At 43.1% G+C, this 130026-nt stretch overlaps 9 protein-coding genes across 17 annotated transcripts; 2 read left to right on the top strand and 7 right to left on the bottom strand.

Moving 5' to 3' along the window:
* Nucleotides 1–5452: 5452 nt before the first annotated feature.
* Nucleotides 5453–6624, bottom strand: LOC117758119 (E3 ubiquitin/ISG15 ligase TRIM25-like). The gene has a single exon (XM_034579503.1). The coding sequence runs from the start codon at nt 6491–6493 to the stop codon at nt 5453–5455; it is 1041 nt and encodes a 346-aa protein (XP_034435394.1). The 5' UTR covers nt 6494–6624.
* Nucleotides 6625–18972: 12348 nt separating this feature from the next.
* On the bottom strand, nt 18973–21507 carry sod2 (superoxide dismutase 2, mitochondrial). Its single transcript, XM_034579497.1, has 5 exons — nt 21350–21507; nt 20649–20854; nt 20436–20552; nt 19643–19822; nt 18973–19544 (listed from the first exon to the last, which is right to left on the bottom strand). The coding sequence occupies exons 1-5, from the start codon at nt 21376–21378 to the stop codon at nt 19399–19401; spliced, it is 678 nt and encodes a 225-aa protein (XP_034435388.1). The 5' UTR covers nt 21379–21507; the 3' UTR covers nt 18973–19398.
* Nucleotides 21508–22674: 1167 nt separating this feature from the next.
* wtap (WT1 associated protein) lies at nt 22675–29195 on the top strand. 2 transcript variants are annotated; one of them, XM_034579495.1, is made up of 8 exons: nt 22675–22921; nt 23482–23519; nt 23634–23689; nt 23794–23852; nt 23989–24116; nt 25211–25389; nt 27709–27863; nt 27983–29195. In XM_034579495.1, the coding sequence occupies exons 2-8, from the start codon at nt 23490–23492 to the stop codon at nt 28630–28632; spliced, it is 1257 nt and encodes a 418-aa protein (XP_034435386.1). In that variant the 5' UTR covers nt 22675–22921; nt 23482–23489; the 3' UTR covers nt 28633–29195. The 2 variants fall into 2 exon arrangements, with proteins under 2 accessions (XP_034435386.1, XP_034435387.1); XM_034579496.1 differs by lacking the exon at nt 22675–22921 and adding an exon at nt 22948–23101.
* Nucleotides 29196–30219: 1024 nt separating this feature from the next.
* Nucleotides 30220–34344, top strand: acat2 (acetyl-CoA acetyltransferase 2). Its single transcript, XM_034579494.1, has 9 exons — nt 30220–30386; nt 31372–31506; nt 31616–31797; nt 31936–32053; nt 32146–32289; nt 32732–32854; nt 32945–33099; nt 33185–33295; nt 33579–34344. Exons 1-9 carry the CDS (start codon nt 30338–30340, stop codon nt 33747–33749), a joined length of 1188 nt encoding a protein of 395 aa, XP_034435385.1. The 5' UTR covers nt 30220–30337; the 3' UTR covers nt 33750–34344.
* Nucleotides 34345–34411: 67 nt separating this feature from the next.
* On the bottom strand, nt 34412–39331 carry tcp1 (t-complex 1). The gene is made up of 12 exons (XM_034579492.1): nt 39175–39331; nt 38625–38710; nt 38410–38538; nt 37856–37953; nt 37630–37740; nt 37288–37469; nt 36779–36905; nt 36261–36436; nt 36004–36127; nt 35621–35813; nt 35352–35515; nt 34412–34813 (listed from the first exon to the last, which is right to left on the bottom strand). Exons 1-12 carry the CDS (start codon nt 39245–39247, stop codon nt 34600–34602), a joined length of 1677 nt encoding a protein of 558 aa, XP_034435383.1. The 5' UTR covers nt 39248–39331; the 3' UTR covers nt 34412–34599.
* A 2316-nt stretch (nt 39332–41647) lies between these two features.
* On the bottom strand, nt 41648–43333 carry LOC117758822 (serine/threonine-protein kinase pim-1-like). The gene is given in 2 exon segments (XM_034580788.1): nt 41648–42568; nt 43132–43333. Coding segments are annotated over 2 exon segments (1080 nt in total). The 3' UTR covers nt 41648–41690.
* A 2190-nt stretch (nt 43334–45523) lies between these two features.
* On the bottom strand, nt 45524–106654 carry LOC117758241 (pleckstrin homology domain-containing family G member 1). Of its 3 annotated transcripts, none has more exons than XM_034579757.1 (17): nt 106259–106654; nt 67705–68270; nt 62305–62405; nt 60986–61055; nt 56598–56644; nt 54603–54753; nt 54073–54204; nt 53169–53351; nt 52964–53059; nt 52272–52358; nt 51928–51961; nt 51731–51823; nt 51582–51643; nt 51278–51469; nt 51053–51172; nt 49101–50949; nt 45524–48453 (listed from the first exon to the last, which is right to left on the bottom strand). In XM_034579757.1, the coding sequence occupies exons 1-17, from the start codon at nt 106341–106343 to the stop codon at nt 47456–47458; spliced, it is 4866 nt and encodes a 1621-aa protein (XP_034435648.1). In that variant the 5' UTR covers nt 106344–106654; the 3' UTR covers nt 45524–47455. The 3 variants fall into 3 exon arrangements, with proteins under 3 accessions (XP_034435648.1, XP_034435650.1, XP_034435649.1); XM_034579759.1 differs by lacking the exon at nt 106259–106654 and adding an exon at nt 86811–87056 and having other exon boundaries at nt 45539–48453; XM_034579758.1 differs by lacking the exon at nt 106259–106654 and adding an exon at nt 78536–78931 and having other exon boundaries at nt 45539–48453.
* Nucleotides 106655–117992: 11338 nt separating this feature from the next.
* On the bottom strand, nt 117993–124871 carry LOC117758332 (akirin-2-like). Of its 3 annotated transcripts, XM_034579925.1 has the most exons (6): nt 124866–124871; nt 121941–122157; nt 120942–121079; nt 119892–120041; nt 119702–119802; nt 119574–119636 (listed from the first exon to the last, which is right to left on the bottom strand). In XM_034579925.1, exons 2-6 carry the CDS (start codon nt 122110–122112, stop codon nt 119604–119606), a joined length of 594 nt encoding a protein of 197 aa, XP_034435816.1. In that variant the 5' UTR covers nt 122113–122157; nt 124866–124871; the 3' UTR covers nt 119574–119603. The 3 variants fall into 3 exon arrangements, with proteins under 3 accessions (XP_034435817.1, XP_034435816.1, XP_034435815.1); XM_034579926.1 differs by lacking the exons at nt 119574–119636; nt 124866–124871 and adding an exon at nt 117993–118636 and having other exon boundaries at nt 119731–119802; nt 121941–122468; XM_034579924.1 differs by lacking the exon at nt 124866–124871 and having other exon boundaries at nt 121941–122470.
* cnr1 (cannabinoid receptor 1) lies at nt 124222–128491 on the bottom strand. 4 transcript variants are annotated; one of them, XM_034579922.1, is made up of 2 exons: nt 128028–128491; nt 124222–127310 (listed from the first exon to the last, which is right to left on the bottom strand). In XM_034579922.1, the coding sequence occupies exon 2, from the start codon at nt 127288–127290 to the stop codon at nt 125887–125889; it is 1404 nt and encodes a 467-aa protein (XP_034435813.1). In that variant the 5' UTR covers nt 127291–127310; nt 128028–128491; the 3' UTR covers nt 124222–125886. The 4 variants fall into 4 exon arrangements, with proteins under 4 accessions (XP_034435813.1, XP_034435811.1, XP_034435814.1 ...); XM_034579920.1 differs by having other exon boundaries at nt 124222–127324; nt 128033–128491; XM_034579923.1 differs by having other exon boundaries at nt 128033–128491.
* Between the last annotated feature and the right edge of the window lie 1535 nt (nt 128492–130026).

The following is a 130026-nucleotide window of genomic DNA, read 5'->3' as shown; positions in this document are numbered from 1 at the left end:
CTGTTTGCTTGATTTTAACACTGAATCTGTCACCCTCGCTGTTTGATGATGGAGCAGGAAGTTATAAGGTCCTCGGATTATTCGGTTCTAAGGTTTCAGGTCTGTAGAGGTGTATAAGAAACGTTACTTGTATTTGAGGAGAAGTCTTATTGGCAGGAGAGGGGGTGAATGTCGGAGTTTGATATATCCTAGAATTAGTTTGAATGACTTCAGACTTCACAAACAGGAGTCGTAAACAGCAGAGATGGAGAAAATGGCCTGTCCCCCTGAACAAGTTTTTCACAAACAAAAAAAAAGCCATGAAGAAGAAAAACAAACCCCAGATCTGGGCATTCTCAATTGCCCAGAGACATAATATTTACTGAACTCCAAGATGACATAACAGGCAGGCTGCAGTGATTGAGACTTTGCTGTTTTGCTCTCAGCTCACTGTTCTTTTAATGGCATCTGGACGAGAGCACAGGGGCTCTTTTTTTTTGTTTTGTTGTTGTTAACAAGTCTGAGCTCACTATAAAAGCCCCAGCCCGCTGAGGTTTGCAATTATATAGTTCTTCTGGCACACGAATGGGTCACGCATAAACCAATAGAGTCCAGCGGGGAGGTGAGAGGTCACTGTGAAGGAGTCAAAAATCATCTCCTTTATTGTGCCGAGACTTTTGTTTTCTCCATTTAAGTGCTGGGGTTACAACGGAGGACGTAAGACGTTTGAAATGTGAAATATGAACCTCCAGTATTATTAGAGAAGCAGGGGGGGGGAAAAGTCAGACACAATACGGGGACAGGGAGCTTTAGAAATTAGAGACGTATTGATGTCATGAATTCTTTAAACTCAAGCTCCTGCTGCTCAGGGAATATTGCCAAACTTTTTTTTTGACTCAGGTGTAAAAAAGTAAATACCAGTTCTATTATGTTTTGAAGGCAAACAAATTTCCAGGTTTTCAGGTCAGGCTGGAGGAAAGTGCTGCTCTGATCCCAATTCTGTCACCGGCTGAACTCATTTAATGACACGGACGTCTGAAATTACTCTGTGTGATGGAAACAAACACAAGCGGTTACACATTGTTGACTTGGTGAGCTCACTGTATTTTCTTTCACTTAAAGCATTGACGGTGATTGCTACCGTCCCCTGTGGCGGCGTGTGGGGTCTGAGGTGCATCTGACGTCTCCAGTACCGATGCATGCTGTTCATAAACACCTACACATGCGTCACTACATAGCACACACGCAAAACCTTCATGTCACGACTGAATTATACGAGGACTTCTTCCCTAATCCAGCAACTCCTAAATAATATTCTGTTACATTGGCCCAAATACCACAAAAATGCGATTTAGGATTATGGGTAATTGCTTCCGTGGCATTGGTTTGTTGGCTGACCGAACCACTATGACATCTTATCGCACACTGTTGGCTCATACAGATCTGATAATGAGGAAGTGAGAGGGTGTGGCCGTGTTGTGATGTTTTTACAGCTCCAATCGAGTCAATTGTAGACGCTGCGATTGATGAACGAGGCTCCGAATCTCCCGACTGAGCGGAGAGAGGAAGAGGCTTCATCTGCTCCTTTATCTTGACAGCTTTGAAAACCCAGTTCTGTGACAACAACAGAACAACGATGGTCTTTTGCTAAACAGGAAACATTCTTTGGCTTTCAAGACTAAGGAGGTAATTAATTTGAACTGGTAGTTAGGGAAATTAAGTTTAAATGCTCCAAGTATTTAAGAAAGGGAACATGAAGTTAAATTTATGCTCGACTGCTTGACGATTCCAGCTGTTGTCTCGGTGTAAACAATGTAACATCTGAAACTCATCATTATAATCCCAGTGACACCAATTAAATACCAAGAAAGACAGAGCAATAACGGCAACGTTTTAAAGGGCTACATTTCCCAGTTCCTGTAGCATTGCTCTCACCAAAATAATTGCTGGGAATGTGGCAACTTGACAAGAAAATTCGGACAAAGCTGGGAAGTCAGTTCTGATTCTGATTTGTTAGCGATCTGCACCCATATCCTCGCTCTATCGGAGGGCTTGTTAGATAGTTTTATCTCGTTTTGCCTGCCCAAGGCCCAAATCGTTATGGAAATGTTAAATGTAGACTAAAAGCTCAATGAGAAGCAAATTAAACAGTGAATAAGAACAAGAAGAAAGCAGAAGGTAAATAGAAATGCAAATGGGAGAGGAAATTGCCCCCTTTATTGATTTTAGTGCATTTTAAACAGCAGTTAAAACAGCAGTCTCTAATGTGGTAGCATGAATGTGTTCGTAACAAGAATTTATGCCAAAAACCAAACATAAGAATGTCGTTTGAATCATTTTCTGAGTGATGGCTCGTGAGCTAACATGAGAAAACACCCAACTATCTATGTACTGAGCTCATCCGACACTGTTTTCCAGACCTCTGGCACAGTAACAAACCTTTGGATTAAGCCTCAGTAAATCACCTCCACTGATCTTGTCCAATGCCAAGTTGCTCAGATTTTCTATTACTTCATTATTATCCTCGACCTCTGCAGCAGATACAAGTACGTCATTGGAAAAGTCAATGCCAGTGGAAGCCAAGGCCAGGAGCAGCCTTTCTTGATAATCAAAACACAACGTTGGCAGTGGTACCTTTGACAAGTTTGTTGTTTTGGAAGTCATTTTTTTCCCCTCCACGTAAACTTTCCAACACGGTGGCTTCTATTGTTCAGAGACATGATTTCATCGTTATCAGGGAGGGTACGTTAATATTAACACTGCTCTTGTATGACTCCTTTGCTCCAACTCACTTCAACATCCCATATTGACTGTGCTCAAATAGTGTTGTGGAGACAAGTTATTCCCAATGTGTCTCTGCTTCGAACCAATAGTTCACATCACTGAGGAGATGTTCAGCATTAACAGAGTGACTTGCCAAGAGTATAGATTATTACTAATCAGCTAAGCTAAGCAAAGCTATATTTAAGCTCCAGCTCCGTATTAAACGCACAGGTACGAGATTAGTATTTATCTTCTCATCTCGCTCTTAGCAAGGAAACCAAAAAGCATATTTCACAAAATGTCAAACTATTCCCTGAATAAAAGGTTAGAATTTTGGACCAAATCCATCAAAAGCATTCACCTTAATGGTCTCCACTGGGCTGAACCAAATACTCATCTGTCCAAGATCCACAGTGCAAAACAGCCAGGTGAAGTCTGGCTTCCCTGGTTCCTATTCAGCTGAGGGAGAGAAGAAGCCATTAAGAGTTCTCTCGTCTTCCTCTGCCTTGTCATCAGCACTTTTAGGCTGACCAAATATAAGGCATTAACAAAAACACAAGAAGATGTGTCGGTGTGTGCCAGTGAGAAGGTAAAATCCAAAAGTTAGTTTGAAGTCTTATCAGATGCCAAGACCGTTTATAGCAGCCTGTTCTGCTTTGAGATTGGATTTTGCTCTTGTGGAAAGTTTTCAGTGTGGCAACCATTTTCTCCACCATTTGGAGACAGTAGAGGTGCCAGCGTTTACTCTAATATCCCACATCCCCACAAACAACAATAGGACCAACCCAGCTTTTGGCCAGGAGGGAGGTTTTAACACATCACAGAACAGGTTAGTCTTCTGAATGCTTCACTGTAAAGGCCTGTAACCGCCAATGCACTCTATTGCTAGACAATAATAGACTGTGCAGTATCAAAAACTTAAGCCATGCCTGTGGTACGCCAAAACCCTCTGCACCGACACAGTGGTCTCATTGAAATGAATGAGGAGGTTGTCTTTTTTTGATGTAGTTGACTAATGTCTAAGGCAAAGACTCTTATTCACTGTTTAATTGGTGATAAAACTTTTATCACATTTGGTGATGTTACAATATATATTGTGCTTACAGTAAGACAGAGTGAGTCACTAGAATCGGTCAAGCTGTAAACACACAGTAAAATACAGCACGGCATGGCATGGCTAGCAGGTATAACATAAAGTAGACATGCCTGGGAGAGTGTGGTGTGGAAACAGTTCTGGGTTGTTGTGTCTGTCTCCCTCTCAGCTCATTTATAGACCCGAGAAAATCTGACAAGTTGACTTATTCCTGTTTGCCATGTGTTAGATTAAAGTGGAATATTTGCGTTACGCTGTTGGAATTTATCCCCATATGTCTCTGGGCTCGTGAGCGCTGCTTCACAGCTGCTGCTGATCCCTCAGAGTCAATCCCCCTCGGCCTGAAATGGACAGAAACAATCGCTGCAAATAATTATCAGCATTTGTTTGAAGCTGCTACAGCGCGCCACACAGGTAGAGAAGTCCAACTCAGATTTTGTTGGGTGAGCTGACGTACTCAGGGCACGTTGTGTTTTCCCGCATGTCAAAACTCATCTGCTGCTTCTCGCAAGTTAAGACAAACAAGGAGTTGCTTCTCACAACACTTGCCTTCGGCTTGGTGAATTAAACACGTTGCTCTCCTTCTTTCACTGACACTTTTATGCTCACTCCCGCCCTGTCTGACTTGCTGGTTGTAAATGTTACACCCTTTTGCCACTGGCTGAGGAAACAGGCAGACAGCACAACAACTCATTGAGGCCATGTGGATTTATGGCCGTTAGTTTTGCTGTCCTCAGTGTCTCTGAGCTGTCATCAGACTCATTCACTTCACAGAGAAAACTGACTTCATTTTGAATTAATCCAAACACACTGTATCTACTGAGGAAGTTTCATGATTGTTGTGTGAGATCAAACTCTGCAAATGGTGAATAAGAAGTATTTTATCTTTCATCACGGTCGAGTGGAAAGGAGAAAACTGAAATTACAGACTGATAAATGTGGCTGGTAAAATTTGTCATTTTCAAGGTGCACTTGTAGAAATTTGGACTTTTGTTAGAACCTGAGTATTTTTGTGATCTACCCTGAAAAGACAGAGACATCAGAGAACCTTATTTCTACATTGACAGCTAACAGCAACATTAGTTATTTCAAACACATTCATGTCAGTGTAATTATAGATTTGTCTTTACAAAGCGAGAACTAAATATGTGTGATAAAGGAAGGTCAGTGTTTATTTAACAGCTGATCTCTGTGCGGAGCAGAAACGTCACCACGACGAACTTTGAGCAACAAACATGGAGACAAAAGAAGTTCAAGATTTAAACACAGAATCGAAATCACTGCTTTTAATGACTCGAGTCTATTTGAGTTTACCTAACTCAGCTGTGGATCCATAATAAACTGTAACTCCAGCATAGAGAGGCTGAGTGAATGTGGTCTGGACTCTGTGGAGGAGAGTCATGGTGTCAGAGACGCTGTAGAAGGACAGAAAACCTGCACTGTGATCCAGGTACACTCCTACTCTGGAGGACCAAGGACCTGACACTGGACTGAAGATCTTGTTGTAAAAAAAGTTATAGCTGTTTCCAACATGATATAACGACTTATAAAGATTTATCATTGTATCCAAATCCACATTCATCTGACCTCTCTGCTCTTCTGATATTCTTGTATCTGTCAAATATTTGTCTCTGTCTCACTCAGAACGTCCTGTAGACGATATCTGACCTGTGACACAGCTGCTGTCACGTCGTTAAAGTACCTCAGGGGATGGATCGTGATGCTGGAGTGTGTAGGTTCACTGAGTGGTGACAGTGAGGGGTAGTTGTCTAGAAACTGTATGTGGTCCTTTGTGTCTGAGAGCTGCTTCAGTTCATGGTCTTTCCTCTTCAGCTCAGTGATCTCCTGCTTCAGTCTCTCCTGAAACATTCTGACTCGCCTCACTTCAGTTTTCTTCTGGGATCTGATCTGCTGCTTCACTTCAGAGCTTCTTTTCTCCACCTTTTCGACCAGGTTAGTGAAGATCTCCTTACTCCACTTCACTAGTTTATCAGCATTGGCATTGACGACCTCCTCATCCTCTGGAAGCATCTTCACATCTTCCTCTAGGTCCTGGAGTCTCTGCTGGATTCTTTTTCTCCTGAGCCAGAGCTCTCGCTGCCTCTTAGTCTTTTCAGCTGCAGCTTTATGTACATCCACAGCGCAGAGATAACAGATACACTGCTGATCAGTGTGGCAGAAAATATTCTTCACCTCATTGTGACGAGAGCAGATGTTCTCCTGGAGCTTCTCGGATGGCTCCATCATATTAAATTGAGGTGATTGAAAAATAGTTTGGAGGTGTTTTTCACAATAAGAGGCCGAACAACCCAAACAGGACATGAGAGCTTTACAGGTTTTTTTAGTGCAGAAATCACAGGCCACATCTTTAGGTCCAACGGAGTGATCAGCAGTAGCAGCTAGGAGTTCAATGTTTCTCAGCTCCTCCAGTAGATCAGCTATCACAAAGCTTTTCACCAGGACCGGCCTCTCTGTGAAGGTCTGTCTACACTGAGGGCAGCTGTAGATTCCTATTACATCCACATGGTCCCAGTTGGTTTCAATACAGCTCATACAGTAGCTGTGTCCACAGCCAATAGTCACCGGATCCTTCAGTAGATCCAGACAGATCGAACAGTTGAATGATTTTCTGTCCAGTTCATTTTCTTGCTGCTCCATTTCAGCTGGTGCCAGTGACTGTAGAATAGGTTCACTTCCTCTGAACAGAAACAGATCTCTGCTCCTCCCTCTCTCGTTCACTTCCTCTTTTTACCACGTTTTAACACACTATTGAAAAGAGCAACAGTATGGTCTTACCTCTCCCCACCAGTGTTGCCACACTGTTTAAAGGCGGCTGCCTTTGTTGCCACACTGTTTAAAGGCGACTGCATATAAACCATTAACAGTTTAATTGACTATCATAAGTTGACTTTGGCCCAAATGTTTTCCTTATGACAGGATCTCATAGGCATTCTCCAAGGACTCTTAGTTAAATACACTAACATCCATAAGAACATTTAAAATAGACTTATTGTTACTCCTTCAACTTCAAAATATGTTTTTATGTGTTATGAACTTCTATATGGTGTAAAAGCATCAGTGCATATACTAGACAAATGACAAACGAATCTGTACACAACAAACAGCTACTGACCTACTACTTTTTAACCAAGTTTTATTCTCGTGTCTTCAGTATTTATATGAATTCAGTTAACTGACAATGACTCCATGGACAGCAGTATTGATACAGGCTGGCTTATCCTGTTAAAATAAAGTGAAATGAACTGATATTGAAGCAAACTGTTATTTATACTTTCCTGGCTAACCAGTAAAGCAAGTACAACTTGAAAAATAAACAAAATGCTGCTTTGATGACAGACATTCAAAATGTGTAAATAATCGCCTTTAATTTTTTTAAGTTTAGTAAATTGTGCAAATGCAGATCATAATAACTAAATTAAAGCATTAAATCATAGCGTTGTCTATTGTTATGATATTTTGTGTCAGTGATGGTAAATGTTTATAATGGAACCTTGAGAAGGGCTACAGAGCTGCAATAACAGACACATACAGCAGGTTTTACATGTATCAAAGATAGCAAAGGTATTGTTGTAAGGACTGGGTTAAAGTGACCTTAATATTAAAACATATTTGAAGTTCACAAGGCACGAACATTAATTGGCTAATGATACATTAATAACAGCTTCTCACCATCATCATTTCAGACAGAGGAGTAAAGTCATAGCAAATGTGAGTCTTTTTATGTAACTCATTGAAAAGAAAGCAGGGTTGGAAAGCTCTTCAGGGACGTGATTTATTTATACGCAGAGGGACAATGACAGATGTGGAATAAACAGAAGGACAAGTGCTTCCTTGTGTGCAGGCATACACTGGCCGAGCGCCTGCAAAGAGAACACACACAAACAAAATAGACACGAAAATAATACATAAGCACAAACACAAACCTGACTACGCTCATCCACTCAGTCAAAGGATGTGATATTTGACCCAGACATCATAGTTGTCCAATGTTGTATAAACCTGAAACTGGGGATGGGAGATATTTGCGGTTCTCTTCCTCTGTTGGCAACAAACATCATCACCACTAAATCTGGATTTTTTATTTAAAATGAGAAAAACATCACATCTTGAAAAGCCATCTCGTACTAAAGGGAAGTCATAAATGGAAAATTTAGAATGCAGTTTCCCAAGGAGGCGTCCAAGGCAATATTTAACTTAATGTCTTATTAATCACTCTGCATTGAAAAACATGCTTGATTGTGGAACCAGGAGATGTTGTGAAAGAGTGAGGCCCTCCGCTCCGTCTGGTGATTGGCTGAGTCCCACAGCTCTGGATTGGAAAAGTCACATCACAACAGGAGCCGTCGGAACTGGCTGGCTGAGGCAAGACGACGGCCAATGAACGGAGGCACATAGAGGGACAAAAAGGAGCACAACACTGCATGTTTATGAATGTTGCTGGTGCAACTTCATTGTGACAAGACGCCTGCTGTGCCTGTTTATTTGAATTCATGCATTAAAAGTGGGCAAGGCAACTCTGATAATGTGATTGTGAGTCAGTATTTGTATATGAACATGGGATCAAAGTCACTGTCCCTTCAGTTTGATTCAGTTCAACAAAGCATTCTTAGTGTCTTTCAGCTCATTGTTTTAGTTTTACAGATCGCAACTGTACTGGTTTGGCGCACTCTCATTGCTCTCATCAACCAATCAATTTTCAGCAATAAAAAGCAGATAGAAAGAGTGTTTAGAGGCTTAAAATGAATGGATGAATATCATGGCACACCAAAATGGAGCCAAAAGGGTTTTGAACAAACTTTCACACTGGGGTCAAAAGATACAACTTTACAAAAAACGGGACTTTAATGCTCTTATTCGGGTTCACAATTCTAATTTTGGTTATTACTTGAAACAATTAAATGCTCTAATGTCCAGAAAACACATCACTTTTCTCTCACTGTCCATTGCTGCAGCCCCTCTTTTCGGCCTCTGTCTGAAACACTAGATCCTGCCTCTTTAAGGCCCCCCTCCTGATGAAGCCCAGTCATTGTGACGTCTCATTGGTGCAGAAGTGTTGGCCGCACTACCAATAGGGTGTTTCAGGAGCTTCAGTGTTCCCTTTATTGTGGACTTCATAACTTTTACATAAACAAAAAACATTTGTAACTCTTTGGAAAGAGAATCTGAAAAAATTCTCCATGTCTGATGAATGTGTAAAAAGCTAACTGTTTGCGAACACACCCACGAGACCCTCTTTATGTGGCAATGTTGTGTTTTGCACATCCAATTGTTTCATGGCCCCCTGGTGGCATTAAAGTTGACCAATAAAATTGCATTTTCTTTATTAAAAAACCTGCATCCTATCGTATAATTATGACGTCAATTCTTGTCTCATAACTTTGATATGAAACTGAATATATTATGTTGCCAACAGCTCAATTATTTAATCATTACCATATATCAAAGTATAGGGGAGAGATGGATAGGAAATGGTGCGATCAGCCGAGAGTCGATTTCAAGGGATGTGAACCCATCTGGTATTTGCCCTTTTGGCTTTTCAGTCGCACCATTCTTGATACACACACACACACACACACACACACACACACACACACACACACACACACACACACACACACACACACACACACACACACACACACACACACACACACACACACACACACACTAATGAGGCATTAAAAAGCTGATGTAATGTTGACTATATGAGTACTCTGACTGTTTATACAAAGCCTCATTGAAAGCCTCATTGAAAGCCTCATTGAAAATCAACAGCAAATATGAAAGTAATTATTTATGTGTGTGTGCGTGTGTGTCTGTGTATGACAATGTATCCATGCACATATGCTATATGCATTTTCCACTGTGCAGTCTGCATATATGTGTGTGTGCATGCATGTGTTGATCAAAACCCCTGCAGAGTGCTGGGGCCCTTCATGGTGCCCTGGTTGGTGAAACACTCATGTGTGAGGATGAGGTCACTCACGTGCTGCCTTCATAACTTCCACTGATGCTGAATCACCTCACATGGACGGAGAGCAGCAGAGCGACGGAGGGAGGGAGGGAGGGAGGGAGGGAGAGAGAGTGGGGGAGGAGTAGTGATAGAAACAGACAGCAGGGAGGAAAGGTGAGAGTGTGAATTGATTATTAGTTCAATCAAAGAGCATGAATAATGTGCGTGAAATGTGTCTCTTAAATACTGACATGAATACAGAGATTTGTTTGAACTGAGCTGCTCCTGTAGAGAAAAGGCCTGAACCGGATTGTTAGAAGAAAAAGCAAAAGAGCGAGAGAAGAAGGAGTAGAATAGTGAGCTGATGAGGTGGCATTAAAAGAGGGAACGGCAGCAAGATAGAGGGTGAGTGTGAAATTAGCTGGGACAGCGGGAAGAATGCTTTGAGGGCCTATTTTTCTACCCGACTACTGGTTTGACTGCCAATATTGCATCTGGTTCTGAACACAGCAGTGACTATGGAAAATCCCCTGGCAGGAAGAATTATACACACCCACCCACACACACACACACACCACACAGATACGGAGCATTACCCTCTCTGTATCTAGGTTTTGATCTCTTATATAAGTGACTCTAATTTTGACCTTTGCCCCTTCACGTCACTGATCTCATCTCCTGCCACATCCTCTCTGGCCTCATACACACACACATTTGTTCCCTGTATGTAACCATCACTTCATGCCACGTTCACAGGTTTTAAATTGACCGACAGTCAATTCCTGAGTAACAGAGCTGCAGTCTAGACTTTCTTCATCATCCTGGACACTCTCTGTCTTGATTTCAAACAGCACTCATGAGGGCCCACAGCAGGTGGATAAAGACCAGGAAGGGATATGAGTTAAATAATCATTCAAAGTCTCTTATCTTTTCTCTTTGTTTTTGCAAAATCTGTGCAGAAGAGGTGAAAAAACCTACCACTGTGACATTTGAAGTAGCGTTTGACCTCTTTTTTTGTTTTTTTTCTCTTCTCTTTTCAAAATACCTTCTGTTGTGACCCAGTCATTTTTTCCATGCTGCTCTCTGCTCCTAGTTTTCCATGTGGAGATGTGTTTGGACTGACAATGAAATATAACAGAGCAGAATGATGAATGGATTCTGATGGATTCTTGCAAAAAAAACAGACAACCATCTCTGCTGTCCAGCATGATCTCATCATACATGACATATGAAGTCAGTTAAGAGCCTCTTTCAAAGTTAAACGTTTTGCTATGATTATTGAATTCCACTATGCATCAGGGTTACAGATAATGACTTGATCGTTTTCTATGAAGATTCTCAGTTGTCCAAGTGATTGGACGTCAACTGGAGCAGCTGTTTGATCTTGAAGATGCATCACCGTGCATCCGAGGAGACTTTTTTTCAAATTACTTTGTTGTCCTGGCATCAAAACATGTTACAAATTCGACTTCAAAGGTTTTATTATTTTTGAAATTAAGACTGTATGTAAAAATGGACGAAATGACAGCTCCCCAAAATGAGCTCGGAATTACCGATCCCCGAGTTGGAAGTTGCAACTGGAACGGCCCCTCAAGTCGGAATTTCGACTCGGCTGGTCGGAGGAACCTCACCGCCCACGAGTTCGAAATACAAGATGGCTGCTCCATGTATCAACAGTAGTGAAGCTGTAGTTTTTACTGTTTGTTAGCACCTCTCTCATTAAACGGTTATAGTTAGGATAGTTGCAGGAGGTGGAGACACGTCGTCCATCTTTAAATAAAGTCTGTGCTTTACATGGCACCCCATTGCCAAAGTATAGTCCCACAGAATGGAAAGGATTCTGGTTTAAGGACAAAGGCCTGACATGTACGTACTCACAGTAAACTTCAGCTCACTTTATGTTCTTACTTCTCCTGTATGCATATCGGTCAAAGCGCCTGTTTTTTCTGCCAACACGTTTGACAGAGATTTTTCTTCATTCCACGTCTCTGCTGCTGCTGCTGCTAACACCGCCAGCTTTCCACCGTGCATTGGTAAAGGTTAAGAGAGAAAATGTACAGACGCAGCTGCGTGCTGGCGTGCACGGAACCGCTAATGGAATTTATGTCTTGTTTCATCTCATGAACATGTAACTATGATCTGCATACCACAGGTCGAGTTCAAAGCTGAAACATCTCGACACGTCTGTTAAAGTCATCGGTACGTTGGACTGGAATAAGTTGCTATTTGTGTTGCTTTGTGTTATTAGCTGCAGGATGCTCATATTTACACATAGAAAACTTGTCAGAAATCAGCTCACATTCAGTTGTTCTTTGGAGATTCATCACTTTTACCTGAACACTTTTTTTTGCGAGGGTATTTTAAAAACATTTTATTCCATATGTTGATATTTAAAGCCAGAGCATAGCTGGCATAAATCATACTGTACTGTTATAATATTATATTTAGTGTATCATGTTGGCAAAGGAGTGTCCACCAGCAGATATTTTTGATGTTCAAGAACTTTATTGTCACTGTGCAAGCACGATGTAATTATGAAATGTGTAATCCTCTAATCCAATTGTGCCTGTTATAACGACCAATACGATAAAGTATATATAAAAATAAGCAGAAGAAGTATAAAATAAAGTTCTTCAATAAGTTCTTTTAAAATCAAATTTCAGGAATCTTTATAGAAAAATGTTATTAAAATATCATATCATCCAGGCCATCAGATAAAACAAAAATGTACTATTTGTGTATGAACCATGTCAATCCAATAAAAATCTACATGTAAGCTCCCAAAACATGGTGCAACTTGTCATGTTTGCACAGTATTGCTGTTCTGAGCTGATAGAGGTCCCTCAAAATGTCACTGCACTGTCACTGTCACTGTTGCCCAATCACCATGAAAAAACACCGATACAAACGATGAGGTGTTTTATTTTCTCGCTCACACTTCACTCTGTGCTGGACTGGAACCAAAAATTCCATCTGATTCGTTTTTTGTAGCTCAACATGTGCGTGTAAGTGATCTGAAGTAACGGAGCCAAAACAACATCGCGATTGTTCACTCAGAAACCGCTGAGAGCAAGAGCAGGCACACATGAGAAAATCTGTCCCTAGTCTTTTCTATAGAAGTTAATACAGACGGAAACTAGATTTTTAATCTTTTTATTAGATTATTTTCAGACCCGGCATTGTGTTGAATGATACATACCAAGCATTTAACAATAATCTCCACCTAAATTAGTTTGTATTTGAGTAAATCAGCAGGAAATCCTTCAGGCACCAGGTGATTCTTGGCAATTTTGGTTCTTTCCTGGCGAGAGGAACCAAAGAAGCTTCTTGTCTGGCTACTGTCTATCATCTTCACACACTTTTGAGGACACCTGAATGGAAACGAGAAGGGGGAGGGTCATTTTTGTATGTGTTTATGGAAGTCTGTTGTTGTAAGAGGCCACCTCGAGAGGATGATATGGTTTAAAATATGACTACCTGTTTCTTTCAGTTCAGCCCGGTGGGAAGGTTGTGGAGTGAGAGCAGCTCCATCACCCCTGAAAGAAGACAGCATGTGAATGCACCTTATTGCATGATGATACAGTCTTTGGGCATCCTCCAGCTTCTCTTCACATCTTCTCCCCCCTCTGATGTCCCGAGGCCAAAGCAGATCCCCAGAGTGCTGACTCTCGATGAAGGATGGGAGAGGACGAGGGCCAGGTTTTGACAGAAAAACATATCCGCTCTCTTGATTAAATCCGAAGGGATTATTGCACCAAAATCCAACAGGCGTCGTGGCCAAGTATGAACAGTGCAGAAATGGAAGAGGCCGCTTCAGGAATTATGGATATGGAAAGAGAAAGCAACAATTTCCAGACAAGTGTTGAACAAGGCGCTGGGATTACAGAGCTTTTCGCTTTTTAGATCCAGCTTCACAAATTCACAAGCCTGTAAAATTATTCATGGATCGACGCAATCGTTTAATCGTCTAATACAAGGGTCTTAGTTCTCAGCTTGTGAGCCAGAGATTTTCATTTTTTCAAAGAGAAAAGTCAGTTATGTCCATGTGGATTTGTCGAGCTTGGATCAATCCCACACAAACCCAAATGACCCCAGACCAGCGGTTATTTATCACACTCTGCTGCCTGAACGAGCCTTTTCTACTGAAGGCTGTGAGTGACTGTTACATAAGCGAGGAGAATTATCCAGACACGGTCACGCCCTCTCGCTAAAACAATCTTCTCCCTCTCGTTTCTTAGGACTTTCTCCAGAGAGAGGCTTTCAGGTGTGGAAATGTTGATCGCTTGCATGCAACACCAGAAGAGAACAAGTCTCACAGAGTCGATGAAATGTACTGTATGCACTCACACTTTATCCGAGCCCTTCAGGATGCTTTTCTGTCTGTCTGGTGTTTTCAGCAGCCACGGTCAATCAATCACACTGTCAACCTGAGGTTACGACAGAACCCTGCTGCCCCAGACCCACTGAAATGTCTGGTGTCTGGTTCCTGGCTCGCACCTCTCTCTCTCTCGCTAAAGTCTCAGGCTCAGGCCCAAACGGGTGCGCTGGATTCAGCTCCGTCACCCTCCCTGCCAGGAACAACGGACGGCGAGCGCTGGAAACTTTTACCTCCTTAATGTTCACTTTTTTAAATGGCTTTTCAGTCCAAATGGGACAATGGCAGCAAACAGCTCAGGCTGATTCACGTCAGAGAGTGATGTGGGACGGCTTCTTCAACAGGGCGGAGGACGGTCTGGTGGAGCCCAGAAATGTGATGACAGAGCTGCAAAGCACAGAGAGATGGAAGATGTTGACGTTCCTGCAGGAAGGAGTCATGGGACAACTATGCATAGTAGGAGGTTGATGTGTTACTGCCCGTGAGAAGAGTGTACAGCTGTGGTTTCAAGCCTATAAGTACCCTTTGATTGACGCTTGTCCAGTTCCAAATTTGATCATTTGAATTGTCATAAGCCCTGTCTCCTCCATGTTAGTAGATGGGACATGAACCAAACTAAGAAATCTAATTACGGGTCAAATACATTTTTCACAAAGACAGTTTTTGTCATTTTAGCAAGTTCTTACCACACTCACGTATGTTGAAGTAAGTTTGATTGCAATTGTAAAAACGGGGGGGTGAAACGTCATGATTGACAGCTGAGACTGACTCTGGATGTGTCATCTATCTTTATTTACAATCTATGATTCGACCTGAAAACTGGATGTTACGTTACACTATTAAATACTTTTTTTCTTTCGTATGACATTTTTTGATATTAAGGTCAGTTTGTGGCAGAAGCTGAATTCTGACTCTCAACCAATAGCTGATTATTGGTCAATATCAGTTCAACCATTTATCCACTATTAGCTTTTATCCAATATCTCTATGAATTTATCTTTGCAAACTGAACTTCTCTATAGCTCCATGCAGTCTCAATCAAAGTAATCTAGTGTCCCTTGTTAGGAATCATCGCTGCAGAGGAACCCACATTTTACATCCTTATTTTTATTAAGGTTTCTGTGTTTCTTCTCTCTCTCAGCCGCATGAAAGTTATTTCAGAAATGTGGGACAACAAACGAGGCCTCAACTCCACTCGGTAAAGAATCCAGCATGGGACGAGCACGCACTTCCACCACTTATAAACTGACAATGAAAATAAAAGGACGGGAAAACCAAGCCACATGTGAGTCTCACTGAATACTTGAGTTCAACTGCTGAGAAACCGCAACAGCAGAGCTCATATTTCCTATGAGGTATGTACAGTGCCTTGCATAAGTATTCACCCCCTTTGGACTTTTCTACATTTTGTCATGGTATAACCACAGATTAAAATTTATTTCATCGTGAGTTTATGTAATGGACCAACACAAAATAGTGCATCATTTGGAAGTGGGGGGAAATATTACATGGATTTCACAATTATTTACAAATAAAAATCTGAAAAGTGTTGAGTGCATATGTATTCACCCCCTTTACTGTGAAACCCCTAACAAAGATCTGGTGCGACCAATTGCATTCACAAGTCACATTTGCAAGTCACATAATTAGTAAATAGGGTCCACCTGTCTGCAATTTAATCTCAGTATAAATACACCTGTTCTGTGACGGACTCAGAGTTTGTTGGAGATCATTACTGAACAAACAGCATCATGAAGACCAAGGAGCTCACCAAACAGGTCAGGGATAAAGTTGTGGAGAAATATGAAGCAGGGTTAGGTTATAAAAAAATATCCAGAGCTTTGAACATCTCTCTGAGCACCATAAAATCCATCATAAGAAAATGGAAAAAATATGGCACAACCGCAAACCTACCAAGAGGAGGCCGTCCACCCAAACTGAAGAGTCGGACAAGGAGAAAATTAATCAGAGAAGCAACCAGGAGGCCCATGGTTACTCTGGAGGAGTTGCAGAGATCCACAGCTGAGGTGGGAGAATCTGTCCACAGGACAACTATTAGTCGTCTACTCCACAAATCTGGCCTTTATGGAAGAGTGGCAAGAAGAAAGCCATTGTTGAAAGGGATCCATAAAAAATCCCGTTTGGAGTTTGCCAGAAGCCATGTGGGAGACACAGCAAACATGTGGAAGAAGGTGCTCTGGTCAGATGAGACCAAAATTGAACTTTTTGGCCTCAATGCAAAACGCTATGTGTGGCGAAAACCCAACACTGCCCATCACCCTGAGCACACCATCCCAACAGTGAAATATGGTGGTGGTAGCATCATGCTGTGGGGATGCTTCTCTTCAGCAGGTACAGGGAAACTGGTCAGAATAGAGGGAAAGATGGATGGAGCCAAATACAGGGAAATCCTTGAAGAAAATCTGATGCAGTCTGCAAAAGACTTGAGACTGGGGCGGAGGTTCATCTTCCACCAGGACAATGACCCTAAACATACAGCCAGAGCTACAAAGGAATGGTTTGGATTAAAGAATGTTAATGTCTTAAAATGGCCCAGTCAAAGCCCAGACCTCAATCCAATAGAGAATCTATGGCAAGACTTGAAGATTGCGGTTCACAGACGGTCTCCATCCAATCTGACTGAGCTTCATCTTTTTTGCCAAGAAGAATGGACAAACCTTTCCATCTCTAGATGTGCAAAGCTGGTAGAGACATACCCCAAAAGACTTGCAGCTGTAATTGCAGCGAAAGGGGGTTCTACCAAGTATTGACACAGGGGGGTGAATACTTATGCACCCAACAGATGTCAACTTTTTTGTTCTCATTATTGTTTGTGTCACAATAAAATTTATTTTGCACCTCCAAAGTACTATGCATGTTTTGTTGATCAAACGGGAAAAAGTTTATTTAAGTCTATTTGAATTCCAGTTAGTAACAGTACATAATGGGAAAAAGTCCAAGGGGGGTGAATACTTATGCAAGGCACTGTATGTGTTTGTGACAGTGTATGTGTGTGTTTGTGTGCGCGTGTGCGCGTGTGTGTACTCGTGTTTGTTAGGACCTTTTCCTGTTGACCAAAGCCGGGTCCTAATGATGCTAAATGTCATTTCTGAGGTCCTGGTTAAGGTTAAGATGTGAATTGTGGTTAGGTTAAGTTTAGGGATAAGGTTTTTGGTTAGTGTGACAAAGTGAAACAGAGACAAGGGAGAAAGAAAAGACTTAGACTCAGTGACTGAGACATTTCCCCAATATTTTCCTCTCTTCCCTTCCAGAGGTTAAAGAAACTCTATCCTGAGCGAGTTCCATCTTTTTTATGAGTTGTGGAAGAGGAAAATGATTTTTTGGCACACCCAAACTTTTATGCAGAAAAAGTAGGCCACATTTATACAAAACCATCATCTTATAAGTGAGGGAGACTTACGGTTGGCAGCGTCTCCTAAATTAAACTACTTCAAGTTTGTGTGCTCGAATTCATGGCTCTGATAAATCTGAGTCTAAATTTGAGCTGTCGTTACTTCTGTCTGTTCCCACAGACTTCCTGCCACATCAGTAGTTTTGATATGGCAAAGTCCCAGAAGGCTTGTAGGTCAGACACAGTCAGGCTCCGCCAATATGTGATAATTTACTGTTTACAAAGTGTTTAAATCCACATTGGCTTTTAATGACACATTTTCTTTTTTATTGATTCATTCAGTAACTATTCCTAGCGATAATGACACATAATTCAAAAGGTGGCTGGTTCCATTCAAAAGAGTCTGGTCACCATGTGCGTGAACCCACTGCGTCCACTGAAAACGAAAATGAGTTCACCTCCATATCATGACAGCACCTCCAGGAAAAGGGAGAGATCCCTGGAATGTGACATCCCCCGCTGGCAAACTGTAGTCGATCCTAATCAGTGACAGGAAGAGAGGAGCCACTTGGATGACATGTTTGTGGAAAAACAGTAGACTTATCCTCGATATTATTTTGAAGCTTAACTCCTTTATCGAACATAAACAAACTCAAAAGTTGACCCTTTAAAATGTTAATTCTCCAATAAGCATGAGGTATGAATGAATGTCCATGTCCGTGGCATGAATACACAACCCCCATATTTGTATCAATTAAATGCACGTGATATGATTATGATTTTTTTTATTGTTTCGTGTGCACACAACTCAATGACCCAAGAAGCATCACCATCCAGATGTAAACCTTGGGAAACACTGACCTCTTCTGGTGATACTGTAAAGAAGCACAGCACAGTGATCATAAGAATAACTATTTAGAGTTTGATTGTTATGCGGCTTAATTCATCTACTTTACATTGATCAACACACTGTAAATACCTCAGAGTATGAGGTATGTTTGAACATCTTCTTGACTTTATCAGCAAAACCTTTAGATTAGATCGAAGCCAACTTGGCCGTGGTTTAGAAAAATCTCTTAAAAAGTACAAAATAAGTGTTGATGGCCATCATGCAGTAGAGATGAAAGCTGAGCGTTATAACTTGGGAAAACTGTGGACATGTTTCTCAACCTCTAATTTACATACCTCGCCCAATTTGGTAAGAAATTGCTAATGGTGGTTGACGTCAACATTAAAAAATACATCGAGGATTTGTTAAAACACTCAGTTACAGTGGACTTTACTGTCCTCTGAAGGAAGTTTTACTCTGTGCTGGTCACTGTTGCAACTACAATCCCCGTTTTTTTCCTCTCTAATGCACCTTTAAAGTGCATCTTACAGACTTAGAATATACATTACATGTAAATGTGAAGCCACAAATGAAGAAATCATACTTGTACAATTCAAATCATATAATTTTATTATTTTACATCAAAAACATGGACTGCAATAACATTGTCTGATTTCAATGTGAGTTATTCTGACAATGACGCAGCTCACTGAACATGCTTTCTGGTCACCTGACAGCTAGTATTTGGGTAACAAAAGCCGTGAAAGGCGGCCATTTTTGTGCACTTTGAAGAGTCTGGTGTTTGATGACAGACCTGAGATTAAAAAAGCACTTGCAAATGATTATTAATTTAGTTTCAACTTGTATGTTTTCAATATAGAAAGCATTTAATGATGATAATGCAACTGACAATCTCAAATTCACAGAACACCACCACTGAAACTAAGAAAACTAAGAATTATTTGCAGCGACTACTTGAACCAGGTCCAGGTCAGGATGGGAGAGGTTGTCAGGGATGCACAAGGGTTAGATTCTACTTTTTGCCGTTCTGAAGACGCTCAGTCACGTTCTCCCAGTTGATTACATTCCAGATGGCCTTAACATAGTCCGGCCGCACATTTTTGTACTGAAGGTAGTAGGCATGCTCCCATACGTCAATACCAAGGAGAGGGATGAGACCTGAGGGATGGAAAAGATCATTTTTCATCTGTGACAATAAGAGGGGACAATATAAATACATGTAGAGAGATATTGTTCATGGCTCTTTTGTCACTGACCTGTCGTCCCCTGCAGAGGATCCTGGTTTGCACAAGCCGCGATGCGAAGTCTTCCGCTCTCCTTGTCGTAGCCCAGCCAGCCCCACCCTGAGCCCTGCACCGCCACGGTAGCAGCGGACATCTTTTCCTTCAACTTCTGGAGGGAGCCAAAGTCCCGATTGATGGTTTGCAATAGCTCCCCTACAAGAAGTGAAAGAGACAAGTAGAGTCATATTTAACATTAACAGAAAGAAGCTAAATCGGAAATCAAACATTCTAGTTGTTTATATTTTCTATTTTCCTCAGAAGAGAGCTGCCATGTCAGACTCAATTTACTGACAATCATCCCTGATATGAAATTTATTTGTAATACAGAATATTTACTTTCGGGTTTGCCAGACATGTAAATAAGCTTCCTGGATAATCTGTTAAAGGACTTTTAACCTCTAGGGGACTGAAAAAAAATATATATAGCAGCTTAAGTGTAACAAAATGCTGAGGTACCAGATTTTGGTGGTATGGAGTTGATTGAATAGGATTTGGCTGCAACGCCGTTTACCCCTGAAACTCCAAAAGTGTTTTGTGGACTCAAACACTTCACCTACCCCTCCATCGGCATAGTGGTGAGTACATAATGAGTGAATTTTCATTTATGGGTTAACTATCCCTTTAACAATCTGTACATGGTGCCAATACAGGGTCATTTGAGTTCATTGTTTTTACATAAAAAGTGAATGTTAGTTAACTGCACAACAAACCAGTGTAGGTTTAAAGACAACACACTGATCCCACCGCTGATATGTTTCTACCTCACCCTGTGGCTCGCCTCCACCATTTGGAGACAGGTTTGTCCAGAAGATGGTGTGATTAATGTGGCCTCCTCCGTTAAATTTCAGAGCCGGCTGGAGGGCAACTTGTGCCGTCACGTCCCCTGAAATATAACACAAATAACATCCAGGTGAATAAAAGGATACGAGCTCTAACAGTGGCAACCGGCTGATTACTTCACGCTATTAATCGTCCGTACCCTTTGCCAGTGCCTCTTGATACTTCTCCTCCGTGACGTTGAGGTTGTTCACATATGTGGCGTGGTGCTTGCTGTGGTGCAGCTGCATGATCTCTGCACTGATGTGGGGCTCCAGGGCACCATAGTCGTAGGTCAGGTCAGGCAGAGTGTGCTTGTGCCTCGCTGTGGTGGCCTGGCTTATGGTTTGGCTGAGGCCGGCTGCACACCTGGAAAACAATAATAAAAGGAAACAACTGGAATGACTTGCCAACCACAACATTACCACAGAGGTTTTTTAGTCTGGTAGACAACACATGGTTCCTAGAACTTCTCCAATTAAAGCTAACATTAGTCCTCGCACATGTGGGTCTATCAGTTGAAGGTTCGTTGAGCTTGTGCAATTGTGTGGAAGTGACCGGTGTGTGTCCTCATGTTGTTGTTAGCTATTTTACTAGCTAAATTAGCCCGTGTTAGCATTATGATCAATGTCAACACGCCACACACACGCCAGTGAATGAATGACTGTGAAATAACAACACAACAACTTTTATTTTGTGTGCCACAGGCTAACCTAGCCGAGCTGCTGCACCAAGTTAGCATCCTGCCTAGCTAGCTGCTAGCTCTGATAACAAACTGTCAGGAGTGCATGAGCCACGACAGCCAGCAGGAGTTAGCTGCTCATTCACTGATGTCAGTAGCTGCCATGTCGGTGTCAGTTTTACCTGCGTATCTGAGCAACTCTGCAGAGCATGGTGGTGGTGTCAGTGTCAGTGTCCGCAGCACAGACGGGAGGGACGCACACAAACTACCGATCAGATCACTGCCCTTGAACTGAGCTATTTCAACTTGACGGTGCAGTGGACCGTACCATTCTCCTCTAAGCGGGGGTGTTGACGAGAGCGTGCAGGGTTTTCATAAACATCTGCTGCTCCAACCGAAGCCAGGGCAACTCTCAGAAATATTTAAACATAATAAATAAATACAAATATGGTGAAAATGCCTTAAAGTGTTAAAAAATGCTTAAATATAATAGATGATGTTTGTTAAGCCTCCCTCCTTTATGATATTCTTCGACACATCAGGAAAAGTGCAGCGGGGCTGTTATTGTACAGGCGATTCATTTAAAATGATACAGTGTTTGTGGTTTGAAACACGCGGAGTTAAGATAATGATGATCAGTGCGTAATAAAATATAATATAAGTCGTAATAAATGTTAATGTATTAGCACAAGTTAGTATTTAAACAAACAGCAAAGAATCACGTGAACGCCTCTTCTGCCATATGGGAGGTAACGCCAGAGATCGTCCAGGTCGAGGCAAATGAGTCACTCAATACAATAAACCAACGAGACCAGTCCAAAATCCACGAAGAATGACGTCAAGCAAAAGTTTATATTCACAACTATTGATGAACTATCAAAATTGATAACGACAGTGAATGAAGATATTTTCTGATCTTTTTATTCAAGTAAAAGTACCAATACCACACTGTATAACAAGTATAAGGCCTTTGTTAAGATCACAAGTAAGTAACAAACACAGAAGTAGTATAAGCTGCAAGTACTCATTGTGTAGAAAAATCGAGAGCTACTTTATAATATATGCAGCCAGTTTGTTCCTTAAGTTGATTAATGGGAGCGGAAATTATAACAATAATTGAATAAACTTTATTTATGTAGCACTAAAAAGAGTTTACAAAGTGCTCTGACAGCAAAGCAAGAAAAGTTTATATCTATATATCTATCTATCTATCTAAAGGATTCACTAGTCAAAAAATAGGAAGCAACTTTATATTATTAAAAGTGTGCTGTATTTTGTATATTGTCTTTAATGTGAAATTTGAACCGTGAAGATAACATGTTAATAAAGTGTTCATATAACTCTATTGATACAATATTAACCAGCATAATGTGGAAATAGAATAGAATAAGATGAAATAAAATCAAAGTGAGACCTTGAATTCTTCATGTCCCATATATCCCCGAACAATTCCCTTTTATTTACATTTGAATATTCATTTAACAGGAGCGTTTCCCCCTCCTCTCTCGTTGTTCTCAGCAACTCGCCGCGGAGTGAGAGCTCCTGTCTGTGCTCGCAGCTGTGGAGGCGGCACTGTGGTGCAGCGGCAGCCGCGCACAGACTCGATCTGTCCTGTCTGCCGAGAGGAGGACGATGGTGGACACACCGAAGCGAGTCACTCACGTTTAAACCCGCAGCTCGTGTGTGTTTTTTTTGACCGAAGTCGCGCCAGAAGCCAACGGGCGTCACGGAGTCAACGAAGCGCCCGCGTCTTGGTGAGTGTTTCTCCCGCGGAGTCGAGGCCCGCGATCTGCAGCCGAGAGCCCGCTACTTTCAGGAAAAGGAGCGCAGGGGAGGGGGTCATTTCCTTCACCGCCATTTTGTGATAACAAGGAGCCGAAAACAGAGCAAGGAATCGCACGCTGCCAGGCGGGACATTAAGACACTATCACCGGGTAACACGTTAGCTTCGGAACCGCCGTTTGTTCCCCCAACGGATGCTGTATGTTGTTAGCACTCGATAGCTAACGTTGGCGTGCTTATTTTGATAATCCTCCCAATCCTTCGCTGCTGCCCGCCTCACTAGCTAACACCTCCGGCTCGCCAGCTCTTTCTAAGCGCTTATGTTGAAGTTAATTCACGTGTTCGTGTTGCTAACTTGGTGTCTGCGTGTTTATATATCTGCAGTAGGTGTTGGAAGCTGTAGCTTATGTAGCATTTTTAGCATTAGCTGTCACACACTGCGTTGTTGTTTAAAGAAGAAGAAGAAGCAGATTTAAACACACGACATCAAACTGCGATTAACGATGTTTTTCATGTCGTGTTTATCCCCCAGAGTCCACAATGACCAACGAGGAACCTCTACCGAAGAAGGTGGGAGTCTTTTCTGCTTTCTGCTCCTGGATTTGTCACGTGTAATGAGCCATTTTATCTCCTAATGTCGATCAGTCTCTAACTAGTCCCTGCTTTTGTATTTTCCTCGCACAGGTTCGCCTCAGTGAATCTGACATGAAGACCCTGACCAGGGAGGAGTTGTGCACAAGGTAGATAACTGCCCGGTCTCTTGTTGTGAGTTGAATTGTGGGAAAGCTCAACTGAGCAGCAAATGCACATAAATCTTCTGCACCTTTTTTTTTTTGTGTTTTAGATGGAAACAGCATGAAGCATATGTCCAGGTCCTGGAGGCGAAATATGCTGAGCTGTGTTGTAAGTAAACATTTGCTTTTTCGCCAGCGTCTCTGATGGCGAGTGATCACACCGCATCTCTATATTTGCCTGTTTTCTGGGAGAATGATTTCTCTTTTGACACGTTGGCTTTCTCTGCCCCTCTTCCACGTCTTAGCCAATGATGTCACAGGCCTGAAGGAGTCGGAGGAGAAGCTCAAGCAGCAGCAGCAGGAGTCTGCACGCAGGGAGAACATCTTGGTCATGCGACTTGCCACCAAGGAGCAGGAGATGCAAGAGTGCACAGTATGTTTCTAATCCTCTTCTCTCTCAGTGTTTTTAATATGATGGTGTGGAATTTGCTTTTGGGGTCTTTTTTTCTACTATGAGTTGTTGGTGCCCTCAGCTCCTCTTTGACTGAACTGAACTCGTGTTCTCCACAGTTAGTGATGCTCTGGCCTTCATAATCCCCTATGAATTATTAATAGTGTAGAAGACTTGGCCACTTGTTAATACTAAGTGAAGTCCAGTTGCTCTGAGGCTGCATCCAACCATCACTTCCATTCTTTATTAATCATTTACACCATTAGTATTTTTATGTTTTAATTAATTTTGTGTTAACTGCTACTCTTGACAAATGCACACATTCTCTAAAGTGTTGAATCTGCTGTCTCAGTCTGATCAATTAGAAGAAGCTGTCAAGTGTCTTGTATGTAAATGCAAAAGCGTAAACAACAGTTAATCAGCGTTGTGTCATACATGCAGCAACTTAAAATGGTAGTCATGTATCCTAATTTAAATTCTCCCCTACGAGGCACCTAATCAATTACCTGACATCACTCGAGCGCTGTGCTGTACGTAATATTCATTCATGGGACGAGGAGGGCTTTCTCGGCTCTTATCAGACTGACAGATCAGTAGTAGATCACCCTGTGGCTTTACAGCAGCGTTTGTCGTTCTTATAGGGCAGCTGAGGTGAGCACACACTGCTTGGTAGAGGTTGGAAAGATTGTAACCTTGACGCCTGATAGTAGTTTTCCTTTTAACCACTGAGCTGTAAATAGTAGGAGATCGTCTGGGACTGAAGTGGTTGTTGACACGTTAGTTGCACCCTTTGCCCAGTGAAATGTTAAGGTTAAGATAACTATTTGTATAACTATGACTCTGACAGGTGAGTTTTGGTTTGTTTGTTGTTGATTTGAATTTGTCAGCTCTGTGTTAAATCAAAATAAATTGCTGGGTGTGTCCAAGAATGACAACTTACAACATTATTGCTACAAGTATTGAACTTAGAAACAATTTGAAAAACGTATCAAAATGATACCAAATCTGATTTTGGGTAAATTGCAAATGTCGCTCCATCGCACAACTTTCTAACACTTGTTTGTTTTATCCTGTAGACCCAGATCCAGTACCTCAAGCAAGTCCAACAACCGAGTGCGGCCCAACTGCGGTCATCCATGGTGGACCCAGCCATCAACTTGTTTTTCCTCAAAATGAAGGCTGAACTGGAACAGACTAAAGACAAACTGGAGCAGGCCCAAAATGAACTGAGTGCCTGGAAATTTACACCTGATAGGTAAAGACAATCAAAATAACCCCCCCCCCTCCTTCAAACAAAAAAAGTCAAGACTTCCTCACGCCCCTCACTCTCACTGCAGGCATGCAGGAACAATGGTGGGGGGGAAGGCTGACACATGCTGTACTCACCACGAGACTCAGACTTTACAGAAAGCCAGTCACTGCAGAACAGAACTGTTTTTGTACTCTTGCACTGTGCCAGCTACATATCACATAACCTAACGTGAAAAGACAGAATGGTCAGGTGACACTTGTGTTTCAGCTCTCTCCCCTCGCATCCCCTCACCGTCCAAGGGCCCGAAGGAGTCCGGACTGTTCCTGAAGAGGTGGTCACTCACTTCCCGACATGGATATGCCCTCCCCGCCCCCTCAGCTCAAACCAGACAGTTCACATATTTAATAGGGGGGTTATGGTGGAGGTTGAGTCAGGCAGGGAGCATCCCTAGCCTTAAACAGCAATTGAACATTTTAAAGACAATCCCTATACTTGGTTTATAAAGACATTTAACTGTGGATTACACCACACACATACCTGCTAGTCTGCCTGAGAACCGTAAAGACTTTTTGGACAGTCTAGTCAGATTGCAGTAACATGAGGAAAGTTCTAGGCTTCTAAAAGTAAGACTTTGGGGGGAAGAGCGGCTAGAAATGATGAGACTGTGGTGGAGCCAGATCCTCGGTCCACAGGGGACTATGGTTCAGGCACGAGAGTCCAGTCGCCTAGGTCTCTGAACAGGGGCCCAGTCACGGTAGAGTGTATTTACATGTTTATTTTGTGACTTGTTTCTTTTTATTGGTATTTATTTTTCTTTCTCTTGTTTCTCTCAAACAAACACTTACTGCAGTGTGTGTGTGTGAATCAAGGTGCTCAATTGGCTTTAATTGTTTACACTTAATGTAAAATTTGCACTCTATTTACAATTTAAGCTTTGCTTAGTTCTTTGGATGCACATTGAAACACACTGCTGTAGGTGAATGAGTCCTGTTTGAAGCTGTGAATGCAAATGTCTTTTAACAAGTCATGTTATGAGTTGATGAGAATGTATTAATTGTATTTGTGTATTTTTGTGATTGACCTCACAATTTCTCCCTCAGCCTTTTTCACTTATAGTTAGATTTCTTACCAGTGTGGCACAAATCTTTAGCCACTATTTTCAAAATAAGAGCACACAGTGGAATCTCTTACATTTTACAGTTTTTTAAACACTTATTTATACTCAGATCTTTCAGATCTGAGGTGGTAGTGTGTACAGCCTGTTGATACATATCTACCCAGCATCTTGGATAATATTAATGGTTTTATAAGTACTAATTGCGGAGACAAGTTGTACAAGCAACTGACTAAAGATATGTGGTGCATGATTGCAAATTACAATCAGTAATGTACATACATGGATTTTAACAAGTTTGAAAGAACCAGTTTAATGACTTCTGCTTTCAGATGGTGCAGCTGCTGAATTCTTTGCCATTATTGTTCATATTTCATCCCAGATGACTTCCATAGACATTTATAGGTGGCAGTTAACTATGGTTTTAAATTGTTTGCATCTCATTTATGTGTAAATTCAGCAACTTGATGACGGCTCCTTAAAGCTTAATCACAATACTTAAAATTAGAATTAAGAGGCATGCTGGACTAAAGTTGAGAAAGAAGCTTCCTGAGCAATTTGATTTTAATGTCCCAACACCTGCTCTTATGTATTTAAAGTGATGGTTGCTCAAACCTAGTTTCAGCAGTGTGTATCTCCTATTTTGTTACACATAGCCACAGGTCCTCTTTCAAATTACATTTGTAGTATTTCATTCAGATATTATTCTGCTTGTGCTTCACTCTCGGTCATGTAGCGAGTCCACTTTTTTGCATTTCAGAACTTGATAGTAACAGAATTGCAACTGGTCTCTTTTTTTTTTTAACATGTATACATAATGTAACAGGTGTTTTGGTTTTACAGACGTGTGGTTTAGGTTGCTTGTTTGGGTTGTGAGCCACATTGAGGACCATAAATTATGACTATGAATAATAGCGCTTTTGATTTAGTCAGAAAAGGTCAGTTAAGACCATTCACAGTAAGTAATTAACATCTATTTGTATACATGTTCTGTCTGTTGGTAGCTGCTAATTATATTTTGCATTTGGAGTCGGGTCAACATGGAAAACTGTTGTGACGAGAGTCATTAAGGTATGGTCCTTTTTTAAAGGGTTTGTGCTGACTCTCTGCAAAGCGGGTCATACAGCTGAAACATATCAGATGCCATCTCTGCCTTTTGTGTTCGTCCCTTGGTTCACTGTGTGATGTGAGACTTGTTTCCCTTACAGCCAAACGGGGAAGAAACTGATGGCCAAGTGTCGAATGCTGATTCAGGAAAATCAGGAGCTGGGCAGGCAGCTGTCCCAGGGACGCATTGCCCAGCTGGAGGCTGAGCTGGCCCTGCAGAAGAAGTACAGCGAGGAGCTCAAGAGCAGTCAAGACGGTGAGAACAAGAGCAACATCTGCATCTCACACCCTCATCGTTTTTCTTGAATTCTGATTTGATTTATTTGATTTTTGACTTTTGCATGCGTCTGTCGCTGATCTTGGTCAACCCCACAGAGTTGAATGACTTTATCATCCAGCTTGACGAGGAGGTAGAAGGGATGCAAAGCACCATCCTGGTCCTGCAGCAGCAGTTAAAAGAGAGCCGACAGCAGCTGACTCACACTCAGGGTGCTGTGGCCGGACCCAGCAGGACTTCACCCGCTGCTTCCAGCTCATCCACTGAACCGTCCGCCCAGCCCGAGCAGGTGAGCGCGCCCTCTGAAGTGGGCAAAGACTACGGGAGGGTCTCCAATGGACCAAGCAACGGCAACTCATCCCAGAGGAGTGAGACCACTACACCCAGCCTGTATCGGGAGGTGAGCAGCACAGAGGAAGACTTTCCCATGTCCCCCATGGTCTGCAGCCCCGGCGAAGCTGAGACCAAACTGTCCAACCACTCAGAGGAGGCGTCAGGGAATCAGACTGCTGCAGGGAGAGTTGGAGGACCTGTGGGTTTCGGGAGCCAGCTGAGTGCAGGATACGAGAGCGTGGACTCTCCGACAGGCAGCGAGACATCATTGACTCAGCACTCCAATGACACAGACTCCACCACCGACCCCCACGAGGACAAGGCTGCCGTGGTGACCAAGGGCACGAGGACTACAGGGTCACGGCATGCCCAGAACGGCCTGGACTCCAGCACGAGCGACAGTGCGGTTTTGTAATGTACGTTGACATGTACCTGTCTTTTCCTTTTTTAAATTTTTTTTTATACAATATACAAACAAGGCAACAAATGCATAGTCTGTAACACAGCGCTGCTGTCCAAGACATTTTGTTTTCACCCTCCGCCCCTTTGCCTATCGTGATGCCTCTGTCACATTTGTGTTGCTAAACGGGGGATATAATGGGACAGGGTTAATGTTAGATTTGAATTGCGTGGGTGTATGATTTAAAACTAGTTCCTTTCTCTGCTGTTTATTTGAGCACGTCTATGCTGTTCTTGTTTGAGCTCTTCACACTGAAATCAGGCATCTGGTGTTGTAACTCATCGTCAAAAGTCAGTAAAATCACTTAATTACGGTAGCTTCGCAGTATTCAAGGTCATTTTTAGATGTTGGCCTGTGTTCTTTTTTTTTTAATACAGTTTTAATTTTTCATTGACAAAAAAAAATTCTGTTCAAAAATTCAGTTGAATTGTGAGTAGTTTATATGCGATGTTCATATTATTCTGACTTCAGTCCTTTTCATGTACTGACCAAATACCAATAAAGATTTTTAATACAGTAGAGTGAAAGCCATTATTACCAGACATCACTACATGTAGTAGTAAAACTTGGCGGTACTTTATATAAACATATAAGCTGCTGTCTTAGCTGAAGAATACAAATGAAAAAGGTTTTGTGTGAAAACCAGCAGCCTGAGCTTCTTGTTTTTAAAGAAAAATAATTACAGTATTTATTGGAAGTAATTAACATTTACTGCAACCAAAGAATTATGAAAGATTATATATAAAAAAAATTAAATGTTTTTTCACCATGGCCTACATAGAGATGAATCTCAAATAAATACAACATGTTGCCGTGTAAAATAAAAGCAAACTTTCTTTGAAGAGAAATCAAGAGCAACAGCAGCATAAGAGGATCAGAAAAATATACAGGAACAGTTTACTAATAAGTCGAAAAATTGTGCAATACTGATAGGAAGTAAGAGTGTGTAGTTTTCTGATGCCACAGGAAATACGGTACATTTGAAATAAATATTTTTTGTTGTACATTAGTTTGTAAAATAAAATCAAGCATGACTGTGGAGAAATTACATAAAATGAACAATAACGCAGCTACAAGAATGTGATCTACTGTGTATGTTTATTTAACATTTTAAATTTGGAGCTAGGAAGGAGATATAATATACAAAACACAGTCATAACCAAGAACTACATAGAAAGAAACAGAAGGGAGGAAGTCCTCAAAACATGACTAAGATCACAGTACTAAAGAACACCTTTGTTTATAATGGGGAAGAGGAACAGTGACAAAAGTAACTATTGGGTTAAAGAAAACACCGCACATGTAATCTTCTATTGATGATTGTAACGAAGCAGAAAGACAAAGAGCAGAACGTGTGGGATCTAATGGGGGTTTGGGGAATAACAGACATCAGGAAGACACTGCTTTTTAAAACACACAAGGCTTAGAGGTAGAATTTAAGGGAACGTGTTAAACGGCATGATGGGATGTTACACACTCTTGTACAGTAGGTGGCGGTATGCACCTGAAGTTGTTTGCAATCCGCCAGTAAAGCGAGAGAGGAGGAAGAAGAAGACGGTGTCAACAGAGCTCAGTCAGAGGACGGACCCCATCACAACCACTATCACCACCAGCACCAGCAGCAGCAGCGACTCTCACCTCCAACCAGCCTCCTGCCAACATGAACCCTGATCCCGTGGTCATCGTCTCCGCCGCCCGGACACCCATCGGTAAATCCGCACAATCTTCCTGTCCACTATTAATTCATAATGACAGAAACATCACTTCCTGATTCATGCTATCCTCTTGTAGCTCGTTGCTAATAAAGCTGCGCCGGTAATTAATTATTTCCGCAACGAAAACGTCTCCTCGTGTTTGCTTGTGTCCGCTCGAGCCGCTTTTAGTTTAATTTCTGTTTTTCTAATTAACTAAAGTGGCTGAAGTAAACACGTCAAGTGCCGCTGAGCTCTGATTGGTTCGCGCTTGTGTCCGGAGTATTCTCTGGCTGTTGATTGGCTGGCTGGTCATAGTGCCACGGCGCACGAGCCTCCTGTCATTGGCTGACTGGAAAACTACAGTCACAGAAACAAACTCAAGTAGTTTTTCCCCTTTCAAAGTAGTTTGTATTCGTATTTAAGGAATAATCAAGTGGTAAAAAATGGTTACAAATCATATTATAAATATTAAGTAGAAATATACGATAAAAGGGTGTCTGTGTATACGTGTAGTGTATACGTGTAAAGAGCTGCACAGTGTTAAAATAGACGATAAAAGTTTCACAGTGAATGTTCCCAACATGCAAGTTAGATGTGGTGAGTCCATAGTTGTGCAAATGATAAGACTTTACGACCTGATGTGTATCGTGTACTGTCTGTAATCTGAGACAATTGTTCCTCAATGAAGGCAAATATATATATATATATATATATATATATATATATATCTCACTCAACCTGCTTTACAGGAATAAAAGAAGCAGGAACAAGTACAGATATGAAGCATAAAAACATTTGAAAAACAGTATTAAATATAAATATAATTGTTTAGACCATTTCTTTCAGTAAAGTCAACAATTATACATGTAGATAATCACTAATTGGCTAAAAACCAACATATTTTTAAGATAATACTCTTAATTTCTTTCCTCTTGTACAACCTTTGATTCATAACATTCCTTATCATGTGCTCATGTTACCATATTTTCTCCCCACACAGGGTCTTTGAGTGGCTCCCTGTCCTCGGTGCCTGTGCATGACCTGTGTTCAGTGGTGATCAAAGACGTTCTGACGCGGGCCGGTGTGAAGCCGGAGGAGGTCTCTGAGGTTATCATGGGACACGTCCTAACTGCAGGTAGATAAAAGGGTCACATATCCACATGTCATGTTATCATTTGTGTTGAGTAATGTCACCTTTGACCGCGTTTCTTTTGAACCTAACTCTATTCAATCATTGACTTCAGGTCAAGGGCAGAATCCGGCACGTCAGGCCAGCGTTGGGGCCGGTATCCCGTACCCTGTCCCGGCATGGAGCTGTCAGATGGTGTGTGGCTCTGGGCTGAAGTCTGTGTGTCTGGGAGCTCAGTCCATCCAGGCTGGAGACTCCACTGTGGTGGTGGCAGGAGGCATGGAGAGCATGAGCAGGGTAAGTTACAAGACATAAACTGTCAGGGTGTGTATTAAAAGGTTCAGTGTTAAATCGGCAATAGTATTTAAAAAGCAAAAAACTAATGGCAGTCAGCCTTGGGTGTAAAGGTCCTTACTGTTTCCTTCACCTTCTCAGGCTCCTCACACACTGCACATGCGAGCAGGATTGAGGATGGGTGATGCTTCCCTGCAGGACTCGATAGTGGCCGACGGGCTGACGGACGCCTTTCACAGCTACCACATGGGCATCACAGGTCTGGATTTGTGTGGTATTTCCAACGAAGCAGCCAGTGGTTTGTGTTTTATGTTGACATCGTGATGATATGTATTGTTTCTGTTTCATCAGCGGAGAACGTGGCAAAGCAGTGGGCCGTCAGTCGAGAGGAGCAGGACCAGTTTGCTGTCCAGTCCCAGAACAAAGCAGAGGCTGCACAGAAAGCGGGACATTTTGATCAGGAGATTGTCCCCGTCATGGTGCCGTCCAGAAAAGGTTTATTTATATTTGTTTGTATTTATAATTAAAGTTATACTTATATTTCAATAAATTACCCCATCAGCCCTGAGCTTTCCACAAAGATGTAGAGCAGCAAGTCATGGGGGTCCGGGGGCAATAACTTGGTGTCTTGCGAGTCGACAGCATTTGGCTCACACTTAATGTCTGAATTATTGAACACACTTATTGTCTCTCGCGTGCCAGTGGAGTTTGATAGGTGACTATTTAACATCTCAAACATTTATTAAGGTGCTTATTAAACATCTGGTGGCTTTTATTCTCTCCCACACAGTAAAACATGGCCTACTATACAAATCAAAGAGGATTAGAATCACAAGGCCCCAACGAGCCTTAATAAAGTAACCGGCTGGAATTCAGTGAGTCCTCGCTTTTTGGCTGACAGTCATTGCATGTGGAAATCACTGTGCTTCTGCTTTAGGTCCAGTGAAGGTGAAGGTGGACGAGTTTCCTCGCCACGGCAGCAACATGGACGGCATGTCCAAGCTCAGACCCTGTTTCATCAAGGACAGCAGTGGCACTGTCACCGCTGGAAACGCCTCAGGTTTGAGAGTTGGAAGCTTGTGAACTATGATGTACATTGAGATGTCTGGGCTGAAGATGACTAAATTCATAATTGACATTCTTGCTGTAGGTATAAATGACGGAGCAGCAGCGACCGTCCTAATGCGCCAATCAGAGGCTGAGAGGCGTGGCATCAAACCAATGGCCAGAATTGTATCGTGGGCTCAAGCTGGTCTCGACCCATCCATCATGGGAACTGGGCCGATACCAGCCATCAGGAAAGCGGTGAGAAGTTGGTGGCACTTAAATGTAAAACCACACTAGACGATGATTATCTGTTCCTAATATTTATCCATCATCGTGTTGACAGGTTGAGAAAGCAGGCTGGCAGCTGGACCAGGTCGACCTATACGAGATCAACGAGGCGTTCGCTGCTCAGTCCATCGCTGTGGTCAAAGAGCTCGGCCTGAATGTTGACAAGGTAATTACCTCAGCCAAGGATGTTGTTCTCGTCTGTGGTAGTTTGTACTTTTATTTAGCAGGATTACGCAAAAACTACATAACCAATGATTTGTGGAGGATGACCTAAGGAAGAATCCATAAAATTTTGGTGAAGATATGGATCAGATCATGAAAAAAATCTTATCAAAAACTTGATCTAGTGAATTAAAATGATTGTTTATTCTCTTGTGTGTGTCTCTCTGGAGTTAATCTACACATGGCAACACTGAAATTACATTCAAATCTTTTTGTCCATTCCTCAGGTGAATGTGAACGGCGGCGCCATTTCTCTGGGCCACCCCATCGGCATGTCTGGCTGCAGAGTGCTGGTGACGCTGCTGCACGCGCTGCAGAGGACCGGAGGACATAAGGGAGTGGCGTCCCTCTGCATCGGAGGGGGGATGGGCATCGCCATGTGTGTGGAGAGGGTCTGAGGGGAGTATTTAACGCTGCTATATGGATCGCACTTTTCTCTCATCTTATTTTAAAAAGGACAAAGGGAACATTCATTGTTTACACTACAGGACAAAGGGTTGTGGTTTACCTGGGTACTTCCATTCACTGTACTAGAGGCAGATGTGATGAATATGTGTTGCAATGATAGATGTTCAATAACAGATCATCAAGCTCACCGTGAATTTTTATTCTCAGGTTTCAGCTGTGAAACTAACTAAGCCGTTTTCAGTTATTAACTGTACAACTAAAACTGCAAAGGCAAAGATTTAGATCCTTATGTTTAGCAAACATGGTATTTTCTCTGTAAAGCCTAATTTAATTTTTAACCTGTAATTTATTGATCATCTTGACAAGTTTTTAATAGATCTTGCTTGCTCTGAAAAACCTAATCAACATTCCAGTATCTTCAACCCTCTTCCTCTGATCAATTGTGCAGCAGCCTTAAGTCAGTCAAGTGCCATAAGGATAAGTACACCAGCCTCTCTTTAACCTAGTGCTTCCTGTACATAACCAGATGTTTGTGAAAATGTCTCCTGTCATCCAGCTGTTAAACATGAATAAAAAAAATTAAAAGCCATTGTCAAAGAGTATTTTACACATTTGCAAAGTAATTACAACTCAGCCAATTTGAATTAACAAATCAGTGGTCACTTACAACCATTGAAGCTTTATTGAGTGTCCAAAAACACAAATCACTTAACAGTTCCTCTGGGAACGAGCGCAGAGAGACAACAGTAAACAGGCAAAGTGCACGGCCTACACTAGAGCTACAGCCATGAAGAGCTCCTTATGTATAAATACAGGTGTTGAACTTATCAGGACCAATCTTCAACCATCCAGAGATCCTGATTGCATGGCTTCCTGGTACGACTGCCCGCCCTCCTTCTGCTCTGGGAACAGTTTGATGAGGTCGTCAATGCGGAGGATGGTGATGGCGGCCTCAGTGGCAAACTTGAGGCTCTTTGTCTTGACCATGGTGGGCTCGTACACGCCAGCCTGACGGTTGTCTCTAGGCTTGCCATTCACCAGGTCCAGACCGATCCTATAGGACACATAACGTTAAATAGTTCATCTACAGCCTCCACTTTAGTTACAAACAGGTGGCCGTGAAGAGGTTGATGATGGGGGCTGCAACTAAATTATTTTACACTCCATAACTCAAAGATTTACCATCCTAGGACTTTAAAAAGAGCAGATATTCACATTTTAGAAGCTGGAACCAATTATTTTTTGCTTAAACTACATAAAATCATTTAATAATTATATTTTGTTGATTAATCATTGATGGGCAACCAAGTTTTGCAAAGTATTAATCTAGGTCTACTTGGCAGTGTTACTTTCCAGCTGCTACGAGCATAAGTAAATAAATGTTATTGTCACAGGATAGACTCCTTGAGATTGGTCATCTCGTTTTCAAGGGGGTCCTTACAACTAGAAACGCAACATTACAGAAAAACAGCATCGACTCAAGTCACAAGAATCACAGTAGAGATGGCTAAATCTGTGGTCTTTCCAGAAAATGGAAACTATTTAAGGGGAAATTTGTAAACACATTACTGTGACTGGGACAAAATACTCACCACTTCAGATGCTTGCGTTCAGGGTTAACTTGAGCCTCGTTGTGGAAAGCGCGAAGCTTGGCCACCAGATCAGTGGAGTCCTGTGCTGCGTTCACAGCCAGCGTCTTAGGGATGACGAGGAGAGAGCGAGCGAACTCAGCGATGGCCAACTGCTCCCGAGAACCCTGAACAAACAAAGCTGATGAGTTAAATCTCAGCTCAGATAGTTTACCTGTTAACAACCGAACAAAGTAAGCACGTTTTTATCTCAGCATATACTGAGAGCTCACCATGCTGGTAGCATAGTTCTCCAGGTAGATTGAAAGAGCTGCCTCCACAGCGCCTCCTCCTGGTACTACAGACTTGGACTCCAGAACCCTCTTGACCACGCAGAGAGCATCGTGCAGAGAGCGCTCCATCTCGTCACACATGAAGTCATTGGCCCCGCGCAAGATGATGGAGGCTGATGTGCGTGCTTTGGTACTGAGGAGTAAAAGTTAGAGGAGAAAACAGAACCAGCACAGTTAATTCACCAGGTTTTCACATCTGCTGCCAGAGCTACAGTTGAGGTGCACTTGTTAGAATCCGTTTTCTCGACATTGCTCAACAGTTCAACACTCTTTACCATCCAATGTTACAAAAGCAAAGAGATTCAAGTAGTTGCAATTCTCACTTCTTGACCAGGATGAGCTCATCGTCACAGATACGCTCCTGCACAACCTCCTCCGCCTGGCCGAGCATCGTGGCCTCAAACGTCTCCTCGCCCTCCAGGTTGGTCAGGGATGGGCAGACGACAGCTGAGAATGGAAATAACTAAGTATTCAATATCACAACATGACTAGACAGTAAAAAACAAATCAAACATGCTGAGATACAGAGCCCAATCGTTTAAAAACCACAAAACAAAGACACTGTATGCTCTCCTCTTACCTCCTGTTGCCTTGGCGATGCGTTTGAGGTCCTTCTTGAGGACCCTCCTCACTGCCATGGCTCCTACATCCACAAAGTACTTAAGACACATGTCATCGATGCCACCCGTGGTCAGTACAACATTGGCACCTGCTGCCAAAATCTTCTGGATCCTCTCCTTGGTGATGTCAGATTCCCTGAAGCAACAAAACATATTTTATCTGTCATCATTGATGTTTAAATATCAGACAGAACATATACCATTAATCTTTGGAATATTTGTGCAGATTTTCCAAAATGATTAAATCATGATTTATTGTACACATGTAAAAGTATTGCAGGAAATGTGTCCAGGCCACAAGTCGTCCAACAGCTCAGAGAGAAGCTGCTGCCTTGACTCGTGGCTGTGTAGGTTTTCTCCCACGCGTATCACTGTGTAAACTATTGAGTCAGCATCACAGCAAATTTAAATGGGAAGATTTTGAAATGCGTGTGTGTGTGTGTGAGAAAGCAAAACATGAAAATATCACATGACCAACCTTTGTCTGATCTGGTCGAGCTTCTCTGGGTCGCTGATAATGACTTGGACTCCCATCTTCATTTTGGTTTTCTGAAGACTGAAGTCCAGGCAAGCAATCTTGGCGTTAACAATGCGCTTTACCATGCCTTTGGAAAAAACAGAAAACAGCATGTTTAATGAGAAATAACCAAAGAGCAATCATATTTGACTTAGCCACACAAATCAATCAAGTACTGAATCACTTAAGGTGTCCAAACACAAATAGCATCATTTAAGGTTAACATTCAACTGTATGGCCAGAAAAGAGGTGCCACAGTAGAGAAAACTACTGTGACTATTCTTTTCAAAACCAATGTTCTTTCTCCCACGCGTATCACTGCATACACCATGAGACAAGACATAGCAGTAAATGTAAATGGGAGTTTGACCAGCTGCAATTATGTATGAACCATTACAAAATGAGGCTTTGGAAAAGAAATCACACAACTTAAAGTAACATTTGTGAATGTAAGTTGATGACAAACGCACTTTGTGAGCCGACGGTGCAGTTCACAGCATATCCATTAACCAAGAAGCTCTCTTTCTGGCTGCGGCCGTGGGCTTTCAGCACGTTAACAGAGTTGATGGGGTATTTAGCCACACCCCTGCCGTCCACAAACTTCACAGCCAGGGCAGCATCCACCACAATGTTGGCAAAGAAGTCTGAATCACTGATGGGTCAGAAGTCAAGGTACATACACAGAAAAGAGAAACTTACATGTAAGAAAATCCTTGTGAAATTAGGAAAAACAAAAGTACAAAAGCCAGTGAATCTGGAGGTTAAGTCCTGACAAAACATTTCAACCCTGCCTCATACAGACAAAAGGATACACTCCAATGATTTTAGAGGACATAGAGGTCTTGGCTGCATTGATTAGACACTCTCTGCCCAGGTCATCTGTCCCAATAGTGAGGTTCTCATTGATGTAACGCACTGCCTCCCTGGAAAGTGGGGTGAAAAAAACAAGTTTGCATGTCAGAAAAACCTAAACAGATCCAACGTTCCATGCAAATCAATGAGCGAATGTAAGAGTGGGGCGAAACATTAGTATCTTACTTGCAAGCCAGACGGTATCCACTGATGACTGACGTCGGGTGGATCTTCTGCTTCACCAGCTCATCGGCACTCTTGAGCAGCTCTGCGGCAAGAATCACCTGAAAGAATGCACGTGAATCAATCAAATTTGTATAGCACATATTCACGAATCATAATTTGCCTCATTGGACTTAACAAGGTGGGACATCCTCTGTCCTTAATCCTCAACAAGAACAATGGTTAGGGTCATTACATCAACAATAATTGTCTACGTCTTGCTGTGATTTCAAATCTGTGCCATCGTTTTGTTAGGGTTGGCAGAAATGAGGCTGCACGACCCCTTCAAACACTGACGGACAGTTCCTCTCTCCTGTTAGCATAGCCACACACCCGTAAGGTCAGCAGATGCATGGTACTAAAACAGGATTATTCTTTTTTACAGCAATCAAGGCATGTGTCCAGCCAGAAATAAGTAAAACTGGACAAAGCAACACTCATTCTCCCTGATCTGAAGCAGCCTTTTAAAAAAAGGGGGGCTGTTTAAATGACGGGAGCAGCTGTAGCCCCTTACTCACCACAGACGTGGTCCCATCTCCGACCTCCTTGTCCTGCAGGTCCGCCAGTTCACACAGGACCTTGGCGGCTGGGTGCTCCACCTCCAGCAGCTTCAGGATGGTTGCTCCGTCGTTGGTGATGGTCACGTCCTGTCAAAAAAACACCCTTTTTTTTGAAAAATGTCTGATCATGTCAAACAATCAATAAAATATCGATTTAGGATATTAAATGTTACCCCGATGTCGTCCACCAACATCTTGTCGAGGCCGACGGGTCCCAGGGAGCTCTTGACGATGTTGGCGATGGCGGATGCGGCCATGACTGGGGAGAAAATCAGGATGCTAATAGTGGCTGTGCAGTTTTTAAACACTAACAGCACTTTCTGTTGCAAGTTTAACTTCATGCAACACTGCTGCTGCTGAAATTGTCTGTCAATTTATTTAGTGGGGTGCACAGACAGCAACCACACCTTCAGACCATGACAGTGTTTTTAATCTGGCCCATTAGCATAGCCGTTCATTCAGAGAGCTGCGAATGAAAGGTACCAACACGGGCGCGTCAACATGCAATTGCTGCTGTTAGCATCACGAGCTAACTGAATACCCCTATGGACGATTAACAGGGGAACGAGTAAAAGAAAACGTCACTCCTCGTTAGCATTAGCATTAGCCACACGTGTGTCGCATGCAGTGAATGAATCGGGGTTTTCTGCAGCGAGTTCGGACGCGCACGGAGAAGATGTTCGCTTTTTACCAAACTGCGAGAAAAGAAGTCGAAGAACTCACCATTCTGAGTGCGAATCGACTCGCCAGTAGTCCTCTGGCCGAGCACATTTAACGGACCTTCTAACATCGACATCTTGGAAACACCACAGAAGCCGAGAAGAAAGGAAGCGGCGCGGTGCACTATGGGTGAGCCGGCGTCAACCGGAAGGTTCGAGAAGGAAAAAAACCGAGGAACTATAAAGTGTTGACGCGTCAGATGATTACGCAAAGGTCGAGTTTACACGCGTTAATAAAGTTTTCCTTTAATCAGCTGCTTTGAAGAATCTGAAAATAACTTGTTTGTCACGTTTTACTTTAAGACTACATTTCCCAGCATGCAACCAAACCACCGCGCCACCCCTTCCGTCTTCTTCGTGGTTCTGTGACTGGTCTGTGTAGACTGTGGTTGTTGGTCAGAGCGTCCTCTGCTGCACATTTCGATTTGATTTGATTTCTTTATTTATTTCGAACATTTTCATATAGATGAAGAAACAAAACAAAGAAAGAACAAATAAATAAATAATAATAATGGGTCCGAGCACATGCTTTGGTGAGAATTTGAGGGCTTTAATTAGGGCCCGAGCACCGAACAGAGTGGGATGCCCTATTGAAATTGTAAGGATTACTAGGGCTACGTTGTAGCACTAACGGGCCCGAGCACAGGCATTTTGAAGCCTGTTGCGGTCGGTGGAGAGAGCGATCAATGACCAAGCGCACGTCTCCGCGTTGCATGTGTGTTGCGCACTGCGGCAAGGACAAACGCTTCACTTCCTGCGTCCGTCGAGCGATGTCGATCCTTGCCTGCTAATTGCTCATTACGGTCCACGCTATCAATTGCACATCACACTGTGAAAATTGTATGTAAATCGAATGATAGTTGTAAAACAAAGCTTACTTCCTGTTGCCAGTAGGTGGCGCCATCATTATTATTACCTACAGACTAATATATCTCTTCAAGTAGGGGCTCTGATGTAGCGTGAGCAATTTTGTGTCAATTGGACAATGTTACAACAACTTAATTTTCACACTGATCAGTAGGTGGCGCTATGACCCTGAACTAATATTAATATATGGATGTGTTCAGGTCAGGATTGTGATCATAGGTCAGTAGTTCGGAGTAACGTAACGTAATGTTACGTAACGTAACGTAACGTTTACGTAACTTTTTACGTAACTTTACATAACGTAACGTAACATTTACGTAACTTAACATAACTTTTACGTAAAGTTACGTAAAAGTTGAGTTTACGTAAAGTTACGTAAAGTAATGTATCTTATACAGATTTTTACAGATTACATGAATGCCTCAAAAATATGTATTTCTGAAAACAAGTACGTCTCAGACCTCAGCAAATGATCCTGCCCATTCCCCAACACTCCAAATGGAACCATAATTAACAAAATGTACATCAGGCTGACGTGTGACTCGTTTTTCAGTGATTTCAACATTTTTATTTATTATTATTTAAAGTGAGGATACATACAAGTTTGTGTGGAGTGGGGGGTAGGGAAGTGGAGGAGGGCAGTTGGGATGAGGGGATGGGAGACAGGATTAGGGGCGTGAAGGGGAGAGGTGAAGGGGGTTAACAGGGTGAAGGGAGGTGAGAAGTTGTCTTTCTCTTCTCCTCCTTCGCCTCCTTCTCTCTTGGCTTTTTCTCTCTCTTCTCCTGCTCCTTCTTCTCTTTCAACTCCTTCTTCAGTCTCTTTTCTTCCTCCTTCTGAGCTTTTCTTTCATCCTTTCTTCTTCTGGCCTCGTCGCTGTCTGACATGAGGGCCAGCTCCTGAAAAGACAGAGATGACACGTGTTTCATTATTTTCACTCTCAAAGTCTAAATCTGAAACAAACTCACAATCCAGTTATAAAGTTATTGTAATAAAACTGAGCTGATCAGGTCACTTACCTGAAGCTTAATAGTCTTCACAATGAGGAACTTGATATCCTCATCCATCTTCTGAGATTTGATTTGTGAGTCTTCCTGCAAATTGAGCAACTTCTTCTCCGTGGCTTTAACCAGACTCTTCAGCTCCTTGATTTTTTGAAGGCAGGTCTCTTGCTCCACCTGCTCACTCCTGAGCTGATCCTCCAGAGTGTTGACTTTAAGGTCCCAGTCAGTATCACTCTGATGGATCTGAGTCTGCATGGCCGTCAGTTTTTCCGTGAGCTCAACATTCTTTTGCAAGTCCTCCTGCACGTTGAGCCACTTCTTCTCTGTGGTTTCAACCAGACCCTCCAGCTCCTTGATTCTTTGAACGCAGACGTCTTTCTCCAACTGCTCACTCCCTAGCTGATTCTCCAAAGCGTTGACTTTGAGGTTACAGTCAGTCTCGCTCTGGAGGATCTGAGTCTGTATGGTCTTCAGTTTGGCCATGAGCTCATCATTCTTATCGACCAGCGCGGTCTTTTCACTTTGGAAAGTGGCAATTACTTCATCTTTTTCCCTGTCGACATCCTCAACCTTCTGCTTGTACAGAGAAGCATCCTCACAGCATGATGCTGAATCCTGGCCGTGGATGGGATCAGGGTCGGGAGGTGCAGTTCATCTCAGCCATTGGCGATGCTTGAGCTCTGTCAGGGTGGAGCGCAGCGCAGGGTCTTCCCTCAAACACAGTTGAAGGAAATCGTTGAAATTTTTGGACATTTTAGAGGACATTTTCAGTGTCTTTTTGAGAAAGCCTTCGGTAGTAAATTCATCTTTGTGGAGCATTTCAAAGAGGACAATCCCAAGCTGCCACACTGTGGTTGGACCAGCCCTGTGGAAACATTACGTGAACCACTCTGGAGGTTCGTGAGTTTCGGTGCCACCGAGTTCGGTGAAAATTGTGTCTTTTTTTTCTACAATTTTGCTCAGACCAAAATCAATGAGGCGAACCCCTGGGACACGAGATCCTATATCAATTAAGATATTCTCGGCTTTTATGTCGGAGTGAAAGATTTGCCTCTTCTCCAGCCCAATAGCAGCATCCACCAGCTGTCTCATCAGGATCTTGGCCTTCCGCTCCCGTAGAGGCCCTTTGTCAATTGTGTAATCGTAAAGGTCCTTGGAATGGAAAGGTCTCTCCAGCACCAGTATCACCTCGTGGCCCAGGTCATACCACTCCAGTAATTCTATTGGTGCAGACATCCCCGCAGAGTCAGTTTTTTCAGCTGCTAGTTTCAACATTATGGCCACCTCTGCAGGGAGCTCCTTCCCATGTAGGCACACTGGTTTGAGGAGACATTTTTTCTCTACGTGTTTGATGGCCACTGGCAGATAATCTGCTTTGCGGAAGCCAGCAAACACGGATCCGAAACCTCCTTCGCCAAGCTGATCCAGCTGCCAGTATTTGTCCTCAAAGGTAGCTCTTCGGCGGTCTCCTGAGGCAATCCTCCTTTTCTTCCTTCTTTTCACTCCAGACCTTCTGCCTCTCTCTACAGCTGAGGAAACACAAAAACAAGGAACATCAGCTTGTTGGCAGCGAAATGTGCCTTTCGCTGCCAACAAGCTGATGTTCCTACATTGAATGAGTCATTCAATGTAAATTAACTTTCAGCGCCTCCTAAAATGACACCAGTCTTTTCTTAGCTTGGTTCATAAATTTGAAAGCATACATTCACTTCATTTTCAAGAGTGAGAGAAAACAATCACAAAGAAAACTATCTGCAGTGGGTTCATTGGATATCCCACTCAAACAAGGAGACTGGTTTGGGAATGGATGTTGCTCTTACATTTTTCAACGTCATTTCTCAGTGTTTTGAGCATCACAGATGGAATCTCATTCACCTCCATTACACTAAGGTCAATGTAAAAAGGTCTTGGACAGATATCTCAGAACCCAGACAAATAAAACCAAAACTTTCTCCACTAATAGACACAACCAACTGAAGTCTATTTAGACGTATTCCAATACTCCAGTTTCTCTGCAATAGTTAATCAACTTTCTAACCCTTATGTAAAACGATGATACATTCCCAACTGTAGTTTCACATCATGAGTTTACCTTTAGTAGTGGCAATGTCCACTAAGCAGGACGCCGACTCATCGTCAGCTTCTATCTTTCTCTTTTTTGCTTGTCTGTCTCCATTTTGTGTGACCGTCCTTTTCCTTTTATTAACACTGGGAACCTTCAGAGCGGGTTCATCAGCCTCAGGACTGGCCATTATTTCTGTCGGGAGTGTGTGAGGGGAATCATCGGGATCCATCTCTGTCAAGTCCAACACTTTTCACGAAGACTTGTGAAGTTAGCCAACCGAGTCCAGTCGGCCTGTATTTAAAGGAAAATCTTCAAAGGCAAATGAATGAAGGTGACTGTGATGACTTTAATGTTGATCGCCACGCCAACATTGACTGTGAAGACTTTAATGTTGGTTGCCACGCTAAGAACCCAAACAAAATTTGTCTTTGAAGTGTTCTTAGTTTTATACAAAAAATATATTTTTGTATTATTTGAATGGGTCTGGGTTATCCACTGAAAGTCATGATGCTACACTATTTGAATAATGCACTTCTTCATACTAGACTTTCACTCCTGTTAAAATAACTAGCCTCCCTATTCTAAGTGTAGAAAACATACAGCATTTATATTTTATCAAAATTTAAATTTAAATATAATCATTTAAAATGATTAAAAATCACATAGAAATGATATAAATTTAGTTTCTAGTGCCGCATATTTCTGAATACTAACCCTACACCACAGGGCATGTACTATTTGGTATTCTATAGTACATGTAATTCAATATATGGGGTTTGTGTTTCTAAGAAATTGGCTGCTGAGTGGTTTATGGGCCGAGGCCATTACAGCAGGAGAACAAATGGAACTGCAGTGGGGCTGTGGTACTATAAAATGTTTGTGTGGTATTTTTGTGGTACGACGAAGAAAGTATGTACGTACAATAAGTCCAAACTTAGCAGGAATCCCACTGAAGCTGCCTTTACTGATGATGAATAATAATTAAATCTGAATCCGCCTTCCTCTCTGGAAACCCGTAAAATGTGTGGGTGCTTTATTTGGCGACAGGTTGCTGGGTTTCTGTTGACAGTGAGTGCCAAAGGACGAATGAAATAAAGTTTAACAAAGACGAGAGCACACGTGGCGGCAGGTGAGCCCCATGCAGCGTTCGTCCACCACGAGTTCACATTCCCGACAGCTGATTCAGACACAAACACTGATACTCCAACAGTTATTTCCACGCTGGCACGCGGAGTGTGTCATAGTGTGTGCATTTTTCTGTTCTAATAAATTGTTAAGTAAATACAAGAAATAACACATGACAAAGTTAATGACCAGCTACAGTGTTTTTATCTCCATCTTGTTTAGATGACACTCATCTCAATTTGAAGTTGATCTGATGAAAGCCCTGGGACAAGTTCGTCAAAGTAAAAATGTGAAAAATGGCCACTAAATGCAAAATGGCAGGCTTTCTGTTGCGAATTTCAAATTGCACCTCTAGACTTTTTTGTTTGTCTGGTCATGATACACCTGTGTATCGATTTTTGTGAAGATCGGTCAATGTGAACACGTTCCAGGGGGCGAGGGGGCGCTGTTGAGCCATTTTGCCACGCCCATTTCAAATTACTCCAGAATACGTACATTTTCACCACTTTCTAATTTTCTGCAAACTTTGGTAAGAATTTGAGCATGTTAAAGCCCTCAAAAAGCCAATTCATTTGCCTGAAAAAAAAAAAATGGGTTAGGGTTTTATTATTTAAATTAATAATCCTTACAATTTCAATAGGGCCTCCCACTGTCTCCTACTGTTCGGTGCTCGGGCCCTAATAAGATAAACATAAATTAACTTAAAAAAAAGAAGCAGGGAGAAGCAACGACGCTTGTCCAGCCCAGCCCCCAATAATCTACATCAATAATTCTATACTGAATTATTGTATAGAATACTGATTTGTGAAAATTAACACATTCAATGTTTTGTATACATATTGTATTCATATTTAGTATATAAAATGTTTAATTTATATATAATTATATGCAGTGTTTTATGAATACTATTGTATTGACTTATGTCTTTGTTTTCATTTATATACTTAGTAGTTTGGACTCGTACATTATTGTCTGTCATGTGAGTGCAACTTGATTACTACTAATTTCATTGTACTCTTTGAAATGACAATATCTTCTTATATGATAAAAGATTAATCATCTATGAGCTATTCAGCGAGTAAAGATGTTTTTTTTAAACCTCTGAGTTTGTTTTAGTCTAAAATGGTAATCTGATAAAATACTTATCACAACTCATTTATAATTTTCAGGCTGTTATGTTTCTACTCTGTCTCAGTTCAACTTGTGAATAGTTCACAGTTCATAATGTGCTGCTTTTCCCCATTTTCAGTGTGATGACATGTTTATGGAGTAAAAACCACCAGCAACACAAAGATAAGTTTAATTTGAATTTATTACCTCCAATACATTGTTGTGTTGAGCAATGACAACTAGGCAGTTAAAAAAATACAGTACATTTAACTTAAACATTAAAGCATTATAAAGCATACCTATGGCATACAAGAATAACTTTCCTAAAATGTACATCTTTACAAAGTGTTTACAAATAAAACAAATAAAAAAGACAGAAAAGTGCAAAAAAGAGTCAATGACGACTGACCATCCCCACCAGTGAAAGAGGACAAAAATGTACAAAAAGAGAAAAAAAAAAAATCATACTTCATATTCCTAACCTGTGTTTGATGCACGTTTCCTGATATGAACAGTAACTTTCCACGGGAATTGTGTGTGTGTGATTTGGAACTTGTAATTAAGCAGTGCGTGGTAGAAAGTTAAATACCCATTTCTGAAAATATTCACAGTATCCGATTCTAATTTTGTGAGTGCCCATAAATGACCATAAAACTATCTTTTTTAATAAATATATTTCACTTTAATTTACAACTTGTCTGTGGTTTGAAGTAATTGTGGTAAAGGGCGGTGACATCGTGATGCCACATTGAGTGACCTTTGTGAAGAAAAACAATTTTGAGGGGAGAGAAAACGATTGTGTTGCGTGAACCAGGCTGACGACTAGCTCACTGAGTGGATGCAGTATCAGTAGTGCGACAGTAGGGGGTGCCCCATAACGTAAACAAAGAGTTGACTACCCATTTGAAAAAAATACACCAAATACAGTACTGTAGTTTTTTATTTTTGAACAAACACCCTTTTAATGTTCTCCTTCGTGGTCCTGCTTTAAAATAAATGTTAAAATAAGCATGATTTATAAAAAACAAACATCAACCATATGTTGAGACATGATGGCGCCCCCCAGTGACGATTAAACGTAAAAACATATCTGAATTGATTCAGAATAAATATGGAGTCCTACGATTTCTTATCGCTGATCTAAAATATCAACATCTCCTGATTTTAAAGCACGATACCCTATTGATGACACAGGTAGGTAGAGTGAAATGAGCTCAAATAGATTTATTGATCTAAGGCTAGTTATACTTAACTTATTGGATCTTGTAATAGCCAACGTGTTTTCTTTACAGCTGCATCGATTTGTTGCTAAAAAGCTGTTAAACGTGACAAACTAGCCCGAGGAGCAAATGTGAATGTGTAAAGCAGCTTGTTCAGAACCGTTTGGTAGTGTAAGCACGTTCAAATTAAACACTAGGCGCCGCTGCGATTCGTCTCTCCTCTACAGGTCGAACTAGTGCTAATAAAGGCAGTTAAAATAAACTTAAGAGTAAATTAAAAGATGTCAAAAATCTGACAAGGGACTCCTGACGCGGGGAGTCAAATATCCGCAGAAAACTAATTTCTGATGCTTCTACTCCTTTTGAGATGTTGGGCACAGTAAAGATCCAGTCTTCTACGTGTGGAAACAGATGTCCTGACTTACTGTATCTGTACAACAGTTTATTCCTGCAGAATATGACTCCAGTTTCCTCTTAGAGTCTCTAAAAACACCGTTGAACATTAAAAACCCATCCAGTTGTACTGGATACCTGTACAATCCCCTGGTTGTGTCTTTATAACTCATCACCACCAGATCACTGCTCTTTGAAAACATACAGGAGACGACTGTTTTAAGGTGGAAGTGCTAAGGCGCCTCGCATGCATGCTCTGATGTGGCATTAATGATGTCTTTTACTTTGAAGCCCTGTATGAGTATAGGTATTCACAGATGTTTGGTACAAACATGGATAAAATCGCTTCTTATCTAGACATTTGTTTCATTTTTTAAAGTGTATTTGTTTGTGACTATGATGTTAGATTACACAGGGCCTTCAATGCAAAGCAGCAGCGCCCCCTTTTAGTTTCTATATGCTGTATGTTGATATATAGATTTGGCTTTAGTAACTTTGTAGCTTCAGGCAAAACTACTGGAGCTCAGACAGCGAAACTTCTCCCTCAGAGACTGCACGATGTTGGGTTGGTTCTGCTGCGGCTCGCTCCACAGGTATTTCTCCAACTGCTCACGGTCCAGAGACCTCAGCAGGTCGCAGGAGCGCACCGGCGTGCACGGCAGACTCTGGGACTGCACGAGGCCACGATTCTGATTGGAGAGAGCGGCCGAGCTGCCGTTTCTCTGCGCCGACCTGTCGTGCTCCTGCTCGCTCTCGTCCTCCGATCGGATCTCCACGTAGTCATCATCATCTTCCCCATTGTCCTTGAAGTTTGCCAGGTAGTTCTGGGTGGCGGTGAGTATGCTCAGCGCGGACGCCCGGTTCAAGACGACCACCTGTTGGCCGTCATGTAAGGTGAGATCTGACTGTCCCTGGGTGGACCACTCTGGGAGGCTGCTCTGGCGGCCAGCCCGGCCCAGACTCGGGCCATGGAGTCTGTCTGTGGATCGATCCACAGTGGGTCTGTTACATACGAGTCCAGACTGGTCGTTCTTCTCCTGCTCCTGGCTACTTAGTGAGCAGGCCGACTGACAGTGAGCAGGTGAGGAAGGCTTCGAAGAGGGTAAAGACGGTGCATTAAAGGACGGATGTCTCTTAATGGAACTGTACACGTGCTCCTCTTTCTCGCTCGGTGCCGACATGCACGAACTCCACCTCTGGGAAGGTGGGGTGGTTGGTGTGGGAGGGAAAGTCTTGAGGGAGGGGATGGAGCAGGCAGAGGTCAGTCTGCGCTGTGGGGTGGAAGAGGCCCCCACGTCACCGACCGAGGAGACAAAGCTAGCCAGCTCTCCGTTGCTGTATGTGGAGTGGAGCCAGTCTGACTCCAGGGAGGTCTCAGGCATGGATGGGGAGGACGACAGCCCTGGATGGGTGTGGTGAGCGGAGGTCTGACCAGAAGGACTTGGGGGATCCTTGAACATTACCTGGTCGTAGAGCTGCGAGTACTCTGCTATTCTTGCGCCTGAAAATAGAAAACAGAAAAAGTAAAAAGCTTAAGTGTGCTTTTCTTAAACCGGCAAGTTTAGTTTTTTTCCATTTGGGGGGAGCAGAAACAAGCTGGGAACACAACACTGACTTAGTAACACCTCAGCATATGGTTGCTTATTTACAAATCCAGCATCACACAGTCATAAATATTTGATTATAGCTTCTTTGAATATAAGAAATCCAGTTTTAGTCTAATAAGTGAAACCAAATAAATCAATTCAAATAACATACAGCCCTGATGCAACAATGTAATCTGCCAGTTCAGTATTTGCAGTGCCACTGATCTAATTATCAGGCATCAGGTAGATATGACTAATCCAGGTTAAATATAGTTCCTTTAGTGATTTAATTATAAAATGTGTTGATGTCTCTCCACATCTCCATAAAGATGGTGAAAACACTGTGAAGAATCTCAAATTAGCTCAGGCATAAAAAGACTCTCCATTTATAGTTACATAGTAATGATAAGTTTAAAAAAGAATAATATCCAATAACTTCCCTGAAGTGTGGAAGTATAAAGATTGACAAAGATTTGGGGAAAGGAGAGCACTTCCATCATAGGGGGTTGGTCAGATCAATAAATCTGAGTTGTGACTAGTAATACTAGTTGTTTAAATTTACCTATGGCTGCGCCCCCTTGTTTCTTCTCCTCTAATATTGCTGCCAGGTCCTTCTGCTTCTTCTCAGCTCTGGACCGACCACAGGAGTCTCCAGGGTCCATGCTCCTCATGCGCAGCAGCTGATTGGCCTTCTTGATCTTCTGGCTGTACTGCCGTGCCATCAGGAACACCTTGTTCTTTGATTTATCCATCAGCTCCAAAGGGAAGTCAACGGACTCGCCCAGCAGGAGCGAGGAGGAGGCCAGGGGGTGGTCCAGACCCGTCAGCTCCCCTGGGAACAAACTGTGGAGGTCCTTGAGAGAGTTCTCCCTCTGAGGAGCGCTTCGCTGAGGGAGCTCCACCAGGTCGTCGTCCTCTAGGCGGAAGCTGCCGCTGCTGAGGCGAGCCAGTCGGTTACGGATGCTCTTCACCGAGCCTGGGGGGTGCTCTGGGGTCACAGGGAGGGGATCGGGACATGGGCTGTGGTGTTCTTCTTCGGTGGTGCCTTCACTTTGAAGATCGGGAAGGTTGATGACTGGAATAGTGAATGATGGTGTGGAGGTGATGGGTGGGGGTTTAGACTGATGTGTGGGGGGACTCTTGGTTGGTGGGCTGGCTGCATGGGCACTAATTACAGGGGGGTTCTTTTTTGGGCTGTTTTTCACTGAAGGAGCTTTAGTGGGAGATTCGCTGGAGCTAACGGGGAAGGCAGCAGGAAGCCGATCAGCTTTCTTTTCATTGTTCTTGATGTAGTTCTCTAAGTCGTTCCAGATCTCGTCGACCCGCTCTGACATCTTATCCCCTTTCTGTGAGCGCTGGGAGAAGGTCTCAGATGCAGACGAGGAGGAATAATCTGGCTCGGAAGAATACGGAACAGGATGGGAGGCGTCTGGTCCTTCATCCTCTCCAAAGTGGAGGCTCTCCTCGGATACAAACCCTCCGAGACTTTCCGTCAGGTCCTGTTCAGAGGCCAGAAGACTTTCCCTCTCCTGTTGGAGTTTATTGCCTTCATTCATTCCTCTTAGCTCAGATGACGGCGGTTCCCTGAAACAGATGGTGTCGTAGATGTTCTCCTCCACTATCTTGAGCTCACATGTCCCTAACGGCCTCCCCTCCTGCGCTGAGGACCGGTTGCTCTCTGAAGAACTGTCTGGTTCAATCACAGGCGCTGTGATCCCTGAAACGTCATTTACTGGCCTCGCTGCCGGGCCCTGGGGACTCTTTGCATCTGTGGACGTCTCCTTCCATGACTGACTTTCCTCTGGGTCTCTCCTGACCAGGCCCATGCTCTTCAAATCCTCGTAGCTGATGTTGTCATAGACATTTTCAATATCGTCTATTGTCAGCTGCTCGGCTGAGGATGATCCAGAGATATCATTGCTTGACGATTCAGTGTGGATAACTTCCAGGTTGCTGTGACCGGCCTGGTCGTCATCAGGGCTCTGTCGAGCTTCCGTAGCCTTCTCCCCCGCACTGCTCGCCCTCCGCAGGACTCTGCTCCCATTGGGCGGAGGGTCAACGTGGACCGCGGGCACCTGTTCGACATGCCAGCTGCAGGGACGAGCTGTCCTGGGCGACGAGGTGGCGTCGGTCGTCTCCGAGGGCGCCTCCGGTTCTGGTGCACTGGGCTCGGTGGGAACAAACATTTGGTAAATGTCCTCATCCTCGTCATCAGGCTGCATGGTTCTCTGGCGGGTGGGGAACATGGCCCGACGAGCTCGATGGTCGGCCCAGATGTTCCTCACTGAGTTATCACTTTCTGTGACTACGACAGAGGGAATAGGGGAGTCCGGAGGTTCCTCTGTGACCCGAGGCGTCCTGAGGAGAGGCGGGTGGTGACTCCCCTCCCTCACCAGTGTTTCTCTTGCTCTCTGAAGGACAGAAGATACAAGTTGTTGTAAATGAGGTTGAGGAATTTCAAAATCATCCAGATGGCAGTAGTTTAATTTACCATGGTTTATTTGTGGTTAATACCTGTAAGTCTGAAGGGCTCATGTTGAAGGTTTTCCACTGTTCTATACTGTCGACAGATGCCTGAGGGTTCAGCCTCTTCCTGCTGCTTTTGCCGGGGACTCTCAGCCTCTTTCCACCTCCCTGAATGCACAGTTTCACCATTAACAACATGTTTGAAGGTGGAAACGTACAAATTGATGCACAAATGTAATGAATATAATTCGTTTTTTGCAACTTTGAACTCACCAGACCACTGTCGTCCTCGTCGTCAGCGTCCTGCGGATGTGGCTCCTCCCCTTCCTCTCGGTCACTGTGTTCGTAGTGATCGCCGGGATCCAGAGATTCTTGCGATTGGTTGATGAGGCTGCGGCTGCGACCGATTGTGCCCAGAGCCAGCTGGGACACCGGAGAGAGCAGGGTGGCACCCAGACTGGTTCTCTGAAGAGGAGACCAGTCACAGGAGTTTGGATGAATCATTTCCATGAGCACGATTGTTTGTATTCACGCTCCTTAAACCTTAAAATGTTCATCATCTCCAGTTGTCACTCACCTTTTCACCGTCTGTGTTTGCAGCGTTCTGCTTGGCATTCTTCAGTAATTTGGACAGAGGTTCTGGACACAGACAAATACATTTAAAGTGAATTCTTACAGTTGAATAATGCAAAGTGTGTGTTTCCTAAAATTCTATAAAGTTCTCACCTTTCCTGCGTCCTCTTCGGGGAGTGAGACCCTCCTTGGTTTGAGGGGAATCCTTCTTGTCACCATCAGGGCTGTAATGAAACCCGGGATGATCTGGAGAGAAGAAGGAAAAGATGTCACACAAATAGTAAATAATGTTGTATTCAAATATTATATAATGTGTTTTATAAACATAAATTTAATTAACTGGCACTTACGCATTGCATCCATTTCCAAAATGGCTTGCTTGGCCTAGAATAGAAGATTTAAATGAGGTTGAGTTCAACAGGTTAAATTAGGGACAAACATATGGTCTGACACTAGGTGGCGCCACAACACCGATTTAAACGTTTCTCAGTGACCTTCAGCATGAGAAAGAAATCCTTAGTTTCCACTTGCACATGTTCACAGACAGATGAGAGATGAAAAAGCAGAGGTTAGAAAAGATGGAAAAGGGAGAAGTGGGCGAGAGGGAGTGATGTTTTCAACACATCCCACTCAAAGTCTGTTTACGCCATCAGCAAGCAAAGAGAGAGCTGTCAGGAGACGAGGTGATTCGTACCTTCGCAGGGATTTTGGCAGGGTGGTTTTCAAGTATGAGTCTCTTCAGGTGTAAGATCCACATGCGCTTGTCTTGTTGAGATTTGGCCTGAGGGTGTCAAACATCACAGGGAAGATAATATCAGACATGCACTTTAAAAAGCAGGTGAGAGAGGGTTGGGATAAGCCCTTCAAATTTTTGGAACAGCTCTTTCTTGCATCACACACACATTATCTTTTCTTTTTCCATGCTTGCCCACAGTGGTTGGGCAACAACAATGGCCACCATTAGTCTCTGAACACTCGACGTGTCTGAGCAGCTCGGCGATGTTGAGCCTGGACTCTCGACAAAATAATCAACCTGCAAATTACACACTTTCTGACCGCACTCTTGCACAAAGCCGCTGGTGGCTACAGTTTTAAACGTGTAATTACGCTCACAAAAGCTGCTCTCAGACATGCACTTGAACTCCAGATAATCTCCTGACATTCTACGGAGCGGCTTGATGTGTGAATGCAAATGTGCGAGTGAGTTTCCCAGGTCAGCCCCCTTGGGAAAACTCTGAAAACTGTCCGAATGAGCCGATGAGAGAAAGAGTAGTAGATCCTCTGCAGGATTCTTTCTCTGGAGAAATTCTGCGGACATTATCTGGAGTTCATGCCTGAAAACGGCTAAAGTGTTCGACTTTTTCTGTGATGAATGTGTTTTCCTACCTGGACTGTATGCTGCAGTTTGGGATTCTTGTAGTGGAACACACTGAAACTCAGTGGTTCTTTTGGAATGATTTCCACCAGCATCAGGTTGCAACACTGCAAAGCACAAATGGGACGTCACGTAAAAAATACTGTCGCTGAGCACGGACGTTCGTGTGTTTAGCGTCTCTTTGGGACATGTAGTGCCTCGAGCATCATGACTGACCAGGATGTGAGCCTTGTACGTAAAGCTTTCTTCTCGCTTCTTGGTGATCAGCAGCAGCTTGTCGAACAGGAAGAGCGTTCTCTCGTTCTTGGCTCGCTGCAGACGAAATGTTCCTTCGAGAACCAGCTCTCCGTAGCCGATCAGATCGGGGCCCTTCCAGTTGGTCAGCTGGCTCTGGATTTCCTGTGGCGGGCACACAGAGTTAAATAATTATGGAAAAGCAATTGCACAATAGCTGTAAAGAGTGGGAGAGTAAAAAATATCTTGAGTCAGAAAAATAAATGTTTGACCTACAGTACATAAAAAGTAAGCTTAAGGGATTTGGTGCAGGAAAAGATGAGATATTGAAAGAAAAATATGCAGAAAATTTGTGTCCAAGTGTGTTAAGATTTGTAAATAAATCATAAATTTATATAATAATAAAATAAATCACAGAAAAGCCATAATAAAAAGGTATTTTTTGAGAAAGTAAGACGGGAGAAATAGAAACAAACTTAAATAGAAAAACAAGTAAAATAACAATAAAGACTTGAAAGTTTCTATCAATATCTATCATTTCTATCTAGACACTGAACCCTACCACGCACAAATTCCTGCATTCATCCGAGCATTCTGGCTCCCAGCTGATAAAAGAAACAAGCTTCCCTTTTATGTGCCCCCCCCCCCCCCTTATGCAAGGCCATCATCAGCCCAGTGGAAAACGCAGTGACTTGCGTAAGACGTGGGGAGGATCAGAGCTTTGGCCGATTCAAACCCAGAGATCACGTAACTGCCCCGTGCAACAATAAAAGAAATGGCTCCTGGAAAAAAATCTGAAAACTCCTGTGTCTGTTTCAGCCATATAGGAATAAAGAGAGACAAGGCAAGCGTGCGGTTTTGTCCTGTGTGTACGTGTTTGTCGTACCTGCAACCTGACGCCGTGCTCGTGCTTCCTCTTCATGTCGTTGATGTGCCAGGCCACTCGCTGCATGGTGTCAATGGCTTCCTGCACAACCTCGTAGGTCTCTGTGTCCTTCTCCATGTGGTTGGCTATCTCCTGCACAGACAACACACACACATCGCTGGGAGTTAGCACTTTGACACGTGCACGTATGCTCACACATGAACACTTGCAGTACATACACCAATGTGTGTGTTTTTCTGCACGGAGAAACAATAATGCATGCACCGTAATGCAAGCACATACACCGGAACATACTGAGAGCACCATATGTCGAAACATTTGGCCTCTCCAGTGGAGCCGAGTTGGAGAGTCACAAAGCCATTTGCATTATAATACATAAAAACATTAGTGTCCTCTCTGTGCACTTGCAAGTGGGTGCCTGCACTTGCATTTCTGCGGGTTATGAGTAATTGTTTTTGTGATACTGTGTGTTTTTGGAGAGAGAGAGACGGAGACTGGAGACTGGAGACAGAGACAACAGACTGACATACGTGCAGCAGTAGGTGGTACTTGAGGATCCTCTGCACTGGCTTGAGCAGGTAGGAGCCCAGGGGCAAGGAGTGCCGCAGAGATTCCTGGCGCTCGCGGAGAAACTTGGCCAACGCCTTGTTCCTCATGCACTCGGTGAGCACAGCCACCGACCTGTGGAGGCAGAACACGGCGAATGAGATGTCAGCGAGGGGAAGTAAACTGTAATTTGACAACAAAGACTAATGAGACTTTTAATGTATATTCTCACAGACAATAACAAAAGGGGAAACTTTAACTATAAAACATAAAAGGGAATAGCAAGCTGTGATGGGGATTATACACAGTTTATTGAGCTCACTTTGTAAAGCTAATGCAGTCTGATGATTATTAAAATATTATTCATTTGACTATTTGTATTCTAACTATATGGCAAATGTATGCAAACATAATGCATAAATAATATTTGAAGTCAGTGTGCATCTTGTACATTAACTGTGCCTGTGCACATTAACTGTATACTTTCAGACATGCATGCAAAATCATCAAATGACTATGCACTGTGATACGCTGTGTGTATAGTTAATAAGACAAACACTTAATTCTACAGTTTGAATGAGCAATTTGGTATTTACAGTATGATTCCACTGACAGTCAATAAATAATATTATTAAGTAATTGATCATCAAGTCTCTTTTTAGCCTTTAGACAGCAACATTTCATTTTTGGTGCTAAAACCATGACTTTAACAACTTCTAATGAACCACATTTACAAATGCGTGTTCTGACCTATTGGTGAAGAAAGAGGCTTTTTCACTGACAAACAGAGGCTGTGTGTGTGTGTGTGTGTGTGTGTGTGTGTGTGTGTGTGTGTGTGTGTGTGTGTGTGTGTGTGTGTGTGTGTGTGTGTGTGAACGTATGCAGAGCGGAAAAAAGACAGAGAAAGAACGTTTTGAGTCGCCCAAAAACGTTCGCTCTCTTCTGTGTGTGTGTGTAAGTTTGTGTGTGCGCGCGCATGCATGTGCATGTCTGCATGTCTGAATTCCAGTGCAGCTCCACACAGGCCTCACATTGTTCTGGAGGAAACCTGACCTTCGAGCTCAGCATGACCATGATACATCTGCAGCCTCTGCCAGCGTTGGTGTGCAGAGTGTCTCCCTATGGTTGTGTGTGTGTGTCGTGTGTGACCTTGGTTGGGGTCACCAGCTGTGGTGTGGATGTGGGCGAGGGTCTATCTCAAACAGCTGACAATGGCCTCCTCACACACAGGCGCGTGCACACGCACACAATCAGCATTCGCCATTAGTCATCATTAACTTGTAAATAGTTCCCCCACGTGCGTTTCTTATCGCGGTTCTTATCTTATGCACGGTTGAAGACAAATGGAAGCCAGAGGAGAGGGTGTGTTTGTTAGGTGCTGTATATCTTGGCATGAAGAATAGCCTCAAGTTTCAGCCTTTTTAAAAATCATACACAATAGACACACTGACAGAAAAAAACAAACTCTTCATTATTCCTCCTCAGCCGTTCATTCAGGTGTCCCACAGGGCCGCGCTCACACAAAGCAGAATAAAACATTAACAGGTTTAGCTATGATAAGGTGACATCTTTAACAGCCCCATCTGTCAGTGCGTGAGCCGTAACTCTGTCAATAGGCCGCACATAAAGGAATGGCATGGGGGTGGGGGAAGGAGCATGGAGGAGGAGAGACCCTGCGGCACAACAGCCAGTAGACACTTTGACTCCTGCCGAGCTGCCGACTATAGAGCGCGTCAGTCTGTCAGTGAGGGAAGAAAGGTAACGCATTGATCGACACGCACAATGAGGCCATGTGAGACGCTGGGAAGACGAGTGCGAGGAGGTGAGATCAGGACGGAACAATGGCGACGAGAAGCTGGGTTTTGTACAGAGGACTGAATAAACACCGTCACACACACACACACACACACACACACACACACACACACACACACACACACACACACACACACACACACACAATTTTACCGCTGTCTTACCGTGGATAGTTGGTGCAGTACTGGGTGTAAATGTGGAATTCTTCACTCTGCAAAAAAAACACAAGGAGAAGTAGTGAGTTCAAGTACTTCTGTATCAGGAAGAAGAAATACAAGACACAGTAATGTCACGTGATAATTGTCGGCTTCTGTGTGTGTTACTGGAAAAATGTCTAAAACTTTTAAAACACACTCGGCAAGACAAAGTACAGCTGAGGCTAATCACGATGCCATTTTTCTTTTCGAGGCCAAACTTATGGACTGACCGATCAACAGATGTTAGCATTTTTCAAGCCCTGTTGCTCACATGACTAAAAAAAGCACTTTGACTTTTTAATTTGGTCCATGTCCCATCGACTTACATGGAGGAGGCAGGGTTTATGGCTTATACTGCAGCCAGCCTCTAGGTGGCGATCAGGACACTTTGGCTTCACTTTCAGGGAGCAGTCATGTCGTCCATCTTTATATACAGACTATGTATTGTGTAAAAATCGGACTGACTCTATACAGTGGTAGAAATGCAGTTTAATTTCAGACTGAGATCAAAGTCTGTTTCCCCGTTACAAAAACAACATATACAACCACTGGTTCAGTCCTTTAAAAGGTCAAGATTTATCACCATTGTTTTCATTGTTCATTACCATGCATCTGCAGTGGTTTGATGACTGGGTTCATGTTTACTGCTCTGCACGCTGCCCACAGACGAGGCTGCTCTCTCCCTTCACTGCTTCTAATTGAGAATCAACAGTGTAGCTTATGATCAGGCTGCATCCTGGCCTTTAAGTCGGTTGATCCCAGCAGCTCCCAGTGCTCGGATTAAATGTCCCCCTCATTCCCGCCCCTTTGATTGAGATTCTTCCCACCTTGCCGGCCTCACATGAAACCACATCAGACGCAGCTTGACTTATCAAAGCTGGAATGAAGTTCTTCCTCTCCGCTCAAAAAATTCTCTATATCATCCACCGTGTTCCTTGATTTCTACAACACACTCTTCTCTTCCATTGTCGTCCCTCCTCCCTCATTCTCGAAAGCTTTTCTCTTCATCCCTCTTTCACATGTCGCTCTCTTGGAGGCCTCAAGATGAACCCCCCCCCCCCCCCTCAAGGTTGCATAACGTGAAAATCTAATTGAACTCTATTTGTGTCCATAAACACTGAGGTGGGGGTCGCAGGATGAGGACAGCTATCAGGAAGTGACATCGTAAACACACAGGACAGACGACAGACATTTGTCCTGGTTCATAATGTACACACACACATTTACAGGACATTGTGGACATTCATACATGTGTGCCGACATGTGAACGCACTGTATGCATCGAGTGGATGTATGTGAATGTTATGGTACTACGATAAATATACATCCCTATTCATGCTGAAGAAAACATTCAACCTATGTATATGCAAACAGACTATATGTAGACACACACACACACACTAATATACACACAGACACACACACACAGACAGAAAAACTCATGCTATGTTTGCCTGAGGTGCTCCGTGAGAACCGTCCTAAATTGAAGAGCAGTGCTCTCCTCCTCGTCTCCAGAAGTCTGCCGCCACAAAACCAGGCCTAAACACAACCAGATGTGCCACCATCGATTTCTGATGACACACACCAACACACGCTCCTAATGCACACTCTTGATATCCCTCTGCACTGCGAACGCAAGACCGCAAAACACATAACTGCCTCCGTGGAAGACAAATTTGTGCAGAGCTTGCATGCGTGCACACGCCGACAGGCAACCGCACGTCTGCACCCACTCTTTGAACCTAACCAGGAAACCAACAGACCCTGAAATAACTAATCTATAATATACTTCCCTCGTAGAAATATATACAAGCTATGTTAAATCATATAATCATCATATCCAAATGCTGCATGTGAGAGTTCTGAACTGTGCACATGACGGAAATCTAAAATATCATGATACAAATTACATGGAGAGATTTCTACTTTCTTGGAGCTGTGGCCACTAATCACAACACAGTACAAGGAGAAAAAAGGTCAAGTCGCAGCAGCACCCACTCATCATTTTAACGATGAAGTAATAAAGCAGCAGGTTACGGTGTTGCAGCGTCGAGACCGGACTGGTCACAGTGACTCATCGGGCAGGCACCGAACCCTAAAGATCACCAGGGGCGAAATAATAAGAGATCTTGTTTTAATTGTGCTCTCTCTGCTTCAGTCAGCGTGTAGCAACCCATAAAACCTTGTAAAGGCTTACTCAACACATAGCGCTGAGAGGATTCAGTCAAACAGAGGGGAACATGAGGATAGATAGCCAATTATCTGAGAGGGGGGCCGAGATTTATAACTACATCTGTCTGTTCTTCAAAGAGGGCAGGGTGGGGACACTGGGCCACACTGATTAGAAACGTATCAGCTGTGTGTGTGTGTGTGACCATTTCACAGCAGTGAAACAGTGAAAGAAAGATTTGTGGTTTTCTGGGTCTTAGCAACAATGACTAACCTTCACTAACACGTCTCTTACCAGAAGTCAGCTTCATAAAGCCACACACACACACACACACACACACACACACACACACACACACACACACACACACACACACACACACACACACACACACACACACACACACACACACACACACACACACACACACACACACACACACACACACACACACACACACACTTTCCTCTCTGCAGCTCTTCCCTGGTTCTATCCATCCGCTGTCAATGAGGAGCATTGAACTGGGACTTGAGGTCCTTTCAAAACATTGCACTCAGATTGTATTTAATGTAAATAAATCCCATTGTTTTTAAGGTGTTCTGTCATTGATTCCAGTAAGTTGTGGTCAGTGATTTGAGGGTTGTACGCCCCCTAGGGTCGCCAAACGGTGGAGCGTAACACAGACATTATCTGTTGACATTTTATTTTGTGCTAACTGCTCCGTTAATCAGTCAGTTACAGGACGTTAGCATCCAGGCTCGTTTATGGATCCCAGTTAATTATGCCGAGTGGAGCTGTGGGCCGCTATAAAACGGGTTTGTCAACAACAGCAGCTGCTGCATTTAGGGAGTCTGTGACTGTGACTTGTTTTTTTATATACATGGTCAGACAGTTGCTCTGTGGTATTGGGTGTAATTGCAGTGGGGGTAGGGAGGGAATGTAAACTGTTTTAGAGGAAGTGCTGGAATGCAGTGTATTTATCATGGGACATAATCATTTTATGAGGCATGGATGGGTGAGGAGTCGGGCTGGAAGAAAGGTTAGAACACAAACACACACAGAGGGAGCAGTGATACGTCGTTCAGCAGAGTTGCTGAGTCCAGCTTTTCTTGATGAAGTGCAGCTATTACCCGCCTCCAGTAAAAAAAAGAAAAAAAAAAGTGATTACATATTTGGGCGGTCTTTAAAATTCCTCTGGAGTTGTCCTTCCTCTTGCACTTAACACGGACATTCCCGACACTAAAGTGATGCTACTGGCTACGATAAACTTCACTGACTGTATGCAACGTCTGCATCGGACTTTTGGGAACTGGTCTCTTAAAATAACCTGTTTCTCATTTTCTGTTAGTGCGTGTGTGCGTGTGTGCGTGTGTGCGTGTCTGCCAGCTGTTTGGACAGGTTTCAACAAGCAACGGAAAGGAGTTGGCATGTGGACACAGAGACAGACAGTAGTACAGAGGAAATACTCAGAACGGTTAAAAATCTTCCATTACAAGTAAAGTTCTGCTTTCAAAATCCCACTTGAATAAAGTTTCAAAAGAACTCAATCTGTAATAAATCACATTATAACCAAGGCACAATAGTGATAGTGTGGAGTTCTCATGTGCTCCCCAGGTCTGCGTGGGTTTTATCCAGCTTCCTCCCACAGTCCACAGACACTCAGTTTGGGGTTCGGTTGATTGGAGACTAAACTGACCAGAGGTGTAAATGTGAGCATGAATGGTTATTTGTGTGTTGGCCCTGCAATACGTTAGCATCCTGTCCAGGGGTGCACCGTGCCTCCCACCCAACATCAACTGGGATTGGCTCCAGCTTCCCCCCCCCCTCCCCGTAGGATATGGATAATGAGTGGTATAGATAATGGATGGATGGATAATATATTTGATTTTTAATAGAAATGCTTCAAGGTGTAAGAAGCAGTTTTTTATTATATTTGGTAGAGGAGAAGCTAGTTTTAAATATTAGATATAAACAAAGGTAATGTACATTTGTAGATCTGAATCAAGGGGTTGTAAAATGATTCATGTGGAAAAAAAGAAGAAAAAAATCTCTCTGATAAGACTCAAGTAAACTGATACTGTACATGTACTTCAGTTTCAGTATGTGTCACATTGTGAGTGTGTGTCATCAGTTACTTTCCATCAGTGGAGTCAAAAGAGTTGGAGGAGGCGTTGGACATTTTTACCTTGGATACGAAGCACTCTGCGATGGCCACTGGGTCGGCGTTACACTTCTCCAGATCATGAAGAAGGTCCCTGAAATCAAAGGAAATCAGAGAGATCAGACTTTGATGTGAACCCACAAATTTCTTCTTCTTTTAACAGTAAACAGATTGTGTTTCTCCTCTTCCCACCATTCTTTGTTCACAACAATCACAGTGAATTTGAGGAGAAAGAGTCACGCTGGGTGCGCGAATGAGGCCTCAGGGCGCTCGGCTCTGAACAAACGAGAAACTTCCATGAATTCAAACGGGTGCTCCTGTATGTAGCTGTGTGTGTGTGTGTGTGTGTGTGTGGAACACAACTGCTGGAGTGATTGTTTCATGGCTGAAGCATGAGGTCACTGTCACCGCTTTAAACTGCTTTTACACGCTTCCTTTTACTGGCCAGGTTTTCTGCCACACAGCAGCTGAGAAATGAATAGGTGGGAGACAAGAGTGTGACGCCAGACCACCAGGGCTGATGCTCAGCTAGCCATCTCGTCTGGATACAGCAGACAGACACACACACACTTCAGAACGGTGCCGGAGGAGACAAATATGCAGACGGGGACTGATTATACACACACACACACACACACACACACACACACAACGCCCTTCCAAGAAATCAACAGGTGCCTCAGCCCAGTTTCACTATTAACAGGTCATTGTTTGTTGAGCCTGGGAGAGACGAGAGTCTGTCGGTGTATTAATATGTCGTCAGACATTTTGGGGCCAAGTCCAACTCAAGTTTGAAGCTAGATTATATTTCACTGTAACCTAATGATTTGCTTATGGCTTTGAAAGATTGTGAATGGGACTCACCCAAGACTTTAAAATAGCTGTCACAAGGCGTTGTAGTTCAATAAGATAATTCATACAACTCACTTAACACCAGAGACTGCACAGGATTAACAGTAGTTTACGGGTGTAGAAAAAAACTTGACAATTACTTGGGATTTGTCAACAACCACTTACATCATAGGTGTTAATATTTCTTGTTTAAACTTATTCTCCTTGGGGACACGTCAGTATTAGCCTCAGAATATAAAGGCATGAGACACCATATATATTAAAATATTGATGAACAAGAATCAGCTCTAACATGATCTGTGAAAAAAATATATTCAGGTTGAAAGCAAAATCATCCTTTTCTAAAAGATACTGGAATGACTTGACTTGAATGACCTATTTTGTCACATCACCGTCTTTGTCTGAGGTAACTTAGGCCTCACAGGTAAAGTCTGAGGTCTCATATTTATGACTTAGGTCTGTAGTGAACTGCCACTGTCTCCATGTTGTACCTGTTGAAGTGGTAGATGTCCTGGATGTTGCCGAATAGTGAACCTTTGTCCTCGGAGCTCAGGGCCAGTCGAGACTGGTTACTGATACACTCCAGGTAGTCCTGCACAGGAGGAGAGAGAGAGAGAGAGAGAAGTCATGTTAGAGCTGGACGGCTGTAGACGTCTGTCTATTCTCAGATAATCAAACTAAAAACCCACACAGCATGTAGTGGTACATTCTACTGTTCAATCCACAACGTTCACCTAAAACTAGAACTGCAGACCGAAAGGAATTTCCACTGTAGAAACAGAAACAGACCTTTTATTATCGTTCTTGCATGTGCTCCAGTTCCACATATACAACGTGAACTAACTTGCTGTATTATTTTTGGGGACTCCTCATTAATACATTTTATTTATTTATTTATAAACTAGTCATTGAGTTCATGCCACTATAATACCCCCCCGCACTTTGTTTCTGTTCTACTGAAGGGGAACATATCATCATCATCATCATCATTTTTATTTAAATGTTTTTCTTTAATTTTCCTGTGCACACACAATTATATGACTCATCATTCGTCATGGCCTCCTCTGTTCTTTAAGTTGTAATAGCCAGCAACACCAATTAAAACACCCATGGTATACATCATTTTTCATTTCATGTAAATTCTCTAATTTGATTTGAAGTGGTATAATTAGACGTTAAGTTATGTTATTGCGCTGCTTGGTCCCCTGTGGCTCTGTTTTGTGTAAACATCCTGATCGGGGAGATAAGGCTGATCATCAGGTTTGAGTCCCACCACAGTCACTCCAATGCTGCAGGAAACACAGGTTCAACATGTTGGAAAACAGGTATAAATCTGCTCAGGCTGATTTAACACCAACGTCTCTTATCACTGGCTCCATCACTGCCGTCAGCGCTGTAACGACTCGGCTCTCAGTCTGCCCCGCAGACAGAAAGTGAGAGGCGGGGGGGGGGGAAAACACACACCAGTCACCGTTTCTCTTCTGCAAGCCTGTTGCTGGTTTCTGTTGCATTAAATCCCTCACATTAGTTTGTCATTACGTTCTTGTGTATGTTGTTTACACTGTGTAATCACAACCATGAGTCGATACAAAAATCTGAACCCGGATCAGGAAACACACAGGAGCCGTGAGAGTCGCTGTGTCTGTCTCTCTGAAGCGCCTCTTGCTCGTCTGTCTCTCTGACAAATGAGCTCTGATAATATCTTTTCCTGCAGGCTGCTGAAAGATGGGAGTCAAACCCGAAACACAACTACACCTGAAGAACACATAACACACACACACACACACACACACACACACACACACACACACACACACACACACACACACACACACACACACACACACACACACACACACACACACACACACACACACACACACACACGGGACAGTCAGTAGGAGGAAGTATCGACCACAGTCTGTAACTGGGCAGGACACACACCCACTGATTACAGCACACACACACTTCCCTGATCACCTGCTTTTATCTGTTGAATTTACAGCCTGCTGCTGTGCTTTAATCTTCTATGTTAATGTTATAACAGCAGCAGTCCTACAGACAAGGGATTTAAAAAGAGAGTCTCAGCCAAAACAACATGATTCAAACCTAAAGTGAAAGTCATTTGAATGTTTATTGGTTTGAAGGTGATGAAAGAGGCTGTGGTTTCTGTTGGGAGGATTTGATGGTTAGAGGTCACGTCAGGAGGTCATGTTTGGATTTTGTTGACTATCGAAGGTAATGTGTAAGGTGATGCTTTATTAGCCACGGGTCACGGATCTGACCTGGCCTGACCCGTTCACTCAACACCCTCAGTCAAAGCCTGGCTGATTCTTAACAATGGGCAGCACACACACACACACACACACACACACACACACACACACACACACACACACACACACACACACACACACACACACACACACACACACACACACACACACACACACACACACACACACACACACACACACACACACACACACACACCTTAAGGAACACTCCCCGCTAAGCATCAGACATAACATGTACAAACTTGATACTTTCTCCTGTTAACTATTAACCACCTCAAGTACACACTTCTTTCCTCTGCACCAATCACATCCCTTCACAGTCGGAAGTCATTCCTCAAAGTAATGTCGAGTGGCGACGTTCAAATCTCATTCATTTAAACAATTTGTCACTTTTCATTTGAAATGCCCAGTCAACTACAAATGGCCTGGCAGTGGGAAATCAAATCAAAGCTTTGTTTTGGGAACGTGAAGTGGCAGAGCGAGCCCGACACGCTGCATCATACAAAAGAAAAACACATTCAAATACATTAAACAAAACCAAATGGGGGAAAAAATTTCGCCAATTTGACAACACATGCACTTTTCGGAAAAAACACTCAGGACACAACCAGATGCATAAACTTCTGCACAACACAAAAGAAATGACTTGCAGACATTTCCAGGGAAACAACGCTTGACAAGCTTGTTTATCACTTTTTAGTGTCTCCAGGAAATGTATTGTTTTCTAAATCATTTTTATTGAGCTGTGTGAGAAGACTCGACGGTGGACTTCTTTTGTTCTGGCAGCACGTTTGTGCATTTGGTTGTGTTGTCCAGTCTTGCAGAACTTTTTTGGAGGCATATTAGGGTTTCTGTTTTTGCAGCAGTGTTTGGTGTGTTGACAAATCCTTTTTCATTTCTCTTCTTTTCTTTGGCTGCATGGTTTTCAGGGCCACCATAGACATGAATTAATTCCTGGACCAACTGACAGACCGCTCAGTACTTTCACTTGTACTGTAACTGATCTAAATGAAAACATACGGTTCACACACAAGCTCGCACAGTGTGTGTGTGTGTGTGTGTAGACTACCACACCACTGCTGACTGATGGGACACAGGTGAGCCCAAGGGAGTCTGGGTAAATATTTGTGTTTGAGGCTTTACCCCACCCTCTTCCCCTGCAGGAAGCAGCGCGGGCAGAGGGATTATGGGATGATACTGCGGGACCAGCTCACACAGGACAGTGCTGATAATAGATGGGTTGATGCTGTCCAGTGGTCTTCTCTTCCCGATAAGTAAACCGTCATGTTAAAAGCTCTATTCACACAGACGCAGCCATCGCAATCCATCTTCTGTGCACCCACTGGAACCGGCATTAAAAAGGGTGAAGAAAGGCAAAATGCATGCGTCCCATCCAAAGTGCTGGTGAAGAATTAGCCGTGCTGCCGTCTGAGTGTGGTGGGCCAGGGCTGGGTGGTCTGACGCACTAATGGAGATAGGTGATGTGCAGAAGAGCGGCAGTGGAGGGTTATTAAGTGCTGCTCCTAAGCTCTGTTCAGTGTTTTCCTAACCTACTTTGGACAGTGTTATCTCAGACCTAAATCCCTTCCTACCTTCCTCTCTGTCTCCCCCCTTTTCCTCACCTCCTGAAGGGAGGAGGAAGGGAAGGAGGAGCAGGAGAGGGTGGGACATCGATCAGGGGTGACAGGCCAAAGCCACAACATCTAAAACCGCACTCCCTCTACTTATCCTGTCTCTCGGGAATATGAATATCCTGCTTTCTTTTTCCCCTCGTATAAACCTTTTCAACCCTATACAACAAACGCACGCACGCACGCACACACACACACACACACACACACACACACACACACACACACACACACACACACACACACACACACACACACACACACACACACACACACACACACACACACACACACACACACACACACGACCCTTGATCCAGGATCGCAGAGTTGGGAAGGAAAGATGTGGAAAAATGTGGACGAGCCTCCGACACATGCATCTTACACCACAAACAACTCAAATTTAGCTGCAGGACACAAATGCAAAACACATGTCACATGTGTGTTGCACATATTCGAGCATGCACAATATCATTTTTTATGTTCCACAGAACCATAAAGAGCTGAACGGAGAAAGAAAAGAAGAAGAAGAAGAGTGAAAGGAGAGCAACCTTTGGTACAAACCACTGCACCCAAGCTTAAACAAAGCCTCTAAAGTCCTGACTGGAGGCAATGTGTATCCTCGCAGTTCAAAGCCAACTTTAACAAAGGGAGTGTATTTGAGTGTGTGTGTATACAGTATGTGTGTGTGTGTGCGTGCGTGTGCTTTTTAAAAAAAGAAAAGAGTTGTGTGGTTCTGTGTGTGTGTGTGTGTGCCTTTGCCCACAGCACAAAAGCTCTGGTGTCGTGTAACTCGGTCCAAACCCCGCCTGCAAACACAGGTGACCTTATTGTATTGAAGGTTCGCTGCAGGCAATGAGCTGCATGTGTCACGTGTGTGTGTGTGTGTGTGTGTGTGTGTGTGTGTGTGTGTGTGTGTGTGTGTGTGTGTGTGTGTGAGGGAAAACCACAAAGATATAAAGGATGATTGTTATCTTGTAAATTAAAGCCCCATATTCCTCCTGAAGAGACCAAGGTCAAGGCAGGCGCTGGACTGCAGCACGTTTATGACGTCCCACTGCTGCTCAGAGCCTAACTGGGTCAGCGAGGAAATATTTCAGTTCAGTCACTGTTTTGCCTGGAAAAGATGGGACCTTCTAAAAATGTTAAAACCATTTGATCTTATTTGAATTTCTGCCTCTTACGAGAAAATGAAAAACATGTTTTCTATGTTAATGTTTGCATTTTTCCCCCCTCTTTGGATTATACTGAATAGCTGTTTCCCAGGTCTCTAAAGAAGCAATAAAAACAAAGAAAAGAAAGAAAATCTGGACATATGAAACCAGTCATGAGGGGGTGATTTGTTTTAAAGGATCACAAGCCAAAAAGTTCCGATACCATTTTCCGCCTTCAGATACAGATACCCGGACTTTGCATATCTGCCGATACTGAGTACTTACGATACCAGTGCAACTTGCATGTTGTACACATCGCCAGGACTTTCCAGGATGAAATATTGCAAATTTGCTGACATTTCAGCTCTGGCTAATGCTACACTAACAGAAAATACTTTAACAACACAACTGCTGTTTTGGAGCGGCGAAGAAGAAATTTGTTTTCTGAGAAAAGAAATTTGCAGTTTTATCTTTGTGAAAGTAACGTATTTTAAAGACATGGTATCGGATCAGTTCATAGATTTGTATAGATTTGTATACCGTATTTTTTTCGATCAAAACCTTAACTATAGTTAAGATCACACAAAATCCTGAAGATAAATTGATTGACCCGTCCTGGGGGAGAGCTGAGAGGTCACATTTGGAGTTGATATAATCTGAGTAACCTTGAATTCGTTCAAAGCCTCACATCTGATCTGCTGCCAAAAGCGCTTTACCTTTGATATTTTATACCCGTCCCATGTGTAGGATCCTTCTGCTTCTCATTTCTTGCAGAGGTTATGTTATGTTTTGTTTTTTCTGTCTCTTACCTCTACGATGCTTCGCAGGTCCTGGACGTATGTTCTCTCTGTATCCAGTATCTCCTGCACCACTCGGTCCACATATGTCCTGGGTCCCTGCCCCGTCCGCTCACCTCCCACAGGACTCAGCTCTGGCTCTGAATGTTCTGTCGGAGTCTGTTCGCTGCCCTGTCTCCCTTGCCCCCTCCCTGTGTCCATCCCTCTATCATTTCTGTCCTCTTCCTCCCCGCATCCCAGCTGCCGAGCCGGGACCAGCTCCAACCGAATGGCCCCGGAGTCCCGGTCCGAGGCCACTGGGTTACAGTGAGTGGCAGGGACGAGGGTGGAGCGGCTGCCCAGGGAGCAGTGACTGTCCCGGGAGGAGGCTGACGACGAGGTGGAGCTGTAGCTGATCGGCCTTTCGGCGCTGTCGGGAGAGGAGTCCATGCTGAGGGCGGAGCAGTAGCGCAGGGAGGCGTGGCGGAAGGCCGGGTTGCGGAGGCAGCGGGCCGGGTAGTCGACGGAGCTCAGGACAGAGCCAGAGTCCGGGACTTCAGGAAGGGGCGGCAACACATCAGGCAGGTAGTTGTAATCATCTGGAGAGATAACGAGACAAAGACAAACATCAGATTTGCGGCCAAATATGTTATATAATATTATTATTAAGTTCAGGTTGTCTAAGGCAGTTTTCTGACAAACAGATCTGTGGAAATAAAAACACCAGCTGGCTCATTCATCTCAGTGAGACCAACACAATGCCACAGCGGGGGTGTTGTTACGGGCAGCTCCACCCAAATAAGCAGTTCAGCAAAAAAGGTTTTAACATGACTCACGACTGAACAAGGCACAATAACGGCCAATCACACAGAAGCAAAAGGTGAATGGCCTCTAAATTTCACCTTTGGGCACATACAGACTTCTTGTCCTAGTGTTTCTAAATAAAAGGCTGCACATAGAATACATGATGTTGTCTGGACCAATGATGCTACCACCTTTTTGGGGCCTTTCACTGTCAAACTTTGCAAAAAAACATCAACGTTTTGGCTTTATTTGGACTAGAAAGTGCCCAATACCTTGCATTCGCAATGGTGGTCTAACAAGTAAAATCTGTAACATTTTATTTGTAGCTCTCAAATATCAAGTTTGTCTATGAACAACCTTGGAGGCCATCTGAGGGCAATGGCCAATATTTGGGCCAAGACTCCATCTTCTGTTCACTGTTAAGTTTCTTTTAACACACGTGTCAAACATGCAGGTAAAGCAAAGCCTGCCGAAATGTGATTGGTCAAACTTGAAACAGAACGACCGAAATCTTGTCCCTCACCTAAATATTCTGCACATTCACACGATGAATGTGTTTATAGAGATTCAACACGTGACCTCCTCAAATCAAAACCAAACAAACAGCCACAGAGGAGGAACCGAGTCACAGTATGTAACTTACGATTCAGCACCTTAATATTCTTACAGCCAAACTGTTTAGTATCGCAATGCCTGACGTTCCTGCGGACCACAGTGTGACTGACCAGCAGTCAGATGAGGACCACTGACTCACAGTTGTCCTCAGTTCCACCCAAATGTTTCACATACAAGGAGCTGGTGAAAACTCCCAACACACACAAGAAACGTAAACTTTAGATTTCGAATTGTGTGTGCGTGCATGTTTGTGTTTCAGCATTTTTCCAGCGGAATACAGAAAGAGCTTGAGTTTAATGACAAGCTTAGTGTAATACAGAGAGCACTCCACACTGGGGCCATGAATGAGAGCCCTATTCCACACACAAGTTTGTGTGTGTGTGTGTGTGTGTGTGTGCGACTACAGGAGTCTATTTGGCGTACCGCGGTGCCAAACTGGCTCTCAACCTTGGGTCTGTGGAGAGATCCGTTAAGATATGATTACTGACTCCCGAGGCCCCACAGTGAGGCCGGCTGAAGTGAAACCACACATGCAGCGTATCGGACAGAAGCTCTCCAAGTTTCCCTCAACGGTTTCCAAGGTCTCGCTTCAAAGGGCAGCTTTGACGGGAAGTGCAGGGAGCAAGTAAACACAGTGGCCAGGCGAGGGGAGGACAAGATGAGAGAGCCTCATACCGTCTCTGTGGGAGTTTGACACCGGTCTTTATAATCAAAGCTCGCTACACCAGAAAGCCGGCAGCACCGGTGTTGTGGCAACACTGATCTCCAGAGCCCTATAGAACAGTGTCACTCTCTCTCTCTCTCTCTCTCTCTCTCTCTCTCTCTCTCTCTCTCTCTTTCTTTCTTTCTGCCAGCAGCACCAGCTCAGCTTTAAAACCTGTCTCACTTCAAAGCTCCGGAGATCACACGCTCACGTTCAAAAACATGAAACGTGAAACTGAGGACAAGCTCAAAGAATCCTGGGTACATACCCACTCTCTCACCTTTCAAATAGGTACCTTGGAGGTCTTTCTGCTACGGTGACACCTCTTTAGAGAGCAGCAGACGTGCTCGTTAGACTGGTCTGTGACGAGAAGATCACAGGGCTGAGTTTGAAAACTACCAACGCAAAGATACCCAGCTAAGAAAGGACACCGGTATGTTTCTCTTGTGAGAGAGAATTTAAATAAGCTCTAGCGGATATCTGACATATCTTTTATGTCAAAGTTGGCCTAATTTAAAGTGGCAATCTTAAAGATTTCTGTCCTGGTTAATTTGGCGACACCTGTGGTTACTGGTGGTAACTCCAAATGTGGTTAAAGACTACAGGTCACAGAGTTCTTCGGGTATAAAAACAAACTATTGTCGCTTTAATAAAGAAGCCACGCAATCATTGGCTTTTCCCCATCATTTCGTGAGCCCTGATCTAGGCCACTAGGCGTCTCTCAATCAAAACAATAACAAAAGACCTAGTTTGATGACGTCGTAAAGCCGCGTGGGATCATGGGAGTTGTTGTCTTTACCACCACTGCCGATGAAAATCTCCCTGATGCGACTCAATGAGGTATTAAAGTTTTATTCACGTTAGGAAAACGCCGGCGAACAATCAGGATCTACTATGAGTGACCAATACAAACATTGGAAGGAAAACAGGCAAGCAGTTGGTTTTTGTTTCATCACATGTTTGCCTCAGGAAGTTATAGCAGAGACGAGCAAAGACACGGGTAAAGGGATATGATGCAATTAAAAGGGCCTCAAAAATAAACGTATAGTTTGAGTAAAATTGGGGATTTCTCTGGGTTTGAACATTTTTGGAAACATTGTCTTATCGACCTCTTTCAGTGCTTTACAGTACAAGTCACAGTCAGCCATCCACACACACATTCATGCAACGCTACTACATTTAGGATTTTAACAAAAACACCATTTATTTTCTGTCGGCACAGCCATGAGAAGCAATTTGTGCCTCAGTATTTTCCCCAAAGACTCTTCCACATACAGACTGGAGGAAGCAGGAATCAAACCACAGACATTCTGATTAGTGGAGGACCCGCTTTATGAGCCACAGCCCTAGTCTGGTACTGATCATGAATAGTCCCTTGATCCATTGCGAATATCAAAATATTGACGAGTGCAGCTATGAGTCCAAACATCACAAATATGTCTTTGCCAGATCCAGGCCCTCGAGTCTGTCCGTCTCTACTGAACCATTACAAACATGTTTTTCAGAGGAAAATAAAATGAAGCCAATACCTGGTTATAATGTTTCATGGATGTAAAATCAACAGTATTGAATTACACATTTGAAAAAACAACAACAATGGGGTGAGACTCCTGCTGAATCACAGCTTTCGCTTCAAATTTGTTCCGCTGGCGTGCCAAGAAAAGCAGGGAGGAACTGGAGCGTCCAAAAGCTGGAGTGGCATGAAACTGTGTTTTCCTCAGACAGGCCAAGGCGCTGATTGACTGTGCGTGTTTCAAATGTGCGTGTGCGTCCATCCAAATACTAACATTCCCCCAGACTGACCCACTTTTTAACAATTAAAGATCAGAGAGTCCAGTGGGTGAAAACATCTCTCTCTCACACTCACACGCACACACACACACACACACACACACACACACAGCTTGTTGATAAGCAGCACACGTCATATAGAGTCATCATACACACAATGAGTTTTATTATATTACACACTGTGGCATTAATGGGTAACTGACCGGTTTCTTTGCCCTTTGCTTTATCCTTATCACAACAGGTGTATGTAAATCTGTCCCGTGTGCGTTTCACTCAAAATGCATTAGGTTTATCACGGAAGATTACGCTACCTGAAGGAATTACCTAATGGTCCTCACATCAGTTAGATATGGGCAGTGTGCACGTGCAACACACACACAAACACACAGGCTTAGAGAACAAATACAGAGAAAACCATGTGTTTCCGTTTGCAGTGAAACCCAAACATCCCGGAGAGAGAGATTGCTCCATCCCGTGTTTGCCCAGCCCCTCCTTCCCAGCGTCGGGCTTCGTGTTTGGGACATGCTGTGGCCGTCTCCTGGGTGAACTGGCTCTTGAACACACACACACACACACACACACACACACACACACACACACACAGAGAGAGAGAGTGGAGAAGATGGACAGGCTTTGGTTAGCCCCTGTCCAGATTATGTTCAACCCGATCCTTGTAAACGATCTCCAATTATAGTGCCTACGCATGCAGGTTGGGACCGTTTTTCCCGTGTGTGTGTCTGTGTTTGTGTTGTATGTCCGTGTGGGTGTGTTTGTGTTGTATGTCCGTGTGTGTGTTTGTGTTGTATGTCCGTGTTTGCCAGACGAGACAGAGAGGGTGATTCACAGAGAGGCTGCAAAACCTGTCTTCAATCTCTGGCTTTCATTTAACTTGAAAACGAAAGCCCCCAAAGAGCCGAGGCCGCTTCCCTAAGAAGTTTAATATGTTGATGATCAAGCTCGTCTGGAGGGAAAACAGCGAGAACCAGAAGGAACCAGACTGAGAAGAGAGCAGGCGATAAACACAGATGGTAAAATTACTGGCTATGTACTGCAAGTTTATTATTAACTATTTTTGCTATATTTTTAGAACAAGGAAATACCTGTAAATATTTGTGTGTTTATTCTGATTACTTAAAAGAGGATGACAAATTGATTAAAACATGTATTGGCAGTAGATAATTTATAGATTATATAATCGTCACCCTTTGAAGGACTCTGGTGCATATTCACCAGCTCGTGCAGAATGCATCTACACTTTTCTTCTCAGTTTAGATTATGGGATGCATCAATGGAGGTGAGGGCAAACTCATTTACCCATAAACCTGCAGTTATCTTTGCACCACGACACAAAACAACTCTGGATGGACCAGATTTAACAAGCAAAAGCTTCTTTCAGATACACACTGTGTGAGTGCAAATGTCCGAGTCAGTTGCTCCAGACGTTTTCCAGGAAACTTTTCTTTCCAGTCCCCTGGTTAAATATCGGGAAAATGTGTGAGCCCATGTGAGGACACAGCAGGACGATTTTCTACAAATTCACAGCGAGCGAGTGGGCGTGTTGATGATGATTCACATGACACACACGAAACTGAAGTGTAAGACACGTAGAAGTTGCCAACAATTTAAAATTGGACAGATGACGAGATTTGGGAGTTTTTTGTGGCCGACGCTGGTGTTGATGTGCTGTGAACAAAAACACGTGCTTTCTGCAGCAGGATTTTCCTCTCCTGCCTCCTGCCTGCTCTTAAAGCATATAGATAAAGTTTGATTGATTGAATTTAAAATAAAAACAACATATATTCAACATATTAAGAAGTAACGATTAAATTGAATCATGATTGAGACCACTTAATCTATAAATGAAATCTTTGGTCAGTGTCGTGTTCACAATACACAAACACTAAACAATACACACAGATGCTACATATACAGCACATACCACAGGGTTATAAACTGCTTCTAGCCATTGTGCTGTACATCCACATACATGCCAACCTGCTACAACTGACACCTGATCTTTCCTCTCCATCCCCTCAGTCAGTGCAACAGGTTGGTAAAGCCCCTCTGCCCGTCTAGCCCGGTTTAATGACTCATGCTACACTTAACTTCTCCAATTTCCACTGCACGCTTTACGGTCACCTGAAGAGCCCTTCATCCTGAAAGTGGTCAGCAAACAGCTGTGAGGACCCGGGTCTCTTTACGGCCCTGATGAGCCTCACAAGTGGCTCAGACAGGTCAAACAGCCCCGTGAGTGCTTTATAATGGGCACGTGAACATCCTATGAATCCTGAGTATTATGTCATGTGCAGATGTTGGATACAGAGCAGCTGCAAAAAATACCTTGTGTTTATTTTAACCTACATAGTGTCCCTATAATCACTGGGTTTAAAAGACAAGTAACGTGTGGAGGAGGCTGGTTCCAGGGAGTATCCCTCGGCAATAAAACAAAGTCCGAGGAAAATCAAAGAGGGGAATTTATAAAATACCCACTTGGTTTAGCCGACTCGGAGACGGAAGAGTTCAGTGTTGGTAAAGAGTCCTGAGAATCGTTATAGTGACCAATACATGGACACGATAACATTTACACTTCATGCACCTTTCAAGCAACACAAATTCAAAAAAAGTATAAATTGGCTTTAACTCTTTAAACCTATGATATGAAGCATTACGCACAAATAGCCTATTATGAAATCACCACAAACTAAATTTAATCTTAAAATCTAAATTTGCAGCACCAGTATTTATTACAACAAAATGTCTTTTTTGACAAGATATTTTTGGACATTTTTGTCTGTGATTGGTAGGACAGCTTAAGTGAAATGCAACCGCCCACATCAATGAATTTGCTTGTGGACATTTCCTTCTCATTGGGTTCTGTATCATCATCGTCTGTGTCTCATTGGTGATCGCTGAACCTTTGCCCCCTTCACATTTATTTTGCCATCAACCAATGGGAGCAGCCGCACAATCCACTGTATCACCAGCCACTAACTTGAATGAAAGAAGTTCACTGTGGAACTTTCTGGTGCGACTGTGCACGAAGACAAGAGCTGAAGGTAGAGAAAACAACACCCTGACATCAGCGAGGAGAGACCAGCGCAACAAGCTGTCAGTCGCTCCTCCATCTTTCTTTGTTTTTCTTCCTTCCTTCCATCGCCTCTACTCCAATTTCCTTTCTTGCCAATTGCAACAAATCCAATCAGATGTAAATCCTGCCATCATCTCGATCCCTGCTATTTTCTTTTTCTTCCATCTTCCTATTACACATACAAACTCCGATAATGTTCAGCTGGTCCGCCAAGTACGCTGTGTCCATGTGAGCACCGCAGGACATTCCTCTGGGCTCAGACCATCCCTCGCCAGGCGTATACTTTACTATGTAAAAACACACACAGGCCGGCTTGTGTATGCGGCTACAGACCACCAAGGCTCATATTTGCATTGGGAGCACATGTGTTCAGAACACTCCCTTTTACTGAGACTCTTCTGAACGCAGGACTGTGACTGTACCGTCACACAAGAGGATATCACAACAGTTGTTCATTATTAATATAGATAGTAGACATAGTAATTCAGAGAGTTTTAAATCTTTTTAATTAGTTTGGTTGCTTCATATCTGCGTAAAGAAATAACGTTTTTAGAGTGAAAATACACCCGATGAAATCTTGCATTTTACCATGCTCACCACGCCAATGTTTGGTGTATTTCTTTTTAGCAAAACACATGAGCAGAGAATATATACTTTACTATGACATGAAATCAACACATTGGACTCAAGAAAACACAAGAAACATCACTCAGGAGGGTCAATTTCTAGGAGTAGATTCAGATCTTAAGACCTTGTATAAAAGTTTAAATGAAGGCATTTGGAAGATCCAGTGACAAATGAGCTAATTTAAGACAAAGATAATTTAACAATTAGCTCGAAGTAAACTTGCACGTGTGATGTCATGGAGGCTGGAAAAGATCTTGCCACGGCACGAGTATAAACAACCCACAGAATAGATGTTTTAACAAATCCATGCTGATCAGTAAGATCCATGTTCACCTTTCGGCCACAGACCAGTTAGACCAGAGTATAACAGCTGTGATATTTATCCCGAAAAGAACTAAAACTCGGCATGAATGATCAAGGCTTTATTCCCAGAGAGGAGTGAGTTAACCAGACAGGATCTTGACCACACACTCTGCTCACTGGCCCTTTAATCAACCTTGTTTGCTTGTGTGTGTGTGTGTTTTCTGTGTTTATGCTGCGACCAGATGGCAGCCGAGCTCAGTGCCATGCAGCTTATTGCTGACTTTGCAGTCCTGTAACAGGCAACAGCCCTGAAAAACCTCCAGACGCTGATAATAATCTGATGAATGATGGGTCCTGTAAGTACAAGACTGAAATGAAAATGTTTGTTTTCGTCTTCGCCAGCTTCTTGGTTGAGGAAAGAGGATGTGAGAAGAGGACATGTGTGAGTAATGAGGAGGAGAGGACCCGAAGGAATGAAAGTAGGAAGAAAAGATGAGAGGAAAAGCCAGAGGTCAAACACCACCCACTCCCTTGCTTCTTTCTCCTTTTCCATCTCCCACTCACTCTGTCTCATTTTGAATCCTGCTTGTTGTCAAACTTTAACCCTGCTAAAGTTACGTTAGTGGCTCTTTAAAAAGTTTAACCCAAACTGGTGTATTCACTCAAGCACCCACACCGTCATATTTGAAAATGGCCGAGACAATTTTCCGAGACTTCGTTTGTTCCCTGCAGCCTGCGCCGATCCTCCGCGGCACAAGGACGCATCTGAAAGTCTTCGCTGTCCGTTTAGCCACGGCCTCACATCTTCCACCGTGTCCACTTAAGGTCACTTCTGATAGAGACGCAGGCTTGATTTTAACTGACGCTAAGGACCTTAAAATGTCACTCAAGATTTCACAGCGCGGCCGAACAACTGCGGAGGAGCAGAGGCGGAAGAAAGGGACGGAGATGGGGAGGATGAAGTTGAAAACAGAGGGCGGGGAATGTGACAAAGACCTGCGCCGGCCTGGACATTCTTCATAATGCAGATGTTTCGGAGGACGAACGGAGAAAGACGAGCGGTAAAAGGAAAGAAATAGCATCCTTCCTTTACAATATAGCTGCAGAACAAGCTGCAACAATCTCATGACAGCGTTTTTCAAACACGTCAACACACGTCACGACTGATACAGACAGAAGTTTAAACATGACGTGTGACTTAATAGACTCTTGTGGCTTTCACAGCCTCACAAAACATGATGTGTGCAACCGCACACACGGCCGGGAGGCTAATTAGCAACAAATGGCTTTGGCGCCGCAGTAAAGTTTTTTAATGATTAAACGCCATTTAACAATCTCTCTTATCTGCAGGTCGTGTTTATGGGATGTGAGGAGAAGTCTCAGGCGGAGATTCTCTGTTTGTTATTGACACTGTGGACATCAGTGAGGAATGTGCTGCGTAGTCGCCTCTGTGGGGAAAAAAAGAAATGTCCACCCTCGAGCTCACACCCCCCTATTTTCAGACACACACACACACACATATAGGCTTTCGCACCCACCCATGGGACACCCATGCGACCCTCCATGCACACACCCTTGCTCCCCCTCTGAGGGCGACACACTAGCCTCCTTCTCTGACCTGATTGGATTTCAACCCAGAGGAAAAAGCTTTAAAAACTCTCTGCATCCACCTCCGCCTGCACGGCACCGTCTTACACAGCCTCTACATGCAACATTTTGGCGGAAGGTGAAGCGTGAGATTGAGATGGAAAAACTATTGATTTGTTTAGATTACTCCAACAGGACCTGCCCCCGCCCACCAGCCATGCAGCATCTGTGGAGATGCAGTTTCTGGGTGGGGGGCAGATGTCCTCCCACAGGACTGGCCGAGCTACGAGGGTGTAAGGAGGAGGACGGAGGGGTCCATTGTCTCCAGCACCTCTAAACCAAAGAGTTTGCTCTAAACAGTAATTATTCCCTCCTCCTCCTCCTCCTCTTCTTCTTCTCTCCTCTGCCCCTCTCTATCCACATTTGTAGCCACCCCCCACAACTGCTGCCCTCAAGGCTCTAATTTGGGTCACAGGCTGCAGAATGGCATCTCACCACCGAGTCAAACCAACACCCAGCATGAGGAAACTGACACGTGCTGGCTTTAGCAGATATGAAGAGATAGAAAACTAAAGTAGAGCAGAGTGGAAAGGTGTTTATTTTTATTTTATACTTAATCTGTTTGTCTTGGAAACAGGAAGAGAAGGTTTGTGACAGATTTGGCTGCTCGTGAGTTTCCATTCTCAGTTCCTGAAAAAACACAGACGCAGAAACACACCTTGCATTTCCACCGTTGAACCCACCTGAAATTTGATCTATAAGTGCCAGAAAAGTAAAATATCTAAAAACATAAGGCTCATGAGAGAAAAGCACAAAGCTTTGTACGTCATCATCTCAGCATCATTTGGGAATTGAACCTGCGACGGTTTGCACGAAAGCAAACACGCTCCCCTCGACACCAGGGGTGAGAAAACAAACCATGAGGACGCTGTTCATACAGCAGCTCTGCTGAGAGACGCACGCTGCAGAGACACTTCACACAGCGCTGTCAGCTGAGGGAAGAAAATATCACACACGAAAGACACAACGCCAAACCATCAAAGACTCGTGAGTGGATCTGATATTTACACGCTGTTGTCTGATGTTTGGCCACTAGAAAATAACCACTTTCCAAACTTTACTTCTCCATCTTTCACTCGTCATTCAAAAACAAATGTGCATGGTTTATTTCTCCAAATAGAAAATCAGGGTTTTGTTCTGAAATGCAACATCTTTGATGCCAAAATAAAATCCCACAACATCACAGATTCATTTCAAACTTGTCTGAGTGTCTCTAATTGATGCTGGAAAACATTGTTGTATATGCCTGAGAAATACAAAATGTAAGTTTAACAGCTGCTGCTTACCGGTTGGCATCGTGGCTGGTTAGTCTCTCCTTCCAACAGAGATGAGAGCGACAGAGGGCGAGTTTTTAAAAAGCGCAGATCTGGGTAGAAAGAGGATTTCCTGGGCATCTCACATTATCCAAAAGTATTCCAGATAATATTCCCAGTGGAAAAAAATTCCCTTAGATTTCCCAAAGTCTCTCAGTCATTATGTGTCCTCTCTCCCAGGAGTAGACGTTCAGTCCACTCCTCCAGAATATAAACAGGACCATACGCTCTCCCTCTCTCTCAGGCTGTTTTCCTCCTGAACACACACAAACACTCCTCCGGCTGATATGTTCCCTTCTCTTCTTTCCTCTCACTTCACTGAGGATCTCCTCTCTCCGCGCGTCTCTCCCTCCCTCTATCCTGTGGCAACAACTGTGTGCATGTGTGTGAGTGTTTGCATGTGTGTGTGTGTGTGTGTCAGAGTGAATGGCCTCTGCTCCCTCCCTGCTGGGTATTCCCCTCCCCCTGACTCCTCCTCCCGCTCCCCCAGCAGCAAATTACAAGGAGCTGGGAGTTCCACATCAAGTGCCTCCTCTCCACCTTCCCCTCCTTCTTTTTTCATCTTTGTCAATTTCTTCTTCTCCTCTTATTCCCTCATTCCAAAATCAAACTTTCAGCTAGGCGTGTAACGCTTAGACGAGGGCCGGCGAAACCTTTTGTGTGTGTTCCTGCGTCTGCTGCACGCTCAGCAGGCTGCTGCTGTTGGCGCACAGCTCCAGAGATCACACACGTACACACACACTTTACAAGGCCAAGCGAGGGATCTGTGTGTGTGTGTGTGTGTGTGTGTGTGTGTGTGTGTGTGTGTGTGTGTGTGTGTGTGTGTGTGTGTGTGTGTGTGTGTGTGTGTGTGTGTGTGTGTGTGTGTGTAGGGGGTTACGGCTGATCAATAGGCCGGGAGCCAGCTCAAACAAAAGCTCCTCGTTCAGTGCGAGACACTGCACCGCTCATTGTGTCCCACATCAGAGAGAGGCTGGACAAAACGAGCGTGTACACAACTGTCTGCAGTGGGAGCGTTAGGGGGGGACCGAGCAATTCTCAACCAGAGTCAAGATGAACATCAGAGAAAATGGGCAGAGATGAGATCCACTCTTTACGACAGGGGGTCCTGATTTTTGGGGTTTGCAACCACTTGTTAGGCTGATTGTTCAAATGTTTTATTACTGGTGCCAACGCAAAATATGTCAGAACTTGTTATGCCTAACTTGGGGGTGTGGGTTATGGGCTCCAGTTAAAGATGCTATAGAGTTGTATTATGATAATTGTAGGGACGTTTTTGACATATTCATGCTTTCCTAAGGGACAATTCATTGATCTTGATTAAAATCGTCTGAAAGTGTGTGAAACTTGGTGCAGCTTGATTGTTATCAAGGGGACTGTTGGCGGAGGTTTGTGCTCTACTGACTCATACTACTGAGTCAAAGTCAAGTCATATCTTGTCATGTGGGCAGGATGAGAGAATACAGTTAGATTAACGGCCGTGGAGAGGTTTGCACTGTCCTGAGCACTCGTCTACTTTTTAATATGTCCCTTGTAAGTTAAGCAACTTTCCGAAAACGCGATGCTGAATTGCTAGAACATCCATTTAATATGACTTAAACACAGAAAGCCGAAAAAGAGCTTTGGCGGAATAAAAGACAGCAGAAAATATTAAATCACAGACACACTTAGTTCTGATTAGTCTGTAGTTTGTCTTCCCTCATCACCACCTGTATTTGTGTACTAGTTGTGACCATTTCAACCAAAGTCTTTAGTTTTAACTTCTTTTTAAACCCTTAAAAATGATCAAATAATTCACCAGTAGATAAACAAAGACTTGAGGGAAGTTTGGGAAAGCAAACACTTAAACTTTGTCAGGTCAGAAACTGCTGCTCCTGGGTCTATAAGTCATAACTCAGGACAGGCCATGTGTCCCATAAGGAGGACACACGAGAGACAATAGACCCTAAGTCTCACACACTAAAGCCAATGTGTTGACTATTTGTCGTCCCCCTTTAAAGACAGGGACTGGTCCCATCAGCATGGGGTCCTGCTCACACCACCCCCTTCTCCTCAGCACTACAAAAACAGAGACCCCCTGGACTACACCCTCACACAAGCACACGCAGACCAGATCCCGAGAAGCATGACCCCTCTCTCTAATGGTCTGAGGGTCCGCTGACCCACGACGCCCCTAAACCTCCAAACCTCCTGTCCGAATCTAATCACTGTACACCCCCCCGCCACCAGAACCTCTCTGTCGCACACACAACAATGAACACCTTTAGTTTGGCAAACACAGAGGCAGCGTCTAAACTCCTCGGTTCAGCCAAGCACGACCTGTTGATGACAGAAACCTACAGCGGCAGTCTGGCTTATCTGATGAACCCTGCTCCGACAGCCTCCACTCGGCTCCCCGCACGACATCCACAACACTTCTTTTACAGCATATTACAATCACTGTATGAGCTGCAACACATGCAGACACGCTGCTTTAAAAGAGGGATTAAAGGGGAGACAGGAAGACTGAGGTTATTGATAAAAATCAAAGATTACCTCAATGTTTTGTCTGTGGTTTTGATCCAGTGAAAGAAACCTCAAGCAGACTGTCTGAAACATCCAGAAAAAGAGGCTTCCAGCAGCCTGTGGTGTGTGCTACAGAGATGATCATTTGCACTGTTGAATTATTTGTTGATGAGCCCGAGGTGTCATCTTCACACAACTTGTTTTGTCCAACTCTAAAACCAGAAAATAGTCAAATTCGAGTTTGTCCCGCATAGATACATGAAACAGAGAAAACAGCAGGCAGTTTATGAAATACGCTCCTTTACTCTCCTGCCAAGACTGGATGTTAGATGAGAAGATCGATAACCGCTCTCGTGTAAACTCAATATGCAGCTTGATCCAAGACAAAGTCCACCAAGGCAAGTCTCGCCACTCGGCAGCCATCTTGGCAACGTCCCCGGGTTTTCTTTCAATCCATTTTCCTCTCTCTTATACCGTCTCTGGCCAACGTTAGCTGAGCTTAGCATAGAGACTGCACTGTTTTGCTGTCAGAAAAATTATATACAGGATTACTTCTTAAACCACAAAATGTTGCTTCTACATTTATGCTCTTCCCTCCATCCATTAGCTACACCGCTAATCCTTCGAGGGTCAGGGGGAGGCAGGAGCCATTTTGGCGAGTGTTGTATTTAATCTCTATGCTAATCTCTCTATAGTTAGCTTAGTTAGGAGCCTAATGTTCTCATCTGTTTTTGTTTTTCTGATTCTACAATATTAAAATTCACAAAATTCTATGATATTTTTTGTGGAGTGGTGGGAAAAAATAACCTTTAAATTTTGGAGCAGATCCAGATTAACGGGAAAATAATCTTTTTTATGAGATAGGGCTGTAGCCTTGGTGGAGATATGAACTTTCCGAGCGACCGTCTAGTTTCATATTAAAAGCACTTTTTCTTTACATTTATACCAGAAAACCCATGTTAACAACTGGGGAGTATGGAGCTTGACTCAAACCAAGGATTCAAAGTCAGGAGTTCTCTACCTTTACTTTTTTCAGTATGCTTCTTCCCAAATGTTCTACTAAATTGTGAGTACCAATCTAGTCGACACACGTTTCTGTCAAAGGACTATGATGAATCAAACGATAATTTCCCTATTTGCAGTCAAGTAAAAAAAAATGACGTCAATACTTTTTTTCAACTCCGTGCAGCCAACACTCCACACCTAACTCCCTCTCCACACCACCGCCCTCGCTCGGCTCTGCTCCAGTGTCATTTCCCATGTCACCCCTCTCCGCTCAAAGAGATTACCCAACAGACGTCCCCTCCTTTTCAACAGCAACGAGCTACAACGAGAGTTAAACATCCAGCACAGAGGCAATCCCTGGCTCCAGTTCTCTTCATGCAGAAGCGGAGTCAGAATTGATGGTTTGAGAGTTTGCAGGGTTGCCAAGATGACCGGGGCCCGCAGTGCTGTGGTGGTCACTATGACGACAGCGGGGCATTCATCTCTAAGGCCGAGCGGCATGTGGAAAGAGAGAGAGAGAGAGAGAGAGAGAGAGAGAGAGAGAGAGAGAGAGAGAGAGAGGGAAAGAAGGATGGAGAGAGGGAAGAAAATGCTTATTGTCAATAAACCACTCACTCCATTCCTCATAACACTCAGGCGGCGCAAACACAGAGGCAGGGCAAAGGGTTCATACACACTCTATTCAACTTTTACTGATGCGTGCACACACACACACACACACACACACACACACACACACACACACACACACCATCATTTGTTTTCCAACAGGATTGTAAACACCAACTTAAAACACTGCAGCCTCTTGAAAATCCTTTAGTGTGTGTGTGTGTGTAAAATCAGAAATAAAACCTGTCCACAATCGCTTTAGCATGTGGAGAACTAATTTGATTGTAGTTATTGGAGTGGACCGTGTGTGTGTGTGTGTGTGTGTGTGTGTGTGTGTGTGTGTGTGTGTGTGTGTGTGTGTGTGTGTGTGGCGTCCACTCTCCAGCTCCAGACAGCCTGACAGCTTCTTCATTTTCTCAGCTGTCCGCAGTTTGAAGCGAGGCCTGTGTGTTTCTGTGGTAACGTCTAAGGCACATGACAATACGCCGAGAGAATACAGAGAGAAATACATTCAGAGGCTGAAAGAGACTGTGACTAATGACAAGAGTTTGTGGGTGGAGGGGTCATTCATATACAGTTTCCCCCTCCCTCTGTGACCCTGTCTCTCTTTGTCGATGGCGAGATGGATCATCTGCGGACACGCTCTCTTTCTTTTTCCCCTCACACGGACTCTTGAAGTGTCACCAACTTTAAAAGCTTTTCTTCTTGCCGCCTGAGCTCTTTATTAAACTCTTAACTGTCCCTTTTCCCCCTTTCAGTAACTTTAACGTTAGACAAATCCATCCTCGCTGTCTGACAGTATCAGATCTATATCAAGTTATTCCAGCTTGTCATTGAAGCTTTAAGATGTTGCGAGCAAAATATTAAGACAAGAGGTATACATCCCCCATTGGTATGCTAAGATGATATCAACAGTGACTTTACACAGACACCAATAGACTCAAAAATGAAAGAAATAAAAAGAAAACAAATATCCAAGGGGAAAAAGCTGTGTCATACACGAGGAAGACACAGAAAAAGATGTCTAGAGAGTTTGTGTTGAAAATGGCTATAATGTCTTAGCCTGAATAAGTTGGAATATTGCTTTAAACTTAGTCAGTGTCTGGTGTTGGGCCTTCAACAAACACGGTCATACTAAACTGAGAGAAGGGATAGGTCTATTTACTGGACATGTCGGAAAAGCACGTGTGTAGAAAAGGTAATTTTGGCTTAAATTCCATGTAGCTGCTCCTGGTTCATTGTCACAGTCATTGGTTGACTCAGACACTTTTCCCACTACATTTTCCCTCTATGAATAAGGCCTGTTCAGAAGTAGAGAACCAGGCTATGTAAAGATAGCCTGAAACTTTTGGTTGAACAGTGTGAGCTTGTAATCACGGACCCACTTGCAAGTCTGTGGGGTGCAAGGGGTTAATTCCATCTCTTTAGTGACACTTCTGCCAGCGAACACATCTGTATACTCAGACTGACTAAAAACAACATAATTTGGTCTCAGTGAATAGAAATGACATACATGTTTATTTGCATATACAGCAGGAAAGACAGATCTGATCACAAGTGGTCACCGGAGACTGGTGTGAACTGACGTTCTTAAGACCATCCTCTTGTGATCTGATCTCACAGGACGGATGTTAAGGCCTGAACGGGCCAAAAGATCTCTGGCCAATAACAACCAAGAAGAAACTGCCAAGTAAAATCTACGTTACTGATCAACTCTGTAATTTCCCGTATTGATTTTCCTTTTCCCAGACAAGGTTTACAGATTCCTGGATTGTATTCCCTCAGGCCACAGCGGTCTGCTCACAGCGCCAGGACAAGTCCAGGAATTTCTGACTCCCGCTGGCCAGCAGTTTTACTGAAGCACCAGTGAGATCTTATATAAGAGCAAGGAATCCCTCAAAATTGGCCCAATTCATCCAGGGAACCAGGGGGAGCGTCCAGGAAAACAAGGAGCGTCTTCGCCATTCCAGCAGACTAAACAACAACAGCGACACAGAAATAACTACAGCTGCTAACAGCAAGGTCAGCAGCGACAGCCGCTGCTAATGATAGAGCAGGGTGGCACCGCGGCCATGAAAAGTATTTACGATAGGAGCTAATGTCAGTATTCAGCTACGCAGCGAGTTGGTGTTTGTATTGACATATGAAGATAAAGAAAAGGAGCTGATCAGCAGGAGGAGGAAATGGAGAGAGAGGGGGCGAAGACGAAGGAAAACAGGTGGTGTAAAGGAAATACTTTCATTTCCAATAACTGAATAGCAATAGCTGTGATTGTAGGACATGCATTTATACACTAACACTACATCAATCGATATAACCTACTGTATTATTCTTGTGTACTAGTTAGATGAGACCAAAAAGAGAAAAGTGTGTGTGTGTGTGTGTGAGAAAAGTTACTGTGTGTTGAGTGAGTACATGAGCATGTGTGGCGGATATATGGAGGAAGCTGTGTTTGGCCTCAGATTAAAATGCAGGACGAGGGTCCCGCTCCAGGAAAGGAGACCAGCAGAGTGGAGACACAGGGACTTTTCTTCCATTAGGGAAACATGTGACCCATAAGAAAAGAAATAATATCAATAAAGCACTCATACCATAATTTATAGATCTATGAAATATGGTTAATGCTGTTTAATTTGTCTGATAGGTAGCAGCATTACGCAAAATCTACAACACAGATTACCATTGACCCAAATCACTTCATGAATGGATGTGGTACGGGTCAGCGAAGAATCCAATACACTTTTGGTGCAGATTGGGATCAGGGAACATTTTCTTAACATTGCAAGATGTTTTTTGACATTTTCTTTATTTCAACAACAAATGTTGCAGAAATCTTTATGAAAATGATCAGGAATATGTGTTTTTCATATATCTATGAACAAGTGAAACTGAAAGCAGTTTGCGGAATTTTTTTGTATATGTTTATGCATCCTGTATATGCAATATAGTGATTAATTGGTCAATCAGCCTTGGCGGAGGGATGCGCTCTCTTCTAGTTCTGCTACGTAGTAAGTAAGTAAGTACATGATAATAATATTATTATTAATAATGCTAAATACTAAACACTTTTTAAGAATGGATAAGAGCAGTCGGGTCACTTATAACTTATGTTTATGAAGACTATTCATCGTCAACACTTCTTTACCAATGAGCTTATTACTGTGTAATAGTATCCATCTCATACATGATACAAATGTTATGGAAAGTGACTTCTGCAGATGTTTAATCAGGTCATCTGATCCAAGACAGTCTGACTTTGAACCACAGAGTACAAGCTTCCATGAGCACAGATCAATAAATATAGAGTAAACCTTAATGAAATCTTAATGATTAAAAGTGTCACATGACAACAAGAAAAACAAGTGAATCTCAATCTGTCGTTAAATCTGTGTCCCTCGGAAGCTGGGCGCTCCAGTTAGGGCTCCCAGAATGAGGACACACCACAGAGGAGATCACAAGACACACACACACACACACACACACACACACACACACACACACACACACACACACACACACACACACACACACACACACACACACACACACACACACACACAGACCCTTAGGTACGAATGTCAGGCGAATAAAAACCATTAACAACTTACAAATTAGTTTCTATTGTCTCAAATTCTCTTTTTTCTGTTACTGCTATGGAAGCTCTATGATTCTCAAATAATATTTCATTTTGTTAAAGCTGTTCTGGAATCACTGCGAAATCAGGTTAACCAGATCCTCGACAGCTACTTACAGACTTTCAAAAGATAAGACTGAACAAAAGTCTTTAGATGTCATGTCAATTGTCCTATGGAGGAGAAACACACACATGCAAACAGCATCACCAAAAACCTAGTGGTCATCAGCCCCAAGCATAAAGAAACTGGTCTGAAACCAGCAGTCTGTCCTGGTGTCTAATCAGACAAGTGGGCAAAGGTGCCATTAGAGTCGCACTAAATAAAAACTCTGGGCTGAGAAGTTGGAGGTCAGGCCTTCAATACAGCTGCAATTATCATGAAAGAAAGAGCTGTGCTTTTCCAGAGGGAAAACAAAACTTTACTGCTGTGAAGTCACAATCATTTACAGTGAATTAAACCAGTTTGCACAAAGACGATGACAGCCTGCCACTCACCTGAGAAAGACCATTCCCACCATTATCCTTTCCTCTGCTGCTTGTGTCCCAGTATCCTTTCACAGGTTACATCCATGTCCAGGCATTAGTTAAGTTTCACACAGGCTGAGAAAAATGCTGACCGACCCGCAGAGGGAAGGAGGGCTCGTGTCAGGGCAGCCCGGTCCGCGGTCCACACCTCTACAGTATGAGGTCAGTTCAGAGAGAAAGAGAGACACTGAGCAAAAAGAGGAAGAGAGAGAGAGAGAGAGGGGAACAGATGGAAGCAAAAAAACGCAACGGAACTGACTGCCCACTGGGAGGGGAGGGGGGACGGGGAGAGAGGAGCTCGCACATCCAAGCAGCCCACTTCCTGACCAATTACTGCTGCAAGACTAGTCTCTCTCTCTCTCTCTCTTTCCAAACCCGCGGCCCTCGCTCTCTCCCTTCTCCTCTCTCACTGTGCGGTGTGGGGTCGCCGCGAGAACTGGAGAGCGGCCAGCACTGCAGGCGACACAAGTCACAGAAATTACACGGGATAAAAAAACAAGACGAGCTGTCACTGAAACTGTGAGAGACAGAGGAGAAGGGGAGCGACGGCGAGCGATATGTTGAGGTGTGGTGATTGGCAGGAGACGGGTGTGGGTGGGTGAGACGGAGAGAGAGACAAGCCGATGCAGAGGAGGTGAGGAAAATAGGGCAGAGAAAGGACGAGTAGTCTCGTATAACTCCCTTCTAAATAACAAACCTTTGCAAAGTGGGTCACATTGTGTTCAGCGTTAGTTTTTCTGCCCGTCCTCTGCTCTTCATCCCCAGTGTCACTTCCAATATCAAAGCGTTTTGGATGCAAGAGGTCGGAGTCGGGGCTGAAAGGTTAGACTACCCCGTAAAGATCAGAGATCACGGAGCCCCGAGCTCAAAGTGCAACCTGCTGTGAGCCAGTCGGTATGAGCACACACAGAAAACATCCAAGCCAGTGGCCACTGTGTGTGTGTGAGTAATAAGGTCATTGTTCCGCATCCGAGCAGAGCAGGATGGAGGAAAGTCCCCTCTCTCGGAGCCAGCGGCCTGTTGTTCCTGCCTCCTGGTAGCAAGGCTTCCTGGGATTGATAAAGCAGCTCCTGGATCTGGCCGGTGCTCACACACTTTCTCGCTTCCACGCTTTTATCGCTTTTTAAGTTTCTTTTCCAGGGAAAACGACGCAGCACGTGGTGTTGCAGCGATGGTGGATGGAAGCAAACATTGACCTTTGATAAGCAACCGACTCAAACACACTTAACTCAGAAGAAGTGACCGGGTTTTTCTTGAAATCAAGGGGAGGAACTTGTTTTAAACTCCCGGTGTGTTTGACCTACTGTAGCGGTGACCAGTGACCATACAAACAAGGCTGATGTGGGTCAGTAAGCGGCTGCTATTATCTTAACCTGGATAAAGCCACAAACAACCATGGCGAGCCTTTGAAACCCAACACCACGCCTTGCAATTTAAAACATGCAGGGACAATAACAGTCGATAGCACTGAGGAAAAACAAGCTGATAACCTACCGTCAACTGGTCATTCTTATCAACGCTTTCATTCTGCTGCGGGTTACGATGGTGTCAGGTAGCTTTTCAAACACAGACTTTTCAATGCTTTCCTTTGATTGTTTGAGATATCTCAAATCTGATAAACGGTTATGACTTACCTTATATCTAGTTGATTATGATTCTACACTCTACTGACACATAGTAAAGCTATAAACAACAGCTGGAGAGCATTTAGAAAAAGACTTAGAGCTCTGGACACAATGAAGAAACCATCAGAGGTAACATGAGACCTATTTGAGGTCAAATTAAGGTTTGTTTGTTTTTTCAGATTTGCATACAATTGCATCTACAACTTAAACAGAAGTTCCCACATCCCAAATGTAAAGATTTGCTGCTTTGCCTACTTGATTTTTATTTGTTGGTCCAATTAAACTAGAGTTGCCACCCTGCGTTCACCATCCAGTGCAAATTCAATCCCTCCAGGTGCTGCTGACATATTGCATTTACAACAATATGAGGTCACCATGACCTTTAACCTTTGACCAATAAAATTGAATCAATTAAGTTTTGAATCCAAGTGACAACTGCCCAAAATAGGAAGTAAATCCACAAAGGCAGACTTGCGATATCATGTTCTCAGAGACATGTTTTGTGAGCGCACCATTATCTTAAACTTTGAGCTTTAGCCACACAAATCTACTCAGTTAAACCTGGAGTCTAAGAGAACATTTGCACCAAATTTGAAAGGATTCCCTGGAGATGTTCCTAATATTTTGCATTCACAAGGCAACACCATGTGTTTTAGGATGTCACAGTGACCTTGACCTTTGAGCACCAAAATCGAATCAGTTCATCCCTGAGTCAAACTAGATCTTGTCCTAAATCTGAGGAAATACCCTTAAGGCATTCTTGAGATATCGTGTTCACAAGAATGGGACAGATGGACTATTTTGAAAATCATATCAGGCCTTTTAACCATTCTGACCAGACTATTCATCAGCTAATTGATAAAATTGTTTGAAAATTGATAATGAAGGATTCTTACGAAACGCTAAGAGCAAGAGGTGAAATCCAAGCTGCTTTGATGTCATAAGCTACTTTCAACTGAGTGCTCATTAAGAGGAAACCAGTCATATCCTACTGCAAATAAACAAAAGCTGACCGTCCACAAAAGCCTGAAAATCTGAATAGAACAGCTTCATGCAAATGGAAAAAGGAAAGAGGTCAACATATTTTTGGCTGCAGCGCCGTGTGGATATTAAGGGATCACTCCAGTGCCGATGGACAGATGTTGTCATCCTGCAGCAAAGTAGAAATGACTGAATAAAAGTGGAATCACTCTGGACGTCCCCACCTATCAACAGGAACCCCTCCCTGCTCCTGTTCTCCTACCGCCATTTCCTGCCTCTCTTCAGTCACTTGTTTACAGATGAAGCGGCCAAACGGGAAGTGACCTCACCGAGCAGGTGAATCACGCTCATGTGACGGCCTTGTCACATCAGCGTCACCGAAAAATTACACTTTTATCTCCACCATCCACGAGTTTCCTGTGGTCATCTAATTGACAGGGCAGGAAATGTTAATGAGAGCAACTCATTTGTTTGTTTATCTGACTAAAAATGGAGGAATCTCTGTCGGACTGTATTTTAGATTTTCTCAACAGCCGCTCACCCGACCAACTCCAGTTTTGGTGAGATATTAAAGGAAGTAAAGTGTCAAACAGTAAAAACAAATGTGGATTAGGAAGAAAATGTAATATTTAGCTTTTTGACGATAAAAATGTAAACTAAAAACATTCAAGATATTGGAGGGAGCGACAGTAAGTAGACAGTTTGGAAAAAAAAACAGCATGAACGTGACTTATTGAATGAAGCCTCCACTGCTCCATGAAACACACACAATTTAAATAATATTTCTCGGTGTGGTTTTGAAAAGTGTAACTGATACTCCAACTGCTATAAATATGAATGGGACGTCTTAGCGAGTGCATGTGTTTGGCATTAAGATTAAAAGCTTTGCATTATAGTTAGAAACAGAGACGAGGCCACAGCTCAACCACTGGGCCGGTCTGGTCAGAAGTACGAGCCAGAACACATTACTGCTCAGATTAAGATGAAGCAGCACAGACGAGAGCTGACTACAGTTGATGGGGAAGTGCTGATGTGTGTGCGCGTACGTCTGCGTGTCTGCGTTTGCGGGTCTGAGCGGGATAAAGGGCCGGGAGTGCGTGTTGGCAGGTTCCCTTTGACCTGCGGAGGCTTTATTTTCCCTCATATTCATATCGGGCTAATGCTCAGCCTTTCCCATGCCAGTGAAAACCCTGGAAGCCGAGCTCTCTCCGGCCCTCTCCTCTCTTTGGGGAACCTAAGATGTCACTTTGCACAAAAGGAGCCGTGAAAGCCGTCCAACTCAAGCAGGGGCTATTATTTACAGTACCAAAAGAAAATCGCTCCTCTCCCCCCGTCGTCCCCCTGAGCGTCAGCCGTCTGTCTCCTCGTAATGCTTCCTCCTATTTTGCCCTTTTCCAATCTCTTTCTTTCACTTTTTCCCCCTCACTCTTTTCTCCACTTTCACTTTCCTTCAATCATGTCTCTCTTTCTTCCCATCCCTCCCTCCGCCGCCCCCCCCTTCACTATAATAAAGTAAATAGTGGGTTTTGTAACCAGTAAGCCCAAAATTAGGAATAAGCTCTAAACCGAGGCTTTGTCGATCTGCATTGAGCCATTCAAAACAGCCAGAAAAACCCACAGCGATCATATAAGTCCCTCTGGGGGGAGCTCCACTCTGAACTTTGTGAACACGTCAGCCTTATACTCCTGCGTTCAGAGCAGCCGACATTTGCATACTAAAAACCTGTACTTGAAGAAAAGCTGTACGCACACACTACGTCGAGAATGTGGCATTTGAAACCCAAGACGATGGAAGATTATGCTGATTACAAACTTCAAAAGCAATCGGGTCTTTCCAAGCAGGTGCCGCTCGCATTAGATTTGCCCTATCCCGTATAAACTGAAGCGAATGTTGTTGTTCCGCTGCTTTTTTACCGGCTCACTTTGAAGTTTTTGTGGTGAATGCATTTTATTAATGACTCAAAATTACAAAGGGACGTTATGTGGGGCGGCAACAATTGGAAACATGCTTGTTTTAGTGCTGGCACATACGGACGTTAGAGTATCTGCACATAGGTTCCTTTAAAGTCAATGTTTTACAGATGAAGTCTGGTTTGTGTACAGAGAGATTCAACTGCAGACTCATATTCACATCAGGTTTTAGTGGAGAGTTTTCCTTCTAGCCTTGGATCAAATGAAATGATTGGCTGAAGATTGGTACATCAGCCAAAGAGGCAAACACCGCTGAAGCAGGGACGATAGCCAGAAGTTAGCGGGCGAGTCACGGAAATGTCGGCTTCTAGCAGTCGTCAGTTGACAGTGTGCGTGGATGTGTTTTGGGGGCATAGTAACGAGAGGGCCAATGAAAGTGGGTGGGATGTGTCGTTAGCATTTTTTTTTTGAATGTTTAGCCTGCTCTTGCTTGGTTTTCCAGGATCACCACCCCTAGCTTTAGCCATAACTTACTTTGGGGCTATGGGTAGATCAAGAGAATGGGGACAGATTTGTCCTTGTAACTCCTGACATGTTTAAACCTGAATCCAATCACATGGCACACCTGAAGGCCTCACAACCAAAAAAGGCACATCACATCTGGAATCCTATCACTCCGCTAATGCTAAACATCACTCACTTTAAATGCATGTAATGTTCGCAACATTATATAGTTCCAGATCTGAATTAAGGAGCAGAATACAATATATGACACATATAATAACCATTAAACAAATCAGGTAAATTCTCAACCCTAATCTACAAAATAAATCTCCATAAAACTATTTCATTTTACACTAGAATAGCAGTTTTTTTTCATAGTTGCATGGCTGTTTTTTCACTGCTCTCTTTTTTTCCAATGATTTGCTTGCTGACACGGTAGATAAGCCTGCTGATTGGTGCCCCCCCCCCCACACCCACACACACACACACACACACAGTAGCCCAAACTGATCCAGCTGATGAATGAGGTAATATACAAGACGCCAGGGGTAGAATTATGTCCATAGTCCATCTAAATAAAGTTGTTAAATGGCTCTGAAACTACAAAATGTCCGTCACCTCTTGTTTACAGCAAATACAGATGTTAGTGACACATCTTAACTACACCCAGATGTGACCGAGAGGAGGATGGGCCCCACAGACGCCCTTACACAGAGATTTCTACTCCACAGAGAAGATGGACGACGTGTCTCAACTTCCTCCTCGTATCCACAAATGAAGCCAGAATATCGAGGATCCAAACACTGATCTCCACCGCCAATAAAGTCATTTGGATAAACGGAAAACAGATGAACGTGCTCGACTCATCGGGAGTCAGTCTCAGCTGTCAATCATCTTTTCCAACAGTCTTTGGTGCTGACACAGTTGAAAATGAGCCGGTGGTGCAGCTTTAGAAGCTAAAGCTCATCTGTATCATTACAGTGATAATCAGGCCAAACAGAACCAAAGAGCACTATTATGTTATAATATATATATATACTATATAAACTATATATCTTTCTGTTGTTGTCATTCTTTACGTTCACCACCTGTATTATGTTGTAGCTGAAGGCTGCTGCTAATATAGGTCATCAGTGACTTCAGTGACAACACTGAGCTGCCCCCCCCAACCCAGACCCCCAACCCACACACACACAGAGAGAGAGAGAGAGAGAGAGAGAGAGAGAGAGAGAGAGAGAGAGAGAGAGAGAGAGAGTCCCAATGGAGCTGTAACAGAACTCAGGATCTAGGACGACAGAGAGAAAATGGTTTGAGCTGAAAACCTTCACATCGACTGAGAAGAAAAATAATGATTTCATTCACATATTCAAGCAACAAAAAAAATATACAATTCATATTTTATATTAAAATAGATCAGACATTCAATTTAAAATGAATCCAATGAATATAATGGACCTGCATGAGGAGCTGCTGCTGCACAAAAGCAATGTGAGCAAAAATGAATGAGGCAGAAAACAAAAGTGAAAACATGTGAGATGACGTACATTATTGTGATGTGCACTGGTGAGATTGTACAGTATAGCATTGGTCTATATGCAACTGAGAGCTGAGGTGAGAGCTGGATGGAGGAGGGAGGGGGGGCTCCTGTATTTTTAGCGTTGTTCGCCCTGCGCACTTATCACCGGGATGTGATTTAGAGACGAGTTTCTAACTGAACTTCACAGCTCATAAAGACCTGTCAGGGTGCTTATGAAAGGCTGTTAAGTTGGATAGATGTACAATCTATAAGTGGAGCTCTGGAGTGAAGAAGAATTCGCAACAGAACAAAAAAAAAAAATCCATACAGAATAGAGCAGGAGTGGCAATTTACCACTGTTGGACAGTTTAGCAAAATGCACCTGTGGTGTGTTCTATACAGTGCAACTTCCTACAGTACAATTCATTCACATCGCGCACGCACACACACACACACACACACACACACACGAACTCCACTCATGCAGACGTAAGAGGCTATTTATACACCACTTCCTTTTATTTACCCAGCTCATTGTTCAGACCACATCTGCTTAGGGCCAAGGGCACAATAGCCAGTCCATATAGCTGACCACACACACTCACACAAGCCTACACACACACACACACACACACACACACACACACACACACACACACACACACACACACACACACACACACACACACTTAGAAATATCCACAGCTTTTGTTCAGGGTCCAAGTGACAAACTCCAAAAGCTGATACCACCTGTTACACAGGCCGACATTCTTGCACTGACAATCACACACAAACCTTCGTACACACAAGAGAGTTCAAACTCACAAAGTCACACACAATAGCAAAATCATCCAAAGATGCATTAACGCACATGAACCCGCACACGAACCTGCAACATGTTAGTTCTGTTGGCACAGCTGGACATTTGGCTAAGTGCTGGGGACGACAGCTCATTACAGACGGTCTGTTTTATGTCAGCTTTAATACAACAGGAAGTCAGATGCAGGCTTTAAAAAGCCACAGGACAGCTCACAACCTTCACGGCCCGGAGGCTGTCGACTCACGACAGCAGCTGAGGAGTCAAGCACACGCAGCGACCCACACACACGCACATTACGCATAAACAAACAGAAAGTCGGTTTAAACCTCAAGCTTAAGATTGAGACAGAGGCGCTTGCACAAAATACACATGTGTCACAACCCCCTGATTCCTGCAATTCTAAAATCATCACTGTCCCTTTTGAGCCATTTACACCGAGTTATTTCCTCTGTGGATGGGAGCTGCCCAAAATGGCCCCCGCGGGGTAAACAGCCCAGATCATTATCGTCCCAACTCTCAGCAAGCCACAGGGGTACAGTGGTGGGGCAGAGCAGGGGTACAGGAAACCAGTATGGTTTCATGTTCAAACCACCAACCACAGACATCCATAAATCAGATCCAGGTACAAAGTAACATGTGAAAACTCACAATTTATGGGAGTTTGCACCTTCTACAGATTTAATTCACAATTAAACAAAATTTCAACAAAAACCTTTGAAATCCAGTGATTTTCAGAATTAACTAATAACACTTCCTACTGTATGTGACATTATATTTAGGAAACTGGAACTGCAGCAACAAGTTATAAGTAGGTAACTCTGTAGTGTATAACATCTCAGGCACACAAATAAACCTCTGGGCTTTTTCCTTCTCCCTCAGGATCATATTCACACTGTTTGGTGGTTGGAGAATAAACACGTCCTCCATGTTTTCATGAGGGTGCTGTATTTTTTTGGCTCGTACTGTCGGAATAGAGGCTGTTCCTGTTTTTTTCTGCTCCGTCTACGAACCGTTTTTTTCTCCCCTCCCCTTTACAGGAAACAGTCGTTTGTCAACACCACAAATAAATATGGTTTGCTTCCTGTCCTCGACTGGGGATTTTTCCGGCCCATTTGGAAGCGACGCCACAGACCTCAGTGTTTTTAGGCCATAAGAAAACCATGAAAACATAGGTTGGTGCTTATATTTACGCAAAATGTAAATCACAGGTCAGAAAGTCAGCTGCAATGATTTCAATATCAGCTAAACAGCCCACAGTATGAAAAACACTTCACATTAACATTTTCTGACACAGTAAAAAGATGTAGGGGATTATTTTTTAAATACAAGCGCTTGTTTGTGGAACATCTGCGACCCCAGCATGGAAAAAACATGTTTCCTCTTCATCTCCACATCTGAAACAGGTGTTCAAACTGCATGTGGGTGAGGAAGAGTCAAAACTAACAGCTTCAAAACATCACGCAGGCCATTTACAAACCAAATGTCCAACCGGGCTCCATTAATCCTCTGCTTATCTGGGCACCCACACACCCCCAGTGCTCGGAGAGGGAGCCGGACCCCTGCCCCATTGCAGACGGGGGTTTCCCTGCCCAAACGCTGCTCAACAATAAAACAAAGCCATCACACTAAAGGCTGGTGGGGGAGGTGGGGGAGCGTGCGGTGTGGTGGAAGGGCGGAAAGTGAGAGGAACAGCTGCTGAGTGGGAGAATTGGATTGAGAGTGGGGGGGGGGGGGGGGCAAGGGAGAAAAGGAAAGCTTGAGGAAGGGGGGGTGGTCTCTCTCTTTTCTCTGTCAGTGAAATAAATTACTTTTATGTCTGCGGCCTGTTCAGACTATGCCATCGTTAGCCCCCCCCTCAACCCCAACTCCACTTCACAACCCCCCTCCGGGATCTATAGGCACACACAAGTGCACAAAGACTCCGCGTATAGCTCTACTGTCTGAGTGTCGGCTCAAAAGTCCAGCGGAAAATGTCCGGAAACTTTTTACCACGACATGTGTACCCACTTTACATGACATTGTAAAAACAGCCACATTCTGGATTTCTGCTCCCGACCATCTGAATCTGGGGAACTTCTCTATATGAGAACCAGTGTGTCACTTTGTGGTCGCACTCGCCGAGCGCTGACAGATCTGTTAAACACAGGGATGCAGATGACAGCACGGAGCTTCTGTTAAGTCAAGAGCTGGAGACTGGCCAGGTGTGTGTGTGTGTGTGCGTGCGTGCGTGCGTGCGTGCGTGCGTGCGTGCGTGCGTGCGTGCGTGATGGAATTCCATGGATCATGTCCCAACGGTTAACATGGAGGAGGTAAGGTTCATCACATAAATTGCAGCCAGTCACCAGGGGGCGATCAAGATGATTTGGCTTCACTTTTGGGGAGCTGTTGTGTCGTTTATCTGGAGCGAACATTATAGGTAAAGTGTGGGATTGCCAATCACGTGTGGATCTGTGAAGAGATGTTTTAAATGAGGTGTCTTTATTTTCAGTAGACTACAAGTGAATTCAACCCCCCAATAAATGGAATTCCAATATGACCTCTCTTTTCTCTCTGTGTTTGGTCTCTACCAACACCTGAGGGAAATATCTGTCTTCACCTGTTAAATTGACTCTGCTGTGTTCACCAGCTGGTCCGCAGGTAGTTCACCGAGGGTATTTAGAGCTTTCTCTCTGAAAACAGCTGTGTGCTGAAAACAATAAGAGCGGTGAGAGTGAAGCAAAGTAGTAAGTGTGTGGGCCAGAGAGTTAACGACGAGCTGAAAGTCACTAAACAGATCTGGGTGATAATTCTCTGTTGGTTCATTACCTCCATGTCTTCCAAGCCGTTTATCAGTCTGTCCAGCTGTCAGACAGCAGGATAACTCACAAACTACTTCACCGATTTCCATGTCATTTTATGGAGGGGTGGGGCATGACCCAAGGAAGAATAGTTTTATGTTTCACTTTCTTTAACACGGCAAAATCAGGCGTTTGCCCCAGCGGAGGTATGTGCTCTCCAGAGCGCCCCCTCTAGACATCATGAGCGACTCCTTTCACATTGTCATGTGATATTTTAATTAAAAGGAGACATAATTTATCGTCTCTTTAAGGACACAAGTGGGGAAAACAAATGGAAAACCGAATGCAGACACAAGGAAGCAGAGCCTGCAGGCTTGTCTGGGTTGTCAACTTGAATTCACGTCCATGCTCACAATACACCCCCCCCCCCCTCACTCCAACATATATCCAGTCTAGTAAATGCACCTTTTGATCGTGACGGTGTGCATCCACTGCTGCCACATCAATCAACTGGAAGCTGTACCGACTGTTGTGGGGCAAAAAAAGACATTAGCACTTGAAAAGGCCCCAGAATCCAACTGATGGATCAACATTTACAACAATGTCGATGGGAAGTTTTTACCCTTCTCTGCTTGTTGTGCTAAGGTTGGTCATGGTACATTCACATAATAACCAGATCCATCAACACCTTCCTGTGTCATCATAAATGTATTAAAACCTTTCACAATGGCCACACTAGTGACACACTCACTTACCTCAGGGGTATTCTCAACATACTAATTAACACTTGTTTATTTAGTCAGGAAGTGGAGCTGCATAATGAACTCTGCTTCTATCACAGGATCAACACTTCAGACACATGTTAGTAGTCAAGGGCAGTTTTCAAGAAGAGGTGACCTCATGCATTATCAGCACTGTTTTACTGCTTTGAGTATTAACTGGTGATAAAACAACACATCCTCATTCTGCTGCTCCTCCTCCTCCTCCTCCTCCTAATAAACTTTACAACGCCGCCTGTTGCTCAATTCGCTGTTTCTAAGAAACAAACCAATGAGGTACAAGCATGCGAGCTGGGTGGTGCACAGCACGGCACCATTCAGGCACACACCCCTCCTGCCTGGACACTTGGTTTGACCTGCAGCTCAAACATCTGATGTTTGACTTGGTACGGCCCTTGGCGACATCCAAATACAGCTGCTCCGTCCACTCAGCCTGTTGCTAGTCGGAGGTTTTGCAAGTGGAGGCCCGAAAAACAAAATTTATTTGGGGGTATTTTCTGTGTCATAAGAAGAGCTGGTTAGTCTCTAATTTAATACAGAGGCTAAAATAAGTTTCTTGGGTGCAATTTGCCAACTTCCTCACCGCAGCGTTTTATTTTCTTTAAGATTTAACAAGCTGCACAGGCTCTTACGCTCTCGCTCTCGCCCTCTGCCTCTCTCTCTCTCTCTCTCTCGGCGGCATCATGTACATGTACATAGAAATGTATGCCAGAAATAGTGCAGTGTATTTGGGGAGGAACTGTAGACATAACAAAAATCAGGGAGGAAAGAAGCCAGCCTCATATACGGGGCCTTGGGGAGTACACTGGGGGGAGGGAGGGGCTGAGGCCAGACAATGGAACACATTCACGTTCTTGTCCGACCTGAAGTTTGTGCTGGCCTCATTATTTCGCAGACCTACTGTAAAGTTGGACAACACTTGGATTTGAGGAAGAAAACCTGTTGGAAAAGGTGCAGTGAATGTAAATATCCATAAGCTCAAAGTCACAGAGCTGTGACTAAATGAACTGTATCATGAGCTGATCCACAAACAGGTGGGCGACTAATTCTTTTGATTCATAGTAGTTTGGTTACTCCAGTAGTTTATACATATGAGCCTTTCACAGACATATTGGTGTCTGTGTGTTTATGTTTTCCAATATAAAAAACTTATACTTTACTGAATAAACAATGCAAAATCTTTTTACATAAAAAAATTATTCGTATAATTTCAATATTATTTACATGTTCTATACATTTAGTTGCATGTGTTTTCTTTTTATTTCTAGTTATTTCTAATAAGATTATGCTTAAACTGTAAACTATTAAGACTTTTAAATGTCTCTGTCATAAGGGTTTGATAACGACATCTCGGTTTCAGATCTAAACTATTTTCTAAATTATTACAACTACTTCAAAGTAGCCACATTACTTTTCTCTTATACTCAAAAAACAATTCAAAAATAATTTAGTTACATGTATCAATGGAATACCTGGAGTATCCATAGATATATATTTAGTAATTTAAAAATATCATCCCAGAATGATATACTGAAAGTTAGATGTTGGGCAGTTATTGGACATAAAAAAAGATAAAAAACTAATCTATTATTAATATCTATTCCTAACTAAGTGTAATATACGTTGTACAGTAATCAGAGATCACAAGTGAAAGGTCTGCCCACCAATCAACCCCAACACTTCATTAGTCTGCCAATTGAGGCCTGAGGAGACACTTAAATAAAACCAGAGGAATTTATTTCCCACCACAACATTCAGCTCCACATAGTTTCCCACCTCAGAGTTCACCAACCTGATAAACTTAGCATGGAATCCACCCGACTGGCATAAAAATGTCAATGGTCGCCATGGGACATTCTCTGACTATGGCGAGCTGGTGACCTCTGACCTCATCCTGGCATTCGCTCCCTTCTACGTCTTGTCTTTCGTCGGCAAGATCTGATGGATCATTAAAGGTCCATTTTATTCACCAACATGATGAAGTGAGTAGAAAAAGCCAGGACGTCTGTATTCATTTTAACTTTACTTAAACAAACACAGCTTACGAGCTAATCCATGGCTTTGTCATTTCTTTACATTGTACCTTCAACTTTCTCTTACAGTTTACATGATGTTGTACCAGGCATCAGGCAGATGAACACAAAATCCCTACAGACACATCAGCATTTTGGATTATGATCGTGGACTCATAATTTAAAATAAGGCATTAAATAGGTGATACCATCAAAAGGTAAATATTAACCTTGGTTTGGATGTTCAGGTTTGAAAATGCCCTTAAATCTATTGCGTTTTATGTATCTTACGTTCAGTAATCAGCTTTGGTTGATTAGCATGCGAGGAAGGTAATAAACATGATTTTATTGAAGAATAATTGAAACTTGAAATGTCAGCAGAGTGAAACAGACATAACAACACTAACGTGAACACTCAGGGCCACATTCAGCCACTTAATAAGCAGCTATGTTTACATGCCCTTATTATACAGAGTCTCCACTGCTACATGATGAGTGCAGCCTGGAGCTCTGATAAAAGGCAGAGAACACACTCACAAAACACAAAGCACCACATTCAGCCCTTCACAATGTTGACACACAATTACTGGGCAGCGATAGTGTCTATAGCCACTGTACAAAACGTGTATGTGTGTGTGTATAAACAGAGCCACACGCCCATATATAGCCATTACTATGTAGATTCCTTTCATACTATCTGGAATTAAGCTGCTGCATTCAGGGCGTAGATATTTCAGTCTCACCCTGTCCCTGACCTCCGACCCTTTAGCCTTCAGTTTACTCAGACACGACCTGCAGGAGGCAGTGAACCAGGCAAGTGCACGGGCGAACCACCTTCAAAGCTGGAGCAGTGAACACGGCACGCACGCTGGGCGAGGACTTTGCATCTCACGTTTCACTTTTCAAAAAGTACTTGCAGTTGCGATTCCAGATTTAAAACACATGCACATTTAAGTATTCAGGTAGTAAAAGTATTTTTAGGGTTAGCTGGTGTAAAGTGGAGTAATTTGCTGAGCTTACTTATAAATCCCTTAATTCGTTAAAACTGAAATCCTATGTAAATTGCAGCGGCAGCATGAGGAAAACCCCAACAATTAAAATACAAGCATGACATTAAAAGCTTTGTACAGCATGACACTGTGTATTACATGCACCAGTGGTTAGCAGCACCTTCCTTTCAAACGCTTTAATTTATACAAATATAACTCTTGCACAGCGGCATTTAAATTAATCCCATTGTCGATAACTCCACAGTAACCTCCGTGCAGCTCTTGTTCAACCAGGTGGGTATTAAAGCTGCTCTGAAAGCAGACATTAAAATATTTTCGAAAGGTTACCATTTTCAGCGTTAAAGTCAGCGCGCCGAACTTTCCCTCTCCCCCCATCACAGAGCATGTAATTAGGTGGAACATGTTTTTACAGCAGATCTCTAAAGCACTTTAAGTAGCGGTTAGCAGTATAGAAAAAAGCAGGAGCACACACACACACACACACACACACACACACACACACACACACACACACACACACACACACACACACACACACACACACACACACACACACACACACACACACACACACACACACACACACACACACACACACAGGCAGTTAAATCACAGCCTATAGGTACGTCTACAGGAATGTCTCTCCCTGCTGAACAAACACAGACACCCGTGTGCTTTCAGATGCACAGAATGTCTAGTGACATACGGTACACATCCACACACATGCATGCGTGGATACTTTTCTGTGCTGTAATGTCATTTTCAATTGAGACGAAATAAACCCCATACATGTTCCATCCATGAACATGGGGGAGGTGGGCGTTATGACCTATACCGCTGCCAACCACCAGGGGTATATCAGGATGCTTTGGCTTTACTTTAAAGGGAGCGGTCATGTCATCCATCTTTATATACGTTCTATGGCAATGAGTGATGAAGAAACAGGAGAGGAGTACTTCAGACTAAAGTCTAAATGCTCACCTCAGGATGTGTTGGCGGATCTAAGTGAGTCTGTGCACATATGAGACTGTGTACCCTGCACAGATCAAGTCATGGTTCCCTATGTAGGTTATCTGTATTTAGCCCCACAGTAAAGAGTTCAGGTTACTTTTTATATCATGTCTTGGCAGAGGACATTCTCCTTGTCTTATTCAAGATAATCTTTCATCGTGTCATCTCAGCACTGCAGTGAACCGACTATGAATAGAAAGTAAGCAGCCCGGTGCTTAACGGACAATCTGCCCAATCTGGGACAAAAAAAAAATCTGTTGACTTTGTAAAGGAAGTTCTCTTTGCAGCTTGTCTCACAGTAACACAACAGTCCAAAAATATCCCCGTTCAATAGGAGCAGGTCTCTGCACGTCCGTCTACTGCGTCTGGCCCTGGGAAATATGGGTTGAATTTTGAGGACACACAAGCAACCGCGTATGTGCATGCACCTGAATATAACAGGAAACACATGGCGATATCCTCAACCTTTTGTCTTCTGCCACGCACGCACGCACGCACGCACGCACGCACGCACGCACGCACGCACGCACGCACGCACGCACACACACACACACACACACACACACACACACACACACACACACACACACACACACACACACACACACACACACACACACACACACACACACACACACACACACACACACACACACACACACGAGGGTGAAGCGTGGATTTTGGAAATTATAACAGGAAGCAGCAGTCGGAGCAGCAGAGGCTCATCCATCTCAGCAACAGGATGAAATTATTAAAACATAGACACACAGAAAACCAGAATAAATGTGTGTTTGTATGTTTAACTGCAAAATCTCCATTAAAATATATCTGCAACATGCTAAAATATTGTGTGAGCTCATTGTTACTCTGGTATCTGTCGAGAGTGGCTGCCACACAGCTTTGCATGTGAAAGGTAACACTTTGCATGTCAGCTCAGATCGGCGAGATTGTTTGCATCCCTGCTCACGGCATGAGAATGACAGATGATATATTCTCTGATAGAGGTGGTGGCAGCTTCTCGTGAGGACTTTAATGGATACATGGAGCCGTTGCTGCTCAGACAGTATTTTAAGATCAACAACATTCCTTAATAAGTTGTTCTGCCTCACACGATGCAGGGGTTTTGTGCAGGAGTGTGCATCTCCGAGCAGGAGCTAAATTTAAAAGCTGCCTGACCCGCTTGTTAGCGCAGCTCACTTCCTCTTCCTGCACGAGAAGCAGGAAAAGTCATTCGGCCGGGCAGCTGAAGCCTCGGCCGTCTGATTGAGACACAACTAGGTGATGATAGGTGCCGAGGCTTCACACGGCTGCCAGATCATTTAATTTCTGCTTGTCACACGAGTATCACAACACTGTTGATGTTCAGCCAATGTTTTATTCCATTAAATGTGACTCAAGTTGCTCGAATCCTACAGTTGCAAGGATTCCTCCACATGCGCAGGAAGTTTTGAGTTGGGCAGAAACTATCTATGCACCAAAACGTAAACAGCTCAGGTTTCCAAAGTGTTGAAAGCTAAAACAGCAGGAGAATAATGGAACTCCTGTCTGCTCCTTCGCCTGCCACCTTCCTCTCTCTCCCTCATTTCCCATCCTCCTTTGCACCCCCCCCCCCCCTCACTTGTCGACTTCTTCATGCCTCACCTCCTATATGTGACCTCCCAGCAGGGTAGGCTGCCAGCAGCAGGTGAAAGATCGTGACCCCCCCACACAAAGACCTGCTGCCCTTATCCTGCAGGCAGGGACAGAGCTTAGCTGCAGCCCAGAGCAGAGATTAAGAAAACAGGAGGATATCACACATCTCTCGACGCCAACAATTTATCCAGGAGGATTTCAAAACACTGATAAAAGTAGCCAAAGAGTTTCAATCATCACACTGCATTGATGTTGTTTCTACAAACCAGGCTGCCATGAGAGGAAACACAAGACCTGATACGGGGAAAACACTATAAATCCAAGCCTTCATTATATTGTTACTGTGGTATCACTATGAAAAAGCCTTGTAAGTGCTCTCGTCATCAGAAGTCTGAGAGACATCAAGGAAGCACGGTTGGGTTTCTTCCGCCTGCAGCGTGTTTGAACTCTGCATGCTCTATGGAACTGCTTGAGGCACAACACAGATAAAAGTGGTGGATTACACTGGACATCGGGACATATAATCATTAAGAAGCATAACTATATACACACACATGCATACGCGCTTAGTTATTTTTCCCTATAAACGGTGTTTATACCGTGTACTCGTGTGCATGCACCACCTGGACCTCAATATAAATAGGGCAGGTTGCGGAGTGATTTAAGATTTTTCTTCAAGGGGGAGAAACGGGATACAGCAGGGGACCAAAGACATCCTGTGGAGCCTTCCGTCTGAAAGTCCTCCAGTAAAAACATCAATCAGGAGACACAGGGAAAGCTGCGTTTGACAGCTGCAGCTCATCGTAAATCTGACCGGTCGTCACTACTACAGGTACATGTACCAAAACACCCAGAGGAGAAAAACAAGAGGAGCCTACAGTAGGTCTACCGAAGACAAATACACACAAGAGCATGTATCACCTCTGAGTTTCTTTCCATACTTGACTTGTCATAAAATATTTCTTGTCTTTAAAGTTAGATCAAACACACTCAGAAGCAATTTCAGCACATTCAAATAGTGATATCAAAATTATAATAGTTACATTTCTGACTTAAAACAAGACAAAAGGTCTATGAAGAGTATTGCAGGTATTTGGTTATAAAGCAAAGTTGGAAAAGTTCATAAAAACTTCATTTTGACCCAATGAAGAGGCTACAGGTGAAAATGTGAGGTATCACCAAAGTTATTACAATTCATCCTAAGGGTGTCATGACTGCATACACTAATAATAGTTGGAGGCATTTTGTTTAAAAAAAAACCAGACAATTTTAACTTCATGTTAGTGTTGGTTAGACAAAACACTTTATCCTCTGGGGAGCATGAATAAAACCGCTGCTTGGTCTGAAGCAAAGTGGAGGGGCTGACCGACAAACGAAAAGAAGTCTTTACAACTTCACGTAATATAAACCAGGGGCAACAAATGTCATTAGAAGACAAGCGGAAGACAGTAAATCACCAGGACCGAACTACCGACAGCACAAGAGAGAAGACAAGAGGGTCTGGTCAGGGTTTAACGTTACAGCATGGCACACGGAGGGGCGAAGGGGCGAAGGTCGTCCAATCTCGGGTTACTTTCTCACGAGACTTGGAAGTGGGAAGAACACCTGCCACCTCGCTCTTAGCGGTCAGGAGGGAAAATGCCATCCCTGTCAATATTATATAATTTAAAAGAATAGTTTTGTTCGATTTCTTGCCTTAACTTAGATTGAGATCTAACTCTCTGCAAGAAAGCTACAAATTTTCTGTAAAATGTCTGGTGGAACATCAGGAGCGGACGTCACGGTGGCCTTAAGAGTCATTGACGCAAAACTTAGCGAGTGCTTTCTGTTGAAGCATTAATCATCACTTATGAAGAAGTGATTCTGTGCAGTTCTGCCCCCTCCTTCCATCTGCTGCTGTTGCATAACAGTCTGTTGTCGACGTGCCCAGAGAACAACATCAATCTTTACCTGCAGAGTTCTTTTGTGAGACGATGCTCCAGTTATGCAAGTTAAATTTCAAAAAGGGTCCGTGTCAAAGTCCATCAAGAGGGTTAAGATAGGAAGGATTATCAGATTTCATGCATTCCCTATAATTGAAGATAAGGTGAAGTAGAATGGTGGAGAATTAAAACATCGAGTTATCTCTCTACAAGCAGAGACAGGTCCATAGTCGCGTGTTTTCTCATCCTGGCGTTTACAGGCTCAAAACTAATTTTCAAGCACGCCATAAGTAGCATTAAAAATGAACATTAATAAGATGAAGACCTACCTAAACATATTTAAAACCTAGTTCCTAATATTTCAATATATTCAAGACTTTTTAAAGACTAAAATTCTGATGTTTACAGTAAGAAACCCTGGATAAAGAACCATTTGAGATCTGACTTATATCTGTATCTCAATTATTTATTAAATGGTAGAGACCAGTTGAATTTTGTGTCCATTCTTTTATATTTGTAGGTGCTCCGATTGGTGCGTGCTTCATAGTCATAGCTATGGCAAACCTTAGAAACCCAGTAATCACATGACCTACTTCTGGTCATTCTCATATATCAGCCAGCAAAGTTACCAGTCTGGATGTTTGTGGCCCCTGGGATGGAGAGAACTAAATGTTTCTGTCCGCCCCTGCAACGCTACACTTTAATACTTCACATCAAATGATGAAGGGTCAATGTCATTGCCTCGTGCTCTTCATTATTTCTCCCTCTGACCTGCAACCTCTTCCACCATCAATCTCTCCACTCTCTTATATCAGCATTCACCTGTGTGTTATCCAGGCTGCGCACCTGCTGCTGCAGGGATCTCACTGAAAACACACGCTCAGGTCGTTGTGCACAAACAAGGGACTGGACACTCACTGGTTTTCTTGGCGGATGTCTTAGCAGAGAGCAAATGAGCGAATCTCCTGGTCCCTGCAGCAGCTGGAGACATGGGGTTCCTCATTTGGAACAGGTTCAAGTTTTCCTTGCGCGCCTCACTGGTCTGTTTGCGCGCTGGCAGCTTCGTGCGCACTCGTTGGCCCGGTGGTAAAACCTCAGGGACTTTACGCACGTTTCTGCAGCGTCACTTCAAAAATACTTCTTATAATCCCAGTTTTCTCCTCAGGGGTTCAGCAGCTTCTCCAAATTCAAGTTTTAGATCGATAAACGTGGCCTGCTACCTTTACTGGTTAAGAAAAAAAATCCAATAAAACTTTATTTGTATTACACTTTTCAGACAGATTGGTGCACCTCAGTGCTTTACAGGTGACTGACGAGCTAGAAATAACAGATCACAATATAAATAGTAAAACAGCTGAAAATGAATGCATAAAGATAAAAAGATAATGAGGGTTGAGTCTTTAATATTTAACATTTAATGTGCATTTGGTGTTAATAAAATTAACAGAGTATGTCAATTATTATGGGGCAGTGAAAAGTCAGACCGTTTTTTGGCATTTATACTTGAACTATATACAAAAACATGATTAAATTACTTATATATCTACAAAAATAATGTGCATTTTCATCCTTTGTCAGCTAAATTAATTTAGGTACAATATTTGTATTATTTTAGTCATTTTGCCATTTATCATTAAAACTAGTGGAAAACAAGCTCAAACTCAAACATTAAGATAAGATAAGATAAAACTTTATTGATCCACACACCGGGGACATTAATTTGTGACAGCAACAGGCAGATCAGAATGAGGCAGACAAGAGAATAAAGAATATAAAAGAAAGTCAATAGAATGAAAATAAAAAGATTTAATAAAAAATGCTGAGTATGTTCCTTCTCGTGTGTGTTACACTTCACGCTCCACACCTCACCGCTCCACAGTGAAGCTCCTCTCCTGCCATGAGAAGATCAGTTCGCTTGAGGTGCTCAACATAACCTGTGTGGAATTTAGAAAAGTCCCTGCAGGCCCCTCGTCAGATTTACAGACGGTAGCTGACATGGTGTCAGTTTGTGTCAGGTCTCAGGTTTGACCTCTTAGAAAACATTCTGTGCAAAGCAGCTATTCTCTGGGAATTATATTACTTCACATGAGGCTTCAAAAATACTGGAGACCTATAGGGACCAACAGAATGCAGATCACATTCACAGATGAGATCGTTTTGTTGACGTACGGTAACTTGTTTTTGGGAAAGAATGTTTTTGCTGTTTTCTGTAGTTTCATCATTGACAGATCTAAATTTACATTTCGATGGAAACTAAAAAGTTACATCATCATGGGTTCTGGGAACTTGTGATTCACTTTTGAAAATTGTGATGATGAATGACAATAAATCATGGGAGCTATAATAAAAAACGGATTAGTTGCAGATCTTTTCATATATATGGAAAACAGATTCACTTGGATGCTTTCCTTAGGAGAATAAAATGAAGTGTCAAACATGTCATGTTAAAATCTGCCCCCTTTCAGAGATAATCCTGCTAGAAATGTCATTCAGTGCCTCAGACAACACCTGACATTTACAAGTAGCTGGTTCCAAACTGAATGTGGAGGAAACCGAAAACCAAACTCTGTCTTTTCCTCTTTGTTTATAGCTTATCATTAAGGCACAAACACACAATGTATGGGCAGGACGTGTGGAAGGAAACTGGGTCATATGAGAAGCCCACAGGGACGGAGCAGTCTTATATTCCTCATGTCCCTGTCCCACCTTCTTATATATCCCCTTGACTTCCATGCTTAGAAATATGGTTTGCAGTTTAAAGTGTCATCGTAATCTCATTCTTGAGTCACGCTGAAACAAAGGGGACGTTAGTCAACAACTAAAAACAAAACTTGTCACTGTGATTTATAGGTTTCATGCTTTTTAATGACTAATACCTTTGGCGCTGGTGGGGTCGTGGCCTAAATGATTGTCCCACAGGGGCTTGGCCTTGGAGCCATTGAATACAATATCGTCTTTCTCACAACCGGATGAAGTCTCTGTCGCCTGAAACCGCTGAGATCCTGAAATCCTGAGGATTTCCCCCTCAGGTGGCAGCTGAACAGACCACGTCAAAGCCACTCATTAACATATTCTGTCCTCTCAGTATGTCAGCGTCTAGTCTTCCACTTAAAGAAATTATAGTTGGCTAATAACAGTTTTGCTCCATACGGGTGTGGACATGCCCGGCCATTCTCAGTCCCATAGTCCAAATAGTTTTGAGTTCAAGTAAAGTTGTGGTCATGAATTTTCAGGGCAGCCTGAAAAAACACTATACTAGTAGTTATTTATTATATTGATTTTGATTTTCCTCTTTTTTAGCATCTTGTAGTTCACAGCCTATTCAGGTTTTCCAAAAATGAGAAAATGACGAACGCAGTTTGATTTGTTTGTCGCAATGTCCAAATGTCCTGTTGTTTTTATGTGACACTCAACAACACAAGAAGATTATGTGCTGTTCAAAACAAGCATATATCTGAGAGGACCCGGCCTGTGAGACACACAAAATGACTTCCTGCCCTTCAGATAAAGATTTCCTGCATTTAACGATGTTTGTGCACGTCTAATGTGCGCACATGAGTCGTCAGGTTATTTTTGCTTCAACATCATTTCCAGACATTTGTACCCACTGTCTTTTAGAGGATGTTATTTACAGCACTCACTTAAATAATACTGTTTCCATCCTGCAACCGGAAGTCGATTTCAGCTGAAAAGTCTGTTGCTAGTAGCAACTGCTAGTGGCACGGTTCAGTAACGTAATTTTAACGCCATTTTGGTAAATGGTCTGTATTTATATAGCACTTTTCTAGTCTTGATACAGTACAGTTTATTTCCATTCACCCATTCACATACATATTCATACAGTGCATCTATGGGCAGCACTTTTTCTATGAGGGGCAAGAAGACTGGGATCGAACCGCCAACCTTCTGGTTAGAGGATACTGGCAAATATGTGACAAAGCAAATTTTTTAATTAATGTTCACATGTCCTTGTTCGACCATTGTCTAAAGGTTTTGTGATTTTCTGTGATCAACTGCTAACCCAGCTAGCATAGCATAACGCTAGCTGTCTGAAGCTATTGCAATATATTTTCTGTTGAGCTAATTTGCTCTTTGCAACAGGCCTAACTTTGGTGTAACTATAGTTTAAATTATAAACTGTACAAAAAGGGCTGACGTAGCAGGTTAGCACGGGAAGAAATAGCTGCTTTATGCACCGAAAGAGAAAAAACTAATCAAAGAGGCTTTATTGAAGACAAAGACGTGGAAAGACAACGTGATATGTTTTCTGCTGCTCGTTTTACTCGATGCGCGTTGTGTGGTTTCGGAGTCTCGATGACTTTATTAGTGTGTGACTCAGCGGATTAACCCGGTTTGCGGCGACGTGAGAGAAAGCTTATCTCTGGAGGAAACCTGGCAGAGACCTCCGATGGATTGAGTCACGCCAGGAGATAAAAGATGTCGGATGAGATGCACAAAATAGGTTCAGTGATGTCCCCCCCCCCGCAAACAAAGGCCATAACTGAGAGGGCAGCCATAATAAAAACCATCATAAAGTGACTGTGAGTGCTACTGTAGGCCTAGATATGAAAACTCGTTATTACACCTCCCTGATACAACAACACAACACTTCGCTGAGCTCACGACCTCCTGTCTTTAACCTCAGTATCAACGTGAATCAGCACTTGCTTGCAGACGCTCTCGACATCAATCTGGCACAGCTTGGCATCACTTTTTACAATTTCCCAGACAGTTTTTCTCCCCCCCCACCCAGGGCTGAGCTGTATACACTGTAGATGTCTGTTTTCGCTCTCATACATGTACACCTACACACACACACACACACACACACACACACAAGAAAGCTTATCTCCACCATCGGCTGTGAAATACCGGGAGCTCCGGTCTGCTGCTCTGAGTTCAGAGTGACGGCTGTGAGAGAAAGAGAGAGAGAGAGAGAGTCTTTGTGATATTAGACCCTGAGACAGAGAGGGCTGTCGAGGGTTCGCCAGGATTAATGGACATTAGCACATGAAGTCATGAAGGAAACAGGAAACGCCACAGGAAATGCCTAAGAGGGTGTGTAATGCCATCTCTGGTCACTGCCCATGTGGCATCCGCATTATGTATGCTGATGTGTTGGGAAAATACAGGGGGCCTTTGTATGTTTAGCACACGAGAGAGATGCTGAATATGAGAAGTCGGAGATATTTTAGAAAAAAGTATTTGCATCGTCGGTGTTGCGAGACGGAGAGATGTGCAAGCAGCTGCCACACAATCCAACATTTTGGGATTAAAATAGTTTTGATTCACATGTTTTAAAAACTGGATACACTTTTTTTATACATTTATTTCCGAGCACTTAAAACTTTACTAGCTGGAAATATATTCTAAAACAGAAGCGTTTCCTCAAATACTAAATCATATGTCATATGTCAAATCATATGTATATATTATGTACATTGTTTTATATTACTATTCTTTATATTTTGTATAGTTTGAATCTTGTTTTTCACATCTCGCTTAGTGGGTAAGGATCAATAAAGTAGATATCTATCTATCTATCTATCTATCTATCTATCTATCTATCTATCTATCTATCTATCTATCTATCTATCTATCTATCTATCTATCTATCTGCATGCATTTTTATTTATACAATATATAGGCTACAAACTATGAAAAGTGAGTGTGATACCTCCCAGGTGTCTGAACCAGTCTTTACCTCCATGTGTATCTGCAAAGCTCAGCAATCGGTTGTCTAATCAGCACAGGAAGAAACTCCTGTGGGTCTGTCATCACTGTCACTGGGCTCCAACCAGTTCTGGGGAAGCGCTCAGTCGGCACTTTGTTATTCTGCTGAGTTCACTGATTAAGAACCAAACCTTTTTATTTGGCTCAGTGGCTGTGAAAGGCTCAGACGCATGAAGCTGGACGCACAAGCAGGTGGTTGACAGGTGCCAACAAATACTCTCACGCTAAAGTGTCTGTTCCTGTTATCAGGAAGTTGATCAGATAACATACGTGACATGTTTTGCAAATCCACCTTTGTATGTATGATTTGTCCGTGACACTATTTTCCATTGCTTATCAAATCACATACAGTTACCATGTTACCCACATGTACCTCCAGCAGTGGGTTGAACGATATATTTTCGATTGCTGTAAAACAAATGTGACTTGTGCTTAAAGTCCATCTGCATTTGACCTTCAATAGACAAATAATTATAATTAATAGTCAGTTCACAGCAGAAAATACATCATCGCCTGGTGTCTCTCCTCATCCTCTATTTTTAAGCTTATTTTCTTCACTACCTGGTGTCGAGTTGCCCCGAGATGATGATATCATCTGGGTAGAGTAACTGTGGTAAAAGGATGATCCTGGGAACGTGTCCCAACACATTTTCTTTTGCTTGACTCACCACTTCTCACCACAGACGTAGCATTTTTACCTCCAACATCTCACATCCAAACAGACTTATATGGACAAATCCCAGCTATAGAACATGCACTATAAATGTCATCAGCACAAAATCATGTTTTAACATTTCAATAAGTGACAAGCTGATAATGATGTGAAGTTATGTAAGTTGTTAAATAGGGGACAGGGTCTCCACTGGTCTCCAAACACAACCCTGCCCTTTCTTCTTTGTGAGATCGCTCCACAGCAGCAGCCCACACCCTGACCTCTGATTTCACATTATAGCTCCCTGATGGAGGTTTCAAACCAGGTGTCATTTCAGCATCTCTTGTGACTGATACCTTTACTTCTATACTTTTTGTGTTGCCACCCCTATGACCTCAGTCTCCCAGAAACCTGATCCACCTACAGATCTGAACTTTAAACTCATCCCTCGTAATCTTCCTTCATCTCTCTCTGTCTCTCCCGTCCTCTGTTGTACGATGGTTGTGTTACATATCATATTTGAGTCAGAGGGGAGCACTTAGATCCAACCACCCGACCTCGACACTCACTCTGTCAGGATCCTCTCAGGTGGCAGGTGGGGGGGGTCGTTGGAAATGAGAGTCTGTTTTCCTCAATAACCTTGAGAGAGGAGGGGAAGTCTAGGTCTCTTCGTTTCCTCTCTTCTATACATTTTGTCATTATGTTTATAAAGAGCACTTTGAATTGCTGTTGTGTCTGAAATGTGCTATATAAATAAACTTTCCCGGCCTTGGTCCTCAAACCTCAAGGGCCTCTGCACTTTTTCAAAAGGCAGTAAAACTATACTTTAGCAGTATTGCAGTATGCAATCTTACGAGTGTCAAGTGAGAGTCTGTGTAGAAGAAAATGCCAGAAAATAAATTAAGTTGGGAGCAGTCTCAGGGGTAAACAGTGCTGCAGCCAAATCCAATACAATTGAAGTAACTGGTGACTACTTCTTCAAACGTAAAAAAACAACTGAAAAAAACATTAAAAATTCCTCCATACTGCTCCTGTGGTGTCTGACATAACACTCCGACCAACCAGACTATTGTTTCACAGGAAACCTCTGTGTATGTTCCAAGACGCTGGGAAGACATACTGTATATGTTGACTGTCAGTAAACTACGATTGTGGCCGATTGTAAAATGTCCGCCTCCTCCAGTGTATTACCAAACTGACCAGAAATCATTTGCACCAGACTGGACCAACCACACGGCCCCTGAGGTAAAAGCTCTTGCTGGAATATTCTAAAAAGAGCCAGAGTGTCACCTGTAGGCGGCTCCATCTCCCTCCCCTGCTTTATAGATAGCAAACACGTGAAACTAGGCTGGCGCTCTGCTAAAGTTAGCCGCGCAATTAGTTCACACACTAATTAGCTGTGAGAGGAGCAGAGGCGCGTCAGATTTCCCCGGTGTCCAAAACCCGTTTCCCAGCCTGGATAAGAGTAAATGAGGTCCTGGTAACTGCAGCAGGAAATATCCAAAAATATAATAAAGAAAGAAGAACATGGCAGCTCCAGAAAAAATGTCATTCTTCCACAAGGTATGACAAGGAGAAATATTTCTAATTGTTTAATCAGTGGTATCTCGAACAGCTTTCCTCATTTTACAGAGAAGTGGTTCCCCTCCTGTGCATTGGGACCCCCACAAGGAGTCACAAGATGAATCTGAAGGGTTGCGATATGATCGACAGGTCAGAAAAGTAGAAATGATGTTTATTTCCCTCAAAACTTCCTTCAACTTTCCTTTTTGTTTCTTGCAATTATAGTCATAACATTAATTTGGGGAAATAAAACCTGTAAATGGTTGATTTCGAATTTTCTCAGGTTGCAACATCAATGTAAAAGACATCCACTGTAATCCTTGGATTCAGATGAGCTTGCATTTTAATTTGACTTTAAAGTCGTTGATATCGTCCTTGTTGCTCAACTCGGCTTGGACAAAATGTGGTTTCACTTCAGGGCCGGCGGTTCCCACATTCCCGCTCGTGTTTGTTATTACTGCAAGTCAAGCATGGCGCTTCATTGGAAAGGAAAAATAACGTCTGATGAGTGTTCAGTGTGTGTGTGTGTGTGTGTGTGTGTGTGTGTGTGTGTGTGTGTGTGTGTGTGTGTGTGTGTGTGTGTGAGAGTACCGAGGTGAAACTGCAAGCCCAAGAATGTGGAGGGGTTATGACACAATTAAAGCTCTGTTAAGGGAGTGCAGCGTTGGCAGGCATCTGACATCAGGTGCAACGGACACCCAACAATAAGGCATTCTGAGCCGGTGAACAGATCAATGTCATGTGTACCGCTTATCGTGCACGGGGCCAAATGCTTCACTTGACGGGCACTATGGACACATTAGACATTCATAATGGGCACGAGTCATAAAGGTCAGCTTGATGAATTCCCCCTTTAATTAGCTCGAAATCGGTCTGCTTATCCTCCAGGGGCTTCGATCTGGATCACTACTGTTTCTGTCCTGATCCGCTGATCGGATCATCAGGTGAGAGACGGTTTTATGGGCTGTAATGATGTTAAAGCATCCAACCACTACAACAGATACCGTACCAGTGAGATCAGCTTTTTGCTTTCTCTCAACATTTGCCAAAAGGATCATAAATCACACTTTTTTCCACAACCCGGGCCCGTTGTTCCAGACAAATCCGGAGGCAAACATTTAAACTTCCCATCTGACTCAGACAACTATAGTTTCATACGCCTCGAGTTTCTGACCAATGCACAGCGCCGGCTTCACATTGTTGTTTCTCTGACAGTGGAGAAGAAATTCTCTGGCACCAAATGAAAGCGGAGGGGAGGTCTCGTTGGAACATTAGCTATTCATGCACTTGTACTCCCCTGGAGGGACGGGATCAGGAATCCCACCCGTTTACCAGAAAAAGGCAACGTCTGAAGGAAACCTATCCAAGATCTGTGGGATCGGGGTGGAGCCCTTTTTTTTCTTTCACTCGTTTTTTTTTCAAAGTAAATCTTTCTTTTCTACAGTGGCATTATCTCAAAAAGTCTCTCTCTCTCTCCTTTTAAGGGATTTAACTGCCACTCATATCCAGAGTGAGTGACATTTGAAAGAAACTGTCGATGGGAGTTTGAATAGAAATACCTCTCAAATCTCCGAGGTAAAAGTGGCCCCACACAGAAGGACAACTTGTTTTTCCTTTTTCACCCACAAAACATTTCTCAAGCATCATATTCATCATTTTGTAGATAAGTAGATAATATGAGCAACGATTAGACCTTGAGCCAAGACATGATACAGTCTGTAAAGACCTGTTAATACCCACAGCACAATGTGTTCCTCATTAGGAAGATACAGTGGAGATCATTGGAGGTGTACAGGTTCATTATTTGAATCAAAAAGCTGGAGGATTTATTCTGGACTGATTCTAAAGCCCTTTGAATAAAAGTTGCTTGACTTACTTGGTTGTTTTTTGATGCCCGATGTTTGCTTGAACCTACAACACTTACATTTTTAGCTCCACACTGTAAACACATCACTGACACAGGCTACAGTGAACACATTTACATAGCCGCATATATTGCTAATTGTGTATATCGGCTGTTTGGTGCTGGGCATAAAGTTTGTTTTTGTTTAAAACAAGCAACTACTACAACAACAGTGGTGATGATGACAGTGAATCATCGGCCGTGAAAGCAAAACTTGGAAATACAAGTTGGGTCATGATTTTCTGTGAGTTCACCCCCACAAGTGAGTCTTTCCTTACACAGTAATTTGATCCAAATTTGATATTAAAAAAAGGAATAGTGCAACTTTATTGTAAAGCATGGTGGATTTCAATGTCTTGTCTTGTAATACTTTGTTTGTCTGAGTCAGACATGATATACGATATATTCCCCATGTGATAGTTAGTCATATTCATAAATCACACTCTGTCTCAAGGGGACTCGTGTCGTCCATGTCTGGATTTCTTAAATATCCAACATTACTGCTTCAACCACTTCACATATTCATAAATCCACACTTTGTTATCCAACTCCCAATCCCCAGCCAAACTATCCACATTAAATACCACTTGTCAATTCCCATGATCCCACTCGTGATCGCCCCAGCACAGTGGCTCTGTCTCTAAACACATGTCATTAGAGCATCGAAAACAATGTCCCAGCAGACGGAGAGCCGTAAATCACGCACCCATGCACACCCAGGAGAGTCCATAAATAGTGTAACACTTCTGAGGGTGAGGACGCCGCGGCAAGCCCCTGGTCCCCCAAGGGTCCCGGGGGCCGGGGCAGTGTGCGGGGGCCACTGGCTCGTTACTCTCTCATTCCTTCTGTGACACTGAGCATTTTTCATCCTCTCATTGGCTTGTGAGTAAATCACAGAGGGGAAACGCTGCCGTGAACTTCTCCTCCTGCCACGACCGGTGATGATGGTGGGTGTGTGTGAAAGCACTTTGCAGAGACAAACCAGATGTTTGGGTGGAGACTGTGTGTGTGTGTGTGAGAGAAAAAAGGAGGAAAAGAGATAAGGACAGGAAGAAGGTGGTTGGGACAAAGGATGGAACAAGAGAGTGTTATGACGGAGAAATCTGAACTGATGTTATCCCAGATTCTTTGATTTGACGATGCTTCACCTAAAACAATCTTTAGGGTTAGTTACAGTTGTATTAAGCGCAGACTAATTTCATACATCAGCTACAGCCAGCATGAGCCACATACAGGTTACCAGACCATGTGAATTGATACATTTAATCCCCTCACTATTGTAGAAGGGGGTTCAAGCACGGTCATATAGTCTGAAGGGGTCAGGCGGTTGTGGCAAGTGTGTTTCTGTTAAACCCCCCATGAGTGAATCTATTTTCTGAGGCACCTCTGACACTCATCTGGACCACAACAATGTCTCCATTCTCCTCTCGGCCTCACGCTTGGCTGGACCCTCTGAATACGGCCCAGGGTGAAATAATCCATAGCCTCTGAACCCCCACCACGCACTCGCATGCCTGGAAACACACACATGAATACACATGTTGGCACGTAAATGGTCACACGTGTTGAGTCTCAGTGAAATGTACACACGGCCGCTTTTGGAATTTGTTAGCACTCGTCTGCAGCCAAGAGACGAAGCAAATGAAGAAACGTGATGACGTCACGTTCACACAGAGAAGCACATTGAAACGCACACATGCAAGAGGGGAAGGACCGACAATACACACACAATGCACAGGGACAGTAAAGCTCCAACATCTTCCAGAAGACAGGGAGAGAAACTCTGAAAACTTAAAATAACAAGGCTGCCCCCATGTGGAGACTTTGAAAAACTACACAAACTTTGCTCCATTTCTTTTTCACACTAAAATACTGCTGTTGAGTTGTGTGTTTTCTTACTGTCACTTGTGATTGTGACCCACAACTGACTGGGACATAGAATTCTTCAAACTGAAATTACATGAAAACATAACAGACCCACAATAGGGTCCAATGGACTGAGAAGTTGAGATCTTTACTAGAGTTGGTTCAGTTCATATTTTAATAATGTATTTAATATAAATCAATTTCTATATTTTATACTGCCCGCCAGCCTGTTGCCCTGAACGGCCGTTTACATTGAAATATAAAAAGTGACTGATTATTATTCATTAAATGATAAATGTACATCATAATCACATTTGGTGGAAACTAATCACAATGAATAGAAATAAACCCAGACTCTGAGAAACCGTCTAATTAAATGATTCAATTCTGATAAGGTGAACGGACCATAATTCATTAATGCCCAGGGTAAGTTGCCCCAAAAGAAAAATGCACAATTAATTCATATTGAATTTTCTCTGAAATTCTTACAAGTTCGAAGTTCTTGATCATTTTGAGCTGCTTGCACTTTGTTTGCGTTTTTCATAAATGTTGAAGTCGGCCAGGAGCCTCCAGTGTTTTTAAAAGTAAAACAAACCTTGAAACTGCATCAATGACCCGCTTCCTTTTTTTGAGATCTTTTCTTTTCTATCTGGATTCCTTGGCTTCTAAAAGATTTTATTTAATATTTTTCTAACATTGGCAGTTTAGCCTATTTGAAGATCACAGAAGCCTGAAGCTTGATGATTTAGTAACAATAAAATGGTAGATGAAACGTTCCACATGATTAAGTTCCTAGAGGTCTGAGATTTGTCAATTAATGGGAACATGGTTTCTGGAATGAGACTTTGTTATTAGCTCATTTAGGATGATTACATTTTTTAAAAGATTTTTGTGTCAACTTGCTTCTCAAAATGGAAAACCACGGCAACCAAACATTCATGTAAACACTTTATTCATTCACTTCTCTTAGATCAAAGCCCCTTTATACCTACAGCAAATAAAACCATGACATTTTGGTACAATTAACAAAAGCTGAGCAAAAAAAAAATAAAAATAAAAAAGTACAGTGTATATAAATTTAATAGCAGTTATCACCAATACAGGTCAAAACATAAAAAAGACCCATTTCTGGAGTCCAGTCTGAGCGTGGCCTCGTGTCCCACTCCTCAATGTCCAATCCCTTTTTCAAAATGTACATATAGAGAAGCTGCACAACTAAAAATCTTTGTAAAATCAACTAAATCCGAGAGTAAAATAAAATCAACAAGGCAGAGTGTGTGGTGGCAGTCAGCCTTTTATGAAGGCATCAGAACACAGCCAAATAAATATTGAGGCGGCAGTTAAGAGGCCACTGGTAGAGTGACAGAAAGTCTGGACATGTTGTCAGCAGGAAGCCCTTCCTCCTAACTCTGGTAGACACAGCAAACGTGGAGGCCGCTAACTGAGCCTGAGGCAGTGAGTCCACTGAGGCGATATGGCACAGCTAGGAGAAAAGTCCAACTAGACCCACTCAGTCCCTGGAGCAGCTTGCAGCAAATTGTTTTCCCCCCGATGTCCGAGGCTGACACTCAGGATACGTCTGTGGAGAAGAACAAGGGAAAGGAAAAAAATCCAGATTAATATCAGTGACACATTTCTATGGAGGACGGGGCTTTAAAAGGTGTCACTGTGAATGTTACAGGAATGAGGGTTGGTCCTCTGCAATCTTTCATCTCAGTAAAAGTACACTCAGTCCTTAACCAGATCTCACGAGTATCTGGAGGATCATAGACTATATTCAAACAGATTGTGTGTATTGTTATATTCATCTGGACTTTTGGCAAATACCCTAATACTTGAGTTGTTTTTAATTTCCCATGATTGTGAATCTCTTTGGCTCAATTCCCGCTCTGTCTAATGTGCTATAAAAATAAATCTGACTCGACTATTGTCCTCGTGTACACAGGGCAGCCAAGCAAAACAAAGTACTCTCACTGGAGCACTTTTATTAATCAAAAGATGAAATAACACATTTAAGAACCATGTTCTCTCCAACAGGCTGGAATAGGATTTGATTGTTTGCCAAAAATAAGTTGCAGGATATTTTGAGAGATATGCTTTACTTATCACAACATTTCATGTTCCTCTTTGTTATTCTATCACAGTTGAAATGAAGTTTAAAGTCAATCTGCCTCAGTCTGAGGACGACACGGTGGCGCAGTAGTTACTGGGCCCTTATGTGTGGAGTCTGTATCTTCTCCTCGTGCCTGTGTAGGTTTCCTTCGTGTACTCCAGTGTCTTCCCACAGTCAAAAGACATGTAGGTTACGTTACATTGGAATCTGTTTACTTCACTCCTACGTACGTGTCAGCCCAGCGATAGACTGGCAACCTATACCTCACCTCTTGTCTGAGGTCAGCTGGGATCGGCTCCACTCAAAGACCTCAAAGGATCAGCCGTATAGATCATGGATGTCTCAGTACAACCATGCACGTAAGTGGATTCAATAATTTTGGGATCACGAGGATGCACCACAGTTTGGTTTCATGTCATTTATTGTGTTGTATTTAATGCTCTTTAGCCACATCTTTGACAGCAAGCTACAGTCGGCTCTGGAAAAAATATGAACACTAGAGACGTGCATAGGAGACCATTAAACAGCAACAAGTGTTTGACAACAGTAAATGTACTCACAGCTAGCAGGCTGTTCTCCGAACCTTCTCATCAGTTGGTCGTGTGTAAATTTAACGAAGGCATCATATTGCTCTGTTGGAGGTAAAAATATTTATTGGCATAAATTGTGGATTAATCAACGCAAATATTATTCTGTAACCTGTTTAAAAAGTAACTCATACCCGCGAGCTTTGTCGTCAGTAACTCGTCAAACTCCTCGCGGACTTTGTCCTCTCGCTCTTTCAGTAGTCTTTCACAGATCATTCCAACCTGTCTGAGGGAAAACAAAGGCTGCTCTTTCCTGGTGGGAGACGAGGCACCCGAGGACGTACCTGCCAGGAGAATCAATATCCAACAGTCGATTATTCAAAACAATGCAACTTTTATCAGTCTCATAACATACCCAAGCGGGTATGGAAGAATGCTTACGGCCAAAAGATATGTATCATACATATGTGTTTTTCATCCATTTCAAAGGGCCCTTGTGTGCTGGCAATTTTAACTGAATATGAGGAAAACAGATGTTCAACTTGAGCCTGTTTTTTCTTTTAACTCTACACAGAGTAAAAGCACTTTTGGTTAATAAATGAATCTCAAAGTCTGCCTAGATGGGCTTTCCAATAAGAGCAACATAACACATACTGTGGAGAATCACCAGCAAATATCTGAATCTATCAACCCTCCTGTTAAGAGCTTCCTCCACCTTTGTTTTATTTAGAAAGTGGGGGAAAAAAACAATCACAAAAGAAAGTGAAATTTAAAAAAGGGAGGAGCAGGTGTTTCTCCTCTTCCTCCTAAAGCCCCGGGAATTCCCATGGTTTTTGAGAGGCTGGCTAAAGCCCCGGGAATTCCCATGGTCACCAGCAATTCAAAGGTTTAAAAAGAAAGAAAGAAAACTTCCCAACTTTTATGTTTCAGAATGGACGGATGTCAGTGGTTACTTGGTGTGAAAAATGAGCAAATAGCAAACAAGGAGCCAATATCACACTGAATAACACAAAGTGCGACTCAGTCTGAATATCTTATGAGTTTACATTACATGTACATTTTCATAACCAATAACTGAACCAGTTGGTCACAATATTTCTGTGACTTCGTGAGGTAATATGTGAAATAACTGGTTTTATAAACTACATTCTTGAAGTTTGTGGCTATGAATCACTATTTTACAAAATGGTGGACAACTGTTTACATTACCCTTTGAATAGTAAACCTGAATACGATGGGACTACCTGGTAGTGCAGATCCACTGTGGATGTTCTGTGCGTCCAGAGGACAGCAGCCGTCCGCCTGCTGCTGGAAAGCACTGTCGAGGTGTCGCCGTTTCTGCAGCCGCTTGTACTCTTGCTTGATGTTGTGTAGAATTTGCTCTGAAACAAAGAAATGCATCCGTCCTGTTATATAAAGTGACACCGAGGACGCCACGCACGTACGGAGACAAAGACCAGGCACAATTCACAGATTGTATAACTGATGCAGCCAAGAACATCATGGCTTGTGACATTTAAAGAGACGTCCCATTCAGCGAGGATCAAATTCTGCAAGATCCACTGATGACTTTCAACAGCAACGCAATTCTATAGGTTACCTATGACTTCTATGATTAACTTACATAAAACCCACTATACACTAGTAGTAAGAGTCAAAGCAGTTCAGTACAGAACTGGGCAATAAACAACAATAATCTATGTAATTTACACCAATAACAATACAGCAAAGGTTCCACATAGATATTGATATGTTGAATTTGAACCATGAGGAGATAAAACATAGTTGATCCATCTCAGATTTGTATTAAAGAGTTTTGTTTATCAAGTGATCTCTGGTCCAACTAAGGAGTTTAAACCCAAACCAGTCACAAGCAAAACCGTCGTTAAACTTAAGACATTCGACATTTATCATGATTGTTGTCTCTACACAGACTAATATGATTGTTTATAGTATATTGTACAGTCCCAGTTCATAAACTGTGCTACAGTTAATGCCGAATTCACAACGGGGCTACAAAGATTCACATTACATAGTTTATAACGCGTTTATAGACAAAGAACATTAACACCAGCAGCGTTTATCTAACTTTGCCAGTTTTGAGAATGGAGTTTGGTTGGACCCACACGACACCGACATGCTAACACTACGATGCTAGTGAACCGAGCAGACGTTTAGCGGTGGTTTAAATGTGAATCGGTTATTTGAGCCGACGCGTTGATTTTAAAAAGCGGATCTTCTACCTGTGGTGAGTCTGGACGACACCTCCCCGAACGGCGAGGGCTCCATCCGGAGGTACTTCTGCGGCGAGGACACCGGGGACATGCCCCCGGCGCATCGCCTCCTCTTCGGGGAAGCCGGGTTCATGAGCGGGTCGAAGTCCAGGCTCCTTTTCAGCGTCGCTCCGCACGCCATTACAACGAAGCACGAGCGAAGAGCGAACAGGACAAAAACAAAAAGCTGAGCTCCCCTGTTGTCTGGTCACTTCGCCACCAGGGCCACGGTCTGCGCTGCTAATGCTAGCTGTCGGTAGCTAGCGGCGGTTCCGGGGTGTCGAGAGAAAAACACACTTTTATTCGTCTCTTCGTCTCTTGAGCCGATCGATGTCCCCGAGTTTGAGTCGCAGGATAAATCTGAACTCAAACTGGATGAAGAGATTCAGGTTAAATGTTGTATTTACTCTGATGATCGTAGATTTACCGTCACTGCCTCAACAAACCCGACGCTACGGCTGAGGCTTCGCTTTTATTACCTTCTAGTTTGGCTATTGTGCGCATGCGCGAGAAAGGCTCTCCCTGCCGGTACTTGTAGTTTTTACCCCCATTGGCGTCCGTTCTTTTTATCAGCTTGATAACTACATTTCCCGAAAAGCCAAGAAAACGTCATTTCTTTTCAAATTTGTTTTGTTTGGAACAACCCTCCAATAATCAATCACGACCAAGTTTCAATTTCACATCAAACTTCAACACAAAAACAGTTTCTGTTTCACGATGAGATTCAAACTAAAATGTTTTCTGGACAATATCAGCATGAACACGTGTTGTAACGTTTGTTGCTATGATCACATATTTAATTGTTATCCCAATTTAGCCTTTGATCAGTTTCAAATCAATATGCATTGGAATTAATTATACTCCCTGGAGAAGTTATTTAGTCTTTGGGCTTTTAATATGATTTCTAAGCAGTAATGTTGTTTATCATCAGAATCTAGGAACCAAAACTCTTGTTAATTTTGAACATGGTTGAACTCAGACATATTTTTGTTTTAGAAAACATCATTCTGCCTGATAGTTAGACTTTATGTGGGGTTGTAAGATAAATACTTTGGATCTTCTTCTTCTTCTTCTTCTTCTTCTTCTTCTTTTTCTTCTTCTTCCTGATGATTGGAAGTTTCCTAATTTGTAAAAACTCCCTGTCTGGCCTGGAGTTTATGATTTGAAATGAGTTCACATAGTCTGTGTTACGCTTAAAGTCATGACTGAGACGTTTCCCTTAAATCAGCAGTTCCTCAATCACTCCTGTATACACACATATTTCAAACTGTGCAAACCTGAAGAATTGGTAATGTTACTAGTTTACGCTTGTTCTAAAGCAAAGCCAAAAAGAATTACATGCATGATGATATACTCTGATAAAATGTATTTTTGTTTCTATAGCCTGAAAAGTCAACCTGGAAAGTTCACCAACCCTATTGGACAATCTGAATGGTATTTTTTAAGATAAGTAATAATGTTAAATTGAGACGTGTAAGTGCTACAGGCTGTGGAAAACATGTTGGTGCCAGCTACTTCAACTGTAATTCTTTATTAAATGAGTCGGCTGCATATTTAGTTTTTTGTCAACCTTTATAAAAATGTTGAAAATGTTTATTACAAGTCCAGGTTGATGTCTTCAAAATGCTTGTTTAGTTTGATTTTACATTTACCTTCACATAAAACAAAGAAAAGCAGCAAATGCTGATGAACTAGAGTTTAAACTGAGTAATGTTCGGTCATTTTCGCTTGAAAAAACAAACTAAATGATTCCAAAAAATGTGTTACCGATTAAATTTATTTCGGCCCACCAATCAACTCATCAATTCCGCTGTGATCTCAACCCAGATTGTTTATCCAGGAATGATTTCCAGCTCTAATCGCAGCCTCTCACACATGGCACAGTAAACCTGGCTCACGACTCTCTCTGTACTCCGGAGTATTTGGTGGATAAATGGACAAAATCCTTTTGACATCTGTGTGAACAGATGTTGCAATTTTCCCGATTCCCTCTGAGCCAAGAGATGAAAAGATCCGAGCAGATGTTGCTATCAGAGGATGCTGCGGCTACATGAAGTAATCACAGCAACAAAGCCAGAGAGGCCCTCTCTCAGTGGAGAGACTGCCAATAGTGACTGACTGTGTTGGATCTTTCACAAGGGGGCAGTAAAACATCACTTGTGGCCTTTGTCTGGCCGTCGCTCAGGGTTAGACAGTTTCCTCCTGTTTCCCACCATCATCACACAATCAATCAAAACGAGCGCAAGCGAAATGACAACCAGCTGTGACTTTATTCAAAAGTTTGATAACAGCAATACTAAAAACACTCGACTGATTGTGATTTTTATTTTTTTTCATAGATTCCTCATTATGCCAGCACTGTACAGAAGCCACTTTGACATTTTGATCTTCAATAATACGAGAGGCAGCAAGCATACTGAGTAACAGCGGTCTGGATAACTTCACACCTAGATAAATGCCTACAGAACAATTGTGCTGTGAGAGATTTTTTAGATTAAAACGTAATACATCATCATATTAGAAATGAAAAGAAAAATCACATGTTCTTTTGTAAGGTCAGTTGTTGATTCTCCGCACAGTGCGCACACAGACTTCCACTCTGCCACTGGAATCACCCTTGTGTCTTTGTTTGGATAAGAAACTCAACAGCAGACATGTTTTTTATTATTATTCAGAGTTACGTCAAAAGTACTTCACTAGGCCTGTGCATGGGCTGCTTTTGTTTTCCAAAACGATGTCCCGCTGCAACAGTAGCACTAAAACAACCCACTGCAATGATCCAAAAGGCTCAGGGCTTGGAAACATATCACCAAGGTATCACACACACACACACACACACACACACACACACACACACACACACTCACACACACACACACACACAAACACGCATACACACACAAAGGTTGAATCCAGTAAAATCCTACATTTGATGACAGCAGAAACCACCTCGGCTCGTCACAGTAGTGTCCAGCACACTGTGTCCGAGTTCGGTTTGAATGAATGTGTTCAAGTTTTGGCCAAAAGCTTGCTGTCGGTGTCACGTTGGCTGTGTCGCTGACCGAGTGGATTTGAACTCTTTTATTCTTGCAAGAAAAACACTGTACAGTCGTTAGGTATACATTTGAACAAAGACACGTTACTCCAAAAGGTCTAACAGCAAGCGAGTAAAGGAATGGACAACAGGGACGATCGTCACTCTGCCACAGAAAATGCCGTGTGAGATTTCACACAACTCGTAAGCTGTGAATTCTTTTAACCTCCATCTCCTGTCAGTAGATTTTATTTAGTGATGGTGGTAAATACGTTTTATTTTTTCATATCTTGAGCATAAATCACCTCTCGAAATCTCTTTGCCACTCGCCGAGTGTTGTCAGAAGAAGTACAAAATGTTAATGACAATCTTTTTTTTTTCTTCCACATTAGCTCATAGAAATGTTTTTACTCAACATTGTACATCAAGCCTGTAGAAAGTCAAGGCGCAAGGATTTATTTTATTTATGGCGCAAGACACGTGTTAAAGTCTAAATGACACAGTAAAACAGCTCTAATCAAAAATGTCAGTAGCCCCTTATCCCATAAATGAAGATGTGTGGTTTTCAAAACCTGAATTCACAGTACAAAAATATAATATGCCTCCACTAACTGGATATCATGAAGTCTTATGGTAGTCTTTAGAATCCTTTCAAATTGTCCTTTCTGTGACCTTGCAATACCATTTGGCACTTTGGCACACCATGTACTCACTCACAAACATAATAATGCAACCACTAAAGCGTCTATGTGAGGATGTAAATCAATACTTTCAGGAGAGGATCTTTTGTCTTTCTCTGGAATATCTAACTTCTGCATCCTAGTGTTGGATGACATTGTTCGGGGAGGATGACATTTACACAGTCTCCCCAGTGATGGCCAATTAGACAGCTTCTGCAGAGGTTTCAGTTGACACAGACATTGTTACTTTGGCTATTTTCACAGTGGTCTTCACGCAGCTCTCTGCAGCCCTGTTGGCAGAAATGTTGGCGTGTCTGTTCTGGCAGTCTGACTCCAGGCTATTGTCCAACTGCTGGGCACTGCCCCTGCAGGCGTGGCAGGAGCTGAGGAAGGCATGCCGCATGTCCTTGCTCCTCAGGGCGTAGATGATTGGGTTGACGGTGGAGTTGAGCAGGCAGAGCATGCTGAAGAATGCAAATACTGTCTTGATGTCATTGTCCATACTCCAGAAGAGGTCATAGACCATGATGGCGAGCACTGGGCCCCAACATATGACCAGCACCACCAAGATGAGCACCAGGGTCTTGGCCAGGCGGATGTCCATGCGTGTCTGCTCAGGGCGTGTGGTCAACACTTTAGTCCCATCTGCTGAGTAAACAACGAGGCTCTTCTGGGAGGTTCGGCTCAGCATGCGCACAGTGTGGTGGTGTGCTTTCCACAGGATGTACATGTAGGCGTAGATGATGAAAAGAACCAGCACACTGGTTACACCGATCCAGAACATCAGGTAGTTCTTATCAATAAGAGGGAATAATTCTGAGCAAACAGAATTGAGACGTTTACAGTTCCAGCCCAGCAGAGGTAGCACAGCGATGACAATGGAGATAGTCCACATCATACAGAAGGCTATGACAGCCTTGGTCCGTGTCACGATGCGCCTGTAGGCGAGAGGCCGGTGTATAGAGATGTAGCGGTCAATGGCCGTGAGGAAAAGGCTGCCCACAGACGCCGTGAACGATGCCGTGACCCCGCCCAGCTTGAAGAGAAAAACATTGGGGCTGTCCTTCCGGTGGAAAACATGGAAGTCCAGAAAGCTGTAGACAAAGATGACACTGCCCAGCAGGTCAGCCACTGCCAGGCTGCCAATGAAGTGGTAGGACGGACGGCAGCGGAGGGTGCGGGACTGCAGGATGACGCAGAGCACCACCAGGTTCTCCAGCACCGTGAAGGTACCCAGAGTCAGAGACATCACAGCCACAGCCAGCTGCTGACTGGGAGTCAGGATCATGAAACACTCCATGTCCATAAAGTTCTCCCCACATTGTATACTGTCAGTCTCATCTCTGCTCCTGTTGCCAAATAGGTCTGTGGCATTGGTGGGGAAGAACGGGATGCCCTTAAGGATGAGCTCCTCGTCCACAGGTACTTTGTCTGGGAAGGAGTTGCTGCGGAAAGCAGATAAGGGCTTCTGCAGAGAGAAGCCGCCCTTGAAGTCTACATCATTGGCGGGGTTGTCGTAGTTAGCGTCGTTGGAGCCGAGATACTGTAAACCAGATGTGATAGTCCGGAAGGTGGTGTCAGCCACACCATCCAGCACAGACTTCATGGCTGTGTCTGAGAGTAATACTGCAGTGGAAAACCTACAAATTGATGAGAAACATTTCAGACCTTGCTTTCAATCTGAAAATGCTCATATTTAAACAAATAAATAAATAAAATCCCACACATTTGATCTCAAGATATTTTTGGATAGTATATTTGCACATGTGCTGTATCTAAGTATCTACCTCGAACGTAAAATGCCATTGCAAATATTTAGAAATGCAAAATTCACATTTGACAGTTTTTACAATGTTCTTTTTTACTGAGTTCATGGATTGGACATGAACCACATCTGCTCTTCAGGAGTCAGTGAGCTCATAAATACTTTATTCCGCTCCCTCTGCCTTTCAACACATGCAATTATTCATCACTGAGCTTTTAAAAACATAAAAAGAAAAAAGGTTTAGAGCCCAAAAAACACCTGTATTGACTGGAACACCGTTGCAAAAGGAATCTAAAGGCACATTTCTTCTGTAAAAGAACATACAGTAAAACAATAAAATGCTGAAATTAAAATGATCTTATTTCTGTAACAGTAAAGAGATAGACGCAATGTATAGATGCAATGGGCAGTTATTATACACGACTATATCTATAACAAGAAGCAGAAATCCGCATATTAAAAAGGAGGAAAACACTTTCCTGCTGGGTCAAACAACACAGGGTTGAAAACACAAACATATACACAATAAAAAAAGCCTCGATTAAATATTTTAAAAGGGAAAAAAAGTGCTTCTTTACCTTACATAATTTTCCCAAGTGCGCAGAATCGCCCTTTATCGCCGCGCGTTAATCCAAGTCAGAAGCGCATCATGGAACCAGCACAGATCTTATACGAAAACACAGCCAAGCAGCGGACTTGTGCTAAAATGAAAGCAGTGCGTTCATAATGAGTGGTTTTCTATATTTCAGATTCTGTTTGGAACACAAGTTTTTCAAATGTCTGCAGACGCGTCCTGGTCTTGGAGCGCGCTCCTGCTCCGTGGCTCCAGTCGGATGCTGCTGCTGCTGCTGCTGCTGCCGCTGCTGCTGCTGCTCCACAGTCTCTCCAGCCTCTTTCTCCGTGTGTTCACACTTATGAAGCTTCGCCCCCTTCAAGCCCCGTCACGTGTCTCCATGAAGCTTCATCTTCACCCAACCCATGGAGCTGTCAAGTGCATAGGAACAAGGCAGACAACAGAGGTGGTGCTGATGATGGTGGTGGTGGTCGTTGTGGTGGTGGAGGCTTAAAATAAAGGGTCTGATTTTAATTCACAAAGCTGCTCTTTAGTGGATGATGCGCTCAGACAAAGAAGAAGCACGACGCATGAGAATAAGATTGAAGAGCAGCTTAGAATAACCACCTCAGATACTCATGAGGAATTACACGTTTTCTGACATTTTGCTGGAACCAAAAAGCTGCATTTCGTTCAAATAAAGTCTCCACGTGAACTTCTAATGCTTCTCAGAGGTCACGGACTCAATCCACAGTCAGTGCATGTGTGTTTATCGTGTGGATCATTAGACAGAATTGAAAATCTCCCAACTACCTCATGGTTTTGATGCAGCACCCCTTCAACCTCGCCTGTTTTTTTACCTTTCAAGCTTTTTTCTCCCTCCTGATATTTTCTGATCCAAACCAAAGCAGCCGAGTGAACGTGAGTCAGTGTTTATATTTGGAAAGAACTGTGAAAGAAAAGAAGGTTTAAAAAAAAAAAAAATCATTTGCATACTTAAAAATAAAACTCAGACAATACTGAGAGATGATGAGACACCACAAAATGATTCATACACATTATTTTCTTCTTCTTCTTCTTCTTCTTCTTCTTCTTCTTCTTCTTCTTCTTCTTCTTCTTCTTCTTCTTCTTTTGAACACAGACTTCAGGATAAGCCAGCTGGTTATCAACACATCCAGCCAGGCCACCAAATTAAATGAAAACAGATTCAACCCACTGATCATGAATGCTCTAATTTCCATGTATTCATCTGGCCACATCCAAGCAAACGTTTTAGTGATGTGTTGTTTGATTTGTCTCTCTGTCTAACACAAGGGCAGAATCGGTGCCGGCCAAGGAGGCAGCGGCTGAGTGGTGTCATTGTTGGGAGATAAATCCGAACAGAGGCGTTAATATTATATTTTGCCTCGGCAGAGAGAACATGAAAACCTTGTGCTACTGAGTTTGAGGCCACGGCTCTATCACTCACGCACGTCAACGTCCACAATGAATAAAATGTTCCATGTCACAAAACGAGGAGACGTTTATGGTGAAAATGACAAGAATATGAGAAAGGAGGAGTTTCAAGTTCATTTTCACTTGAAGCTTAAATTGACGGCTGGCAGGTTGTCAGTGTAAGCAGCTGACTTAAATCTTCCTCAAGCTGATTCTTATTCATCTTTATTCAAACCGTGTAAAGAGGTATCATTTACAGTCGTGATCTGCCGGAGTAGATAAGGAACAAAAGCCGAGCTGAGAGTGATCCAAAATAAAAAGCTCTCTCCCTCGACTGTTGATAACTGATTAGCTCCAGCAGATAAATATCTTGTTCTGTGAAACATCAAAAAGGCGAGAGGAGAAAAAAACTGCGGTTTGCTTCCAGTGCTCGGGGTTTCTTGGATTACACAGAAACTGGGAGTAATGATCTCCCAATCACCTCGTAAACCCTGGAAGGAAAACATCACCTGCAGATGCACTTTCAATGTTAGAGCATCAGTCTGTGATGTTCCCGTGCATTCTGGGAGTTGTGCTTTGATCATGCGGCG

Source organism: Hippoglossus hippoglossus, chromosome 24 (assembly GCF_009819705.1).
Source record: "Hippoglossus hippoglossus isolate fHipHip1 chromosome 24, fHipHip1.pri, whole genome shotgun sequence".
Lineage (NCBI taxonomy): Eukaryota > Metazoa > Chordata > Actinopteri > Pleuronectiformes > Pleuronectidae > Hippoglossus > Hippoglossus hippoglossus.
The sequence above is the reverse complement of the archived record's forward strand: the minus strand, read 5'-3'. Positions and strand labels throughout refer to the sequence as shown.

What these genes read in the sequence shown, in the direction of transcription:
- LOC117758119 (XM_034579503.1), bottom strand. Translation starts at nt 6,493, where the DNA reads ATGGAGCAGCAAGAAAATGAACTGGACAGAAAATCATTCAACTGTTCG.
- sod2 (XM_034579497.1), bottom strand. Translation starts at nt 21,378, where the DNA reads ATGCTCTGCAGAGTTGCTCAGATACGCAG. An exon ending in TGGTGGAGGCGAGCCACAGG is followed by an intron (nt 19,823 to 20,435) that starts GTGAGGTAGAAA and finishes CACTTCTTGTAG; the next exon opens with GGGAGCTATTGCAAACCATC. An exon ending in TCCTCTGCAGGGGACGACAG is followed by an intron (nt 19,545 to 19,642) that starts GTCAGTGACAAA and finishes TCCATCCCTCAG; the next exon opens with GTCTCATCCCTCTCCTTGGT.
- wtap (XM_034579495.1), top strand. Translation starts at nt 23,490, where the DNA reads ATGACCAACGAGGAACCTCTACCGAAGAAG. An exon ending in AGGAACCTCTACCGAAGAAG is followed by an intron (nt 23,520 to 23,633) that starts GTGGGAGTCTTT and finishes TTCCTCGCACAG; the next exon opens with GTTCGCCTCAGTGAATCTGA. An exon ending in GCTCAAGAGCAGTCAAGACG is followed by an intron (nt 27,864 to 27,982) that starts GTGAGAACAAGA and finishes TCAACCCCACAG; the next exon opens with AGTTGAATGACTTTATCATC.
- acat2 (XM_034579494.1), top strand. Translation starts at nt 30,338, where the DNA reads ATGAACCCTGATCCCGTGGTCATCGTCTCCGCCGCCCGGACACCCATC. An exon ending in CGCCGCCCGGACACCCATCG is followed by an intron (nt 30,387 to 31,371) that starts GTAAATCCGCAC and finishes CTCCCCACACAG; the next exon opens with GGTCTTTGAGTGGCTCCCTG. An exon ending in GCATGGAGAGCATGAGCAGG is followed by an intron (nt 31,798 to 31,935) that starts GTAAGTTACAAG and finishes TCACCTTCTCAG; the next exon opens with GCTCCTCACACACTGCACAT.
- tcp1 (XM_034579492.1), bottom strand. Translation starts at nt 39,247, where the DNA reads ATGTCGATGTTAGAAGGTCCGTTAAATGTGCTCGGCCAGAGGACTACT. An exon ending in TGTTGGTGGACGACATCGGG is followed by an intron (nt 38,539 to 38,624) that starts GTAACATTTAAT and finishes TTTTTTTGACAG; the next exon opens with GACGTGACCATCACCAACGA. An exon ending in CTCGACCAGATCAGACAAAG is followed by an intron (nt 36,437 to 36,778) that starts GTTGGTCATGTG and finishes TTGTTGCTTCAG; the next exon opens with GGAATCTGACATCACCAAGG.
- LOC117758241 (XM_034579757.1), bottom strand. Translation starts at nt 106,343, where the DNA reads ATGAGGAACCCCATGTCTCCAGCTGCTGCAGGGACCAGGAGATTCGCT. An exon ending in TTTGGAAATGGATGCAATGC is followed by an intron (nt 51,824 to 51,927) that starts GTAAGTGCCAGT and finishes TCTTCTCTCCAG; the next exon opens with ATCATCCCGGGTTTCATTAC. An exon ending in ACGAGGACGACAGTGGTCTG is followed by an intron (nt 51,173 to 51,277) that starts GTGAGTTCAAAG and finishes CTGTGCATTCAG; the next exon opens with GGAGGTGGAAAGAGGCTGAG.
- LOC117758332 (XM_034579925.1), bottom strand. Translation starts at nt 122,112, where the DNA reads ATGGCGTGCGGAGCGACGCTGAAAAGGAGCCTGGACTTCGACCCGCTC. An exon ending in CAGTGGATCTGCACTACCAG is followed by an intron (nt 120,042 to 120,941) that starts GTAGTCCCATCG and finishes TTCTCCTGGCAG; the next exon opens with GTACGTCCTCGGGTGCCTCG. An exon ending in ACTGACGACAAAGCTCGCGG is followed by an intron (nt 119,803 to 119,891) that starts GTATGAGTTACT and finishes TACCTCCAACAG; the next exon opens with AGCAATATGATGCCTTCGTT.